Source organism: Monodon monoceros, unplaced genomic scaffold, assembly GCF_005190385.1.
Source record: "Monodon monoceros isolate NGI ecotype Baffin Bay Population unplaced genomic scaffold, NGI_Narwhal_1 Super_Scaffold_2, whole genome shotgun sequence".
Lineage (NCBI taxonomy): Eukaryota > Metazoa > Chordata > Mammalia > Artiodactyla > Monodontidae > Monodon > Monodon monoceros.
Genome location: NW_021703776.1, coordinates 70,641,194 through 70,785,372, shown reverse-complemented (window position 1 = coordinate 70,785,372; position 144,179 = coordinate 70,641,194). Strand labels below are relative to the sequence as shown.

The window sequence follows — 144,179 nt, the reverse complement described above, 5'->3', positions numbered from 1 at the left end:
CAGGAAAAGTAGAAAAAACAGAAGTTATTCAGTGTAGATGAAAGAAACAATTCAACAAATATTTATTGAACCTCTACTGTGGGCCAGACTGTGCTCAGATCCTTCAGATGCCTTGGTGGGGCTTACATTTTGGAGAAAGAAAAACAGAAAATTAACATAGTAAATTAGACTTGTACATGAAAAGGGGATATGCAATAATACAAAGAGGAAATAAAGTATGGTTCCAAAGTTTCAGTTTTACTCAAAGAGGTTACAGAGAGAAGAGTCAGGGTAAGATTCATTCAAACGTAAGCAAAGACTTAAAATCTTAGAGCATTAGCCAAGTGATAAGGGGAGAGATGTGTTCCAGGCAGAAGGAATGGATAGAGCCAAAGTCGTAAGACGTGAGTGTGCATGGCACATTGTGGGACAGAAAGGAGCCTAATGGCTGGCAAAGCAAAAATGGGTGGAGACTGTAAGTAACCAATGAGGTCAGGGAGCAAGTAGGTGTGCATACACTGTGTAATCAAGTTGAGCCTAGAGGGCATCTTGGAAAACACTTTGGCTTTGACTCTGGGTTTTAGGCAGAGGAGTGCCGTGATTGGCTCAGAGGCTTTAGAACTTCCATGCTGAGAACAGACTAGGAGTGGGGCAAGGTAACCTGCTCGGAGGCTATGGCAGTATAGAAAGAAAATAGCAGCATCACTTTCATAAAGATGTGCTCTGAGCTGCTCACCTGGGAAGGGAGAGAGTTGTGTGGTATGTTACCCATACCTGCTTGATCCTACCGAAGACTCTCCTTCTAAGTGCATAAAGAACAGTGGGGATTTTGGAAGGGACGAAAGGAATTGACCAAACCAGATTTTACTGCTGTCTCTTTAAACATCTGCTTCAGAAAGTTCATCCATTTCTTAATTCAAGTGCTTTCTTCCTCCTCTGAATCCAATGCCATTTTGCTGGTTCTTACCTCTAAACTGAGCTATTATTCCTTGCCTCCAACCCTGCTAGTTTCCACCTGGTCATGTGCCTATTTCCCCAAATCAGTGTTTCTAAACTTACCTTGTCGCCACGCAACATAACTGTCTTAATCATGAGTCCACAAATGTGTCAGTTATTCTGGGTTAAAATCGGAAGACACTCTGATTCCTATCTTTTGATCCCATACACCTAGGCAATCTTTGAAAGGTGTTAATGATTCCTTCAGAGTATCTCTTGCTTCTCTTTCCTACATCCATCACCTAAAACAAAATACACCTCATCCCTGTATTATTGTAATGGTTTCCCAAGTGTTACCCCTTCCATCCTACTTGATCCTACCGAAGACTGTCATAAACACTATTTTCATTGACACGCAGAACACTTCAACGGTCAACAATGTATACACGTGTCATCATCTACAGAAGAAGAATCATTAAGTGTACAAATATTGTTAGAGCAAAAGAAAAAGTCAATAGTTTTGGTTGTATGAAAATTAATATTATGGCATATCAAAAAACCTTTGAAAGACAGAAACCAGGAAAAGTAAAAGTTTTTAAAAATGAGATTCCATGTTTCCATAATCAGAAGTTGTTTTCAGTGATGACATTCATTGTTAATGGGTATTGGTGGGGAGGGGGGTCAAATGGGTCCAACCTTCCTATAAAGCAATCTGGTAATACCTACTGAGAGCTTTTTAAAAGTCCCACTGGCAGTACAATTAAAGTTCTATTAATTTTTTAAGGAGAATTTCAGGAAAAAATATGTTTGTAAATATATTTTTCAAAGAATTAGTTACAAAGAATGTCTTTCATATCTATCCCATCTTCTCTATCTTTACTGCTTCTGTTTCATAAAGGTCTTTGTCTGGACTCCCAAGATGTTCTTCTAGACTCTAGTCTTGTTCCCTTCCAATGCATCTTCCATGCCCGCCACTAGAATGAGCTTCCTAAAACACTGGTCTCAATGGTACATTCTGCAATGATGGGAAAGTCCTATATCTGGACCGTCCAATATAGTAGCAACCAGACACACATGACTGGGCAGATAAAATGTGGCTAGTGCAACAGAGGAAATGAATTTTTAATTGTATTTAATTCTAATTAAGTTGCCAGGTAGTCATATCATCTCCCATTTTACAGATGAAGAGAATGAGGCTTAGTTTAAGTCATTTATCCATTATTATATAACTGATAGTATGAGAGCAGGAGCAATGGATGAGATATGTATAAGAGCATGATTGGATCCTAAAAACTTGATCTGAGTGGAAAATATAACTAAGCCAATGTGCAATAATTGGATAGTAAATAAGCACTTATAATTAAAAGCTATATGTGAAAAAAACCACTCAAGACACACTTAAAATATGTGCACACATACTACATATATGTATACTTATTTATATTTATATATTAAGATGATTGAGGCAGAGGGGAGTGGGGGCTGTGGATAAAAGAAATTGAATGAATGAATGAATGAATGAAAATGAATGGATGAATGAATGAGTGACTGAACGATAAATGAATCTAAAGAAGCCTCTTGTTTGAGCTAATTATAATATGTCTGGACCTGGAGAGAGTGGAGAAAGAACAGGAGAGAGAGAGAGACTGACACAGAGAGAGAGAATAAAACAATGTGTTAATTACAGCAAATGGTTTTCATTATGCTGAATATGTTAATAAGAGCAATTGTAATTGCCCTCAGAAGTTTTAAAATGTAAATCCATCACACTGTGTGCATTACTGAATGAAGGAGGTAGGAGCCAAAGTTGAGATTTCAGCAACATTCCTGTTATTACTCACAAATGCACTTACGTTTTGCTAGGGAACTGAGAAAAGAGTTAATTTTGTCAGTTTACCATTTGCTCATTTTATTTTCCAGTTGTCTTAGTTGTCCACCACATGTTTATTTTTAAGCATTGATTCTCTTAGAATGAAAATTTCTGAAGAGTTAGCTATTTAATTCACTTGATGTATATCTTCATGTATTCATTCATCAAAATTATGTCTATATCTATTTCTGTCTCCTACTATGTGCCCAAAGCTATGCTGATCTCTTTAATGAATGTAAAATACTTCTGATGATGATGAAGTATGAAGTACTCCCCAAAACTGATTTTATTTTTTTCTTTAACCATCAAAGCTTATCATGGTTAGTACTAAATTCAGTCCTAACATCTAGAACAATCAAATCTATGGTAGGATATGCAGATTGTTTTAATTTTATAATTCCAGCCAGTCATTCCAGAAAATGATATCAAAGAAAGATTAAACTGAAGCCCTGAATAGCAGAAAGTGATACTAGAAAGATCCTATGTGCAAGAAATTTGATCCCTATTAAATTATTCTTCAAGATGTTTGTCAACATTTTGCTTCCCTTTGCGTTCATCTGTGTATACGTTTCTCACCAAAATGACTGGCAGAAGAAAAATATTTTAAAAGTAATGCCTAGTCCAAAAAACCCAATATTCTTTTCCTTTGTTGTTGTTGACTGACTAAATCTGGTTCTAATACCAAGTGGAATTTCAAAACATGACCTGGGTCAAGACAGAAAGCAAAAGTCAACATATTGCCCAAGGTATTAAAACTATCAGAAGGAAGTTCTAATATTTCCTTAAACACACACAATGCAAAATGAATCAAGATATGATGTCATGCTTTATTGAAATATTTATTTTCATAACAATTCGCACAGTTCTTCAAGGTCAAAATGACACTGGTCTTACTAGAAAATATGGGATTTGCGTTGCATAAATCATTCTCTACTGTTTAGAAAACAAACCATGAATTTTCATGAATTTGGGACACAACTCTAGGAACAAGATGGTATCAAACTTCAAAGATAAGTGACAGTATTTCTTTTCTAAAGGCTTCATTGGAAAAAGTTTAACTTTTGTGGTTATATCGGAAAAAAAAAAATGCAAAGACCAGTACAGCCTATCCTTTTTTCTTTTAGAAGTTGTGGAGGCCTTTTTTTCAGCAGTGTGATTCCCTGACATCCCCCTACTCTGTCATTCTACTAAATTTCCTCTCACATCTTCTATACAGCCCCCTCCCACATACACAGGACAGAAGTGGAACAAGTGGAGAAGAAAATGATGAGAGTAATGCCGAGGGAAGACAGCAGTGTGTTTAACATCACAAGATCAGAGGGAGCCCGGAAGCAGAACCTAGAAAAATCCTTTCACAGCATGCAATATAGAACAAAAATCCCCAGAAAACTCAAATACTACTATTATCATGTTTCAAAACAAGAAAGCTAAGAAAGGTGACAAAAGGACCCAAGAAAGGATAGCACATACTTTCAGCCACCTGTGTGTCAGGTGGAAAGTTTTCATCAGAACGCTTTAATTCTTCCCTTTGATGTATAAGCCCAATCAAGACAATAATATGTCCTTGAACCAAAATGAATCCTCTATGATAACTATCACTCTCCGTGATAAACAATGCTTTAAAAGACATAAACTAGCTCCGTAGCTGGCCTTCACTCACTCCAAGAAAGCTTTTGATTAAAATAAAAATGTATGTAGGAACAAAGTTGAATAAAGGCATACCAAAAGTTTTATTCCATTTGGGAGAAATAAACACAAAAATGAGACCTCTTCAATACCTCTGCAGAAGTAGGCAAATTGATGAAACCAAACAGTAAGATAAAAGGAGAAATAACAACTTCCCTTCAACTGCCTCAAGGTTTTTATTTTTAGGAGAATTATCATCAAGGGTTGAACTACCCCTAAGTAGTTCTTTTCTGTACTGTTGTCTAACGTGTTCAACAACAAATATGACCATCTGCTCATGGGCTTGGTTAAGGAAGCTGAAAAGTGAACTCAAGTTGAAGGAAGCTGTGACTTCTGACCTAATGGCAATCTATTTTGAGGAAGTCTCCTCAAAAGAAGAGATGAATAATGATGCAAACAAGTAAAAGAGACCAAAAGCAAGTGAGAAATGGAAGAACAGTGGGAAACAAAGGGAAGAAACAGAGGCTGTATTTCAGCATTAAGAGAAGAAATTCAAATGGTAGATATTTCTTCTGGCTCATAACTATAGGAAGCTACAATAGAAACAGATACCTTACTGCCTAGTAAAAATGGAAATATGGAAGAACTAGTTATTGGATAACACAACAAGAAGCAAGTATAATTATTGTAAATCTAATCACCTAAGAGAATATTCTGTTGGGTGTTGAGTGTAGCTTAAGACTTTCTAAAGACAACTCTCACAAAGGCAATTTCATGGGCATGATCACTAGAAGCTCAACGGTTTTTCAGACTTTGGAGCAGGTAAAATAAATTCAAAATAGAGGATACTATTAGCAAACTCACCATTTAATTTCTCAAAGAATACTAGAGTACTTGAAGATGTCAGAGAATAGTGCCAAGCCATTCATTTCAAGTCCTCTGAAAGCACATTTTTAAAAACATGAACCATTTGGGGAAGAGAGAGGTTGGCTTTGGTTAAGTTTGGTTAAATTTAGTTATTGTGTTTCAGGAGAAATAAAAAACTTAAAACTTACGTTAACCAACATTTTTTAGCTACTACACAGAAGTTCTGCTGATGGGTTTGATGGTTTGTGGAACAAAAATGTTATAATCTCACTCCACTACAGAGAAGACATAAAATAGAATGTTTTATTTTTTTCATTTTAACTTTTAAATTTTTAATTGTTAAAAATTAAGGAAATATTAAAATGTTAAACATGTAAATAAGAAGATAAAATTTTAAGAATTCAAAATATTCTTTCTTGTAGTGAAATGAAAGTGAATGTAATGAACACAACAAACTACTCAAATTCTTCTACAATTCAGATTATTGGACCAATCTTTCAAATCATATGCAACCAGATAGTAACAATTCTTGACTTGTCTTAGTAATAGGGGGCTGATAAGACAAGAAAAAATAAAATCAATATTCATTACCCAAACCTATTTAAACCAATGTTTTCCATGTTTCTTTTATCAAGTATATTTATTTTTTACATCAGAACTGCAAATAATCAATGACATTTATAAATTTTCTAACAACTGGGACTGTTTTTGAAAGTTATATATATTTCACTGTTGACAGAGTGCTAAGTGCTTGAAGGAAGCATCAAAAACATCTATAATTATTAGTGTCCATAAGGAAATCATGTACCAATGAATTTAGGCAATCTTACTGTTTTATTCAAATAATTTTAATGATTCAGGGTAAGTGATGTTCGGTTTTGCATAAAGAATACCAGATAAATGAATCATCAGATTAAAAATGATTTTTAAAATATCTGGCTTCTAAACATTGTTAGCATTTTTTTTTCCGGCATTAAAAACTAGAGATTTGGGAAATACAGATTACAAAAAGAAGAAGAAAAATCATTAGAAGTATCCTAATCTCACCAATTAGAGACAACCACTCTTAAGTATATTCTCCTGACAGAGGAAAAGTGTGAGCAAGATGGGAGTAGGGAGCAAGAGAGAGAATATTTTATGAAATTGAGGATTGACTATTAAAAATGAAAAACAATGTATTTCTATATAAAGGTAGTGATACTTTGCCTGTAAATATTTGTTGTAATAATCTTCCCACTTACACATTTTGCCTAATAATTGTATATGTGTTTTTGAGTCGTAGTCATTTCATTGTTTTGTGCATTCACATCAGTTGCTCTTTTTCTTAATGATTTCTCCATAGCTTTTAAGTCTAAGTCACTAAAGATTTACGTAAAAGGTATGACCTGTTCAGAGCTGTCTTTTGGAGCAACAATTCTCTAACATTTACTTCCAAAGAATGTGTATTTATGTTGATTATATCTGTCAATAGTTTCTAAGTTAGAAATTAAAATCAAGAAATTTAAAAAATCTGTATTTATTAATTCATCCAAAAATAGCAATAGTAAGCCTTCATACATTAACACATATAGCATGTTTTTGTGAAGTATTTTTCAAGAGAAAATTATTCAGGAAGAAAAATTTCATTGATTTACACGTTAGCAAATCTCTTTCATGCCTGACTTAATAGAAGAAAGCAAGAGTCTGATACCTGCTTTTGTATTCAGTCTGTTGCAATATGGTCTTTGGTTGAAATATAGGAAGAAAATCCAACCTCACATGAATATGTCAATGGAAAAAAGAAAGAGTATCTTATACTCTTTTATCTCTTTTATACTCTTGTATTTTATCTTATAATAGCCTTTTCATATAATCATGGGTATTCTTTTTTTATGCCTCACCAAAAAAAAAAAAAGAAAATGACAAGTAGTAGTAATTTCTTAAAGATTAGTTGCAAAGAGAAATCTAAAACCATATCAATAAACTTTTTGTACTGTCGCATTAAAATCCATTGACCTGTCTTACACTTTGAATGGTCTTTGACCCATACATGATTTTTAAACATCGTTCATTGGTCTTTGGAAAACTTAGCTCCCTGAGTTTATAAGATCTTCCAAATGTTGACACATTTCATTATAAAATATTTTAAAAATCACATTCATTGCTATCTTGGCTGATTTAATTTTAAATCCCTTTAAAAAAAGATTTTGCATATTGGATACAAGTTTTCAAAACTCTAATTTTCACTTGAAAGCTCAAACGTTGTTATTGGCAACAAATACCACCAGTTGTGTTTCTTGACGTGACAGATTTAGTTCATCAATTTTTAAGACACTGTCTGCCAGATACCCAAGTCTGGATAACAATAGTTTGTCTACTAGGAATTCTTTTATGTAAAAAATGGTGTACCATGAAAAAAGTGGCTTGTTCATCTCACAATTCAATCATACAAATGTTTTTCCTCAAGACAATCATTTTACTGCAGCAGGCAGAAGTGTTCTTCTAATTTTGTCAAGCAGTATATTTTAAAAGTCTTGTGCCTAAGGGCTGAGATTTAATACTGCTAATAATTATTACTGCTTCTTCAAAGATATTCTCGAGTGAAAAGTCACCTTCTTTTAATTTATGTGGAGGTTCATTCCAGTTGAGCGCACTGCAGGCAGCATCACTCTCTCTCCTTGTTTACAGCATCAGCCTCCCAACCGTCTCCTTGCATCTACTCTATTCTCAAAATAGTAATCAAAATTATCCTTTTAAAACATAAATCATGCTTCCAAAGCATGACGTATAGAAAGGAAAAAATAGTAACTGTAAGTGGAGAAATGTGGCAAATACTACCATAACCAAATGATGAAGGTCAGTATCATCAATGAGGTCATGCAGATATCATAAACCCTTTGCTATGACATGACAGGATGAGCACTTCACCTCTGGGAATTCTTTCCAAAAACGGGTGACTTCATTCTAATCATGAGCTAAACGTCAGACAAACCCAGAATGGGGGATATTATACAGAATAATTTGGCCACTACTCCTCAAGACTGTCAAGGTCATTAAAAATAAGGATGGAGAGACTATAATGGACCAGAAGAGACCATGGGGACCTGCCAACCTAAAGCCATTCAAAGCATGGCCTGGATCATGGAACAGACAGAGGACATTAATGGAGGAACTGATGAAATCCAAATAAGTCTGGAATGTGGATAATAGTAATGCACAAATGTTGGTTATTTACCTTGACAAAGAAACCATGTAAGACGTTAACAATGGGGAAACTAGTGAGATGTACATGTATGGGAACTCCCACTGCTATCTCTGCAAATCTTGAGTAAATTTAAAATTATTTCAAAGTGAAAAGTTTATTGGGAGAGAATATTTTTTAAAAGGCACATCATTTTACACCTCTGCTCAAAATTCTCCATTTGCTACTCACATCTCACTCAAAGCTGAAGTATTTAACAATCCGTATATAATCTGGCTACCCATGAACTTTCTATTATCTTTTCCTTATAGTCTTTCCCTGGCTCACTTTGCTTCAGCCATGCAGAGCTCTCTGCCATTGTTCCTAACACATTAAGCATGTGTTTCCCTCAGGGCCTTTGCACTGCTTTTTTCTCTGCCAAGAACTTACTTCTTCCAGATAGCAGCATTATTTATTCCCTGACTTCTTCAGGCCTCTGCACAAATTTCACCCTATTAAAGAGATCTTCTTTGACCATTTTATATCAAATAGTAGCCACCTGTCCCACTCTGGCAAGGCTTATTCCATTTACTCTGCTTTATTTTTCTCCATCTGCTGTAACATCAGATGGAGAAAATTTATACTTGTACATTTGTTTAATTCTTCTCCCTGGAAGTTAATCTTTTTGAAAGTAGGGACTTTGTTCACTGCTGTTCCTTAGCATTTAGAACAGAACCTAGCACACTACTCTCAGTAAATATTTTTTGAATAATAAGTCAACAGTGTTCATGGGTTCACTTCAAAACAAGAAATGCAAGTAATATATATTTGTTTCTGCCAACCACTACTTCTTGAGAAAACTTGTAATTTATTTTGATATTATATCTCTGATTAATTTTGTTTGTTAAAATCTTTGATGATATTAACAGGGGTTTTTTTAGTAATGTTTTTTCTTAGCAAAATAAAATAGTTGAAAATCTTATGTTTGTTCTCACAACCATTTCTGGAAATTTTACTGATCTAAGAAATCCAAAAGTCTGATTTTAAACTTCTATATACTACAAAGTTCTAGAGAAATTCAGATAAAACATGTACCAAATATCGGTATGGAACTGCATTTCAATAAGCACCATCATTAATTTAAATATTACATGTGTGAAATAGCAACACAAGTTTTATGTCTTATAATTCTGGTCACTTCTCTCAAGAATTAGGTAAAAAACACCTCTCAATAAATCTTATCTTCTCAAAGGGCATTGTTTTCATCTATTTGTAGAGCAGGGAAATTGGCTGGGGATAGATTTTAGGTTTTTTGCTAAGATAAAGATTTAGTTAAAGGATGTAAATTTTTAGGTTTATCTAATTATTTACCATATGAATATGTAGCTCTGCTATTTTTAAATATATACGTTCCTTATTTTAATTCACACTGTCACTAGGTAGGTGACAATCTAAGAAAAGTACACAATATTAGAGAAAAAAGTCCTTCAAAATCTGATTGCATTGTCCTTCATTAATTGTGCCTAACAATTTATTGAAAGTTTGAAAGTTTTTTAAAAAAATTATGCTTTACACCATTTATAAATAACAATAGGAAATTAAAGGCTATGTTATTCTATTTTGAGTTACCATATTTCTTAAAAGACAAATTATTTTTTTACATATTTTTCAGATTTCTAAATGGTAAAACGCTTTCACTGGATTCAGAGCTTTATTCAAAGGTAACTTCTTATTTTTTAATTGTTTTATTTGGGATCCACAGATGGTTATGGTTGGCCTGAAAAAATGTTCATTTTTAAATATTTATAGAACTGATACATTTAAAAATTAAGCATGCTGATTCCCCATCTCTCCTGCCTCCATGGTCCCCACCTCCCAGAAAACTCGGTCTAGATTCTGGGTAATTGGTAGACTTGGTAGACCTGATAATAATATTTTATATATGGCAAGTATGTACGTATTTTAAGGTCATCAGGTTATTAGGGCATGGAAGAAAGTTCTGAGGTTGGAAGTACATTGAATAGTTGCTCTTCTAATAGAAAAATTCTATTGATTTAAACCCAGCTCAATAATAATCCTAAACTTTAGGTGTCAGTTTATAACCTTGTAAAAGGCTTATATGCATTTCCACAATTCTGTATAAATTACTTTTTTTTTTTAAACTGGAAGTTTGTACCTTTTGATCACCTTTGCCCATTTTGCCCACTCTCCACCCCCTGCCTCAGGCTACCACCAATCTGTTCTGTATCTATGAATTCAAGTTTGCTTTTTTTTGTTTGTTTGTTTCGTTTTGTCAGATTCCACAAATTGGTGAGATCATACAGTATGTCTTTCTCTTTCTGGCTTATTTCACTTAGCGTAATGCCCTCAAGTTCCACCCATGTTGTTTTATGGCTAAATAACATTCCGTTTCTGTGTGTGTGCGTGTGTGTGTGAGATATATATTTGAAAAAAATATACATATAAATATATATGTGATATATAGATATATATATATAGCACATTTTCTTTATCCACTTTTTCATTGATGAACACAGGTTTTTTCCATGTCTTACCTATTGTAAACAATGCCACAATGAACATGAAGGTGCGGATATCTTTTCAAGTTAGTATTTTTGTTTCCTTCAGATAAATACTAAGAATTGGAATTGCTGGATCATATGCTAGTTCTATTATTAATTTTGGGGGGGGAACCTCCATACTGTTTTCCATAGTGGCTGAAGCAATTTACGTTCACACCAAGAGTGTACAGCGTTCCCTTTTCTCCACATCCTCTCCAACACTTGTTATTTATCTTTTTGATTATAGCCATTCTAACAGGTGTGAGGTCATGTGTTATTGAAGTTTTGATTTCCCTAATGATTAGTGATATTGAGCATCTTTTCATGTACCCATTGGCCATCTGCTTGTCCTCTTCAGGAAAATGTTTATTCAGATCCTCTGCCCATGTTTTAATCAATTTCTTGGGGCTTTTTTGCATTTTGAGGTTTTTTATCTTTGGTTGGTTGGTTTTTTGCTTTTCAGTTGTATAAATTAGAATTTATTGTGTTATAGTTGCTTCCAGTCAAGCGGTCAAGGTAGCATTGTAAGTTCATCCTTTGAGGTCCCCCATGCTCAAAATACATAGCAATGTGGAAAACAAAATATAATTTTTAGAAAAAGAAACTATATATATATGTATATGTATATATATACACACATACACACACATGTATAGCTTCCTTTGTGTATCTGAGCTCATAGCAAGCTGAATGGCTCTGTGGAATAGACTACTGGAACAGGTACACATAGTATAAGTAAAGCTGAGGCTGTAGGCGTGCTGGGCTCCACACCCAGATCAGGTCAAGACAGCAGGAGGTTCACTTACTGTGATGTAATGAGTATTACATCAGCCTCAGTTCTTAAAACAAAGGTTTGGGATATTGTTTCCTATCCTTGCCCCCTGCTCCCACTGTGCTTTGAGAGGACAATGAAAATAGCTGCTTTGGATCACTAAGGACTGTGATTTAAAAGATGACACATACTTTGCGAGACTGGAGGGAGGGAACTCAGATTTGAAGCCAGGTCTGAACCCAAACCAGATATTGGCTCAATTAATCAATTTGAAATATCCCCAGTTGGGAGCAGCTAGTCATCAGCCTAAGACCTGATTCTGACAAGGTGGCCCTAGGGGACCAGATAGAGCAACTCAAAAATTCTGAGACAGTAGAGAGGAAGACCTGGAATTTAGAGAGAGAAAAAAATTAAAGTGCATTCAAGAAGAAGATTCAGAATGAACATTCAAAACACATGAGAAACTGCCACTAAGAAAGACAACAAACAAAATAAAAATTTAGAAAATGAATTCACATCAAATAAATATAATTGAACAACTTGACAATAACTTAAAAAGTTTGGTTCATTCAATAAGTAACCCCGGGAAAATAATTATTCAAGAAATAAAAACTTGTTCTACCTTTCCTGTTAATGACCATTAATAGGAAAATATTTAATGTCTATGAAATTATTTAAACTTGTTTGTTGGGAGACAATCCTCCATGGCACTGCTCACATTTCAGCATGTCCTGCAAGAATGTTTGTGTAATGAATAGCCTTGGAAGATAGAGATCGTATCTCCCTCTGGAGCTCAGGCCATGTTTGTTTACTCTCCAGTATAATAAACATAATATCTTCCTCCAGGGAAAAAGTATAGCTGGTTTGCTCACAGCTGATTAATAAAGATTTGGGTTCGCTAAGCTTGGGTCACTCAGTCTTCTGCATATGCAGGCATTGCCTGTTCTTCTTTGTGTGACCCTGTGGGAGTTGGAGTTCAGGAAATTCGTATAAATGCTGATACTCTGGATGTTGCTCTCGCTGTTAGTAAAAAAGTTCTTTGTTTCTAACAAAGGTGTCTGTTGTCTACCAGCATCCATGAAATTGCGGCAAGCTAGATTTAACTTGCAAATAGACTAAAGTCTCAGACCCTTCACAGCTGCGGACATCGTTAAAAAGTTGAACTAAGTCTCTATAGAATGATGTGGAAAGATCTCTGAGACATACTGTGAAGGACAAAACAGAACAAGAATGTATATACGAATACACACATACCACATAGAGTATAAGCCCATATTTGAGCACAACATACACAAATAGAATGTAAATATTTAAAGAGAATTCTGGAAGAATATACAGCAAATAATTTTTAAAAGCTTACTTATCTACTGGAAGAGAAGTATGATAGGCATTTGAGTTAAAGGTGGGTGGGGCAATGAACAGGGTGCTATGGAGAAAAGTTCAAGCAGTTGGCTTATGATCCATTCAGTCTCCTTTGGAGTGCGGAGCATCCCTGGGTGAAAGAAAATGAGGAAAAGTGAATTGATCTAATCTCCTTATCAGCTGGACTTACATGTAAATAGACTAATAATATTTGCTGGAAGAAAGTGACCTTACTCACAGAATTCTCTCAGCAAGCTGCCCCTGACTAAAGGATTACTATAGTAAATAAATCCAGGATCTATGTATGGATTTATAAGGCATGACTCTTGGAGAATGTCCCATAAATTATAGAATTCTCTTGGGTGTAAAATGGAGATGTTTCATAACTTATATGTTCCTGATTGTGTCAGGTAACACTGTAAAACCTTTTTTGGAGGCCTTACGTTATTTGGGGCCGGAGATAGGATGTCTGTTGCAGGAGGCATGACTTGGAAAGCTATGTGGAAGTTCCAGACCTCTCTGTTTCATCTGTGCTTCTTTTCGAGGACATCCTTAAAATTATTTATAAAGCTTGATACTGGGTGAGATATCAGATTTGTATGAGTCTGCTTTAATAATCCAATACTTTACTCCTCAACCCACTATTCTCCTGACCTTCTCTACCCAAGGTATTTTGATTGTTCTTGACAAAAATCATCAAAAATTCAATGAACTCTTTTCAAAGTCCTCTTATATATTTGCCTAATGAAAATTATCATTTGCTTCTTTTTCAGTGATTGTTTCTTGAACTCTTACATAGTTTCTTCCTGGCACTTTTCTACTTTTCTAGTAACTCATCATTTAATGAGCATTTACGTTATCCTAGGTACTTTGCACATATTTATAATACTCATAACACCCCTGTGATCTAAATGTTATCTCTATTTTACAAAGGAGCTCATGAGAATCAAAGAATGCACTCATCTCAAATTCAAATAGAGCCTAGATTAAACCCAAGCCTTTATGATCCCAAAGCCTGGGCACTAACACTTCTTTCCCCATCTTCTCCTCTCTAACCCTTAAATGTTATTTTCCAAAACTTCTTTTCTTGTACTTCCACTCTTGCTCCAAATTTGTGTTTCTTAAACTTTTCTGGGTCAAGGAATACTTTGAGAGTTTGATGAAAGCTTTGGGCTTATTTCTCAGAAAAGTTTATCTAAAAATAAATACAAATATATTTCATACTTTTTATAGGTTTACTTGTGAAATCTGACCATGTCAAGAGGTGCTGGTCTGTGTGTCTACTCTAGTGATCTCATTAAGTTGAGGAGCTTCAACTAGCACCTATTTGTGTTTTTTTGTTTTTTTGTGGGTTTTTTTTGCGGTACGCGGGCCTCTCACCGCTGTGGCCTCTCCCGTTGCGGAGCACAGGCTCCGGACGCGCAGGCTCAGCGGCCATGGCTCACGGTCCCAGCCACTCCGCGGCATGTGGGATCTTCCCGGACTGGGGCGCGAACCCGTGTCCCCTGCATCGGCAGGCAGACCCTCAACCACTGCGCCACCAGGGAAGCCCCGATTTGTGGTTATCTTTTATAGCAAACGCATCTGGTGCCCTGACTCACATTTGCTAAGTGACATCTCTGTTTTTAGCTATGAATGGAGCTGATAGTTGCGCGGGGCTTCTACCTACCTCATGCTGACCAAATCTGGCATCAAGTAACCCCTTACCGGCTTTCTGCACTAGAGTTTCTAGTTCAGATCTGTGAGAGTTAGGTGGGCCAGAGCAAGCACAGCTTGGAAGTGTGGGTGTCAATACCCTCGGGGAATGTCGGCCAATGGAATAGAATGTTATAGATTAATGCCCTGGCCTCTTGTCCTCAGATACACGTTTCTGGGAAACATTCTGTGCCGTTCTTAGCTGGTACTAGCAGAATTGAGGCCCACTGCCCACAGTGACGACCTCAGTAACACCTTTAAATTGGTTTTTCCTCTTCGCCTGTGTCTCTCTCCCTGATCCCTCAATCCTGCTCTCTGGATCACCTCCCAAATAAAGTAAGTACAAGTTCTTGCTTCGGACTCTGCTTTCAGAGCAATGCTATCCAAATTAAAATAACTCTCAAATTTACTTTTCTTGTCCTGACTTCTTTTTAGAGCTCCCGTTCCCCGTGTCAGGCTGCCTGGTTATTCCATGCGTATGCGACCCTTATTCTTAGCACATTGCATTCATCAAACTTCCTTTATGTTGGTTACTGACACGATCATAAGGCGGTTCAAGATAAAACCTTTGGTGTCATCCTTGACTCTTTCCTCATTCTCATATCCTGTTACTAAGTCCCATATATTCAATCATCAGTTTATCTCCTGAATGTCTCATCCCCCATCCTTTAACCCCTCTACCATAGACCTAGGAGCCTTAAGTATTGGACCATCGTTGACCTCTCTATAACAATAGACCAACATATCTGGCCTCACTTTCTTCCTTCTGTCTCCCTCATTTCCAGTACCTTCCCATCTATTTGCCTAAATGACCTATCTAAAACACAAATGTGAAACTGCCTTTTCCTGCTTAAAATTATGGCCAGTAGAATAAGATCTGAATTATTTGGCATAGCATAAAAAACAATTTAACCACAGCTTATATTCTCAGTCTCATCTTCCACCCTGTCCCTCTCACGTGAGTTGTTTTTTAGCCACTTAAACATTCTCTGGTCTTACTAGGACATGCATGCTCTTCGTAGCTTCCTTTATTTGTAGATGCTGTCCCTTCTGCTTGAACTGTCCTCCCTCCTCTCCTTGTCTGCCTGGGAAATGTGAAATCATCTTTCAAGAACTGGCTCAAATGATATTTCCAACCTAATTCTCATTCCTCCCAAGCCTTGGTCTTCTGCAGTCCCAAACAGTTTTCACATTTCTCTAAATCTCACAATGCATTTTCATAATTTCTTCACGTCTTTGTTTCCCTCAGTCTACCGTGTGCTCTGGAAATGCAGGAGCCAACTCTGATTTAGCTTGTCTTCCCAGTGCATAGTAGAAAGTGGCCAGTTAAAAGTGTGTGCAGAGGGACTTCCCAGGTGGCGCAGTGGTTAAGAATCCGCCTGCCAATGCAGGGGACACGGCTTCAAGCCCTGGTGGGGGAAGATCCCACATGCTGTGGAGCAACTAAGCCCGCGTGCCACAACTACTGAGCCTGCGCTCTAGAACCCGCGAGGCACAACTACTGAAACCTGTGTGCCTAGAGCCCATTCTCCGCAACAAGAGAAACCACTGCAATGAGAAGCCCGTGCACCACAACGAAGACCCAACGCAGCCGTAAATTAATTAATTAACTAATTAATTTAAAAAAGGGTGTGCTGAACTTAGCTGAATGGTACTAAGAATGTCGAGAGAGAATTAGACATTGAAGAGAAGCACGGGGTAAGAGGATGATGGACTTAGGAGAGGATATTATAAACAGGCAATTTGGAGGAAGCAGTGAAGAATGATGAATGAAAATGGAACTTGAATATAAAAGGAAAGTCAGAAGAAGAAAAACATCTGCAGATAGAATGCAAAGAGAGGAGAGATACAGATGATACAGACAGCTGTTCAGGGCTGTTGCTGTAGTTAAAAAAATATCCTACAGGTTATTAGCACTAAATTTCCTAAGTACTATTATTGTTTATACAAACTGTGGTACTCTCAGGGTTAATTTGATTTCAGATTTCAATTTATTCTTTAAAAGTTTTCTCTGTGAAGACAACATGTACAAAATAATGTTAAATGATCATTTCTATTTTGAAAATATTTTACATTCTGGAATTTCCCTTTTGAGAATCTTGATGGTCCAGACTTCTATATCAGAATGGTGAGCATCACTCTGAGTATCTCATATTTTTCCTGATGTGAAAGCCAGAGGTGGAGCCCAATGAGCAGTGGTATCGGGCTGCCAAAAAGACTCTGAAAATTTTCACAAATGAAAAACTCGACATGCTTTCATCATACAAGTAAGTTCAGCAGAACTTGATTTGATTTATAGTGTTAATTCCCCTTGCTAGACTATATCGAGCAAGTAGAAAAGATTTGAAACTTTTTTTGATTTTAATATAGAAGATATGTTGGAGAGATACTAGACCTATTAGACTGTCCGAGATTTCTGAAATCATATGAAAAAGGATTTCTCATAGTTCTAATAAAAAGAACTTCCCCTATGAGTGCAGTGTTCTTTGTTGCTGTCTTGCAGTGACATGATATTCTTTGTGCCACGATACGACGTTCCGTGAATCCCTTTTTTTTTTTGATACACCGTCAATGGTCTCTGTTACTATTTTCTTAATACAGTATGATTGTATTTTTCTGTTCTCTTCCTATCCACGTTTTCTGTTTAGCTGGGCTATTTTGCCATGAGTTTTTCCTTTTAGAAGGAGACAACTGGAATTCTAATGCCTGTAATATAGTCAGATTTTGCTAGAAAAGAGTCAGCAACCCTTCTTCAAAACAGTTATTGTGGTTATTCTTCCAGGATATATAGATGATTACATCAAACAAGGAGATACACACACACACACACACACACACACAAACACACGCACGCACATATTTTTATCAGCACAACATAAAAAGCTTACTTCTGGGATTACTTTATACTTAAATCATATTTTTATACTTAGCTTATGTGACTGTGATAGAAATTTGTATTTGTAGCTGAATTGGAAGCAATCAGGAGATACAGAAGGCAAACTGAAAAATGATATAAACTGTTTCTAGACTAACTGAATACTATTGATATGTTGCACATATAAACTTAGATATTGTATGATTTTTATTTTTCCTTGATGAAGTTCAATATAGGTTATTAATATTTGTTCTGTCAGATTTTTTTTAATACATATATACCAGTTTCTCCCATTACCTTGTAGGAGTTTCTAGACCATAAACTATCCCTGCGAATTGATCCCACACTCCCTCAAATAAGACTTTTCATAAGCCCGGTCCTTTAAAAATACAACATTTCATATATTTCTCAGACTACATGTCAAATCAGTATCATGCAAACATAATACTTTTACTACTTTCTTAGAGCATGGTGTTGAGAGGAAAAAATTTAATATATCTGTGCTACATCTATATTAATGCAGTGGTGCAATATTGAAACTGCTCTTATCTGCCACATTTCTCAAATGAAAGCAGCAGCTAAATTTTATGGTAGTTAAACCGTGAACCTTGCACACAATCTTGCCTGTGTGGATGTGGCCCTTTGGTATTATTAAGGCAGTAGTCTTTATTTTGTATCTTAGGTGTTAAAATTTGCTGTGGATATAAGAAACCTATCATGTGGTCATGTCTACACTGTAAAATCTTTCCAAAGTATGCAGCAAATTTTTGATAGAATTCATAGGCCTTTCAAGAAATTAGAGCAAAATTTTGCCTGGCGTTTCCGAAGCTGGCTATAGAGGAGACTGCGGTCTTCCCAGGTTTCCAAAGACCACAGACATAGATTTATCAATAGTTCTTGAGTGGATTGGGAATAATCTACCAACTGTTTGCATCTCCTGCTGTCTACCTTATAATCTTATATCTCACACACAAGGAAAGTGTAAATTCCACCATTTGAACCAACAATGCCTACAATTAAGTGTTTTGAGATAAATATGGTCTCTATTAGAGTTTAGTTAAATCTTTCAGAGAAATTTACCATTAAGCTGAAAAGGGGGCTGCAGATAAACCACTTCCCATGCAAATGTGCTTAAATGGCTTAGAAAGGGATTATGTTTTAAATATTCTTATACCTTTATGTAAATTGAGTATGCTAGCATCCTTGCTGTGATGCTGATAAACTCCTCTATCATCCACAGTCAACAATATCTTTTCTTTAGCTGTCCTGATTAAATGAGAGACATTCACTATTCGCAAATCCCCCCTGGAGTAACGTGAGCTCATGTGTGCCTAGCCACAATACCAGTAATGACATGATTCTGAGGGGATTTGAAACTCTACCTCAACAAATTTATTTCTGTTTTTCAACCTATATTCAAAGCAATACTTCGGCATTGTAATGCGATTCTTGACAGGGCTAAGGTAAATTCATCATGCTAAACCGAAATGTTTCTGGCAGATGTCTACTCTGTAACAATCAAATTGTGTGTGCTGTAATATATGACAACCACAGTGCTACTTCTAGTTGTAAAACTTACAAGTATAATTCTTTATTAATGCAAATGTGGCATGTAATTATGCAGGGTATTAGCCCACCATAGTTTTCATTTAGAAAAACTTTTTGAAGACAATCTGCCATCTTCCAAATGACAGGAAATTTTGAGTGAATATAGAAAGAATACAACTTTTTTGTCACAAATATATGCAGGCATTTGATACTTTTCAAAATCAGACACTTGTTGAAAATTAAGAAAGCATAAAAGTAACATGTTTTCTCTCATTAAATATGAATTTTACTCCCCATGGAAATAGTCATAGGCACATACTCTTCTTTAAAGAAGAAATGATTAAAATGCCAATAGTATGCACTGAAATATTTTAAAAATAGATATGTTTTGAGCTAGCCTCTGACTAATTACTAGTACCACCTATATACTTCAGTACAGTTTATCATATTTAAGGTCAAAGAACCTAAACAACAAAACATTTTGTTTAAAGGAAAATGTAATCTAAATAAATGGCAACCATTTGACTTCATAATATATGAAAAGCCTTAGCATATGACTCCTTTTATTCTATGATGTGATCTCTGAAAACAAAAACACTCAAGGAGTCAAAATAAACATTTTAAGAATCTAGCCAATTTAAGCTTTGGTTTGGATTTCCATTGCCTTGTCTTCCATACTTTCAATAATTAGTAAATATTTTCATGAACAGATAAAAGCCCTCAGTTCATATTTTATGATCTAGTTGCCAGATGCAAGTCAAACTTCCACCTGGGCAGCTGTATTGTGATTCCCTTCAAGTGCCAGCCTCCACCACCAGGGACAAGTGGCTTCCTTTTGCCCTGGTGACTCTCCCTCTCCCTTATGATCCTTAGGACACACCTATATTTTAAAGACCTCCTTGAAAATTCATTAGTATTTGCAACGTGAATTTAAGTATTTACATTTTAACGTAATTATTTTGTAAAAAAACAAAATTTAATTCTATGATCCTTTTGCAAATTTTTTGCGAAGAATAAAATAGTTAAAGCAGGTTTGGGTCACTTTGTTAGATAGAACTAAGGAAACAACGTATTAGGTAACGTATGACCTCAGACATGATGGGAACTGGACTTACTCACTAAGCCAATTAAAGAATGATTCATTTAACCAGTCAGTAATCAGTAACTGGTTAGGGATCTTTCGATTTAGTTAAAAATGATCCATCCATTGTGTGCGTAGCCCAGTGAAAATTTCCCCTCTCTTTCAGTTATTATGCCCGTAATTTTCATCCAGTGTGTTGTAGTAATACAAATCCAATTCTGCACATTGTTATTCATGATATACATATACATATATGTTCATTTATTTACTCATTTGTTCACATATTAATTCAGTAACTATATAAATGAACACCTCTTATATGCCAGGCACTCTGGAGATCCTTTGTCCATGTCCCTTTGCTTCTGTTTTTCTCTCACTTCTCCCTGTTAACCCCTGGCTTACATCCATTAGCATACATCCCTAGCGTACTAGGGAAGTGGAAAATTTTACTCTAACGTTTTTCTCACTGGTTCACCCACCTGAACACTATGTATACTACCATTCCCATCATATAAACCCTAAATGGAATTCTGACAAAGTTTCCTAATATTGGTGAAACTGTTTACAAGTACTTTCAGATCCATTAACTCACTAGTGAAGACATGACCCTGGTGGCCTGAAACATGTATATACTTTAAAATTTCTATGAATTTGACTTTGATTTAACATTCATACAGTTTTGTATGCAAACACAGGGCACATTTAACTCGTTATTTCACCTGGAATAGTCTTTCAATTCTCTTTCAGAAATGTGTTTAATTCTGTCCCTACCCATGGCGCCCGCATCCCCCAATCCGTTTCTACAGTCAACGCCTTAGGCCAGGCCCTCACCATCTTTTGTGCAGATGAACCCACAATCTTTTAACTCCCGACCCACGTTCATCCTCAGTCCCCTCTAATCCATCATTCCTCTGCTGTCCCAATAAAATTATATCCAAATATAAATTTGATCTTGCCATTTCCTTGATTTAAATCCTCAGAAGGCTTCATTTTGCCTACAGGTCAGAGTTCAGAAGACTTCAGCAAAGCAGTTAAAGTGCTGCCTTGTTGGACTCAGTTCTCCTTCTTCCCATAATCACCAACTCTATCCTTTCCAACATTACTGCAACTTCAGAATGCACCAATAACTATTTACTTTCTCCAAATCCCAGTTCAAATATTACCTCTTCTAGGAAAGCTTCCTGGCTCTCCTGGGGAGCATTAGTCAGCCTCCATTTCTCCCCTCTCTTAGCAATTATACCATCTCTATTATAACTCTTTAATTCTATCAAATTAATCTGCATTCTCTCTCTAAACTGAGAATTCGTAAATGGACGTCTTGCTATCCCTATTCCCAGCACAGGGCCTGGAACAAACAGGTTATCAGTAAAGTCTCCTTGACTAACTGGGTGAATATTGAGGCATCAATTAAAATGTTGTCAGTTTACCAACTTGGGGGTTGAACTGGAGGACCAAGGTTGATACTGGACCTACTTTAGCTTAGAACTGTTTGACTCTGAAGGCATACAGATGTCATATTCAATTGTTTTATTACCACTGGTTACATTCACATAGAGTCCCCAGATAGGACATTTCTGGAGGGATTCATTTCCAGGCTAAGGTTTCTATTGTGGGTCTGCTTATGTCAATAATGTTGAATCGTTTTAGGTTGTAGGGAAACAGGAAAACCTCATTATCTCTAGGGATCCTAAAGCTTTATAAACTCAATAAACTTTGGACCATTCATGGTAATGATACCCTCTTTCTTTCCATCTCCCACCCTCAGCTTGTTATAGTCTCAAATATTAGCATGGAGAGGTGTGATCATTGAACCTGAAGTTGTCAAGTACGTTTCTGGAGTGTCTAGTGTAGTTCTTGCGATATTAAATTAGACTGTCCATGTTAGAGACAGACATCTAAGAGACCACCAGGATTTACGTTACTTTGATAAATCTTAGAAACACATGATAACAGTATTGGATTCAGACAACATGTGCATTTGCACACACACAAACTCACTTTTACTCATTAGTCAGAGTACTGGCAGGAAACAGATGGCTCACTCAAAGGGCTTAATTGAAGAGCATTTAATAAAAGGGACTGTTTACAGAGGAACAATCAGTTGAAAGGTAACAAAACAGGGATTTTTGAAGTTCCAGGGACCGGCAGAGGTGGGAAATATTACTTCCCCATGCCGGAGGGGGCAAGATCACGGAGCTGTAGCTATGGGACAGGGGTCACTGCACAAGATCACCTTATATGGAGGAATGGAGTTGTTAAAAATCACTGCCTGGCAGGAAGGGGGCCTAGGAGCACAGTGGGAATTAGTACCTTGACCTCTCTCTCCTCCCACCTTCTGATTTCGCATTAGTGCTTGCCATCAGCCAGAGCCAATTAGAAATCAGAAAGCAAGGGATCCTGGCACAATGCAGGCAGAGACAGAGAACAGATCTGCAGGGACCTACGGAGAATGACCAGCAAATAGTCTTATGAAGAACATCTAACTCTTGGGTCTTCCCTGGTGGCGCAGTGGTTGAGAGTCCGCCTGCCGATGCAGGGGATGCGGGTTCGTACCCCGGTTCGGGAAGATCCCACATGCCGTGGAGCAGCTGGGCCCGTGAGCCATGGCCGCTGAGCCTGCGCGTCCGGAGCCAGTGCTCCGCAACGGGCGAGGCCACAACAGTGAGAGGCCCGCATACCGCAAAAAAAAAAAAAAAAAAAAGAACATCTAACTCTTGACTCCTCATCCATCTAGGAAAAAACAAAAAGACTCATTGATAAGTAGGAACAGGACAGTGAAATATTGTGAGTTGATTGACTTTGGGGTCAATGTGTATAATAAGAAATAAGTAGCACATATAAGTATCTTCAGATAAGTAGCTATGATTTTCAGTCTCCCTTGGAGCCCATGCCAGGACATCCACTGAAGGTAGGAAAGATGGGAAGGTAGGAAAGATGGGAAACAAGGAACAAGGCAGATAAGAATTCAGATCCCAACTTCCTCACTCCAGTTTCAATCAGAGGCGTTGCAGCTGAATCTCTTTATTATATTAAGTTGTATATAAGATTGCTTAAAAAAATATACCTCTCTAATGGAAAGACCTGGGAATAGAAATCAGGTTTCCTACATTCTATCAGGGACTGTGTGGCTTTAGGAAGTGAACTTAAGCAGTCTGTCACAGTTTTTTCATCTGTAAAATGGAGGTAAAAATGTATATCTTGGATAAATCATGGCGTTGTGAAGATCAAATGAGAAAATGTCTATGGTTTCCTTTTGAAAAGTTAAACAGGCTCTACAAACGTCAGGCCCTATCACTTTTGGATACTATCTTATAAAGCTGGTCCCTGAGTATAAGCTTGCCAATCATCACATCCTCTCTTTTGGGCTATCTTTCCTCTACACATGGAGCACTTCACTCAACTCCAACTGAAACATCACATACAAAGAAAAGATAAGCAGTAAGAAAATCCAAATGTGTTGGCAATACCACTGCATGTTAAAAAGAAAGAACTAGACTCAGGTTGAACTCCGTTTTCGTGGTGCATAACTCCCCTTTCCATAGGTCCTATTAACTTCAAAGGGGGCTCTGTGCATGTAAATGATTATATTTATTGGATGCGCCAACTCATTCCTATCCTCCGGGCACAATTAGAAATATCATAGAAAAATGAATGTAGAGACTTGGATCCATGTTTGATATTTTATGGGAAATTTCCCATAGTTACAGATATTAAAATCCTACAGATATTAAAAATCCTACAGATATTAAAAATGGTCCAGTTACAAATTTGTAGTATTTCTTCTTCTATCATCCCTAGAATTATTTTTTTCTCTGATTTTAGAATATTCTTTTTTACATTAAAGGAAAAATATTCTCTTTAGGTCCAGATAAGCTAGTGATAAAATCTGGGCTTGTTGTACAACTTGGTATTGTAATACAAATTTAGACTGCAAACCCCTCTCTCTTCCAAGGAACTATTAGCACTTCCCTGAGAGTATATCATTAATACTTACAGCAAACCTGTTCCCACTTCAAGTTCACTCTGGGAACTGCTGGTTGAGACAGTGTCTAGGAACTAAATTCCTGGGTGTCCAGGTTAATATTACATTTCACTAAACCATACTGTAATTTCAGTGTTTGTTGTAAGTTCAGGCCATTATCAATATTCTTGTTATCTAGTTGTAAACTCGGGTTTTCTTCCAGTTGAAATTGCCACAGTTAGTGGAAACAGATGGTAGGTATATGGAGAACTGTACTTTTCATAATGATTTATTGTTTGTTCTTTTTAAATTTTTAAATGTCTCGTGGTTCTTGGTAGAACTGTCTCTAGAACTAATTCTTACAAACAACTTAATATCTTCACCCGGTCTTATCAGTGAATATAAGGGCCTTGCAAGTGTTACAGGCATGGCTTCTCAGCCATGCTATGTATATTATACACCCAAGAGGGCAGGTCAACTCTTTAACTGTACATTTTTTTTGTAAGTGACAAAAAAGGAGAAAAATGGAAGAAGCCCCTCAAAGTGAATATTTAGAACTATGATGAAAGAGAAAACAGATACTATTCAATGTTGAAAACCTTCACTGGAAATGTACCCACATGTGATGGGTAGTGTGAAAGATACAAAGATTTTTTAAAATACTATTTTATTAGCAATATGATTTACAAAAGATCATTCTAACTAGCCTTATAGAGAAACAAATAAAACCACATGCACAAAGTAATTTGGATCCACTTTAAATTATTTGTAAGAAATAAGTAAGCAAGGCAGTTTAATTTTAGTAAATATTTATAGGGCAAAACAATCCGAAGTATATATAACAATCAAATTTCTAGTGAAAATGTGTGTAAGTAGGTTTATTTTGAAAGGAGAAGTCCCACTCCCAGTGTCATAACCAATTAAATTCTCCAGGTAATGACCCCATTTGCATAGTGAGCGGAACCCACAAGTGGGAATTTTAATGGGCACACCACCTGAGTACAGTAATTGAGAGTGACACAACTTGAACTAGTTTTGTGCTTACCCCACTGAAAATTCTACTCATATTATTTTTAATGTCAAGCTACAAGTCAAATTTCAAGATGATGGATTTGTTCTTTTTTAAGCACTGAGTTTGAATAAAAGAAATGCTTTAATTCTGTTATGCATTGCATATCTTTGCTTTAACTAATCTGTAGTTCTGATTCTCACCATTGCTTCATTTTCTTCAGTGATTTGAATTTAATTTTATTCATTAATTTGTGAATAATTAGATAAAAAAATATCATGTCCTCAGCAGCCAAATTGCTTTAGGATTGCCATTTAATGTACTTTTAGCAGAATATGTATTATCGTTAAGCTGGCATAATAGTTTACTAAAACGTAATTGTGTAAATATGCCCAATTATTCTTTCTGATGATCTAACAAAATCTAAGATAATATGTATTCATGGGCATCTCCCTCCTCCTTCACCTCAACACCAATAAAACGCAGTTCCTGCAGAGCTGATCACAGGTGCCTTGTCATCTGAAGGTGTTACTTTTAAAAAGATATTCTCCTTATCTCTCAGGCACTATTCATGTCCTTGAAAGAATTGTGCATTCTGATTGAGGGATCATATGACGTCCACATTAAATTATATAATAAAGGTGATCTCGAGACTCTGAGAGTCAGACACATATGATGAACTGTGCTATCTAGGTTTTGAAATGACATTTTAAAACTTCTTTTGTTTCACTCTAAGATTGCTTGAGATCCTAACTATTTGTAGGTGTTTGACACCACTCCGCCACATCTGTAATTGGCATAGCATCCAGCAGACAGGCTCTGTACATCTTTACACTGCAACCTACCAAGTTAAGAAATGTATTGGTTCAATATAAAACAGCAGGCTGTTTTTAGACATAGTTACTAGTGCACAAGCTTTAATATGGCTTGGCTTCATCCTATAATGAGATCTTTTGGTTCCCTGCTCAACGGGCTTTTATTCCTTTGCAAAAGGCTATGAACTATGTCAAGTGGATCAGCTGCTTTTGTACACCCTCTTTCTTGGCTTTGGAATGTAATTCCTTTGCTTCTACCCCTTTATGCATCAGACAGAACTTAAGAACCTTTTCAGTTTTTCAAGCTAAACTTAGAATTTGTTTGAATTTGCTTTTCACTATTTTCCTAATAATTACATTCTCCACTGAACCTCAAAGACCTGCCTGAAAATGAACACTTAATTGCAGAGCTATACTTTGTCTTTAACACATATAGCTATACTCGATGTTGGTAATATGTCCAGGCATGGGTATCTAAAGTGATTTCTTCATGGTCACCTCACAAATAAATTCAAGAGTCTCTTTTAGCAAGGGCTGAGGTGAGGGATCAAGGGCATACACAATGGACAAACAACAGAACTGGAACTAGTGGCCGCGGTTCAGTTGGAAGGGAGGGAGCTACTCAGGTTGACATTTGGCAGCTTAGGGGCTATAGTTGTTACCCTAGTGGGAGACGTCACACTGTTGTCCCAGTCTGATAAAGAATGAGGTGGTGCAGATTTCTGCTTGCCTAGATAGAGATCCTGCTTTCCAGGTGAGGCTCAGATGTGGCTTTGCTTAGAATCCTTTTCACGTACAGATTGCCGGTTGACTTTATTAAAATTTGATCATTCGGATGATACTGATTCATAGTCCTTTAAAGTACAGGGAGCAGCCATTGTTCACTGGGAATTTTGCAGTGTGAAAACACATGGTGGATTTAGTCACCAATGACAGTTTTTGCAAAAACCACCCTCTACATTAGGGCTGCATCATAACGGTATTCCCTCTCCACAACCCCTCCCATTTTAACCAGAATCTCTAAAAGTAATCTGAAATGAGCAAGTATGTATCAGTAGCCTCACTGTTGGAACTAACAGTTTTCTCACGGGAAGTGCCAAACTTCTTCCCTAGGATGAAACATCCTGAGGGTTTTTTGGCTCCCTTGAGGGGCTTAGAGAAAATAGTCACTATAAATTTATTGGTTATAGGGGACATGGAGATGAAGTGTTAAAAAGACTGCCTTGTAGTACCTAATCCTCGATTTTAAAATATAAATAGTGTAGAATAAACCCTATCCCTGTATTAACTGCTGTTTAAAACAAAAATGGTATGATTTCCTATATTAGTATTAAAATAAGAGAAAAATGGATATTATAGTATCTGATTAAATTTTATCTTGCTTGTCAGGTTAGATGTAATAAACCTACAGGCCTACAAATCACAAGTAATTGGAAAGGGCATAAAGGTCTTGAATAATTTGAAAAATAATCTTATTAATAAATAAACTTATTCATTAGGTGGTTGGGTAAATCTAGGCATTTAAACTGGAATTCAAGAAGGCAAGCCACAGAGACTCTGGACTCAAGTCTTATTTATGTTAGGCAGTGAGTTTGACGTTTATAACATTAGAATCTAGGGCACTGATAGAGTTTGTATGGATAAAGAATGAAAAGTTATTACATAAGGTTGCCTTGGTTACTCCTTGAACTGTTCAGAGAAGCACTGACTGCTTCAGGTGAGGAAAATGGATAGAGTCGATATACTATGAAAACACAAAAATAAAATTATTATATTCCTAAGTAAAAAGACTTCTCCTAAATAAAGTGACTTTGGGGGTTAAATACTAACAGTAAAACATTTCCTGTTACTTAAAAATTGTGACACTAAAGATCCTAGTTGAAAGTACTTCTGATGATTTACTCTTGGGTGAAATTCATTAAATTTAATACCCAATTGCACAGCTATTTTGTGTTTCAGTACACATATTAAAAAAAAACCTACCACAGTTTTTATAAGTTGGGAGATAATTCCAAAGCAAATGAGTAAAAGCAATTTACTAAAAAAATGTACAAAACATGCATTTTGCTCTATTGTGAATTTTTAAAAGAAAACTATGTTTTGAAATCATTTGTCAACTATGATTTGCAGTATAAACTGATCTGAATCTTTCATAGTTCATTTATGGGCATGAGTCATGTGATTTACATAATGAGACTAGGAAATCTTTAGAGAGGGATGTAAGGAGAAGAGAAAAGCTTAAGGTTTTAAATTATAGTTGAATTCGTTTAAATATCAATATATCAATTAGATTGAAAATAGGCTAAAGAACAATAGAGAAGTCACTTTTTAAATTTCAAAATAATATATTTGGGATAATACAGATCCAGTTGAAAAATATTTAAGATTAAATTTCCACATCTAAAAAGAGACCAAATCTATAACTGTAAACTAGAGCACTTAGTCATGATGACCATATAATTCAACAAAACATTTTACATACAGAAATTCTAAAATACATATTGAAACTATTTTCACATTTGCCTACTTTTGTTTTTTTCATTTATTTTTTAAAAATCATACATGGTACTTTATGGAATGACTGCAGGATAGACAATAGAGCAAAAGTACTGTGAATATAAATATGAGAATAAAATTCTGCTATCAACTAATGCTCTCTGTTACAGAGAAACATTATTTTAAAAGTGCTAATATCATCATCGCAAATAGTAGCAGAATACACTTAAATATTAGTCAAACCATTTGGCTGAAAATTTTTGCAGGACAGAAAGTATAATATTTTAATGATTTCAGGTCATTAGGAGGTTTTATATGTCAGTATAAAGTTGATACTCTCACATCCTAATATATATGCATAAGTTAACTCTGGGTATATGTAAATACTCAGGCTCTGGTTACTATGAAATAGTAGAAAGATGTTCTTATATTTCATTTGTTACATCAAAGATGCTCTTTAGACAAGGAACAGAAAGACAGCTGTTTACTAGAACTCTATTTAAAATGGACAATTTAACAGTGTGTGTGCGTGTGTAAACAGTACTGAAAGGGGGATTCAAGAGTCTGCTAACTTTTTTTTCTTTTTTAAGCCTTTTAAGTAATGATATAAGTAGAAACTAAGTTTCATCTCAAAGGAAAAACCGTGGGTCTCATACCCATGCTTTAGGTTTAAAATCTTTCTTCAGAGCCTAAATTTACTAAAAGGCTTCCTAAAAGTATGCATTTGTTTTTACTATCAATTTGATATTCAACTGGAAGAATCAAAAATAACTATTCATCCAAAGGTATACTTTCAAAATTTCTACAAGGAATTACATTAAATCAAACCAAACTACAATTTGGGGACATCAAACTTAGTAGGAGAGCAGGTAGTATGAAAATTTACCCTCCCTTTCATCTGCATCACACAAGGTCTCTATGTATTAGCAACTTTGTAACTTACTAAGTCGCTAACACTTAGTAAGTCTTGTAACACACTAATTTCTTTATACTTAAGGATATTTATAACCTTCCATAATGGTTTCATTTAATATAAAGTTGCAGTACTGAAATTCGGTCATAGTAGTGGATGTCAACATTCCTACTGAATTGGAAGGAATGGTTTGCATTTAAGATTAACTGTGTTTATAAATATTGGGGGGTTTTCGGTTTGTTTCTTAACAACCCCCCCCCCAGCAAAAGACTTAAAGCTCTCAAAAAGAAAAGCTTTTGAATAAATCAAAATGAGAATGCTGAGATTTTAATATTAAAAAATCTCCTAATTTAAGTGTAACTTTTCAAAAGTATTCCACATTCTTTAAAAAACATAGCTATTTTAATAAACCATTGTTTTTATCAAAACTTTATCATAACATCTAAATTATGTAAAAAAATGCATATTATTAGTTAATTTTATAGTTTAAAGAAAGAAAATACATACTTAAGGTGTTTTTCTTCTAACGGCTCAAGGGCACACACAGCTCAGGCTAGTCACCTAAAACTTGGTCCTAAATCTAATTCATTCAAGCAGCAGATGAATCACTCATCCTAAGAGGCCTCCTTCAAATGCCACATTCTCCTTGAAGCCTTCTGAATATTCCAGTAGACATTAGCTTTCCTTTCTGTGTATTCCTATAGCCTTTTGAGTTTCTCTCTCTCATAATCCTCACTTCAATATGCCCTGTGGGCTGGTTTATTCTTTACAGGTCTCTTTCCTCTTCTAAACTTTCCTATGCTCCTCTGGATTGGAGCTGAATGACATCCATCTCTGTGTTGCAGCAGGAGATTACACACAGTAGGCACTCAGCGTTTGCTGAGCGAGGGGCGAACACAGCATGGAGATGAACACTGGGTCCCCAACAACTGTGTGGGTTTGTTTCCCAAAGTTTAAAGAATACTTACTTTTAACCATTAATAAACATCACAAGTAAATTGTCTGATTTAAATAACCACCGAGAAATAATACATTTGGAGCAAGGGGCTCCTAAGAATGGTTAAAAGAAATAGAGATAAGTAAATAAAGGAGGAGACATTTTGCCTTTTTCTTTCTCCCTCCCTCTCTCCCTTCCTTCCTCCCTCCCTCTCTCCCTTCCTTCCTCCTTCCCTTCCTTTCTTTCTGTTTTGTCAAAATGTCCCTCAGTCATTGTAACCTATTAAGAAGTCTAAAAGTAGTTAAAATTTCACATATTAAACCATGTAGATTTGGTTAGAGGAAAAAAAAAGCCTCTCAGAGATTTCCTAAAATAATGAGTTAACAGTGCAAATACTGGATTGTTTGATGAGAATCTTACCACGTGCTTTTCTTTGCCCCTTAAAAGAAAAATTTTAAAACACTCTCCAGTTTTAATGCAAACAGAAGATAAATATTTACGAAGGAAAACAAATTCCACAGCATTCCATACAGATTTCCAAACAGTCTGATGATTCACAACAGGCATCCATGATGCCACAATCCATGTCACAAGGGCAGTTACAGTCATCTCCCATTTCATCTCCGCAGCAACAGCAGCAGGCTTCAGAGGTGCAGATGCCACACGAAGCTTGTCCCAGGACAATATTGCAGAGGGTCAGGAATTCACAGAACAGGCAGGCCAGGATACAGTGGACACAGCAATCTTCATTTTCAGTTGGGAGGAGGCCACATAGTCAGAAAAAGGAGGAACACAAAATATATAAATCATCAATATACTGAATAATAAGAATTGATGAAAATAATTAAGTAATCCAGAACCTAATGACATGCAGTCCTAGTAGTCTTTTGTGGGCTGGAAGCATAAAAAGAAACAAGTTAAATTCTAGATGAGCAATCTTTAGAAGTAGATACTGGATCTGGGAAAAAAAAAAAAAAAAAAAAGATTGTACTTGTGTATATGTGTGTGTGCATGTGGGTTAGAGTATTACACACTGTGCGCTGGTCCTGCACTTTCCTATGCCTCTCATCCATCTTCGCTATCTACTCCTCTCTGCTAAATGACTCCATGACATTATAGTCCTTCAGAAAATAGAAATTGCTTTTCCACTTCCTGTGTGGCAAAGTACTTTACATTTCTATTATTTCCCGAGACATCTCTAGTGATGCCTCTCTAAACAATAAATTTCATGAACTGATATAAAAAAGTGAGAAATCAAATGGATTACAATCTACTAAATTTAGTACACCATGTTCTAAACTTCCTTCCTGTAGAATTTTGGGGCAAGTAAGTAAAAGGAACAACTGAAGAAAATTTCTATTTCTGGAGGACTTAAACACATGCAATAAAAATAATTTAAGACCAATGTTATAAGACATTTGTCTATTTTCAGAAATATTTGTGAATTTTTAGCAGGATTATTTCTGGGTTTGTATTTGTGTTCCTTTCCTTCTTTTTCTTTTCTTTTTTAAATTTCATACAACGCAAGCTTTAATGAGGGGATTCTGCTTCCAACGACAACAACAGTACAGAACAATCCCTACCCGCATCCCACTGTCACATGACTTGTGTATTTCTGTATTTGGCTTTACGATTGAGTGCCTTTGATGGAGTTTCATCAAATTGTGTATTCCATCATAAACTCCCCAACTCCTTGAACATTGCCGTTTCTCTGTAGTCTCTAACTTTGTAGAGAGTCTGTAACTTTGTAAAAGGGGGAAATGTGGGAAATACATACTCTACATGCCAGATGGCAAAAAGGGGAGAGAGTCAGAAAAAACTCAAAAAGGAAAACTCCAGAGTTGGCTGCAGAAATAAAGTCTAGGAGTTCTCTGGTGGCCTAGTGGTTAGGATTCCCGGCTTTCACTGCCGTGGTCCGGGTTCAATCCCTGGTCAGGGAACTGAGATCCCGTAAGACATGCGGTGTGGGGGAAAAAAAAAAAAAAAGCTAAAAAACACACCAATGTTTCCTCCCAATCTTCTCAGTGCCAAGCCCACTCTCATGTAAAATTGTCTATGGAGCAATTGGAAAAAGATCACAGAACTGTAAGACTGTGAGCTTCTCTCCATCTTCCCCTAATGTGTTCAGTAGTGCAGCAGTCCTCCTTTATTACTGGGGGATACATTCCAAGACCCCCAGTGGATGCACGAAATCACGGATAATACTGAGCTCCATATATACTATTTATTTCCCATGTATACACACCAATGATGAAGTTTAACTTATAAATTAGGCAAAGAGATTAACAATAATAACTGCTAGTAAAAGAGAACAATTATAACAATATTCTGTAATAAAATTTATGTGAATGTAGTCTCTCTTGAAATATCTTGTACAAATTTAATGCTTTTTCTATCTTAACTACAAACTTATTAGGTACTGTGGCCATACGTTTTTACAGTTTGAGGTACGACAGCAGAATTATCACAAATTTCTTTCTCCTTCTTCACAATTTCATGGGTAGAAGAGTCATTCTTACCGTAGACTTTAGCAACCTCAGCATATAATTTTTTTTCTTTCCTTACTGAGAACTTTCACCTTTTCACTTAAAGAATTACTTTATAGCATCTCTTTGGCATATCTGAGTTGCCAGCATCACTACTCTTGTGCTTTGGAGCCATTATTATGTAAAATAAAAATTACTTGAACACAAGCACTGCAATATTGCGACAGTCGGTCTGATAACCAAGAGGGCTGCTAAGTGATGGTCAGGTGAAACATGCTGGACAAAGGGATAATTCATGTTTCGCGTGGGACGGAGTGGGAAGGCATGAGATTTCATCATGCTACTCAGGGCGACATGCAATTTAAAACTTATGAATTGTTTATTTCTAAAGTATTCCATTTAATACTTTGGTATTGCAATTGACTGTGGGAAAATGAAACCATGGAAAGCAAAACCACAGATAAGTGGGGATTACTATACCCAATCATATTAGGAGAACAGTAAAATCAACTTCATGGATCCAAGTCCACAGCCTTGGAAAGTTCTTTGCTTCTAGAGAGTCTATAGTTTCCCTCTTTCTACATTCTTTCTATAAATTTTTATCCTAATATCTTATATGTATCTGTTCAGTAGAGTTTTTCCAGGATTATGTTATCGTGATTTGTAAAATATCTGAAATGTTATAAAGAGCTAGCTTTATTATTATTATTCCTATTAAGAAACTAGTGTTTAACTGGAAAGCAACCCAGTTCTATTCAGTATGCCTTCAAACAAATATCCATATTAACTAATTCTAAGGACACTTCTAACCTTAACTTTGTATTCTACTGTGGAATGCTTATATTTCAAGACTAAGAGGAGGAATCCACAAAAACTCACTTGATACTGAAAAACATTAAGTATAGTTATTGAGCATTAGATTCTTTATGTATTAATCGTAAAATATACATTGGACTGTATGTAGTGAATCTATCAATCTTAAAGGGGAAAGAATGGCCTTCCCACCCAGCCTTAGAAATAGAGGGTAATGATACCTTTGAAGCCTCCTTTGGTCCCTTCCTAAATCATCTTCCTCTTCCCTTGCTTTTCATTGTACTTTATACAACAGTCAATGTGTAAATATCCCTACATAATCTATCAGAAAGGAAACGATACCATATAAATTCCCATAAGTAGCATTTTCCCCCAATATTATGTGTTGCAGACTTACCCTTCTTGATTCATGTAGCTAAAGTTCACTTGTTTTCTAGATGTACAGTATTCCATTGATTTAATACACTGTAATTTATTTATTCATCCTACTTAGGAATATGTTGGTCATTTCCAGTGTTTTGCTATTCCAAACATTAATGTTTGAAACAGTTTTGTGCAGGTCTCCTAGAGTACACATGCCAAATAACTAGCAGTAGAATTGTTGGGCCACAGGATACGCATATGTTTAATCAAGTTAGGTAATACCACATTTGCTTTCAAAGTGATTGCTCCAAAATGGATTCCCACCAACCAAGTATGAGAATGCTCATTGTTTCACATCTTCACCAAACTATGAAACTGGCATATTTTCATATATGCCAATTCATTGAGTGTGAAATGGCATCTCATGGTGGTTTTATTTTGCATTTACTTGTTTACTAATAAGTTTGAACATCTTATGTTTTTGGCCATTCACGTTTCACCTTTGAAACAGGTGTTCATGTATTCCCCTCACTTTTCTATTGAACTGCCTTTTTCTCTTATTGATTTGTAGAAGTTCTTGATATAGTCAAGACATCAGTCTTTTGTCAAGTATGATTGTCCTCTCTCAGTATGTGGCTTTTTGTAGTTAAAAGAGATAAGATACAGATGAGTTATCGTTTAGACCTTGAGAGTTTGAACTGATGAAGAGAAATTCAAATCTTGTTTTTAGCTGAAGATATGGGATAATAAGGCTGAGGAAGTAAAGTGGCAGATAGCCAAGTTTGGCAAATGAGTCAGTGAAAAGGAGAGGAGGCATTAACAAGATTCAGTAGCAGAATGAAATAAAAAGTTTTAGCGTTTGATTCAAAACAAGGGAGTCCAGCCATTCCCATATACAGAAAGGGAGGGGAAAACAATAAGTAATCAGGAGGGAGGGACTGAATGTAACGTGTGAAATCAGCTGCCCTCAGGATGACGAGGAATGGGAGTGACATTCCCAACTAAACAACTCATTGGTGCTCATAGAACATATTCATTTGAGGATCAAAGTCCCTTCCAGATCTTAGACAATAATGATGGTTGTTACACAAAAATCAGAAGCCCTAAGCCAAGAATAGAATCTCTCCAAACTCCTACTTTTAGCCAACAAGATCTACAAAGTAATTGAAGTCTGTTAAACTTTGCATTTTTAGTAAACAAGGAACATGAAAAAATAAATTCTTAGCGCAAACAGATCGAACACTCGTTTTCTAGACTGTCTTCAACAACATAGTGTAATTTCTCTTTTTTTGAACTTTATTTTATTTATTTTTTATACAGCAAGTTCTTATTATCTGTTTTATACATATTAGGGTATATATGTCAATCCCAGTCTCCCAATTCATCCCACTCTCCACCCCACCCCCATCCCCCAGCTTTCCCCCCTTGGTGTCGATAGGTTTGTTCTCTACATCTGTGTCTCTATCTCTGCCTTGCAAACCGGTTCATCTGTACCATTTTTCTAGATTCCACATGTATGCGTTAATATACGATATTTGTTTTTCTCTTTCTCACTTACTTCACTCTGTATGACAGTCTCTAGGTCCATCCACGTCTCTACAAATGACCCAACTTCATTCCTTTTTATGGCTGAGTGATATTCCATTGTATATATGTACCACATCTTCTTTATCCATTCGCCCGTCAATGGGCATTTAGGTTGCTTCCATGACCTGGCTATTTTAAGTAGTGCTGCAATGAACATTGGGGTACATGTGTCTTTTTGAATTATGGTTTTCTCTGGGTATATGCCCAGTAGTGGGATTGCTGGGTCATATAGTGTAATTTGTACAATAGATACAAGCGGTGGTTTTACAGAGAATAAGAAGCCTGGCATTAATGAAGAAAAAAGCATTTATTAATTAAGAATGTGTAATCTTAGCAGAAGAGATATTTTCATCACTCTTTCACTTTTTTTTAACTATTTAAGAAACTTGGCAATTCTGTTAAATTCTGGTTTAAGCTCTTTACAAATACTAATTCATTTGATTCAAATAACATCCCTAAGAAGCAGTAATGGTATTATCCCCATTTTACCACAGACAGATTACAGAAAACTTAGGAAATCTTCTCAAAGTCACAGAGTCAGGAAGTAGTAGGCAGGGTCAGAACCCACACAACCTGCCTGTGTAATCCATGGTCTAATCCAGCGTGTTACGCTGCCAATACAGGGATGGGTCACTTCTAACAGCTCATCTTCCTGGAGGGAAGAAGATCGGTTATAAATCCAACTGATTTCTGCTGATTTGTCTTGCTGATCTGTTTTCAGCCCCGACTCACATTTCCTTTCTAAAGATGATTCTGAATTTTAGTTTTAATGAAGACTTGATAGTAAGTATTATCCTTCAACACGTTAAGAGCAAAGTTGATGAGTTGGAGAACTCGTAAACTTCCAGTTACATTGTTGAAACAGACATAAGACGTAGGCAGCCAAGAGAGAGACGATGTGTCAATCAAAAGAAATCTAAATTTAAAACTTAAAAATTAAGGTTCATATTTATATGAACAGAAGCACTGTAGAGATTATATAGGAACTCTACTGGTAAAATATACGGTTATGACAGAGTTCTCAAAAGAATAAGCCCTTTATGTAAATACTAAAACTTACAAAAATAGTCATCCTCTTAAAACATAGGTCCTACATAATTTACTAGACAAGCACTTTGGGCTGCTCTGAAAAATCAAATCTATGAATAGGGCACGTAAAGAAGCCACAAACCAAAATTCATTTTAGAGATTAAAGTGATATTAAGCAAGGTGCATTTACAGAAACATCTACCAGAAACACATTCATTTTCTGTAGTTTATAAGTAGAGGAATACTTAAGACATGACAACAAAAAAAGAAACCAAAAAATGAATCCCTAAATTCTATCAAATCAATTTAATAATCTGGTTTGTATTCCTTTCCAAAAGCATTTTTCTTTTCAGTTGTGTTCTAGAAAGAGTAGTTTGATTGTGATTGGGGTAACGAAAAGGTTAAAATAAACTAAGAAGAAACAGCTGTTATAGTTTCTGTCACTGCCACCCCTCCCACCCCCAGGGGGATGGAGAATCATAAAAGGCATTATGTTGTTGGTTTTATTTGAAGCAAAGAGAGGATCATAAGAATTAACAAACTAAGAAGACCTAAATGGAGACACAAACTTTAAAAGAGACGAGTCCTCTGCACCCATGTAGTTCACTGTCAGAAATAATTGTTTTTCCTGCTGTTCTTGTGGTTTTTCGTTTTCATGGTTTTATTCGGTCATATTTGCAGTTTTTTGCCAAAAGTGTTTAACCTTTGAGAAGCCAACTAGGTTCTGGGAAGAATGCCTGTTCCAAACTAGGCCCAAAAGAATTGCACAATTCAGTGTATTACTGAGAGGAGAACTCAGCACAAGACTGACAGCTACTGTAAATTTAGGAAAACAGAGAAACATACCAGCAGCCAAGGAGCTAAAAAGAAAGCATAAAAGGAAATCTTTAGCACAACATTTGACTCTTAAAAAAAACTGTTATGAATTACTTGCAGACACAAACCCAAACAAAATCTCTGAGTCCTCTGAAAGGTCATCAATGTTAAATCCATGCAGCTGGCATATCTGGCAAGTGTCTAGCTTCCCAACACCCTGAAGGTAACAACTGAAACTTACTTAAACAGCATCTTTGATGACTGGTGAAAATATCTGTGACTGATCTGAGGGCCTTTGTTCTCTTGAAATGAGATTGAAGACTTATTTTTATAAGAATACACGAATTTAATAATAAAATCCCAAATTGTTTTACCCAATCATAGGTGGCTCAAAATACTAGGCAAATGTGAGGAAAGCAGTTATAGTGAAAGGAACCCTAAGAACCATCAGAAAACTCTTTGCACAGGAAACTCAGCTGTATTCTAAATAAGTCTATTTCTTTTAGTTTCCTTCTTTTAAGATGTGGTATGACAGGTGCTTTGAGTCTCTTGAAACAAAGACACTGTACAGCAGAGTACAGGGAAGGGCAAAGAACAGTGAATTCTGAGAATAACCCACAACCCATTTTTAAGCGAAGGTAGATTTGTATGCGTCTTATCTTGACTGATCTCTAATAACATTTCCTATGACTGAAAATGCTTGAAAATACTTTCTTAATCAGGTCCCCATCATGTAGACTATGTACTAAGAAACGGGTTCATTATTTTTTTCAACAGGTCAACAGTATGCCAAAGAGCAAATGCAGGTTAAAGCATGAACAGTCAGTTATGTGTAATTAGTAATTTGGGAAATTGTATTGCGATCAAACCTGACTCTAGCTTTATAATCAAAGCCACAGAGAACCCACAGGTGTCCCCATGTCTTTAGCTGCTAAGGCTCACATCCGCCCTGGGAGGGCACAGGGGGACTCACCATGCAGAGCAAGAGGCATTCCTCTTCCCAGATATTGCTTTGCTGCAACTGTTTCTCAATACAAAATCAAAAAGCGGGCTAAAAGTGGGTTTTGGTCATCCTGAATTGCAGCCAGGATGGCTAAGTCAGTATCTGGCCTCTGTGAAAAGCCAGCTGTGAGGGACGAGACACAGACATCTCCAGGGAGTTCTGCTCCTCAAGTGATCACGGGGGCAGGAAATATTTACTAAGACGGCACGGTAGCTTAGCTCCAAGTGGCTGCATGTCTCCAAGCCAGAGGACGCACAGCATTCTGGCCTACAGCCCTAGAATGACCTGCTGCTTGCATAAATTGGCCTGAAGTATGCCTCCCACACAGAGCCCTCTGGCACACTGCTGTCCCCTCGAGGCCATGCATCTTAGCCAAAACACAGTCAACATTTTCCTAGTAGGGAAGAAAGTGAGATAGGTCAGGAGGTAAAAGAAAGAGAGGAGCTACATTTTCCACTGCAGCACAAAGAGGACCACACTTACAGAAACTGAACAATAACCTTTACTATTATCTTTCCTCTCAATAAACTCAAAAGAACTATAGAAAAAAACAGTACCTTTCTCCCACACCCCACAAAAGGACTCCTCAATCATACACCTAACACGTGTCCAAATCCTAGAATCCATCCTCCTCCTGTGGGAAGTGCATTCATATTTTAAATTACAGTAAGTGGATAGCACAGATTTTTTTTGATTCTCTTATTTGTTTACCCTGCTGCCTCCTCTGTTGCTGATTCATTAAATATTCCAAACTCTCAAGAGAGATTTGATCCAGTAATTGTTGGTCATGACTTAACTATAGCACTGATTCAAGTATTCCTTTCTAAAGAGTCACACTTTATAAAGTCTAGGAAGATAACATATATATCAGGTCACCTTTTGTTTCCCAGGAGCTTAACACAGAAATCTGTCAGGGAGTAAACACTCAGTTAGTAGAGGTGTTTATTTAAAACACTTAAAATGCAAAGTTAGTATGTGGACAGAGAGGCAGGGAAAGAAGAGTGAAAAAATAGCAATGGTGCAAGTATTATGCTTATGAGTTTACTGAATCTCTACAGTACTTTAAGATCACACATTTGATAGCTCATAATAACAGTACTGTCCTCATAGGGTTAAGGTAAGGATTAAAAGAGACAATGTATATAAAGTACTCAGTAAAGAATTCATGTACATACTTATTAATATTACTGTGATAGCAACAAAGATAATGGCAAAATATTTATTCTAGAGAGGGTACAACTCTCTACCTTTCGATGTTTCATTCGCTCTGATTACCACAACAAAATAGGGCCATTCAATTTTAACCTAAGGAGGTTTATAAAAGGCTGTTCATAGTTCAAATACTTAAAAAGAGAGAATCAAGAAGGTAGTTCTAAGAGACAGAATCTGCAGAAGAGTGGAGCAGAAATCTGCCCAGAAAGATTTAGTCAATCTTATGTTTGGCTATGACAGGAGATTTAAAAATAATAATCATTTTCCATATTTAAACTATTATCCATTTATTTTCTCAGGAAGCTAGAAAGCAAAAACAGGAAAACCATACTTGAACCTACTCAATGGTAATTTTATTAAGTTGGCCAGTTGAAATATCTCTAATCCAAAAAGTTTAATTAATAGGAAGGTTGAATATAACTTTTGGATAACAAAATCTACTTTAGATCTTAAAAGCATTTTCCTAGAAAGAGGCACTGTATAAACAGTCTGCTAAAGTTGGTCACAATATCATCTATGGTTAGGACAAAAAATAAGTAAATCCTCTAGGTTTAAGGAAAATATATATTTGTATAAAAATGATGTAAGAAATCTCTCCCAAAAGCTTAACTTAATATTTTCCTGTTTTCACTTTTGCAACTGTGTTTATTTAACAATTCGCCTTTCAACTTTATTTCTGATTCGTGCTTGTTTAAATATTGTGCAAGGTATATTATGAGAAAAATCAGCCTTTTTTTTTTTTTTTTTAAAGCCATGTAGTACTGCAGTTGGGTGATCATGTAAAAGGCGATGATAGTAAAATAATACCTTTGCCATACGGGATGCTATTTATTCATTTTTATTGAGCTATAGTTGACATACAACATATTGGTTTCAGGTGTACAATGTAGTGATTCCATATATGTATATAATGCAAAATGGTCACAGTATGTCTCAGTAACATCCGTCACTGCGCATGGTTACAACTCTTTTTTTCTTGTGATGAAAACTTTAAAGATCTAATGTCTATCAGAGAAACTTTCAAATATGTAATGCAGTATTACTAACTATAGTCAATCCATATGACTTATTTATTTTATAACTGGAAATTTGTAGCTTTTGACCCCCTGCAACCATTTTGCCCACCCCCACCCCTAGCCTCCAGCCACCAGCAACCTGGTCCTTGTATCTATATAGCTCCTAGCTGCTGTTTGTAAGAGGCCACATATAAGATCATAATGATATTTGTCTTTGAGTTATTTCGCTTAGCATAATGCTCTGAAGGTCCATCCATGTTGTCGCAAATGGCAAGGTTTCCTTCTTTTTAATGGATGAATAATATTCCATGGTATAAATTTCCACATTTTCTTTAACCATTCATTGATTGATGGACACTTAGATTGTTTCCACATCTTGGCTATTGTAAATAACGCTGCAATGAACACTGGGTTGCATATGCCTTTTCGACTTAGTGTTTTTATTTCCTTCAGATAATACCCAGAAGTGGAATTGCTGGATCACGTGGTAGTTCCTTTTTTTTTTTTTTTTTAATATTACTTATCTTTTTTTTTTTTTTTAATTTATTTTTGGCTGCCTTGGGTCTTCATTGCTGTGCACGGGCTTTCTCTAGTTGCGATGAGCGGGTGCTACCCTTTGTTGCCGTGGGCTTCTCAGGGCTTCCCATTGCAGTGGCTTCTCTTGTTGTGGAGCATGGGCTCTAGGTGCATGGGCTTCAGTAGTTGTGGCACGTGGGCTCAGTAGTTGTGGCACACGGGCTTAGATGCTCCACGGCATGTGGGATCTTCCCAGACCAGGGCTCGAACCCGTGTCCCCGGCATTGGCAGGTGGATTCTTAACCACTGCGCCACCAGGGAAGCCCACACATGGTGGTTCTATTTTAATTTTTTAAGAAACCTCCATACTGTTTTCCATAGTGACTACCAATTTACATTCCCATCAACAGTGCACAAGTTTTCCCTTTTCTCCACGATCTCACCAACACTTCTTCTTTCTTTTTGGCTGTGTTGGGTCTTCATTGCTGCATGTGGGCTTTTCTCTAGTTGCAGAGAGCGGGGGCTACTCTTCACTGTGGTGCACGGGCTTCTCATTGCGGTGGCTTCTCTTGCTGCGGAGCACAGGCTCTACGCGCGTGGGCTTCAGTAGTTGTGGCTTGCGGGCTTAGTTGCTCTGTGGCATGTGGGATCCTCCTGGACCAGGGATCAAACCCATGTCCCCTGCATTGGCAGGTGGACTCCCAACCACTGAGCCACCAGGGAAGTCCCAACACTTCTTATTTCTTGTCTTTTTGACAACAGCCATTCTAACAGGTGTGAGGTGATATCTCATTGTGGTTTTTTGAATCATATTGTTTGTTTCTTTGCTATTGAGCTATATGAATTCTTTATATATTTTGGATATTAATCCCAATTTGCATATACTTTCTGCCATTTAGTAGGCTGCCTGTTCATTTTGTCGATGGTTTCCTTTGCTTCGAATAAGCTTTTTAGTCTGAAGTAGTCTCACTTGTTTATTTTTGCTTTAAAGGCAATGCCTTCGATTTTTGGATCAAATCTAAAAAATCATCACCAAGACCTATGTCGAGGATCTTACTACCTATGTTTCCTGCTAGGAGTTTTATAATTTCAGGTCTTACATTCAAGTCTTCAATCTATACTAATTTTTGTGTATGGTGTAAGATAGTGGTCCAGTCTCATTCTTTTGAATGTGGCTATCCAGTTTTCCCAGCATCATTTATAAAGTGTCTGTCCTTTCCCCATTGTATATTCTTGCTCCTTTGCATAAATTAATTGACCAATATCCGTGGGCTTATTTCTGAGCTCTCTATTTTGTTCCATTGGTCAATGTGTCTGTTTGTTATGCCAATACCATACTGCTTTGATTACTACAGTTTTGTAATAGTCAAAATCAGAGCACATAATTTCTGAAGTTTTGTTCCTTTCTCAAGATTGCTTTGACTATTCTGGGTCTTTTGTAGTTCCATACAAATTTTAGGATTGTTTGTTCTATTTCTGTGAAAAATGCCATTGGAATTTTGATAGGGATTGCATTGAATCTGTATATTGCTTTCGAGGGTATGGACGTTTTAATAATATTAATTCTTCCAATCCGTGAGCACAACTATTCTCCCATTTATTTATTTTCTTCAATTTCTTTCAACAATGTCTTATAGTGTTCAGTGTAGATGTCTTTCATCTCCTTGGTTAAATTTATTCCTGGGTATTTTATTCATTTTGATGCAGTTATAAATGGGATTATTTTCTTAAGTTTGATAGTTTATTATTAGTGTATAGAAATGGAACAGATTTTTTTATACTAATATTGGATACGGCAACTTTACTGACTTCATTGATTAGATCTAACAGTTTTTGGAAGTGTCTTTACATGGTTTTCTACAAGATCATGTCATCTGCAAACAGAGACAGTTTTACTTCTTCTTTTTAAATTGGATGTCTACTTCTTTTTCTTGCCTAATTGCTCTGTCTAGGGCTTCCAGTACTATGCTGAATAAAAGTGGTGAGAACAGGCATCCTTGTTTTGTTCCTGATCCTAGAAGAAAATCTTTCAGCTTCTACTGTTGAGTATGTTAGCTGTGCGCATGTCATATATGGCCTTTATTATGTTGAGGTATGCTCCCTCTCTGCCCACTTTGAGGGTTTTTATCACAAATGGATGTTGCATTTTGTAAAATGCTTTTTCTACATCTGTTGAGATGATCATGATTTTTATCCTCCATTTTGTTAATGTGGTGTATCACACTGACTGATTTGTGGATGTTGAACCATACTTGCATCCCTGGAATAAACCCCAGTTGATCATGGTGTAAGATACTTTTAATGTATTGTTGAATTCAGTTAGCTGATATTTTGTTAAGGGTTTTTGCATCTCTGTTCATCAAGGATATTGTCCAGTAATTTCTTTTCTTGTGGTGTCTTTGTTTATTTTTGGTATCAGAGTAATGCTGGCCTCACAAAAATTTGCAAGTTTTCCCTCCTCTTCTCGTTTCTGGAAGAGTTTCAGAAGGATTGGTATTAATTCTTCTTTAAAGGTTTGGCAGAATTCACCAATAAAGCTATCTGGTCCTGACTTTTGTTTATTAGAAGGTTTTGGGTTTTTTCGGGGTTTTTTTGTTTTGTTTTTTATTACCGATTCGATCTCCTTCTTAAAAATGGGTCTTTTTGGATTTCTATTTCTTCCTGATTCAATCTTAGTAGGTTGCGTATTTCTAGAAATGTATCCATTTCTTTTAAGTTGTCCAATTTGTTGGTGTATAATTGCTCATAGTAGTAGTCTCTTATGTTCCCTTGTATTTCTATGGTATCAGTTATAATGTCCCCTCTTTCATTTCTGATTTTGAGTCACCTCTCTTTTTCTTGGTGAGTCTAGCTAAAGGTTTAGCTAAAGGTCTATCAATTTTGCTTATCTATTTCACTTATTTCCACTCTGATTTTTGTTATTTCCTTCCTTCTACTAACTTAGGGCTTTGTTTGTTTTTCTTTTTCTAGTTCCTTGAGGTATAAGTTAGGCTGTTAGAGATTTTTCTTGTTCCTTGAGGTAGGCATTTGTTACTGTAAATTTTCCACATAGAACTGCTTTTGCTTTGTCCCATAAGTTTTGATATGTTGTATTTCCATTTCATTTGTCTCAAGGTATTTTATTTCTCTTTTGACTTCTTCTTTGGCCCACTGGTATTTGATAGCATGTTGTCTAATCACTACTCATTTGTGAATATTCCAGTTTTATATATACATATATATAGTTGATTTACAATGTTGTGTTAATTTCTTGTGTACAGCAAAGTGACTCAGTTATGCAAATGACATTTTTTCATGCTTTTCATTATGGTTTGTCACAGGATATTGAATATAGTTCCCCGTGCTCTACAGCGGGACCTTGTTGTGTATCCAACCTATATGTAATAGTTTGCCTCTGCTAACCCCAAACTCCCATTCCTTCCCTCTCCTAACCCCCCCACCCCCACCCCTTGGCAACCACACGTCTGTTCTCTATGTCTGTGAGTCTGTTTTTGTTTCATAGATACATGTGGAATCAAGAGTATGACACAAATCAACATAAGTTATATCATATAGTATCTGTCTTCCTCTTTCTGACTTACTTCACTTAGTATGATAACCTCTAGGTCCGTCCATGTTGCTGCAAATGGCATTATTTCATTCCTCTTTTATGGCTGAGTAGGATTCCATGGTATATATGCACCGCATCTTCTTTATTCATTCATCTGTTGATAGACATTTAGGTTGTTTCCATGTCTTGGCTATTGTAAATAGTGCTGCTGTGAACATAGGGGTGCATGTATCTTTTTGAACTATAGTTTTGTCTGGGTATATGCCCAGGAGTGAGACTGCTGGATCATATGGCAACTCTAATTTTAGTTTTTTGAGGAACCTCTATACTGTTTTCCATAGTGGCTGCACCAATTTACATTCCCACCAACAGTATAGGAGGGTTCCCTTTTCTCCACACCCTCTCCAGCATTTGTTATTTGTAGACATTTTAATGATGGCCATTCTGACTGGTGTGGGGTGGTACCTCATTGTAGTTTTGATTTGCATTTCTCTAATAATTAGTGATGCTGAGCATCTTTTCATGCATCTATTGGCCGTCTGTAGGTCTTCTTTGGAGAAATGTCTATTTAGGTCTTCTGCCCATTTTTTGGTTTAGGTTTTTTTTTTTGTTATTGTTGAGTTGCATGAGCTGTTTGTATATTTTCGAAATTAAGCCCCTGTTGCTTGCATTGTTTGCAAATATTTTCTCCCATTCTGTAGGCTGTCTTTCTGTTTTGTTTATGGTATCCTTTGATGTGCAAAAGCTTGTAAGTTTGTTTAGGTCTCATTTGTTTATTTCTGTTTTTATTTCTATTGCCTTGAGAGACTGACCTAAGAAAACACTGGTATGATTTACATCAAAGAATGTTTTGCCTATGATCTCTTCCAGGAGTTTTATGGTGTCATGTCTTATGTTTAAGTCTTTAAGCCATTTTGAGTTTATTTTTGTGCATGATGTGAGGGTGTGTTCTAACTTCATTGATTTACATGCAGCTGTCCAACTTTCCCAGCACCACTTGCTGAAGAGACTGTCTTTTTCCCATTTTATATTCTTGCCTCCTCTGTTGAAGATTAATTGACCATAGGTGTATGGGTTTATTTCTGGGCTCTCTATTCCGTTCAGTTGATCTGTATGTCTGTTTTTGTGCCAGTGTCACACTGTTTTGATTACCGTAGCTTTGTAGTATTGTCTGAAGTCTGGGTGGGTTATGCCTCCTCCTTTGTTCTTTTTCCTCAGGATTGCTTTGGCAATTCTGGGTCTTTTATGGTTCCATATACATTTTAGGATTATTCTAGTTCTGTGAAAAATGTCATGAGTAATTTGACAGGGATCCCATTAAGTCTGTAGATTACTCTGGGTAGTAGTGCCAATTTAACAATATTAATTCTGTGAGTCTGTTTCTGTTTTATAAAGAAGTACATTTGTATCAATTTTTTTAGATTCCATATATAAGTGATATCATATGATATTTGTCTTTCTCTGTCCGATTTACTTCACTTAGTATGATAATCTCTAGGTCTAATCCATGTTGCTGCAAATGTCATTAAGTCATTCTTTTTTATGGCCGATTGCAGGATCATACGGTAGATCTATTTTTAGTTTTTTAAGGAGCCTCCATACTGTTCTTGGATGGAGTGTTTTGAATATATCTGTTAAGTTCATCATGTTGTTTAAGGCCAATGTTTTCATACTGATTTTCTCTCTGGATAAGCTATCCATTGATGAAAGTGAAATATCAAAGTCCCCTACCATTATTGTACTGCTATTTCTCCCTTTAGATCTGCTAATATTTGCTTTATATATTTAGGTGCTCCAATGTTGGGTGCATAAATATATACAAATGTCATATCCTCTTGTTGGGTTGACTACTTAGTGTAGTTAAAGTTATTTTTACTACTTTTGTCTTTTAACCTCGTAATTGCTTTATAAGTGATTAATCTACCACATTTACAATGTTAAATTATTCTGAATTTTACTATATATTGACCGTTACCACTGTGATTTATACTTTCATGTTTTCCTGTTACTAATCAGTGCCCTTTCTCTTCAGCTTAAAGAAGTCCCTTTAATGTTTCTTAGAAGGCCAGTCTAATGATGATGAACTTGTTTTGCTTTAGCTTTTTTGGAAAACTCTTTATCTCCCCTTCAATTCTGAAGGACAACTTTGCTGGGTAAAGTAGTCCTGGTTGGAAGTTTTCTTTCTGCATTTTGAATACATTGCGCCACCCCCTTCTGGCCTGCAAAGTTTCTGCTGAAAAATCTGCTTATTGTCTTATGGGTGTTCCCTTATGAGTAACAGTTGTTCTTCTCTTGCTACTTTTAAGATTCTCTCTCTGTCTTTAAATTTTGACATTTTCATGATAATGTGTCTTGTGGGTCTCTTTGGGTTCTCTATTTGGAAATTTTGGGGCTTCCTGAATCTGGATATCTGTTTTGTTCTCCAGGTAAGGGGAGTTTTCAGCCATTATTTCTCAAAATAATTTTCCACGCTTTTCCCCCTCTCTTCTCCTCCTGGGACCCCTATGATATCTTCACCCTTTTTTTTTTTTTTTTTCATTCTGCTGCTCTGATTAAAGAGTTCCACTGCCTGTTTTTGAGTTCACTGACCCTTCCTTCTACTTCATCTAGTCTGCTGTTGAATCCCTCTAGCGTATTTTTCAGTTCAGTTTTGTGTTCTTCAGCTCTGTGAGTTCTGTTTGGTACTGTCTCATATTTCCATCTCTTTGTTGAAGTTCTCACTATGTTCATCCATTCTTCTCCTGAGTTTGGTGAGCATCTTTATGACCATTATTTTGAACTGTTATCAGGTAATCATTCATCTCTTCTTCATTAAGAGCTTTTTTTGAGAGTTTTTTCTTTCTCGTTTTGCCATTTGAAACATATTTCCGTTTCTTCAGTTTCTTTGACACCCTGTGTTGACTTCTATGTATTAGAGAAAACAGCCACCTCTCCCAGTCTTGAAGGAGTAGCCTCACATAGGAGATAAACCTTACTGTTCAATCCTGCCCTAGCTTTTGGTTGCCTCTCAAACCTTTGTGATTGTTGAAGCAGCCTATTTTATTTTTAGCAGCTCCCAGTATTTGAGGGTGTGCCAAGACCTAACAGTGTCCCTAAGAGGAGAATTTCAGTCAGCACCTAGGTCCAGGATGATTAGAAGCTAGACCTTAGTTAGCAGCTTTTAAATATATTACACTTCTGTGGGACCACAAGCATAAGTTCACTGGCCACCAATCTAGAGGTATCCCCTGGGTAGCAGTCACAAAATCAGGGCAGACGAGTCTACAAGTTCCTTTCCAGGAGATACTGGTGATCTGCAGCAAGGAAGAGAGGCAGTGCAAAGATGGCATCCATTGACCTCCATCCCCAAGTGTAGCTCTGCAGCCCCCTAGATAAGTGCCAGATCAGAAGCCTGCCCCTCCGGCCAAAGCTCAGTTCAAGCAAACAGGCATCTTTCACAAAAACACTGGGGATGTGTTTTAGTCTTCTGTCTGTGAAGTGTCCTGGGAGTGATAGCTAGCCAAGAACTGTCTCTCCATTTGTTACCTACCGTGGGATCTAGGAATGCAAGACCTGCTGGCCTCCCGAGCTAGGTGATCACGGAGCATTCCCTGGCCCCTGGGTGGCAACCATAAAAACTGGCCACCAGATGTGTATAAAAGCTCCCCTGGTGGATATATGGGTGCTCCAGAGCAGAGTGGAGGAAGAGCACACAGACAGTGCCTGCCCTCAGGTTTACATAGCAGGCCCTTAGAGGTGTGTTTAATTGGAAGCCTGCCCCTCAGGCCATAGCTATGAAGATAAGCTAATAGGCTTCTTTCACAGAAAGATTTTCTTAGACTATTGCCTCTTGATGTGTGTGTGTGTGTGTGGGGGGTGTGTGGCCATTTAAGAACTCTTTGTCCTTTGGTGATGGTCTTCTGGGACCCTTGAGCATAAGCCCCAGTGGCCACCAGAGCTAGGTGATCTAGAGATATCCCTGGGCAGCAGCCATAAGAATCAGGGTGCTAGAGGAGGGTACAGGTTCCTTTCTGGGAGATACCCAGTGAACTGGAGGGAGGCGGGGTCGGGGGGGCACAGAGATGGAGCCTGCCCACCTCTGTCCCCAGAAAGAACTTCAGTAGGCCCTTAGATGTGTGTTAAATTAGATGCCTGCCCCTCAGGCTGATACTTTAAGTTAAGCAAATACGTCTCTTTCACATGTTTGGCACCTCTCGATTGGTTGTCTTTGCACTGGTCCCAGGTGACAGGTGAGTCACAGCAAACAAGCCGTTAAGACTTGTTTCTCAGTCACTGTAGCCTTGTTGGTCTCACAGAAATGAGTCCCACTGGTAATTAAACCTAGATGTTTTGGGAGCTCATCTCTGCGTTGCAGGTCTTAAAAGCTGGTGTCTCTGATATGAGGTTTAATTTAAACCCCTCACCCTCAGGGAGAAACTCCAGGTTTTGAGTTCTCTCCTGATTGTGGGTCACTGCACCAGGGGTGGGGTTTACGGTGAGATTGTGTCTCAGCCTCTCGTAACTTCTTTGATGTGGGTTTTTTTTCTCATTTGCCTGATGTGTAGGAGTTGCTCAGCTAGTTTTTAGGGTTCTTTTTAAAGAGGAACTTGTCCACTATGTAGATTTGGTGTGTCTTTGGGAGGAGGTGAGTTCAGGATCTTCCTATATCACCTTCTCCCCGTGTAGAATGTTTTTAGGCTAATATCAGTGACTATTACGGAGCACCCAGGGTTGGCCATGTGACACGAGGTTTTTGTGGCAGTGTGGGAGTAAACAAACACGCTAAGAGGAAGCTGACAGTACACACAAGGCTGGGGTCAGGCACAACAACTCTCCAGGCACTTGAGCGTTCCTTCGCAAGAGTCCAAAGGGCTGAGCGGCCCCAGCAGTGACTGTTCCTGCAGGCCCCCATGGAGGCAGGGCAGCATCCCCAGCAGGACGCACAGGCCTCACTTGAGAAGGCCCAGGATGTGCTCCCTGGCCCCGACAGAAAAGCCAGGCCCCAACCAAAGAGGCACAGCAGTCAACAGACACTGCAGGAAAGATGAAGGGAAAGAAGCCGAGTAAAACGTTAGGGCGAAATGAGATACCAAAGCACATTTCAAAGCTGTGCACAGGAGGTAAATCCTGTTATTTATGGGATTAATTTGTGAATCAATGATGCCATTGTTCCTCTTTCCACATCGCTCTCTCTCCACCCATGTTATCTGTTAATACCATCTGATTTTTTTTTTAAGGCACCATTACAAGTCTTAGATGAACAGGACATTGAAATTATAAGGTATAAATACCTCCACCTTAATTTAGCGTACAAAAACCTCCAGAGCCAAGAAAAATCTATGATCTTGTTGTCTGCAATACTCTAGAATCGACAAGAGCGTATAAACCCGGTCTTCTCATACAAAACAAAATTGTGTCGCCTTGTTAGTTATAATCCTGTAAATTGTGGAAAAGAAGCTAAAACCCCTCTTACTTAGCTGCTTCCCAATCCTCTGCACTTCATCAGGGCCACGCCCCCAGCTGAGGTTTCCCTGAGTCACAGCTCATTACCTACTACGACAATTCAGGCAGCAAATGGCAGAACTACCAAAAGAAATGCTGTAAGTGGTGGTGGTTGCTGTTTGTACGTCTGGTTTTGTGCCCCCAAGAACGTTATTTCCCTGTTGCTGGAAGCCTCATCGAAACCAAAGATATTTCCATTTATGATCACCCTGCCATCTTCATGAGTGGCACAGACAGCCAAGTGTTATCCTATGTATTAGGATCTGGAAAATTAAACCCTGTTTTCTAGTCTTGACTCTGTCACTAGTAGGCTCAGTGACCTTGAGCAAGTCATTTCACTCAGTGTCCATATGCACAGAATGTGGGGGAAAATGATCTCCAAGTTCTTTTCAAGCACTACGTTTCTATGATGATACAATCTACTATTATCTATCTATAAACAAACAGTAGATTTTAAAGCTCAGGGTCTTTTCTTGGCCTTGAAGAGAGCCATTGCTTGATTAACACAAAGGTCAAAGCACAGTGGAAAGGTAATTAATGCTGAACAGGAGTTGACTCCAAGCCAGCTAAGTCCCAGGAGCAGATGGTCAGATAGCATGTGTGTGTTTGTTTGTTTGTTAGGTGAAGAGAAAGCAAAGATGGATACAGGTAGTGGAGAGTCTATGCAAAGGCACACAGACAAGAATATGATAGTTTTAGAGATAAGAGTGGCTCGGTATTGTTGGAGCAGGAAACCCAGGTAGAAAGCCTTAAATTTTCTATTTCAGAAATGAGGAGGTAGGGACAGCATCAGTGGTAATAATATGGTATCAGTGTGGGGCAAGCAGGATGACTCTGAGGAATATTAAAGAAGGTGGGATTAGTAAGAGTTGATAAGACCCTGGAGAAGCAGTGATGCGAAGAGAAGAGTCAAGTGTGACTTCCTGGAGCTACTGACCAAGAAAGAAATAGAGGAAGAAAAATAGTTTTGTTAAAAATATTTTGAATGTAAAGACAGGTTAAGCCCGAGAACACTCAAATAGAGATGTCCAAGAGGTGGCTGGAGACACTAGTTTGGAGATTGCGCGATAGTCAGAGCTGGGCTAGGGAGTAAGGCGTGCCTGAAACTCTTAAGAGTGAATAAAATCAAGTAGCCCAGGGAGAATGTCCCGAATGAAAAGAGAAGAGCTGCAAGGGAACAACAGCATTTAAGGGAAGGACTGAGCACTTAACAAGGGAGCAGAAACTCCAGGAAAGGGATGTGCGTTGGAAGCAAGAGAGAAAAATATTTCTGGTGTCAACTCTGTTTAGCCAGAGAACTTTCAAGGATGGAAATGAATAGCAGTGAGATAAGGAGTGATGACTGAATAGAGAAGTAGGGACCACAAATGCAGATAGCTTTTCAGGAAATCTGTGAAGGGAAAGAAAAACCTGAGGAAGCACTACAAAGGGACGCAGAATTGAGAAAGAGACATACACAAACACTTGGATACGCTCACAACATATATGCTGTGAGACAGGGAAGACTTGCCTAATTGCAAGAGTTAAAACAATATGGGAAGGGGTACTCAGAGGGCTAAGTGGATGGCAGGACCTGCAGTAACAGGATGTGCTGCAGCCGAAGGGAGCCATCTGTTCCTTTGAGATGGGAGGTAAAAACAGGTTCAGATTATTTAGGTAAGTTTGCGGGAGAGGCTCGAGGTGGAGAGATACTGAGGAAATGCTGGATGGCCTCCTCTCCCCGGGCAGAGTGAGGGCAAGTTTCAGAGAGCTTTGTTGAAAGAGTAGCAACAAAATGAAGCAGTCATTGTGGAAAATGGGAGAGGGCAGGTCTGCACAGTTTGCTGCTGTATCCTGGCACCTGAGGGTCTGTGAGAATCCAGTTGAGACCCAAGACCACACATGGGTAGTGGCAGTGCTTTTTATGGATATCAAGGCTTCTTCGCTATTGTTCAGCTCCTTGGTATAGAGAGAAGGTGAAAAGACAGTGTAGATTTGGGGTTCTGAAAGACAAGTATGTCAGAATGACAGGGTCTCAAGCAAGTTACGAGATTCGTCAAGAGCTCCAAATATATATATATATATTCCAAATACATATAAAAAGAATATATTAGAATATATTTATTTTAATGTATATTATTTGCATATATATTAAATGCCATCATATAGATACTATTATGTATATATATATATTATAAAATGGTCAACTGGGGTTCAAGAGCCAGTATGTTCATATTTATTTCTGACTAAAACTATAGTTTTTTAAAAAGTAACAACAGTAATCAAAGGCACTAGGTTAAAGAATAAAATGGCACTGCTGTACAGAATTTAGTGCACAAGCCTGGGCACATGGCAGACCCTTAATAAATACCTGTTGACTTGAAGAAATTCGTTTGTAGGGCCTGAGGCAAAGATTCCTTTTGAGTTTACTTTCACTTCTCCTATCACTCTACAGAACACATTTTCTAGGAGATAGCTACCATAGACGTTAAAAAGTTCTTTCTAAAGTAACTACTCTTCTGTCATTCCAAAATACAATTTCTGCATCCCTCACTGAGCATAATTGTTAGGAAAATAAATAAACTTCAACTTCTAGTGTCAACTTTAAATTATGTTATGTTATGGGATGTTATTCCCCAAGAGGGCCGGTTCCTCCAGTTTGATTTCCCAAGAGAAGTCAGAGTAGAAATTTAGGCAGGTTTAATACATGGTTGGAAAAGTAGGATATTAATCCATTTTGCTCTTTTCTTTCAATTATCTTCACATTTCCCCCAAACTCCTGGATTTCTCAGTCTTTAGGAGACAAGTACTATTTATTTGTATGAATATTTTTCCCTTCAAAATAGGAAATGATTAATTTCCCTGGGCAAACTTTTATAATTTTTCGATTTTTTTTTTCTTCTAATTGCTTCCTATAGCCACTTGAGAGAGGTCTACCACCTTCCATTTTCCCTTCTGTCAAGTGTACAAGAAGTAGGGAAGCCCGTACAACTTACAAAGGGCCTGTGCTGGGAAGGGGCCTGAGGCCACACTCTGCTGTATATCAATTAAAATCCCTTCGGAAGATTGATAAATCCCTTCGGAAGATTGATTAGTCTGAAACATTTTTCACCAGGTTGTTGACTTTGATTCTTTCCTCTCTTTTCTCCCATACTTATTTATGGAGACTTACATTAAGATTATTCAAATGGTGGCAGGCAAAACCATGAAGTTAATTCTCTCCATGCCTCTGTGTCCTGGTATTGCTGATAATGCCTTGGTAAAAGAATATCATTGAAATGTAAAAATAAGTACAACAGTAACTTAGGGATTTACTATTTAATATAATTTTTAAGGTAGAAATTTGAATACGTCCTCAATTTACTATGAGCAAAACTTCAAAAGCTATTTACGAAAATGTGTCCTCTGCATTATGAAAACTGCACACAGAAATGTAAGTTTACAAGACAAGTATGTTACAAAAGAAATTATACTACGAAGAATGTTATACTACAAAGAATGCTTAGGGTGCAAAGGGAGCTAGAGCAGGGATCCTTGTCTATTTCCAAGTGCCATGGACACGAAATAATATTTTTAAATGTGTAAAATGAAATATAAAAGATTTCAATGGAAACCAATTATGCTGGAATAGTTATCATCCTAGTATTAAAAGTTGAGATAAATATGTGCTTCTTTTTTTAACACATTAAAAACAAGATCTAGAGATGATCTCACAACTACTATAATTTTAAAGTAGTGACTAACATAAATAATATTTCATGATTTCTGAAATAACTGTAATGTAATATAAAAATATCAGTCCCAGGTACTACTAAGGCTACTTAAGTTTATTGCTTTCATTTATAATTAAGTAAAATTTAGCATTTCCTTCAAAGTTTAGCAGTTACTGACATTAAGTTGCCTTTTTTTTTTCCCCCATCGAAGTCATGGGCTCCCCCCAAAGCTAAGAACTCCTGAACTGGAGGATTGTAAGTGGATCTTTCAAATAGCTTCCTTGTGTATTCAACTGAACCCTTCTATATAAAACATTTTTCATCTTACAAGAGTTTTTCAGAAATATGGCAACTTTATACCACGAGCTCCCCTCTATCCTATTTCATACTATACTAGTTGAGAGTTATATAAATTAACTATGAAAGGTCCTCAAAACTGTCATAGTTTAACACTATATGTAAGTAATGAGGAAAGTTCTAGGAGAAGCTAGTGTTTTTGTGTTACCTCAATTAGTTTTAGGACTCAGGCAGGGTCATTTAAGAATGCGGTTTAAAAAAAAAACAACAAAGTACCTATGTATTCTGAAAGAAAAGAAATCAACTCAAATATTATGAGAATCTAATTCAAATATTATGAGAATCTAATTCAACCTAGAAAAGAATCACCGTTAAAAGTCTTGGGTCTTAGAGAATTTTGGAGTTGCTTCTTTTAAGCTATATACCGATACAAACTAAGAATAGTTTCAGATAGTTTTATCTGAAAAGAGTACTAAAACATTTTTATTGAAAATGTCATGAATCACTGCCATTTGAGTTCCTCTAAATTGCAGTAAATTGTTGAGTGAAATCAGGCAAAAGTTCTAACTGAAATGAGTCAGGAGGGAGGAAAGACAGAAAGTAAGAAAAAGAAATGAGGAGGCAGGGTGTTGAAAGACTGACAGACAGGTGGACAAAGATACAGAAGGTATGCTTTACAATAACAACCAAAATAAGATAACCAAACTTCTGGGCTCGCAGGCCAGATCTTTAAAGATGGAAGCTTCTCTGATGAGTGTACAAAGCAGACATATTTCTAGACGTGTTCCTGTTCCTTAAGAATCTTCTTTTTCAAAAATTCTTTGTTCAAATCCCTCCAATATATTACAGTTCTCTGTTCATAAACATTTTAGTGTCTATTTAGCCAATAAAACACTAGATCCTTTAAGTGTATAGAGAGAGCGGTGGCAGGCACACAAAGGAAGGAATTGGAAAAAAAAAGCAAATTTACAACAGCACCAAAGATAACAATAAAAAAATACAGTATTACTGAAACAGTTTTAGTTAAAGACAAAGGTATGTGAATAATCTATTTAGGTTTAAAATTCTGAATTTCCTCTTTCCTCCAGATTGTCAACGGGCAGACCACATGGCATTTAGACGTGAGCTGAGGTACAAATTATACATCAGTATTTTCTTCAGTTCATCAGCTGAGGTAAATATTTTTATTCTTCTATCCTTAAAAGTGAAACTAATTTTTAAAAAGTGAAAAACACTTTAGCTAAAGTGGTAAAAATTTAGGCTAAGGTGAAACACAGAATGTAACGAAAATGTTTTGATTTGTCAGGAGCATCTAAGATAAAGTTTTGCCCTAGGTGGTCACCTCAAATATTTGACGACAAATTAGATTAAATGAACAATGCTCTCTGATACTATTTTTCTTCATAATCAACTACAAGAGACTAATGAGTCACCATCCAGTTTTCGTCAGAAGATTCAAAACATCCTGCATCTCTTCCCAAAAACTTCTTCCTTTGGGAATTGTAGTATTATGCAGTGTCTAGTGCTATTATTATAACTAGGAAATAATATTTTGAAATCCTTCTAAAATGAATGGAAACTTCTAGCATACTTTACATCATTACAAATGATAAAATAGTTTCTTAGATGGAAGGTTTGCAAAACTGTAAATCCACAATGTCAGCTCCTACTGGTCATTTGAAAGATCACCGGTTAAATAAATACAAAGTGCCTCATATGTGTAAGCCTACTAAAGAAGGCACTGTAAAAGATAATGGCAAAATGTGGGGCTTCCCTCGTGGTGCAGTGGTTGAGAGTCCGCCTGCCCATGCAGGGGACACGGGTTTGTGCCCCGGTCTGGGGGGGTCCCGCAGGCCGTGGCCGCTGGGCCCGCGTATCCGGGGCCTGTGCTCCGCGGCGGGAGAGGCCGCAGCGGTGAGAGGCCCGCGTACCGCACACACACCCACACAAAAATGTGGCCACTTTTTGCTAATGATCTAAAATCTGAGAGGGGTGATAAGAAATAGATACAGAAATCAATAACTACAAAATAGGCACCTTCTAATGGATCTCTTCTGCTTCACCTACTCAAGGACATCCTTGTCCTGCGGAATCGACCAACTTCTTCTCCTCTACTAGCTCATTACCAATAACACTCAACCAATACATCCCATTTCTAAAAATATTCCCCTTTAGCTCACAGCCCTTTTACTATTCTCCTCTAGGAAAACTCCTTGAACAGAGTAGCCTAGACTTGCAATCTTTAATTTTTCTCTTTTCATTCTCTCTAGAACCCACTTCAATCAGACTTTTGTCCCCCTCACAACACCAAAAGTATGCTGGTCACCAATGACCTTCACAGGACAATGTCAATGGTCACTTCTTATTCATCTTACTGGTCTTCTCAGTTGCCATTTGACACACGATCACTCCCTCCATCTTGAAATACATTCTTCATTTGGTTTCCAAGTGGCCCCCTCTTTATTGGTTTCTTCTCCATTGCTGACTACTCATCCCAGTTTTTTCAGTTCCTCTTCATTTTCTGATGCCTACACACTGGACTGGTCCATAGCTCAGTTCTTGGAATACTAATCAACTTCCTGGGCAGTAGTTCTCAACCCTACATGTATATTAGAATCACGTGGGGAGCTTCTAAAGGATGCTGATGCCTTGGCCCCACTCCACTCCAAATGAATTAGATCCTCTGGGGTCTATACCCAGAGTGATATTGCACATCCTACTCCCTTTGCCCAGAAATTCTTACTCCAGGTACCCAGGTGCTGGAATTGAGAACCAAAATCCTAGGGGATCCCATCCACTAAAATCCTAGGGGATCCCATCCACTGAACATTCTGTACCCTGATGACTCACAAAACATCTCAGGATGCAGAGCTTTCCTCTCACCTCCAAACTCCTCTATCCAACCACTTATTTCACATCACCGCTTAGAACGACCATGGGCACCTCAAGTCCAACATGTTCAAACCGAACCCTGTTCTTCCCATCTCTGTTAATGGTAAATCCATACTTTCAACCGCTCAGGCCAAATAACCTGGGGTCATCCTTAATCCCTGTCTTTCTCTCACAGTGAAATATCATGCTTCAAGAAATCTTACTCTGCCTTCAAAATACATCCGTATACAACAATATCTCACCACTTCCACCACTGCCACCCTGATCCAACCCCATCGTCTCCCATCTGAATTACTGCAAGAGTCACATAGCAGGCCCCCCTTCTTTGGCCACTGGGTACCTGGGGTCTGCTCTCAGCACAAAAGGTAGGTGATACTTAAAAATGGTAAGTCAGGTCATGTCAGTCATCTGCTCAAACCCTGTCACTGGCTTCCCACCTCACGCAAATCAAAATCCTTACAGTGGCTCATTAGGTTCCCCCATACTCTGCTCCTCACTTTACTGTTTAGTTCTTAGAGATATTTGATTTTAGAATAAGACAGCTGAAGGTATCCAGGGTCTTTTGTTACCTTCAGGAATAACACAAGCTCTAACGGGATTTTGCTACTACCTTAGAAACCAGAGGGAAGGAATCATAACTGTTGTTGGATTTGCAAAGAAGCCGGTGAACCAAATATAATCAGAATCTCTAAGAGCTATCACAATTAAATTAATTGGAATTTTGATTGTCTTAACCTTTGCTGGTGATAGTAATTCAGTGCAGAGTAGATCACATTAAAACACAAATATACTTTCAAAACATTTTAAAATTAAGCTACTGGATTCTGCAGTAGTTTCCTTACTCATGTTTCCTCCACTTTTCTTCTAACTCTTTAACTGCGCGTTTACGTTCTATTTCCTGTCTTATACTGTGTGTCAAAGCTATGGTTAAATTCAATCGAGGGCCTTAGCAATCTGAAGTATAAGAAGCTATCAACTTCCGTCAACTTATGGTCTCAAACACAAGTCAGGAATTTGGAACTCAGAGTCATACATGTCTGCCCTGTCAATGTCTTCCATTCAAATGCAATTAACGCTCCTGGAATGACGTACGAGTGGGGACTTGACAGGCTTTTTAATCATTTCTTCATACCAACGTATTCCATAGAAGTTACTCAAAAAGCTTCTAAGATTAATCAACCGTACAACCCATAAAGAGTGGAGTTACCTAGGTTAACAATTCAGTAAATGCTTCTCTGATTACTCAGTTCTCATGCTTTGATAATGGATGTGCATTTACATAGTTCAGTATACTGAACTCTAGATCTAAACTCTAAAGAAATGACATGCTGGCTTGTCAATAAGGGTATCATTATTGCCTTCTTAAATCTTCAACCTTTCCCCCTCTCCAGGATCTTTTCCGTCCAAACGTAAACACACACAAACCTTTCCCATCTTAAAACAAAACAACCCTCCGTGGACTCTGGCCTTTCTAGAGCTATTGTCATCAGTGTGTTTCAACCACAACCCCCATCATTCTGGCTTCTCCATAAAAATGGCTCTTAATTAGGTCACCAAATGACATCCACATTGTTAAATCCAACAGACTTATTTCAGCTCTCATCCCACTGAGGCTGTCAGCAATAACTGGGGCAATATTGGGTGCAGGCCTCTTCCTCGAGTTAAAACATTTCTTCTCTGGCCTCCACGACACCACGCTCTCCAGTTTGTTTCTTCTCTCACCTTTCTTACTGATTCCTCTGGGCCAGATCATCCTCCTCTTCTCCTTTCTGACCTCTCCCCTAGGCTATCTTATCAGTGCCCCGGCCTCACTCTGACGTCACCGCTGGAGAAAAGTTTGAACTTTCCATGGGACTGTCTCCCAAGTGCTCAAGCTGAATCCACGCTCCCATCCCACCAAGCTGGCTACCTGCCAGTGATCCCTGTGTCACTCAGTTCTCAGCCATGCTACCTTTGCTCTTAAATCTCTATTTAAGAAATCTCATCCAGATGCATCGTTTCAAATATCCCCTCTATGAGAACAAATGTAAATTTAGTATGCTTGCTCCTAACTCCTTCTCTGAAGCTCCAGTGGTATATTTCCAAATGTTCTTGGATTGTTATAGCATTATTTGAAATTGAACAGGTCTAAAACTCAACTCGTGGTCAGCCTCAAACTATATTCAGCTATTCTTCATGATTTCCTAATTTCTATTCATTTTCCCAACTAGTTGAATGAGACGATGAATGGCAGTCCTGCTTAGAATGCATATCTGACTGCTGCTTCAGTTCTTTCTATTCAGCTTTAGTCCTGGGCCAGAACCCTTAAACTCAATCCTGAAACCCTAAAGAAAACCTTCACTGCCCACACCTGGCACAACTCTTGGGGTTGAAAACAAACTGTAATCTGGGACAAGCCTGGCTGCTGCACCTACCTGTTACTGTTTCACCTAATAAAACATCACCTAAACTTACCATCACCAGATAAAGAAATTAAAACCTGGATATATTAATGGGGTCGTTAGATTTATTCAATTCTTCTTTCCACTTAGCCTATTATTCTGAAGCTGGGTTTCTAAATAGTCTCTTCACTCAGCTACCCCACACCCCAGTGCTTCCTGGCCAATCTATCTGTATCTCCATTGTTTTATTTCCTCCCCACCCATCTCCTGAGTGAATGCTAAGCTAATTTAAATTCTTAGAGCAGTGGTCTAAGCGTGCCTACAAAACCAAAACACCAAAGGTGGAGGCCACATACAGTGCATAGCTGTGTCTATCTCTTCTTTAACATGGCCCACAAAGCTGTCAGCAGTTATTAGAAAAGAAGCACTCCAAGATTTGAGGCATAGTTTGAGGTGTTTCTATGTTTCAAATGTCAAATTTATATATATATATATATATATATATATATATATATATATCAGAACCTTGTAAAATCTTTGCTTTTCAGCAAATGCATGGATATGAGAATAATTTACTGTAGATCATAAATTACAAAGTTAACCTATTTTCCTAAACTCAAGAGGAAGTGTACTTAAATACTTACTTTTGGTCCTAAAGTAACACTTAGCACTTGTAAATACTTTGATAGATAATTGTTTTAATTTTTTAAGGACCAATCTTTCAAGTAAATAAGAAGCAATGATTATATGTGCAGAGTGACATAGTCAAGTTTGATCGTGCCTGCTCTCCACACACACATTCAAACACCTTTCTCTTTGTGTTACTGTTGTTCCAGTTAGCTTGCTGGCTGAGCAATGAAATTTATTAAAATCCCGTTTTCCACTGGACTGGCAAATATTGCATCGGAAAGCAGAATTCTAAACCTTTCTCCCACACAATTATTCTGACACGGAATGGAAGGCACTGTGCCTGAGAAAACAGAACAAAACAAAACACCACATCATCCAAGCAAGTTAAGTATTTTGAGGGATGCAGCAATATATCTTGCCAAAGTTGCAGGAAACTTGTTTCTGGAATCTCAGATTATAATACTATGGTCACATCATGAAGTCCTATTATTATCATTCCACTAAAATACTAGTACTTCTACAAGAGAATTTTTTATGGGGGAAAAAGTGAATAAGATTTTATAATACTATTAAAACTAAGAATGAACCATTCAATTCCAAGTTTACCTCTCTAATTTTTTTTTTTTATGGTTTTAGGATTTGGGCACGTATAGTTGACCGAAAAACCTGATGGGGCTGGGAGACAGGAGTTCTGAGTTCCAAGTCTGCCCTGCCTCAGCTGAGTTTCTTTTTTACCTTTCTTTTAGCTCAAATATCTGCTCTCCCTTTTATCTCCCCTAAGGCTTTCAGCAATTCCTGAGGTTTCAACCATAATGTCTGTGAAATGTTAAAGAATAAGTATCTATGTTCTCCAATTTATGTTCCTTACCTGAAAAATGTTATGTTTCAACATTTATGATAAGTCAGGCACTAGGCTGTGTGCTCGAAGCTAAAAGATGAATAGAACAGAATCTTTGCCTTCAATGAGATTACATTTTAGTGCCGAAGACAAGAGAGTAAAAGAAACAAACTCCAGCATCATTTTGTATTTGGAGGATACTATGGGGACCCAAAAGAAGAGCAATTAGCCCCAAACTGGGGCATCAGGAGATGATGCTTGAGTTCTGAAAAAAATGTGTAGAGGTCCGGAAGGCAAAGTAAGTTAGAAGAACATTCCGGGATGAGGGAAGGTAAGCAGCAAAGGCATTCAGCTGTGTCATTAACCATGCGTGCAGGGAACTTCAAGCATGCAGAGCAGGCACAAGTTCAAGTGCAAGGAGTTAAGCCAGGGTCTGCAGATGCTAAGGAGAGAAGGGGAAATGGTGAGGTCAGGGAAGGAGGGGGAGGGATCTATCTGCATCACCTCGTGGGCTTTTCAAACTGTCCTGCTCAGTTGTGCTATATCTCCTGTGAAGGCTGTGTGCCCCACCCGGACTGCCTCCCGGTCATGGCTGTACTCCTCCTACTGGTGACATGATGCCTGTCCCTATGGTAGTTGCGAAATACGGCTACACTATGAATGCAAGGGGAAATGCACTGAAAAGAAGAGGAACAGGAGTCTAAAAACAAGACCGAGGAAAGGTAAGAAGCCAAGAGACTAGTTTAAAGAAAGGGAAGCAGAGAGAACGAGTAAAATGGGAGGACTGGGCTTAAGTCCCTCCCTGTAGGTCCAAAGCTTTCCTAAAGAACTTGTTAGCATCCCCAGCTCAACAAGTCTAAGACCGATTCATCGTTTTATCTACGGTAATAGTTCATTACTAAAACACAAAAGGATTATAAAGGCAATCAGAGTACAGATGCTTAACACATAGCAGTATTCTGGGTTTACATAATTGCAACCATAGAATTTCTGCATCATGGAGAAAAAAGAAATACGCTTCGTGATATAAAATGATGTCCTTCAGAGAAGCTGTAAGTATCTGGCTACATAGTTTTGGAAGAACAGGGCATCCCAGTCTCATCTTTGCTACTTTGACTCCTCAGCAAAATACTATTTGTGGTTCTCTGAACAAAATACATTATTTCACAAGCCCCCTTCAGCCTTGAATGCCTCTTTCAACTCCCTAACCGTGTCTTATCCTTCAGGTCTCCATCCAGGCATTGCCCTGTCCAGAGAGCTGACAGTCCTGACCCTTCCTTCCCTGTGTGCTCCTTCATGATGATAACAGCAGAGCCTGGCCCGGATGAAGTATATGCTAACTCAACGGAATGCAACATCAACTCAGCTCCTCTTCACAACCGTCCTATGATACAGGTAACTAATTCTACCCCCATTTTACAGATGAGACACTGAGGCACAAAGAGATTGAGTAACCTACCCGAGGATACAACATGGGCCACTGGTAAAGCCAGTATTTGAACCCAAGAAGACTGGTTCTAGAGTCTGTGCTCTAATCACCAGGCTATGCTGCCTCTATGATTTAAAACGAGACCGTTCCTAGAAATTGCCATGTACGCAATGCTCCTGACACTTTTGTGCAGCATTTATGTTCAGTGAGCTGCTGGGATGGGATATGCAATTTCTCTATAAGTACTAAATCTATGTTTTAATATGAAGTATGTTAACTATCAAGTATTCCTAAAAAGTATAAAAAATCTCTTTCCAAAAATATCTTCGTTGAAACTTAATTTTTACAAAAACATACAGCTATAACTGGCACACCTAAGATGTGTTAGGATTTACTATTCCCATAAGAAAAATCGTCTTAGAGTCTAATGAAAACCCTTGGTAATTTGAATATTATAAGATACTAAATTATACTATAATTATTTCAAAGGTCAAGAATCTTAAACATTTAGTCTTAAAACTTTCTACCTGGGTGATGCAATCAGGAAATTGAAGTATGTGTGAAAATATTTAATTATATAAAACAAGTAGAAATCTACTAATTTAATAATCTTTAAATAAAATGTACAATATTTTCCCACATGGGGTTTTTTTTTTCCCTCTATTTCATAAAAGGAACTTTTTTAAAGAACATTTTTTTTTAATGAATATGAGTACATATTTTAACTTTCCAGTGCTAGTTTCAAGGAAGTGGTTTGGAATAAAACATTGCATCACTTATTAACTCGTGTGAAACTCTATGAAGCTATAGTACTGAACACCACTGTAAATTTTTAAAAACTGGACTCAGACCCAATCCAGCCTCTTCAGAAATTTATGGTCTAGTAGGGAAGGAAAATGGACACAGGTGTGAGAACTGTTTTTAAAATTTTAGAAGAATTTAAAGAAGGCAAATGTTTACGTTTACTAATCAGAAGATCCCTGCCCGACCCACAGCTGCAACGATATCAACATCCCATGTGATGTTAGAATGGCCACTAAATTACCTTTTCTTCAGAGACTTTAAGGCAAAATACCATAGTGGTTTCGAGCGTAGCCTATAGAGCCAGAATGATCTGGTTTGAGTCTCATTTCTATCATGTATTAATTTGACTTTGGCGGGTTCACTTAACCTTTCTGTGCCTCAGTTCTCTCATTTATGATTAAATAATTACATAGAGTTATAGTGCTATTAGGAGGATTAAATGAGTTCATGTGAGTGAAGTAGGTGGAACAGTACCTGGTATACAGAATGAACCTACATAACTATGAATCAACATAGCTTAAAAAGAGAACCTGATGAAACACATGTCTATTGGTACTGAGGCCTTAAGTAACCCACAGTTCAAGACATATGAAAAGATGTCACCAACCCACTGACCCAGTTATGTGGCTGGGTCCATCCTTACCTCTGTATAAGCAATGGACCCACATCATAGCAGTGTTTTCCAAACTTGGTCAGCAAAGCAGCCCTTAGTGCCCTTAATGAAAGACTGTGAAAGAGTTATACATTTAATTCCACCATCTGAACCAGAATATTGTTTATGTGCAATACAAAAATCATAACCGCAAGCACCACTTATCCAGAAAAAAACACATTGCCAAACTGGGCAAGGTTAACTGTTTTCAGCGAATATTGTTTTGCTCGCATTTGCTCACTTTGCTATAAGAACAGGCATAGACGATGAAGATTTAAGAAAAATGTGAAACAAACAGAAAAACATAAAATGAGAAAAGTCTAGTAATTAAATCCCCCATTGTTTTTTAAAAAATAATTTCTATCCATTTTTAATAGTATCACAAATCAAGCCTGTTCAAGACCTACTGTTCTGACATACAGGCCTCCTGAAATCCAGATATTATCTCTGTTTATCAAAACTATTTACAATAGCCAAGACATGGAAGCAACCTAAGTGTCCATCGACAGATGTATGGATAAAGAAGATGTGGAGTATATACACAATGGAATATTACATACACAATGGGATATTACTCAGCCATAAAAAAGAATGAAATAAAAGAATGAAATAATGCCACTTGCATCAACATAGTATGATAATCTCTAGGTTCATCTAAGTGAAATAAGCCAAAGACAAATATCACATGTATAGATGACAAATATTATATGATATTGCTTATATGTGGAATCTAAAAAAATGATACAAATGAACAAACTTATGGTTACCACAGGGGAAAGTGGGGGGGGGAATAAATTAGGAGTTTGCAATTAAAATATAAACAAACACTACTACATATTAAAAAGATAAACACAAAGGACCTACTGTATAGTGCAGAGAACTATACTCAAGATCTTGTTATAATGGAAGAGAATGTAAAAATATATATGTGTGTGTGTATATATACATATATGTGTGTATATATATATATACACACATATATATATAAAACTGAATCTCTTTGCTGTGCACCTGAAACTAACACAACATTGTAAATCAATTATATTTCAATAAAAAGAAATAATTAAAAAAAAAAATGTCTCCCGTTGCCCTGTTCTATCAGCAGTTATTAGATTTCTACTTGCCCAGAATTCACATATTCTATACAGCAAGAGACCTGTTCTGAGAGTCAAGCAGCTTTGCTATAAAGAAATCACCACAGAATCCTGGAATCGAACCTAGCCTTTTAGATATCTAATCCAAGGCATTTTCTAGAAAAAAGCAGCCCCAGACCCAAGTGTCCCAGCTAGTTGGTGGCAGAGCTGAGGTCCTTTTCCTTTTAATTTGCCACCTACCAGTTCTGTGCTTTTTGTTTGTTTAAACTTTCCTTCAAAACTGAAAGTCAGAAGAAACAATTGAAGGCACAACCTTAATAGCAGCAAAAAGCAGGAAGATGTCTATCTTTGAGAAAATATGTAGCAGGACAATGGAATTTTCATCTAAGTTCAAGTAATCACAATAAAAGGAATCTACCATCAGGCTAAATTGTATAGTGTAAGAGTGAAGTAAATGGGTAGGACATTGTACAGTATATTTACACAACTCCACTGGCATTTCCTACTCCTCATACCCCCGATCCAATCTGGAACAGATTTTGTAATAAGAAGAGAAGGATTACACGGGACTTCCCTTATCCACACCTTTGTAGTGTGGGGAAGAGGAGGATAGGAGAGAAAAAGCAAGGAAGAGGAGAGAGGAAGGGAGAGTAGAATTATATTTCACTTACATTACTTCATTTATATAACTACTGGTTTTCCTCTTCCTTCATACGTTACTTACAAAGCTGCATTCTTCCATTAGAAATCAATTCAGACATGGTATTAAAAATAAGTGAATAATAACAAATTTTATAAAAATTCCATAAGCTGTTTCAAGTTGGACATGCAAATGTTACCATTATTTAAAATCAGTAAATATCAAATGGCAAATTAGAGGTTAGGGGCACAATAAGAAAAGTCAAATGTATGAAACAAGAAGATTTCAGTTGCATTCAATTATTTCACCCAATCACCTAGAAGCAAAGATTCTCTCTCAAAAATTGCATTGCCTTCCCAACTCCTTGGAGAGCCAGTTTAGTTAACAGCCTACCTATGCTTCAGAGATGACCACGCAGCTTACATGTCAAACTCATTTTAAAGTGTCAATCATGTCCCTTTCAATCTAATTAGTTTGGAAAGTAGTGTCACTGACCTGGAACTATGCAGACCATTTATTATCATATCATTTGATCAACCTAACACTTTACCTCAGTTGAGTTTGAGACACCTGTAGCCAAAAATGTAATATCCTTTCTCCCACTCATCACTGGTAACTCTCAATACAATTTCCTATTTACAACTCAATTTCTCTCTCTATGAATAAGCATGGCCAACTTCACAGAAGCATCCCCAGAATTTCCCTTCTTTAAGATTTCATGATAATTAAAATAGAAAGGTAAGGGGAATAAGAAAAATATTTTATATTTTATCTATATGAATATATATATATATACACACACAAACACAATACCTGAACCAGAAAAAATACATATATATATTAAAAAAAAAAAAAAGATTTGAGTTTTTGATGCCCACGAACTGCTGCAAGGAGGGAAGAGGTAGAGCAGAGGAACATGCATATATGCTGGGAGAAATCTGGGACCTTAAACTTGAGGGAAAGCTATTCTTTTTTTTGACACAACACCACCGCCATTTTTATAAAAGGAATCTGTAGGTTATAAACCCAACATCACCAGATGGGTTTGTGTTATAATACACAAAAGCTTTTCCAGCTTCATAGTATTTAATTAACAAGGTAATCACTAATTCCTGAGAGGTCAGAGAACGTAGCCTAGTGCCTCTAGGGAAGGAGCTAAAGGCCAGACCACAGTGAGCTTGGAATGAGGCAGGGCTGGGGGAGGGGAGCTGTCCAGGGCAGCACCGGTAGCTGGAAGATACTGGTCCATCAAGCAACAGAGATTACCTAGCCCGCTCCCTGGCAAAAGCACGAAAATTACCAAATCTTTGCTTTAGTTTTGCATATTTAGAAACTGATTTGCAAGACAAAAATACAAGCGGGTGTCTCTGAACCACAGCATAACATATTGAATCAGGGATGGAAAAAATACCTACGTTCATCTGCCACCAAAACGTTGTATTTGTATTTTTAAAGGTGGTATTAAAAAAAGAAGTATAGCCGTCATATTTAAAGTAATGACTGTTCACTCTAGAAGACAATCTAAAAGCAGGATGTCAGCTGCCAACGCTTCCGTTCCCGGCCTGTGCTTACCTTTGGGGAAGCTGCATTTTACCAAAATTCCTGTTTGGAGGATAAGCAAGATTCTTCATTTATGTTTGCTTGATCAAATAATTATTCGCGAATATGATTTTACATCTGGTCAAATAAAATATGCATATATTTCACACTTACCTTCAGGTGAAGAGCCTGTCTTTTGAGAAAAGACAGCATTTACTTTACTCTTCTTACTGATGTCACTGTTTACAGACAAGCTGGATTGAATTTTTCTATGCATTTTTTGAGAAACGGGTGCTGAAAGTCTTCGATTCTCTGCAGATACATGTTTGGCCCCGTGGTGGATTCCATTTCCATTGCTCAGACTTGGGTGGCCGTTCTTTATCTTGCTTATTTCCTCCTCACTTTCCTGCGCTGCAGTTTGAAGCTGAGGCAAGCGCTGAGGCTGGGCTAAGTGAAAAACACAGGCGAAGTTTATCCAGTTAAAAAAATGAATATTTGAAAATAATCAAAATAGACTCAGTAACAGACTTTCTTGGATTTTACCCATGATCCTAAAAGTGAAGAGGAAAAAAAAAATAAAAGGAAAACATGAATAAACATGAACATAGAGAAAGCATAATTACTAAAAGGGAAAATGGGAAGGGGGTCATCAAGGGTGACTTTCCACAAGGGATATAAAAAGAGGAGAAAAAAAGGTATTTTTTTTCTTTAAAAAATTTAAGTTGCAAATCTGAAAAACGTTAATTCAAAACTCATTCAACAGCTAATGTGGATTGTCTTCTAAGTCCCAGGTCCTTTTTTAGGTGCCATAGACAAACAGTATTATAGCAATATCCCTGAAAATGATAAACTGCTCAATTACCTTTTGAGATAAGAGGCAAGGAACAATGAGGTCAGGTATCAAAGCTGGATAAGAGAGAACGAGATAGTTGTTTTTCTTTTTAATTCCACTTTAAATTCTGAAGAAGAAAACCTTTTCCATATTCTTTAATTTGATTTTAAAATAAACCATTTATGGAAAGATAGGAATAGAAAAGAACTTCCTTAATCTGGCAAAACGCATCTAGCAAAATTAAAAGTCAACACTGGAGAAGTGCTCCTGTTTGGTCAGGACCAAGAAAACAATGCCCACCTTCACCCTCTTATGCAACATTACACTGGCAAAAACAATAAACACCAAAAAGAAAAAAAAACAGGGGTGACTCCTGGAAAGGAAGAAACAAAATTTCTGAGATGGGTACATAGTTGAATATTCCAGGGGAAATCTAAGAGACTGTACATTCTGAAAAACTAAAAACTTAGCAAGACTTACACACGATGAACCATATTCAAACCAACCAAAGTCTACAAGCCAACAGTAAGCAACTAGCAAATATGCAAGAAAAATTGAACTCTTCATAGCAACAAAAAAAGAAAAACACGCCAACAAACAAAAAACCCTATAAGTATCTAGGAATTAAGCTAGAAAAAAGGCGGCAGAGATTTCGTGGCAAAAATTACAAAATATTACTGAAAGACATAAAAGAAAACCCTAATAAATGGAGAGAGTATAAATATGTTAATTCTGATAATATGTTAATTCTCCCCAATTTATTTAATGTAATTCCCATAAAATTTCCAAAAGGCTTATTTGCGGAACTTGACGAGCTGATCCCAAAATTTATAAGTACGAGTACAAGAATCACTAAGGAAATTTTAAGGAAGAAAAAGACAAATGTGGGACTTGACTTACCAGATATAAAGTCTTATTTTAAAACTACAGTAACTGAGACAGTATGGTGGTGGTCCAGGCATAGACATAAACCAATGGAACAGCAGAGGAAGTCCCCAAAATGTATATGTGTGCACATGCAAATGCATGTGTATCTCATACAAAGAAATTTCAGATGTATTAAATGTCTATATATGAAGAGCTTAAAAGAAAACTATAAAAGAACATTTTATTAGCACGACACTAAAAAGGGCAAACTACTTTGATTCTTTGGACAACAAATCACAAAACAAGCGGGTGACTAGTGATCATCTGTCTGCCCAGCATTTCTGAATACCCTCATAGCTTTTGATAACGTGCTCTATCTCTTCCCTACATTCCTCTTGAGTTAGAGGGCACATACGTGACTTACATTCTACCAAGGAGAAGTATGCAGAAGTGCAGAAGGTGCAGAAGTACCAATGCAAGATGGCAGCCACACCTGGGTCGTGGAGCCTCTCGCACAGACAGCGAAGAAGGCATTTGTTGGTCTTGGCAGTGGGTGCAGTGTCTGGTGTCCACTTCCTAGCAGACCAGTGGGCCTAGGGTGCAGCATTAGCGGGGTTTTCATTAGGGAAGCCCCGTTGAATGGATGGGCATGATCCTTGGCTGTGTAACTCTTGGGAGAATCTATTGCTACTAATACATTTATTTTCTATAAATTAGCTAAAATGGATTCTGGTTTTTGCAGCTAAGAGCCCTGATCTCAACCCAAAATGTTATCTGTTTACATTGGTTAGGTAATGAGGTTCTTAAAATCAACATTTACCTTGCTTGTGTAGCTCCTAAGCAGAGTGACCGATCACAGCATTTCATCAAAACAACAGCAACAACAAAAAACGGTCGGTGTCAAATTTTACTATTATATAATTTCCTGGAATTTTAAAATCTGAAGCTGCTGTTTTAGTCTTTTCTGTTTATGATTATGAACAGTTAGGAAATGTAAATTAAATCTGAATACTAAGAGGTCTTTGGTTTAGAAAAAGTATTGCATGCAAAACTGTAACAGTTATACATGGCACTGATAAGTCTAAAATGGACTAATTATCTGTCATCTGGGGACTACCTAAGACTTGGTATATATTTTTGACAAACAAGACAGCTTGCATTTGAGTGACTCTTTAGCACACATTGTTTACTTCCATTCTTGTTCACATATCCTATGTCTCTTAAGGAAAAACATCTTAACATACCAGAATATTTTACTCATGAATGTGCATATTGTAAGAAAAAAAGTTTGGTGTTTTTCTGCTTAATGAAAGCATCCTTTCATACCAAGTCTATTAATACCCAATTTATAAAACTAATATATGAACTCCTCTTAGAGTTATTCAGTTTTTTAGTGATAAAGGAGAATAGTTTTCTAAACATTTATTATTTGGGAATAACACAAAGTAACAGCTATAAAATTTATCAAAATGTTCTGTTTTTCTCCTAACTTCTGCTGAAAAGAAAAAAGAAGGTTACTTCTCTGTTTACTAGCTATATATGCCCTTCTCAAAACTGAAATCAACAATCAAGGCTTGTGCAGAAGATCTGTTCCTTATGGGTGTGCAATCATTTAATCCAGAGATTAATTTGCTGCTCCTGTAACTTCTTGTATCAACTAGAATGACATCCTAATGACTGCTATTGAACATAAAGCTAGTTATGCATATGTATTTAACGGGGTGCCAAAGAAGACAGTTAAACCTAATTTGGTGTTCTTTTCAGAGCTCCTTCCAATAATCGCACCAAATAAATGGAATGTTTTGGGCCACTTCTTCTCTGCAAAGAATAATTCAAGCAATCTGAGAGCTGGGTTAAGTTGAAATGTTACTGACCAATGCTGGGGAGACTTATCAATCAAAAAGGCCCTGTCATATTCCATAATCCAAGATCAATTTAAAATTATTATGTAATAAACATTCTCCATGAGTAAAAATAAAGGTGGCAAAAGACATCAGGTCTTGCCACCAAATTCTGAAACCGACAGGTCTGACCTTTTCCTACTATCAAAATTGACTTTTTGCAAATTACTGGGTATGGCCAGAGTGATATTCAAACATATCCTTAATGATTTATCTACATTTCAGTCTTCAAAATGATATCTATTTCTGTTGGCAGATAAATGATAGTACATTCATTTTTGTTTCGCTGCCACCTAATTATTTTTAGTGTAGCTTGTATTATGGGTCACGTAACCAAGTATTATCTCTTCATTCCAGTTTCTTAACATTATGATTTTGTCAGATGCATGCAATATATAAGTCAAATTAAAACTGGATAAACCCTAGATATATGAATTATCTTAAGACATTTAACTTCATTGATCATTTTTCATAGATGTGCATTAAATCTTACAGTAAAAGTACAACTAAAACCAAATCAGGAATGTGATTTTATTCTTGAATAAAGAACAGAAACGTCTGACTGATTAAACCATAACTACTTGGTTTTAAACAGATTTCTTTTCCTTATTGTGTAAAAGTTGTGTATGGCTTAAAAAAAAAAAAAAACACACTAATATGGAAACGACACAATGCTTCTTAAAACACAAGTGATGCCTAGGGACCCTCACTCTCCCTTTAATGATCCACTGCTCTCATTCAGCTGTCTTTCTTTTTTCAAATCTTTACATATGTGACAGCTCTCAAAAGTAGACCATAGACCATCTGGCATTTTCAGAGGTGTAACTTGTGCAAATTCAGCTCTATTGGGAGTGCACTGCTATCTTCTGCCTGCGTTATAAAGGGACAATAGAATGTAGAACTTATGAGTTGTTTTGAATTATTCATTTTTTTGCCTGTATGTTCAAGAAATTTTACAAACTCTGCATTTTGTAGTACATAATCACATGCGTTAAAGGTACAAAGAAACTTTTTGACACCTCTTTTCTACAGAAGGCTGGCATTTTGTTTGATATGTGAACATTCAGCATCTGTTATATCATTCTAAACAGGATGGGTGCTTCTACAAAAGACCCCATTTTAAACTTACTCTATATGAGCAAAAAAATGTATTCTTGATATTCAGTAACAAATGCAATACACATCAAAATTTCAAATACCAGTTATATGAACATTCAGCATCTCCAAACCTGGATAGCACTGGTCACCCGCTTACCATACGTGTAAAGAATTTCTTTTTTAAATCATTGTTCACACAATGCAGCATGATTGTAATTTTAATATCCATGATGAATAGTTACAAATGTCTTAAGAAATACTGTGCTTTCTAGGTTCAAATGTTTTCAATCAGGAAGGAAACCAACAGAATTAGATCTAGTGATTTTCAATAATAATAAATATGGGAGTAATGAGTCAATAGCGTGAACTTCTTTTGATAAAATTTTTTTTTAAAAAACTGGGTGATATTGGAGCTAGTAATAACTATACTTGAAACTGCAGCTGCTGGAGTAGCAATATAAAGCAACATTCTGCTATAGCGTATAATCTATTAGCATGTGCAAATCATCTTCAGTCGCTGGTCTCTTTACACAAGTCAGATTTAATAAAATTACAAAAGAATTCTCATGCCATTTAGTCAGTTTAAATGGTTGTTGCACACATACAAAAAAAAATCTAAATTAAATGCTTAGGATTTAAAATTGTCAGTAACAAAATGAACAAAATAGAATATGGGGAATAGAATATGGACAGGGGAAACTGACTTGGTGTAAACCGAATTTACTCTTCCTAGGGATAGTTACAAAGCTTTTATTGGGTACCAAGTACTATGCTACTCCACGGTCACTATGAGACAGACAGACAGACAGACAGACAGACAGACACACACACACACACACACACACACGCAGACTTTATTTATACATATCTATAACAAAATAGTGTTTTATTATACATACATAAAATATGCATCTACACACAACAATAGCTTTAAAAGTTTCTTACTTCAATATGCACTAATATGACAAAACTATACTACTTTACTGTTATAATCTAAATTTAGGCTAAAATCAACTAAAATAAATGTGCTATTAGACAACCAGGTATAAGCTTGATGCAAGCCTTTCCCAGTGTGCAGACCCTGGGTGGACCCAGCATCCTAACACACACTCTGGAAGCTCCTGGCATTTTCTATTTCTGTGTCCTTAGTTCCCCTCCAAGGGCCTTCTGATTTTCCATCTTCATTTTATTTAATGTGTATACTAACATATTGAGATATATTTCGGAACTGTAATTTTTTTGGAGCCTTGATCATTTGAGAATCCCAATTAAATTCTGATTACATGACTGAGGCCTCGCAGGATGGACGGGATTGTCTTATGATGCTATCACAATGGTTAGCATTTTTAACAGTAATTCCTTTTTAAGTATTGCAAAATAAATCACCAGATGTCAGGGCTTAGATGTACTTCTTCCCAAAACAACACAACTTTTAGAAGTTTGGAGAATTGAGCACTTTCCTCCATTTCATAAAGAACATTTAGGAAGTACTTAAACGTCTTTAAGTAGAGCCTGGAAGAGGGTGATTGCTAGCTGTTCACCAGATCCATCCTCCCCATTGTCCTGGGCGTGGGGATAACCCATTTCCCAGCCTCCCTTGCAGTTCAGTTCGGCCACGTGTCCATGTTCGCTCTGAAGGACTGAGAGAAGAAATTATTCTTGCCACTTCTAGGCCGGGGCCTTAAGACTTGGGTGTGTCCTCCCTATACTATTTTTCTTGCACTTGGGCAACCCAGCTTTGACCACAGCTGAGGGAAATATGTTAAGGGATATTGGAGAAACCGAACAGAAGGAATCTGCATGGCAGCAGGGAACAGAGCCTCTCAGTGACCTGGAATACTCATCTCATACTGTTACATAAGAAATAAACCTTGAGGCGAGCGCTGTGCTCCGGGCGCCACAATCCTGAGGACACGGCCTCTCCGGCACCTCCGGCCCACGGGAATCGGCGGCATCCGCAGCGGGAGCGGCCATAGCCACCTCAGCTCCTCGCTCGGGTCCTTCCCATCGCCTATGCCGAGAGCCTGTCCCGGCCACAGGGACACCTCTTTTGTCCTCCCTCCGAGGCTCACGGGACCGACAGACGGCTGTGGCAACCGAGGGCCGGACTGCGGGCAGCAGCAAGCTGGCTTGCTCTATGCCAACCTGCTTCTCCACCTGTCTCTCAACAAAACCTGTTCCTACACCTGTAATTTGAAAACGAGACCTTCAAGATGGCAGAGGAGTAAGATGTGGAGATCACTTTCCTCCCCACAAATACATCAGAAATACATCTACATGTGGAACAACTCCTACAGAACACCTACTGAACGCTGGCAAAAGACCTCAGACTTCCCAAAAGATATAGATTTTTTTTCCTTTTTCTCTTTTTGTAGTGTGTATGTATATGTATGCTTCTTTGTGTGATTTTGTCCAGCTTTGCTTTTACCATTTGTCTTGGGTTCTGTCTGTCCATTTTGTTTGTTTGTTTGTTCTCTTTTTTGTATAGTTTTTAGTGCTTGTTATCATTGGTGGATTTGTTTTTTGGTTTGGTTGCTGTCTTCTTTCCTTGTTCCCTTTTAATATTTTTATTACTTTTTAATTTTTAATAATTTTTAAATTTTTAATTTTAATAACTTTATTTTATTTTTATTTCTTCCTTTTTTTCTCTCTTTTCTTCTGGGCCGTGTGGCTGGCAGGGTCTTGGTGCTCCGGCCAGGTGTCAGGCCTGTGCCTCTGAGGTGGGAGAGCCGAGTTCAGAACACTGGCCCACTAGAGACCTCCCAGCTCCAGGTAATGTCAAACGGCAAAAGCTCTCGCAGAGATCTCCACCTCAACGCTAAGACCCAGCTACACTCAACGGTGAACAAGCTACAGTGCTGGACATCCTATGCCAGACAACTAGCAAGACAGGGACAAAACCCCACCCTTTAGGCAGAGAGGCTGCCTAAAATCATAATAAGTCAACAGACACACCAAAACATACCTCCGGACGTGGTCCTGCCCACGAGAAAGACATGATCCAGCCTCATCCACCAGAACACAGGCACCAGACCCCTCCACCAGGAAGCCAACACAACCCACTGAACCAACCTTAGCCACTGCGGGCAGACACCAAAAACAACAGGAACTACGAACCTGCAGCCTGCGAAAAGGAGACCCCAAACAAAGTAAGTTAAGCAAAATGAGAAGACAGAGAAACACACAGCAGATGAAGGAGCAAGGTAAAAACCCACCAGACCAAACAAATGAAGAGGAAATAGGCAGTCTACCTGAAAAAGAATTCAGAGTAATGACAGTAAAGATGATCCAAAATCTTGGAAAAAGAATGGAGAAAATACAAGAAATGTTTAACAAGGACCGAGAAGAACTAAAGAGCAAACAAACAATGATGAAAAACATAATAAATGACATTAAAAATTCTCTACAAGGAATCAATAGCAGAATAACTGAGGCAGAAAAATGGATAAGTGGCCCAGAAGATAAAAGAGTGGAAGTAACTACAGCAGAGCAGAATAAAGAAAAGAGAATGAAAAGAATTGAGGACAGTCTCAGAGACCTCTGGGACAACGCTGAACACACCAACATTCCAATTATAGGGGAACCAGAAGAAGAAGAGAAAAAGAAAGGGACTGAGAAAATATTTGAAGAGATTATAGTTGAAAACCTCCCTAATATGGGAAAGGAAATAGTTAATCAAGTCCAGGAAGCACAGAGAGTCCCATACAGGATAAATCCAAGGAGAAACATGCCAAGAAACATATTAATCAAACTATCAAAAATTAAATACAAAGAAAACATATTAAAAGCAGCAAGGGAAACACAACAAATAACATACAAGGGAATCCCCATAAGGTTAACAGCTGATCTTTCAGCAGAAACTCTGCAAGCCAGAAGGGAGTGGCAGGACATATTTAAAGTGATGAAAGGGGAAAACCTACAACCAAGATTACTCTACCCAGCAAGGATCTCATTCAGATTCGATGGAGAAATTAAAACCTTTACAGACAAGCAAAAGCTAAGAGAATTCAGTACCACCAAACCAGCTTTACAACAAATGTTAAAGGAACTTCTCTAGGCAGGAAACACAGGAGAAGGAAAAGACCTACAATAACAAACCCAAAACAATTAAGGAAGTGGTAATAGGAACATGCATATCGATAACTACCTTAAATGTAACTGGATTAAATGCTCCAACCAAAAGACATAGACTGGCTGAATGGATACAAAAACACGACCCATATATATGCTGTCTACAAAAGATACACTTCAGACCTAGGGACACATACAGACTGAAAGTGAGGGGATAGAAAAAGATATTCGATGCAAATGGAAATCAAAAAAAGCTGGAGTAGGAATTCTCATATCAGACAAAACAGACTTTAAAATAAAGACTATTACAAGAGATAAAGAAGGACACTACATAATGATCAACGGATCAATCCAAGAAGAAGATATAACAATTGTAAATACTTATGCACCCAACATAAACGTAGGTGCACCTCAATACATAAGGCAAATGCTAACAGCCAAAAAAGGGGAAACTGACAGTAACAAAATCATAGTAGGGAACTTTAACACCCCACTTTCACCAATGGACAGATCATCCAAAATGCAAATAAGTAAGCAAACACAAGCTTTAAATGATACATTAAACCACACGGACTTCATTGATACTTATAGGACATTCCATCCAAAACCAACAGAATACACTTTCTTATCAAGTGCTCATGGAACATTCTCCAGGATAGATCATATCTTGGATCACAAATCAAGCCTTGGTAAATTTAAGAAAATTGAAATCATAGAAAATATCTTTTCCAACCACAATGCTATGAGACTAGATATCAGTTACAGGAAAAAAAAATCTGTAAAACACTACAAACACATGGAGGCTAAACAATACACTACTAAATAACCAAGAGATCACTAAAGAAGTCAAAGAGGAAATCAAAAAACACCTAGAAACAAATGACAATGAAAACACAATGACCCAAAAACTACGGGATGCAGCAAAAGCAGTTCAAAGAGGGATGTTTATAGCAATACAAGCCTACCTCAAGAAACAAAAAACATCTCAAATAAACAACCTAACCTTACACCTAAAGCAATTAGAGAAAGAAGAACAAAAAAACCCAAAGTTAGCAAAAGGAATGAAATCATAAAGATCAGATCAGAAACAAACGAAAAGGAAATGAAGGAAAAGATAGCAATGATCAATAAAAGTAAAAGCTGGTTCTTTGAGAAGATAAACAAAATTGATAAACCATTAGCCACACTAATCAAGAAAAAAAGGGAAAAGACTCAAATCAACAGAATTAGAAATGAAAAAGGAGAAGTAACAACTGACACTGCAGAAATACAAAGGACCATGAGAGATGACTACAAGCAACTATATGCCAATACAGTGGACAACCTGGAAGAAATGGACAAATTCTTAGGAAAGCACAACCTTCCGAGACCGAACCAGGAAGAAATAGAAAATATGAACAGACCAATCACAAGCACTGAAATTGAAACTGTGATTAAAAATCTTCCAACAAACAAAAGCCTAGGACCAGACAGATTCACAGGCGAATTCTATCAAACATTTAGAGAAGAGCTAACACCTATCCTTCTCAGTCTCTTCCAAAATACAGTAGTGGGAGGACCACTCCCATTCCAAGAGGCCACCATCACCCTGAAACCAAAACCAGACAAAGATGTCACAAAGAAAGAAAACTATAGGCCAATATCACTGATGAACATAGATGCAGAAATCCTCAACAAAATACCAGCAAACAGATTCCAACAGCACATTAAAAGGATCATACACCATGATCAAGTGGGGTTTATCCCAGGAATGCAAGGATTCTTCAATATACGCAAATCAATCAACGTGATACAGCATATTACAAACTGAAGGAGAAAAACCATATGATCATCTCAATAGATGCAGAAAAAGCTTTTGACGAAATTCAACACCTATATATGATAAAAACCATCCAGAAAGTAGGCATGGAGGGAACCTACCTCAACATAATAAAGGCCATATATGACAAACCCACAGCCAACATCGTCCTCAATGGGGAAAAACTGAAACCGTTTCTTCTAAGATCAGGAACAAGACAAGGTTGCCCACTCTCACCACTATTATTCAACATAGTTTTGGAAGTTTTAGCCACAACAATCAGAGAAGAAAAGGAAATAAAAGGAATCCAAATCAGAAAAGAAGAAGTAAAGCTGTCACTGTTTGCAGATGACATGATACTATACATAGAGAATCCTAAAGATGCTACCAGAAAACTACTAGAGCTAATCAATGAATTTGGTAAAGTAGCAGGATACAAAATTAATGCACAGAAATCTCTTGCATTCCTATACACTAATGATGAAAAATCTGAAAGAGAAATTAAGGAAACACTCCCATTTACCATTGCAACAAAAAGAGTAAAATACCTAGGATTAAACCTACCTAAGGAGACAAAAGACCTGTATACAGATAACTATAAGACACTGATGAAAGAAATTAAAGAGGATACAAACAGATGGAGAGATATACCATGTTCTTGGATTGGAAGAATCAGCATTGTGAAAATGACTATACTACCCAAAGGAATCTACAGATTCAATGCAATCCCTATCAAACTACCACTGGCATTTTTCACAGAACTAGAACAAAAAATTGCACAATTTGTATGGAAAACACAAAAGACCCCGAATAGCCAAAGCAATCTTGAGAAAGAAAAACGGAGCTGGAAGAAACAGGCTCTTGGACTTCACACTATACTACAAAGCTACAGTAATCAATACAGTATGGTACAGGCACAAAAACAGATATATGACCCAGCAATCCCACTACTGGGCATATACCCTGAGAAAACCATAATTCAAAAAGAGCAATGTACCAAAGTGTTCATTGCAGCTCTATTTACAATAGCCAGGAGATGGAAGCAACCTAAGTGTTCATCATTGGATGAATGGATAAAGAGGATGTGGCACATACATACAATGGAATATTACTCAGCCATAAAAAGAAACGAAATCAAGTTATTTGTAGTGAGGTGGATGGACCTAGAGTCTGTCATACAGAGTGAAGTAAGTCAGAAAGAGAAAAACAAATACCGTATGCTAACACATATATATGGAATCTAAGAAAAAAAAATGTCATGAAGAACCTAGGGGTAAGACAGGAATAAAGACACAGACCTACTAGAGAATGGACTTGAGGATATGGGGAAGGGGAAGGGTAAGCTGTGACAAAGTGAGAGAGTGGCATGGACATATATACACTACCAAACATAAAATAGATAGCTAGTGGGAAGCAGCCACATAGCACAAGGAGATCAGCTTGGTGCTTTTTGACCACCTAGAGGGGTCGGATAGGAAGGGAGACGCAAGAGGGAAGTGATATCGGAACATATGTATATGTATAACTGATTCACTTTTTTATAAAGCAGAAACTAACACACCATTGTAAAGCAATTATACTCCAATAAAGATGTTAAAAAAAAAAAAGAAATATAGATCAATGGAACAGAATAGAAAGCCCAGAGATAAACCCACACACATATGGTCACCTTATTTTTGATAAAGTAGGCAAGAATATACAGTGGAGAAAAGACAACCTCTTCAGTAAGTGGTGCTGGGAAAACTGGACAGCCACTTGTAAAAGAATGAAATTAGAACACTCCCTAACCATACACACAAAAAAACTCAAAATGGATTAAAGACCTAGATGTAAGGCCAGACACTATAAAACTCTTAGGGGGAAACATAGGCAGAACACTCTATGACATAAATCACAGCAAGATCCTTTTTGACCCACCTCCTAGAGAAATGGAAATAAAAACAAAAATAAACTAATGGGACCTAATGAAACTTAAAAGCTTTTGCACAGCAAAGGAAAACATAAACAAGACGAAAAGACAGCCCTCAGAATGGGAGAAAATATTTGCAAACGAAGCAACTGACAAAGAATTAATCTCCAAAATTTACAAGCAGCTCATGCAGGTCAATATAAAAAAAAACAAACAGCCCCATCCAAAAATGGGCGGAAGGCCTAAATAGACATTTCTCCAAAGAAGATATACAGACTGCCAACAAACACATGAAAGAATGCTCAACATCACTAATCACTAAACTACAGTGAGGTATCACCTCACACCAGTCAGAATGGCCATCATCAAAAAAATCCAAAAACAATAAATGCTGGAGAGAGTGTGGAGAAAAGGGAACCCTCTTGCACTGTTGGTGGGAATGTAAATTGATACAGCCACTATGGAGAACAGTATGGAGGTTCCTTAAAAAACTAAAAATAGAACTACCATACGACCCCGAAATCCCACTACTGGGCATATACCCTGAGAAAACCATAATTCAAAAAGAGTCATGTACCACAATGTTCATTGCAGCTCTATTTACAATAGCCAGGACATGGAAGCAACCTAAGTGTCCATCGACTACTAGAGAATGGACTTGAGGACACGGGGGAGGGGAAGGGTAAGCTGGGACAAAGTGAAAGAGTGGCATGGACATATATACACTACCAAATGTAAAATAGATTAGATAGCTAGTGGGAAGCAGCCACGTAGCACAGGGAGATCAGCTGGTGCTTTGTGACCACCTAGAGGGGTGGGATAGGGAGGGTGGGAGGGAGACGCAAGAGGGAGGGCATATGAAGATATATGTATATGTATAGCTGATTCACTTTGTTATAAAGCAGAAACTGACACACCACTGTAAAGCAATTATACTCCAATAAAGATGTTAAAAAAAAATAAACTTTGAGTTAGCCATGGAATTAATGCTGGGACTCATTTTAAAACATTCATAGCTTCTATCAAAGCCTGTGAACAACTATGTATAGTATATCAACATATAATATATGTAAATTGTCCCTAGCCCAAATGACCCAAAAGACACCACTCTTCCCTAGCAAGAAAGAAACAAAACAATATATTAGTAGCAGTGGAAAGACCACTGCCAAATCCACAGCCTCTGGTGGATCTTAGAAAGCAGCAGCTCAGCTTTATAACACAGGATCCGACTATCACTGAGGGATAATCATGCATCACGCAGTTCTGTAGGAAAAGTACCCCAGCCTTCAGCTGCCATTCGAGGACAGTGATACAACTCTGTCAAATTTCTTCCTTTACGGTGGCTGGAAGGAAAGCCAGCAGGGTGACCATCCACCACAGTTTACTCAGGACTGAGGGAGGTGCTGAGAGGCAGAACGGTGGTTTTAAAAGCAGGACAGTCCCAGGCAAGCTAGGACCAGTCGGTCTCCTTTATATCAGGAGCAATCGGTACACAAGTGTCTTCTTCAACAAGATACTGCCAACAACAGATGGTGGGACGCGCGCAGGCTTTCACAAACAAGACCCACTAGGGTTTGAATTCTGGAGTCAGTATTTCCTGGTTCTGTGAGCTTGAGAAAGGTATTACATCTCCCTGGGCACTAGGACCTTCACTGGCAAAATGATAGATCTTCATGGGCCTGGGGAGGTTTATCTTCCCAGTTCCACCCCATTGATTTCTCCCTCCTCACTCTCCCCTACTTAATCCCCTCCCCCGCCATTTCTTTCTGATTTATTACTTGCCTTTTATTTTTTATTCTGTTACCAGGTGCTCTATCTCCCCCCTATAAATCAACCCCAAACCTTCTTGTAAATAAACAGGCTTCAAATAAATATACAAACAGAAGAATAAATTCAACAATAAAGATCATTAAAGAAAGCGAGCTACACTTTCTTTTAATATTTGCATGTATTACTGAAAAGTCCCCAGACAGTACATCGATGAATAACACAAATTTTATTATATCCCATCCAAGTGGAGCTTTTCTCTCATGCTTGCTTTTATCCTCAAATGGATGACAAATTTGGCCTTACTTTACGCCAGCTATTGAATATCAGTTTCTAGTTAACTTATCTGGATAATAGAAGCTCACCACCCATATATTCGAAAATAGACTATTTTCAGTTTAAGTTAGCAGCTTTCATTATGGATTGCTGTCTACAAGCTTCATTTATATATTAAAAGAGCATATCATCCTCCCATCTAATCCCATAGTGAAGATGAGACCTCTGGTTGCTGTGGTCTCCTTCGTTCACTGACTCAATAGGTATTTCCCTCATTTGATTCAACTGAGAAAGTGACCTCTGCACAATTATTTATAATTGTATAATAAATATCTAAATAAATGTATATGTGCTTATATTTTGCAGAAAATCAATAGCTTAAATGGTGTTTTTTGTATGACTGAAAATACATGAATAAAAAATAGCACAAAGACACAATCTTCCAAAAACCTATTTTACATACTACAATATTTTTTAATATGGTAACTTTAAAAGGGATGTGATGCCTCCATGTTCTTTTGAAGAATGACTCCTGAGTTTTCTAATAGGTAATAATGGGCATATTCAGGACAAATATATATATATATATATATATATATATATATCACATATACTTTTTTTAGGTATAAAAAGGCATTTCCTTTGTTGTTATTGTTGTTTTTAAGATCGATAGTGGGCAAGCAGAAGTTTGAAAAGTCCTACTGTTCCTGTGTTATGTTTCAACAAATAGAAGTTTTCCTCAGAATTCTCAAAACAATAGCAAGTCAGGAAGTATTAAGTAGCTACACCTCACTTCAATTTTCAGACCATTAATTAAACATTTCTTTGACCTTGCTAGTGTTTCACCATGAGGTTTATAGAAAAAGATTTTTCAAACTATTATTATTTGTTTTTAGAAGTAATCACTTTAAAAGCACCTGATCTTCTATCACAATGGGATAGAACATATTCAAGTATTACCTTTTTAAATAACACATCAGAAATGCTTAACCAAGTCACCATTTACAAACATTAAGTGACGTATACTAGAGTAAAATTAGGGTAGTTGGCAACTAAAAAAGCAAATACTGAAAATCCCAAACACTTGAAACTTCAGAATTCACCCAGAGTCTTTACACACTGATTACAGCTTTCAAGGACCACAAAGCATGTAAGAAGACATCCCGTTAAGAAGCATGCAGCACTCTTAGGTTTTAACTTAATATACACATTGACACGCTTGAATAGGTGCAGACTGCTTTCTGACGTAGGTCCTCGACCCAGCCTGCCTCTGGGTGCCTTCAGCCCTTCTCTATATGATAAGGCTCTCTGGTAAGGCAAGGTACAAGCCAAAAACCTTGAAACAAAGGTCTGTGATATAATATAAAAATCTGCATCAGGAGTAGGTTATTAAAATGGGAAACTAAGTAAAGGCAAAACTAAGTTTGGGGAAAATGAGGATCACTCCATCTTAGCTGGAAAATAAGCTGTCAGTATGAAATAGTAGCAAAGTAGCTAGTTAAAACAAGCAGTCATCAGTCCTTGGGACACAGATTGCGTGCACAGGAAGGCTGGAGCTTTAGGGGGCTTTGCAGAAATCTACCCGTATGTTGGTATACTGGACTTCTCATGGCTTTCAGTAGCTGCTACAATAAAACAACAAACTCGATTCTAACTGGCCAACATAAAAGCTGACTAGAAAATGCGGACAGTTTTATTAAAGAAAGCTTTTTTTTACCTGCAAGCAACACAGCCAAAGACAGCATCTCACACATAAATTTGCTACTCTGTAAACCGAAAAAGGTACTGCCCTCTGTAGAGACAAACTTCAAAAAGCCTTCCTTGCCTGAGCGCAAACCTTAGTGAGTAGAGCAAGGGCTAGATTTTGGCCCCCACTTGCCTTTGTGCAACTCACAGATACAAACCCGTAAGAAATAGCCCTGGTAGCCAGTAATGTCGGACCACTAAAGTTCAGATATGTTACCTGAATTTCAGCAGCCAAATTATTTGTTACAGTCTGAATGCAGTGTGCTGACTGGGTAAATGTGAAGTGCTGGAAAATGGAATAAGGGGATATTAAGGAGGCGCAAGAGCTGCAGAAGCCTGAAACTCCAGGCTGTCTCAAGTGCCTTTCCTACTAAGTAGTTCATGCAACTCATTCACAAGGGATACGGCCTGGGGAAGGAGCCTGGGGAAGCATACAGCCTGGGTCAAGCTTCACCACCCACGTAAGTAGAGCTAGTGACAGGAAGCCATTAGATCAAGACTAAAGGAGACAGAGGGATCCCTGAACTCTGAAACTAAAGTGGCAAGGCAAGGGACCAGAGTCAAAGATCATTATTTGACACACAACTTTTGTGCCAGAAAATGAAGTATGCCACCCCTACCTCCAAAAAAAAAGGATATTGATAAGCACCTAACAAAGATGTTAAAGGATTTATATTGCTAGAAAAAAAAAAAAATCCCTAGCCTAGCAAATAAAGACCTGTAACTTGTTCTACCCTAAGGCAATCCCTGAATCTAAGTCCTTGTTACCAACAAGAAAAAAACTGCTAAGGCCCCTGCTAGGGAATTCTCCCCAAAGCCCTTCTCAGAGATGGCCATGAAGGTGACCCAACAAGGGAAAACTTCTTAGCAGATAATCCTCGGGAATCCACCCACTGGCCACAAAACCCAAGGTTAGGGTAGAAACTGAATAGAGATGCTTAGATGACAGTCCCTGACCACAGCATCTTCTGGACTATCCTGAATCAGGGGAATATGGATATTCCTTAGACCAGGACTGTAACTGAGTTTACATGGCAGCTATCCTATACTTCCTTCACCCTTATACAATCAGATATGTTTTAAGCCATAATTTCCAAGATCATGAGTCACTACGTCCAAATTTGATTGAGACCAGATTTCTGGGTCATTCCAGAGGAATAAAGGTCACCCAGAGATCTGTGGAATAGCCATATGACACTAGCTCTAGATATATCATCGGGATGTAACTTTGATTTGTCTCTCATTAGGCAGAGGCAGAGTACATAATGTTTGTTCAAAAGATAACTGGATCTCATTAGGTAGGAGTATTTTGAAATGATATGTAGGGAAAAAAACTATATCTGTGTAGACACACACAGAAATCTGTGCCAGTCAAACGGGGACTGGACCACAGTAGACACCTGTTCTTGGTCCACCCAGTGCCCGCTTTCTCCTGGTGGCTGTATAGGTATTAATGAGAGTGGGACCTCCATTTGCTGACAAGAACCCTAATATTTTCTGCTACATAGGTTTTGTACACAGAGCTTGACAACTCTAGGCATTTGCTGACTTGCCTTTGATTATACAGCAAGTGCCTTAAGGGCAAGATTCCGTCTTCTCAGAGTTCCATCAACCTTATCAGGCACATAGCTGCTGACAAAAAGCCTTGTACGATGTTCAGCACCCAGTGGACACCCAGTGAAAATTAACGGATGATGATAAATTATACTAGCTTTTAAGCTGTCACTTGATCCCAGTATATAACAGCCTTCCTGAATAAATCAAGCAACAGTTTGGTATTCAATATCATTATAAACTTCATCCTTCACCTTCATGAGTCTAGGGAATTGCTGTAAACGCATAATATAAGGATGGTGAAGCTATAGCAAGGATTCAAGAAACTCTGTTATAACAAGGGAATTAAAGATTCAGTTAGAGATATCAAACTATGTGTAGGGAAATGCATCAAAAATAGTAGTTAAGTGACCTTTTTGAAAACAGCCTAGGAAAAGTCAGTACCAAATTATAGAGCTAAAAGTTTTTCCCCCTCCCTATAATAAAAGTAAATCCAACTTAATGTACAAGTAAAACTGGTATCTCCTTCAGATTACAGGAGTGGCAATGCAAATGAAGTTCCAGTTAGGAGATATGAAAGTAGGGAGAGGAAACTATGAACTGCTAACTGAACGTTTAAAAAGTCCGTTTATTTCCAATAGCTTATACAAGTGAATCAGAAAAAAAAGTAAATTCTGTTACTATGAATTCCTCAGAGCTTTAATGGAGCACATAACCATTAAAGTTCATTGGTGAGTATTTGTTATTAGTATGGCTTTTCACTCTTCAACAAATTCTTTTAAGATATGGCCCAAGACAAGGAAGCCTTTGTACTTAACTTTTTTTTTTTTTTTTTTTTTTTTTGCGGTACGCGGGGCTCTCACTGTTGTGGCCTCTCCCGTTGCGGAGCACAGGCTCCGGACGCGCAGGCTCAGCGGCCATGGCTCACGGGCCCAGCCGCTCCGCGGCATGTGGGATCTTCCCGGACCGGGGCACGAACCCGTGTTCCCTGCGTCGGCAGGCGGACTCTCAACCACTGCGCCACCAGGGAAGCCCTGTACTTAACTTTTAATAGCAGTTCTCATTATAGATGATGCTGTCTCTGACATAATTTGAAAATAGGTCTCCAAGCAAAGTTTTCAGAATTGACAGTAAGACTGGGATGGTCCTAACTGTCATGTCCAACCCTAATAGGAGATCCTGTGAGTTTCCCCCATAAGGAAGTAATAAATAAGCTGCTTATCCCAGAAACTAACTAACAACAATATTCAGAATAATGGTGCAATACAGTTTTCTAAACCTGTAGAAGTAGATTCACATATATGAATTTAAAATTCTTTCTTATATGTGAACAACATATTATAAACTTAAACATATTGGAAAGGTTTCAATATGCAAGTGAATAAGTGAAAATAACACTATTTTCTCATTATCTTGTCTCCTCCTGAGATAAAAGCTCTCCCCGTACCTCCTTACAGGGCTGCTTTAAATTTTTGGAGACTGATTGGAGGAATGTGAATTTTAGATTCTTGTCCTCACCAATGTATCAAGACAATTTTAGCCTCTGTGAAAATAAAACGTTTCCCAAACATAAGCACCAGGAAATGACTAAACACAGAGGAACAAACTCATTAGCCACGTTTAAAGATGAATATGATTGAGACCATTTATACAAACATTTCTTCCTCTGATTTTGCCACTACAACATACAAAATCCATCAAGGTACCTTTGGCTGCATACTATTGATAAATTAAATAGGTTATTATAAAATATTTGTTGAGTATATACTCTAGTCCCAGCCTTTGTTCTAGGCATAAGGGATTTACAATGAACAAAATGTACAAAGACCTTGCCCTCACAGAGCTTATGGATACACATTATCTTGCATAAAAAGAAATCCAAACACGGTAGCTCTAGTATTATTAATTTCACAGGTTCTATCGATATATTTTCACCACCATCCTTGGCATGTCAACTTTCCCATCTGACTGTTCCCTTCATAGTTACAAGACTCCCTGACACCGGTCCAGGCACCATATCCAGAGATGATGACAGTCCTTGAAAAAAAGAGGGAGCTCTTTCCAACTGTCCCTTTTAAGAATATAAAAATACCATTCCCAGAAACCCTCCAGGAGACATCCCTCAAGGTTCATTTGTTAGCACTGCATCACATGCTGACCCTAAATCTCCTTCCTCTCTACCCCTAGAGCAAAATTTGTTTAAAGGTCTGCCCTTCTCGACCAGACTGCAGGCTCCTCTGTAGCAAGAAACATGTCATTCATGCACTTGTATAGTCACTCAATGAGCATTTATTAAGTGCTGAAGTGCCCGTCACTTCAGAATATCTGCTCCAGCACTTTGAACAGTCGTCACTTAGAAAAAATGAAGGAATGACACAAGGAAAAAATAACGCTCATTTTACAGCTCCCAATTTCAGCCATTTAAATAAAATCTTAATAAGTACATACTGTATGCCTAGAAAAGTAAACAAGGGAAACATAAGCACAATTGCCTTCTCCCATACCTCCCTGATATAATGACTTCTTCTACTTAATCCAGATGATTTTTAGAACCCGTAGCAACTACCTTCATCCTCCAAAGCTCCACAACTATTCCACACATTTAAACGGCCAATTATTATTTGTAATTCAAAAGAATTGGAAAAATGAGAATGTCAAGTTTATTCATCACCACTGACCTCATATTAATTTAATCAAAAGAACGATGCTCTGTTTTCCAATAGTAGACAAAAACACACAAATAATAACTGGAGCCAGTAGAAAAAAACTAAGATTGTTACTTAGCACTTGAAGATAAAAGAGTGGGTGGAAGTACTCATTATCTATGAAATTATGTTTTCTTTATGTGTTATGCATGCTTTTGCCAAATATTTATTGAACATCTACTATGTATCAGACAGAGTGCTGAGACTAAATAGAGGTGAAAAAAAGACTTTAAACATTAAATAAAAATAAATAGAATATGCAATTTAAAATGATGGTAAGTACTATATAGGAAAAGTACTGCTACCAGAGAGGATAACAAGGGGAACTATTTTGGTCTGGATAGCTAGGAATGGCATTTCTACAGAGATCTGAAGGGGAAGGGGCCTTGCAAAGAGGAGTAGCAGGGTTTCAGGCCAGGTTAACAACTCATGACAAGCCCTGAAGCAGAAGAGGGCTCAGCACATTTGCTAAACTGATGGGAAGCCAGTTTGGCTGGAGAATATTCCACAGCCCTTTGGACCACATATTTATTGCCTAATTCAACTTATAAACAAATATAGTAGAAAAATCATAGACTGTGCTTCCATAAACAATTCCTGACAATATTTTTCCAGATATTATGCTTCTTTACTATATAAGCCGTTATTATAATAAATTATTCACTTATAAGACCACTCTCGGTATAACTGACCAGAAATTGGCTTAAATACTTACTGTGAATAAAGACACTCTCAATAAAAGGGTTCTTAGGAAGCTACATAAAGGGGCCATCAACTGTATATAAATGTAAAATACAATCACAATTTGGAATATTAGGAAACATTTATAGAAATCTTATCCTTTAATTACCTTCCAAGAAAGAAACACATACATCCATTTCCCTGAAACGCACAAATCTGTTTATATTGAAATTGGGTGAAAATTGTTCTGAGGCTAAAGAGAATTGCATGAATTATTTGATGTTCTTTAATAGTAAAATGAATGGTTGTGAGGGAATCTTGCTACTATTCTTATGAATCTGCACAGATTTTAGAAATAACACTATCACTCTGATTTGTCCTAATCTTCATATTTTATTCCAATTTCCTAAATCAGATTCCATTACTCAGTTAAAACACAATTCTCTAGCAGTAAGTCTCAACCTTTTTCCAACTCCACAGGGTTTATTTGAGCAACACACAGGCTTTAGTAACATCTTGGTGAGGTTCCAAAAAACATACTCTCCCTCCAGGGATTCTCCTTGTCTCTTGCCTCGTGCACTCCACTGGAGAAAGAATCAGAATTCTAATACCAGAACCACAGGTGGGTAGAATGCTGACCAAAGCAATTTTTATCATGAAGATAAACTCTTAAGGGAGAACAAAATGGGCAACTGGACAGTGAATTGAATAAATGTATCTACCTGGGGACTTTAAAATTCCTATTAATTTCTAGTAATTATTTTCTATTAATATGGCCTTTCAAATCCCACACTGTGGTTTACAAATTGCAAGGGGTAACTAGATATTCTCATTGATAATCAAAGACCATTTTCAAAAATTATAGCCTTGCTCCTGCCACTAACTACCTGATTATCTTTGGACAAACTGTTTATTTCTTTCTGCTTACTGAAAAAATAGAGGTTGAACGCACTGATCTCTAAGGCACCTTCCTTAATTTTAATATTATAAGAGTATAGATCCATGATTCACTGTCAACATGTAGAAAAACAATGTATATATGACATGATATCTAGAAAACAATCCGAAAAGAATCAGTTTAAGTACCCACCTCATTAGGACCTTGTCATTTAAAATCTAAGCCACCTAGATAATATCTATTAACACAGTTGTTAAAATTTTCTTCTTTCTCTAGAGAAAGAAGTATGAGGCGGGGAGAAGGTGTGACACCTTAAATAGAGGGACCTTCATTGGGAGCCAGACTAACCTGAAGGAGTCGTAGTAGGGATTGAGCACTTTTCTGTCCACCTACAGCCAACAATGACTAATTGAACTAGCTTCATAGCCCCTCTGCTCGCAGCCAGTTGATGGGAGCTCAGGAATGCTACTAGGGACTATGGTAGCCGACAGGAGGTAAGATGAAATCTCTTCCATTTATTTTTTTCCAAAATTGGAAAACTAATGAGCAAGAAAAATATAAAAGTAAGTACTTTTCTCTGGTTTGTGATATTTGGTTCATGACCATCAATGATTAAGGGGAAAGGAGGTTGGGACTGCGTCTGTGTCTTGTCATGCAGGGAGTTAACTGTCACCAAGCACCCTGTGGTCAGTATGTCACTTGCTCCCATGCTCTGCCATTCCAGGTGTCCGAGGTCTGGAGCCTCCCTGGTTTAAATTCTCTAGAGCATCACTCTTTTGTGTCTTGTGAGGGTTGGAGTGGGAGTAGCACAGCTGCTCAGATTCAGTGGGTGGAAGGGACCTGATGGTCTAAGCCTTGTCTGTGCAAACTTTCCACCTGCCCTCTTCTTCTCAGTCCAAATTTCACCCCAGATTCCAAGATCCCAGGTGTCTCCAAATCTTGAACTTTTAGGGGGTATTAAGTACCGTATTGCAGTTCTGGCTTTCAGTGCTACAAACTCAGTTATTATTTTTCCATCTACTTTCCATCATTCAGAAAGTTCTCAACATTTCTGATCCACTGTTGTGTCCTTGTCTGTTCTCTCTCTTTTTAAACTTGTCTTTTTTATTAATTTACTGTCATTTAAGGGAGATTTCCAAAGAGAAAGGAATATATATGTTCAATCTGCCATGCTGAACAAAACATGATTTTTTTTAAAACAAACTGAGAAAACAAGAAAATTTGGCAAAATGTTGATACTTGTTAAATCTGAGCATGGTTGGTATATTGGTATTTGCATATTCCTTTTTTTTCCATTTTAAAGTAGTTAATTTAGTGTTAAGAAAAGTCAGAATTCCATTTATTAAGCACATAAATCCACACAGAAGTAAATTCCTATTGATTAGTAACTTAGGTAGAAGCATCATTTTATACTGAAAACACTAATACAGTGGGATATTACCAGAAATCAAGGACAAAAAGAGTATTCTTTTTGTAGAAGAATATTCTGTTGTATATTTTTATCTGACGGAGAGACTTCATTTATTTTAAAATTAATTTTCAGCTTTAAATATAAGAGGGGCCTATTCAGTGCACATTTTCTGATGATCTGTTTTGGGTGGTTATTTTTAAGATCATATGAAAGAGGCCATGATATGTGTACTTGACTCTTCCCCCAACTCTGGATAACCAGTGAGAGCATTCAGAGAATCACACCTCATTTTCTTCCCTGGTTCTCTGCTTAGTATCTCTGGATCAGCCTAAAAATGCAATTATGGAAGAGATTCCATTCTTTTCAAGGCATAACTCAAAGTGGTCCTGCACTTCGACCTTTAAACCAGGTACTAGTTATTCTCATCATTATATATAACTAATATCCATCTATAAACTTAGATTTAAAATATTTCCATTTAGATTTCCATGTTTGACCCTTCACCAACCTCAGGAGGTAGTGAGGGAAGGTACTCCTCCCATCTATATTCTAAAGATGCACAAGTTGAAGCTGGATGACAAGTGACTTACCCAATGCCCCACAGCTAATGGGTTTTAGGCAGGATTAGAATCCAAATCATAGGACTCCACCCCTTACCTTCTCTACATACACACAGCCTTTCTCTAAGCACCAGCGTTACATGCTGCTGCTTTACTTTGTCTGACCAGAAGGCTCACTCCTGTCAAAATGGAGCTGGGAGACAAGTCAGTCAAGCTTTTGGCCATTATTCCATTTTCCGCCAAATGCTTTGTCTATTTAGAATTTAGGAGTCAAGTTAATTGGCTTGCCACATGTATACCTTCCCCTACTTTAAAAAAGCACTATGCTATGTCTGTATCCATCGCCAGTGACACCTCCAGTTCTTCCAGAGTCTTCATACATAATCATTAACAGTATGTGAGACTTCAGCAGTTAGTTTGCAAGGCATACTAGAGTGGATTGCATCAGGCCCAACTGACTGGAAACTCTCTAAGTTGAGGCAGCCCTTATGAAGACTTATAAAAATTAAGTTATCTGAATTATGACATTTTCCAAAGGACTAAGTTTTAATAGTGTGTGCCAAAAAAAAAAAATCATAAGGATACAATGAGGGTGGAGATGTACATAGTAATAAGCCTCTTTTCCAAATAGACCATCAACAAATATTTTCATATTTGTATTAATATGCAAAGAAGCGAAAACAACAGTGTACCTGCAATTAAAAGGGAAAAAAAGAAAACCACCCTGAAATGATGTAACGTCATCCACAGCCTCCAAGAAGTGCTATTCTAGGACTATAAACTACCTGTTTTTCAACTCATAATTTAGTGTTTCATACACTAAAATGGACACTAAAATCTGTCATTATTACTGACCAAGCTATAATCACAGCTATTCCGCTTCCTAGAATGGTAGATCCTGACTCTGTAAGCTGAGTTATCCTATTTTGTTTTTTAGATCCAAGAAGTAGTGGTTGGGCTTTTGTTTGTTTGTTTTTAGTAAAAAAAAAAAAAAAGAAAGAAAGAAAATGAATACTCCCACACATTTGTGCTTCTAGCACATTAAGTATGCACTCTGTGAACGGTTTCGTTTAAATATTTTTACTTTAACACTGTAGATGTCATCAGAAAAACAAACCAAATGGAAGAGTTCTTCCCAGTGAGTGCTGTAACAAACCCCTGATTTTCTGTAGGCTTAATGGAGACAAGGAGCTGATCGTGAATCCAGTGTTTATCAAACTAAGCAAACCTGGAAAAGGCAATGGGGAGCGAGTGATGACTCCTTGGCTAAGTAATGGGCTCCATTTCTCAGGAAGACTCTTGAACATGTTTCAAATAAGTATGATAACCTGTGCTAATTTCCCAGAGTGCAAATTTCACAGAGTTGTGCAAAAAGCGAGAAGGTACAGTCTTTTGTTTATGTCTCAAAAAATTAAGAGTCGATGGAAAATTGCTTGCATAGGGTCTTATACTACACATACTATATATATATATATATATATATATATATATATATATATATATATCATAGCTGATTAATTTCCATGATAAAACGGAAACCTTAGAAAGAAGTCCCTCAAGGTTAGAATGATTAGATTTTCTACTGTGCAAGCTTGGAATATTTACTCCTGGTAGCAAAATAGTTCCTTCCATAGAGGTAGTTTCTTCATTTTTACTTAATAAAGTCAATTTATTCCAAACTCTAGTCCTCCTTTCCTCCCTCAGAATATACTTATTGCACAAATCTAAGTCTTCTTACTCTGTTAAGTGCTGATTTTTCTGGAGTAGGTCCATTACTCAGTGTTTTGTAAAGGAGTAACTCATAATAACTATATAACCAAGCCCTCTTGAATATTTACATATTGTGATACTGATTATTCTTATACAAGCAAGTGATTAGAATTTGGTTTACTGGCTACAAACAATGGTGCCAGAAGTTGTATAGAATTAATGCTTTCCAAGCAGGCCTATAAATTTTTGCTATTATTCGTCTTTTCGGTATCCAGTTCTAAGTAACAAACTATGAACTTCTACATAGTAAGAATGGTTTAAAACCGCCCCTAATAAATCTTCTCAGTCTTAGGCTATACTTCCATACCATTGAAAGAAATAGCTGATATTGCACAAAGTTTTGAAATACGCTGTTCTCCAAAGTATATACTTCATCAGCAATTTATTCTAACATCCACATCTCCCTCTCAAAGGGAATTGAAACTAATTATGTTTTGTCCCAAATGCCTAGATACCACTGATACCATATGAATTCATATATTATTCAAAAAGCTGATTTTTTTTTTTTTTTTTTACTTATTAATATGACGCTTAGGTAAACTGTATCTCTATTATAAGAGACTTTGCTTTACTCTAAGAACAAACTCTAGCTTTAATAGTTAGGGAGATATTCTTTCCAATATATCTATAAGACACTTAGATACAGCGTTTGGAAGGCTGCTTATTCCAGAAATTTTTAACTGAAAGAGACAGCTTACTCTAGTTTGGAACATAGTGTCTAAAGCAGATGAAAGAAGCAAGCATTTGTAATTCTTCAGAAAAAAAACAGGCAAAAGCGTTTTCATACTTGAAACACTTGACTTACGTAGCAAACTTCGATTTTGACTTCATAAATGTCAAGATCCTAAGGTACACCATAATTCCTTATAGTCACATCAAATTTTAGATTTTCAAGTCTTTTCATTGAACAAGGCTAGGGGTACAAATTATAATCGTTCTTTACCAATGTAATAAAACTTAAAGTGCTACATAGCAAAATTAAAAGAAACGCACATTCTCAACAATGTAAAACATCTCTTGAGAAAACAACTTCCCCAAAGGGCTAAGACAGGTAGCCAGCACCTGGACTCTCCCCAGTAGGCGGCCATATCCATCAGTTCCTCTGGGTCTTATGGTCACAACTATTAAGGAACCACTTTAAAAAAAAAAAAAAAAAGTCTTTAAATGTTCAAATAAAAAACTAGTTTTCAGCTTATCATACAAGCTTATTTGTTGTAGGGCAACATATTTGATTAAAAACTTTATGAGTCCTAAGTCTGAGCTGTACCTCAGAACTAACTGGGGAGCTTTTAATAATTAAGATTGCCTAGACCCTACTCCTAAATGATTCTGAGGTCATTGGTCTGGGGTGGGGCCTGTTTTTAAGCTAATGTGAAGAGATGAGAACAAGTGCTTTGCACAAAGGGGTATGACTATAGAATCAAACTCCTGCCCATCCCCATCCCCCAGATCTTCAGCTTCCATTATTAAGATCTAAAAAGGTTGCAGAAGGAAAATGCCTATCTTCATACCACAAAAAGAATGGCAGATGCCAAGATTCTTTGCCCATCTCCTGAAATGAGAACAAGTTCTCATGCAAGCAATGAGTAAATAGTTCTGAAAAGTAAAGAAGCCTTTTTTTCTAAGATATCAAGTATATATTAAGCCCAGGAATTGTCTTGAATTTATCGCAACAAAGATGACATTCCAAAGGAGTATGATTGTAATTTTCCCAACTTTTTTTCTGACCTGAGACAAAGGCAGGATGCAGTCATATCACTCATAGTGGTAGAACGGCAATAAATCCCAACTAGGAAATGGATTAGAACTTTCAGCTTGGAATATGCTTATAATTTGGGAAAACTGTCATCTCCGCCTGTGATTTTAATGCATTCTCTAGGGGACCACAAACAGCACAAAGTCCTTACCCTTTCCTCTGCTCCACCCCCCACGTGAGAATCACCGCTAGGTAATCGGGATATTAGCTGTGCAGCCCTAGACACACTGCTTGACTTTTCTGAGCTCAGTCACATCTATGGATAATAATATTTATCCCACCTGCCTGATAAAGTTGCTGGTAGGCCAAGTTAGATCATCAATATGAAAAATTTCATTAGCTATAAAAAGCTCTAAGTAATAACATTGTTAATATAACTAATAAAAAGCATTCTTTGATATGCATGAACTGTAGACGGAAAATTAGCTCCTTAAGAGAAGCAAAGAAAGTCAGTCCACATTTTAAGACAAATTACTACAGCTTAACCAATTCAAAGCCGTCAGACTCCTACAGAGAAGCTAAGTGCAGTCAAAAGGTACCAATTTTCATTTATTCAACAATTAACATGTACGTATTGGGAACAAACTCTCATGCATGGCCCTGGGCTAGACACTGTGAGGGATTCAAAACTGAATGAGATGCCGATACTGCCTTTAAGGAGCCTTCAGCTCGTGACAGGGAAGAGGGCCATCCACACGTGCACTACAACTTTGAAATTAATGAGTCCTTCAGGAGAGATGAAGATAAATACTCTGCAAGTCCAAATGAGGGCGAAATCACAGATGTCTGGCTGGAGATGTGGAAAGACAGGTAACACAAGTGAAGCTTGGGAGAAGGAAAATACAGGTAGAGGGAAGAGCAAGGAACATATTTTAACTAAGGGAAAAGTTCATGAAAGGAAGTAGTGGAGGACAAAGTAAAATTTATTTTATTCCCACAGTCATTCATCCAATATCGTTTACTGACAGTTTCTTGTGGTCCTAGAGTAATGCTGATTGCTAGGAGTGCAACGTAAAGCCAGCAGATATCAGACATGTAATAGCAAAAATCAATTACAAACTGTGACAAGGGCTAGGAAGGAAAAGGTGCTATGAGAAATAGGGAAACCCATTTTAGATTGAGAGGTCTGGGAAAGCCTCCCTTTGGAAGTGACAATTAAGCCTGGGGTGAGATCTGGAATGCAAAAGCCCAGAGACAGAAAGGGACTCAGGGCATCCGAGGGACTGAAAGGAAGCCAGTTATAGCTACAGAGGCAGAAAGAGGGGCAAGAGTAGCAGGAGGAGAAAAGAATTTCAAGAAGGAAACGTCCTATCAAATTTTACAGAAAAAATGAGGACTGAGAAGAGGCCACTGGACTGAGAAAAGTGACCTATAAGAAGCCTATTTTAGTTGTATTTAACCCTTCCATAACATAGATCAAGAAAGGATAAGGTATCAGCTATACAGACCAGAACAGGCTTTGAATACCAGGAGGTGGTGTTTAAATAGGACATAACATGTCTCCGTGATGAAGGAATTAGAACATAATCTGAGTCCTTATTAAAAAATGTCATAAAATAAAAAGGCAAGAATGGACCACAAGTGGAAATCAACCAGAAACTGTACCTCTAGTACTAGCAGAGATGCCTTAATTGGAGATTAGAGACCACGTATTTATACCAGAGCTGCTCCGTCTGCTACACAACATTTTTGGTCTATGATCCACAGCCCTTGGAATGTGAAGTGAAAAGCCTGATGGTATGGTCGGCTACCGCAGTTTCAGTGTAAGCTTGGCAGATACAGCACAAGGTTGTAGAATTTAGGGGATAATGAAGGATCATTTGCAGGTCCCAGATGGCCATGAAAAAATGGTAGGTGAAGTGAAGGAGGAGATGAGATACTATGGGGGAAAAGAACATAGTTAGCAGATTAGGCATAATTACTGTTAAGGTAAAGTGCAGGAAGAAATGAGAAAGTTAATTTCTGATGTCAAAATCGTAGAATAGAGCAGATCTCATTGATAGCAAGGTCCAAGGTGTGTCCATATTTGTAAGGTGGCTAAAGTGAAAGAGACATAAAGTCTTTAGAGTTAAAGGAGGCAAGAATTGATGTGATTTCAAAGAAATTAAAAGAAGCTCTGTATCAGTCAAACACTGGGAAGCCTTGACTTAGAGGACACACAAGATACTAGTTAAACATAAAATTGATTATGCTAGAAGGTGGAGCTGACGGCATGAATAAAGAGTCACAGCTATATTACACCCAACACCGGTTCACACAACGACTGACTATGGTTCTGCCATTTCACTGGCAATGTTAACAGGAAACTAATGTACTACCAACACCCCTTCACATCAACTTTCCAGGTACCAGATTGGCAACTAGGCTCAAATTTAAAGTAGAAATGATGAGAAGATTTTGTAGCCTGAAATTAATTGTTCACCCTGCCTTGAATTAGTCCAAACAGATTTGGACTTCATGGCAAAAGTATTATTCAACCCTCTATAAAAACAGATTCATATGTATATTTATATATATATTATATGTATAATCTTTGAAATTTAATAAATTAAAAAGGAATATTTTGTTTAAAAAATTAAAAGGCAAGTCATGCGTATCTAAATAAAAAATACCGAACGCCTTTTGTTCTGTTTCCTGCAAAAAAAGCCAGACCTAAAGTCGACCCTCTTAAATTGGCTAAAGTGAAAAATATTGAAGTCCTAAATATGTAAGAATATGGGTTTAATTTTACATTCCCAGTAGTAAATTTTCATATTCTTAGCTATTTGGTAAGACTTTAAAAAGCTTACTGGATATGGGAGAAGTGCAATGAGAAGCCTAACTCAGAGGACTAGTAAGACAATGTTAATTACACACGCTCACACTGTTCACTAGGCGTGTTGTTGTCACCGCTGAAACCTACGTTATCACTCACCTTTGTGATTAGGACAGCACCTTGGTAATGTTGAAGGAATATGGAGAAGATAACCTGCAAAGACAGGCCTCTACATAGAAGACAGGTGAGTATCTTTTTCATAAAGACAAGTAATGTATGGGCAGCATCCAAAGATGAGACGTACGGTCTTATTATGATCACACCAGCATGAATCAATATTTGTGACAATTCGAGACTGTGGGAATCTTAAATCTCCCAATCCAAGTTCTCAAGAACCATGGAAAATGTATTTAATTAAATATAATATGCCAAAGCAGAACAAATTTCTCCACCCACTCTCTTCTCTGGTTCACTTAATGCAATTTCACCCTCTAAACCAGCATCTGAGGGTTTTAAAAGAGATTTCCCTGACTTTTGTGTCTCTTGCTACAGAACCCAGGGACTTGGGAAGAATCCAGCTTCCGGTGGAGAACCATGGAGCTCGGATTTACCACCAAGTCCTGAAGGACTCCTTGAAAGAAGCACGGGACAAGTCACAGTTTTGACTCCCAGCTGTGCCAAGCTGAAGGGCAATGGAACTCCTGAAAGGAGTGGAGAGGGAATTCCACCGATGCTCCTCAATCCGATGCAGCCCCTCCCTCTCAGTACTGAGCCTAGGTAAAGCTGGAAGCAGATCTCACCCCTTCTGTGGCTGGATAAGAGCTGGGAGCCACTGTCTCCCTTTGAGAGCTTGCCGCATGGCAGCTGTTTCACATAGCTATCGTCACAAGTCACTCATGCTTGTGACTAACAACATAGCAACTGATTTGACAAGCCCAGAAAAACTCCTTCGTTCTTGAATTTCAGGAACATACTAAAAAAAATTATAAAATGTGTACAAGGTATACTGTTTTTGCTTACCAGAACTAAACCCCTGCTCTCTCAAGGCTCCAGCCAGGCCCAGCTTCATAGGCATGTGACCCGTGCAAGACCACTTGAGCCCCAAGTTTAAAAGGAGCAGTGAACTTGGTTTAACGCTCTGCTGTTGCCACGGTGAAATTCATAAGTTTTCAACAAGGGGCCCCGCATTCTCATCTTACACTGCTCTCCACCTCCAAAATGATATAGCTGGTCCTGTCTTCTGCAGAACCTGAAGGAAGCGGAATCCCCTGGCTTACCTGTGACCTGAGCATTTCCTACAGGTAACTGGGCTCTAATGCAGCTTTGGGAAGCTAGGCCCTCACCCTGATCAATTTTTGCTATATGGGAGAATTTTCTTTTTCAAATATTATTGCTTTTAATACAATAAAATAATTCACCTCATGGGGGAAAAAATACAGTGCAGAAGATAGCATACAGAATATTAAATGGAAGTCTTCTTCACCAGTATGTCCTCACTCAATTTCACATTACTCCCTAGAGCTGACTATTGTGAGGAGACATCTTCCATTAAGAAAAAAATAAATACACACATATACTTTGATACGCACACACTGATCGATATTAATCTTTTTTTTAAGTCCCAATTTTGTATGTCTACTGGACTAGATGGAGAAGATCCTTTAGAATCTTCCAGTAAAGAAAACCAGCAGCTTCAAACCATGTGTATTATTCTTTGCTCATTTCAGGGTCCTCAGCTTAGAGGATATCAAACTACTATCTCTCTGATCTACAGCAGGTGACTGACCTTAGCACAAAGCAGCGAAGACCCAGAGACAAGTTCTCAAGAACCATGGAAACTGGCTGCCTTCTTCTTAGCCACCAAGGTTTGGTGAGGAATTCAAGAGATTGAGATGCAAGAAAAACATAGATGAAGCCCCAGCTTTGCCATGTTGCTTGGAGGAAACATCTGCATTTCTGTTTCCCCACCTGCCAAATACGGCAATTTTTTGTTTTTGTTTTTGTTTTTTTGCGGTACGCGGGCCTCTCACTGTTGCGGCCTCTCCCGTTGCGGAGCACAGGCTCCGGACGCGCAGGCTCAGCGGCCACGGCTCACGGGCCCAGCCGCTCCGCGGCATGTGGGATCTTCCCGGACCGGGGCACGAACCCGTGTCCCCTGCATCGGCAGGTGTACTCTCAACCACTGCGCCACCAGGGAAGCCCCCAAATACGGCAATTTTTATGAAGCTTCCAAAACCTCTTCCCAATCAAGTACTCTGGGTTTAGGGAAAGCTATTTCCATCGCATCCTCAGGGCCACACTTCGGTCCTTGTCCTCACCTGGGATTGTTCCACCTCAGAAGTCTTAAATTCCTATTTCCCATTCTCATAATCCATCTTCTCTTTCCACTTATCCCATTCACCTACTGCATCTATACCTCTTTTGTTTAGTTTCTTAAAAAAAAACGGAAATCTTTAGGGATTCATTAGTATCACTGGTTTTTCTTTCTTATCTGTAAGATCCTTCCTGTCTTCACTTCTTTCCCTACCCATCTGCCATTCACAGCCCATCACTTCAAGCTCTAGTTGGACAATGTCCTTAACTCCTTTGCCCCACTGTCCTTTCATCACAACTATCATTTGTCCAAACTAAAAACCTTGGCCTCCTTCCCGGCACCTGCCATTCCCTTTCCCCAGAGGTCTTACTGATTGATTGTACCCTATAAAAAAGCTGAATCCATCTACTTCTTGCAAACCCACCTGCCACTACCCCAGTCCAAGCCACCTTCTTTTCTCAGTTGGATTAACACAACAGGCTCAGTTGATCTCCTAATGCCTTCAGTCCTTCCCATTCTTATTTATTTTCTAACTATTGCAAAAGCAATCATCCTAAAATATAGCCAAACTAAAATATAAATTGAAGTCACTTCTCCCTTCAATACCTTCCATCTTCCCTCAACGCTTATTAACAGATTCTTTCCCTCCATCTTTCTACCCCTCATCTCACATCTTACATCCCAGCTTACACAAAACTTCTCCAACTCTCCTCAAGCTGGCTCTTGAGGTTCTCTCTTGCCTCTAGGCCTGTGGGTGTACTGTTCTTTGGGCCTGGAACACTCTGGCTCCACTCCATCCCCTGCTCTGCTTGAGTTGGCCAACTCCTTCAGGTGTCCAAACAGACACCACTTCCTCTGGAAAGCCCTCTTGGACTCTCCCCTACCTGAGTATTTGTGTTTCTGAAATGTGAACACACAGCTGCCTGCACTTCCCCATCACAGCATTCAAAGCACACACGATCATTTCAAGGTGAACTGCACGTCTCTTCCACCAGACTGTAAATTCTGAATGTGGAGACCGCACCTGTATTATTCATCACTGTATCCAACACAACACAATGTCGGCACACTATTAGCACTCTGTCGTAATGTAACTGATTTTTTATTCAGTTTTCAAAGTTATATTTTGATTCCTAATCCTGAAAGTTCATTATAGTAACATGCTCTACAAATAATAATCTATGAGTAAATTCACAGTGTTCAGATCCAGGAAGTTTGAGGTTTGAGAACTAAAATTATCTAGACCGCAGTATTTATGGTCTTGATCATTAAAGGTTATTTATTTCTTCAGTGGTTAGCATTTTCAGGGTGGTCTCTAAGCGAGTTCCCAGGCCTCAGCTCCTCCCTGGGGCTCAAAGAACTCCCAAATGGGAAAGGAATAAATCTGGCTCCCTCACTGAGCTCTCATCCACCACTTGTACTGCAATACCATCTCATCTCCCCCAGTAAAGAGCAAAAGATTTTAGGAATATCTGAAAATCTTTAACGAAAGCGTAGTAGGATATAGATTGGAAATTGAATGAGTCGTGGTATTTGATAAAGATGAAAGGTAAAGTAATAGATTAAATGATAATATTAATAGGAATAATAAGAATAATAAAAATATTGTATTTTATAGAATACAAAACACAAAAACTAACTTAGGCAGCGAAAGAGATAAGAAGAAAGGAGGGAGAGAAGGGAGGAGAGTGGGGAGGTAGGGAGAAAGCAAGGGAAGGAAGGATAAAGAAGGAAGGAAGGGAACTAAAGTAGTCTCAAACTTCTTTCTTGTAGGTAGGCAAGAAAAATAAGGAATAGGGGACCAAAAAAGGCCCTACATAAAGCGTCATCCCTACCCACCTAGGCAGACAATAAACGTTATCCAGAGCACTGCCACAGTTCACTGAAAACGCTTCAGAAGAGCCTTATCAGTGAACAGCGGTCAAACTTAGGACTTGATAGCTTCACATCATCAGAGTATCTATGGAACTTGGAAGTTCCATATGGAACTTGACATGAATGAACCAGGAATCTCTGCCCTCCTCTCATTAATTCAATACACTTAAGTAATCAAGCATTTATTAATCATAAACCATGTAGCAGCCACTCTGCTGGCTACTGTTATGGACGTAAATATCAATGGTCTCAGAAAGACCTGGCCTCTGTACCCAGGATGTCTGGACGTGTAACCCATTGGAACCACAGAGAGAAAAAAATAAATAAAAAGCCTTATAACTGATACTTGGGCCCAAGAATAATCATAATAAAAAATGATAAATTCACCTGAATGTTTACCCATTTAGCTCTGTGCTAATTAAGCATACAATGCGTTTTCCTGTATAACCTTTAAAATAACACAATGAGGTATACAGAATTAGTACCTCCATTCTAAAAATGAGCAATTTGATCTCATAGAGTTTAGGGAACTTGCTCAACACCAGTACTAATAATGCATCCAAGGTCTGAACCCTGGCAGTCAGCTTTCATTGGTCTCCAGGTCCCTGAATCTAAGATGCTGAAAACAAAACACGGACAATGGTTCTCCCTAGCTTTTTGGGCAGAACCCAGATGAGCACGGGGTAACGCACGCACCACGAGGAAAAAGTGCGTCAGGGAACTTGAGCTCCATTCTAGAACACAGCCTAATGGCTATCATTGACCTATGTGTTAAATATGGGGAGCCATCAGAAATGGCTATTGGTTATCCACCCAACCCTAAAATCAAACCATGAGTTGGGTTTTACATTGATTGATGGTTAATTCCTGTCTATAGCAACAAGTAAAGCATCCGAACTGTAGCTACATCACCACTTGGTCAGCATATTAAAAAAGAGAATTTTTCTGAGAGACAAATAGAGGACTAGACACTAAGCAAGATAGATGTCACCATGACTTACTCCCAAATGAATGAGCATGAAGTATTGATATCAGGGAAAGACTACCAGATTACCTAAGAAACACAGCAGGAAAGCCACATCTCCCAGTCCTACTGGGTGGTACTTACCTGGGGGGAGAGGGGGTGGGGTGCTTGTTTATGGCCTCTTTTATATAAAGTGAATTCTAAAGAAAACCAAATAATACTTACTGAGATGAGCATTAAAACATGAGAGCCGCTGAAAACATTTAAATCCTGACCTCTCGGTGTTCTCTCCCTATAGTCAAAGTGAGAAATGCTCTAAGTATATAAATAGTACACCTGAGTAGTCTCTGCCTTTCTTTCAGTATTTTAGATAGAGGAAGCATTCCCTAATGTGATGAAATGGTATTCATTAAGGGGTGATCAGCAATAAGTTGGCAAAGGCGAGTAAAAGAAATGATAGAGCTCCTAACAACAGAGCCTGTTGAGAGGAAACTCAGAGGACGCCAAGAGGGTTTCAAGTAGAAGCATGAGTGAAAAAGCATGATGCACCAGCTCCATCAAGAAGAGGTGAGTGTGAATTAGAGAACGAGGGCTTGCGTTCTACTACCAATTAAGTGCTTACTATTATGAGAGCTAAAACCTCTTCAAAATGAATAAATGGGTTAAACAGAATGGGGATTACCATTTAAGTAGAGCATTCTAACTTTGCTTCAGATCATGGGAATTCTACAAAATCACAAAGGAGAGAACTGGCTGAGCAAAATAGTTTCATTTAATGGGAAATTTATTTCAGAAGAGAAGCTAAGGAAAATTTCTAGGGTGAAGTAATGACATTTAGAATTAGGAGGCGTTTATGTAAAAACAATGTCCAAGGATAAAGTTAAGTAGTAAGAATTTTCAGAAAGACCTAGAAAAAACTGAGAGAGAGACCTGAGGCATTTTAGAAAGAAGAACAAAGAAAAACGTAAGCTCTCTCTCCATAGGAAATAATTAGAATAGTAGAATTTGACCTAAATTAAAGGAAAATTTACTCATGCCTATGAGTATAAGCACAGTAACACACACACACACACACACACACAGACACACTCCTTCCTACCTTAGAAATCCCCCCAAAGACTGAGATGAAATGTTACTTCTGTTCCTTTTCTAGCCTAATTAAAACATGAAATGTTGCCTATTGCCTGTTATCAGTTTATGCATATTATGGGTTAAATAGAAAAATCAATATTAATTGAGGAAGTCACTTCACTGCAACATTTATTCCACTAAGTCAGAGGACTAATGATTAGTAAAACAAGGCATAGCTCCAAATTCTATACTGTCCCATATATGCTAATCTGAGGGGAAAAGCCAGTCTTAACCATAGAAAGGTACCCTTACAAATTCTAAAATGTAAGCCCCATTCCAGAAATTAAATTATACACCAAAATATTTTCTCCAAATATGAATGACTTTTAAACTGTATAAAAGATAAAAATTTATACAGTAAAAAAAACCCTTTCCAATTATAAAATTTCCTCACAAAACCTCCTTATGTTTTTAATTCTTTACTGATTTGATTTAGATTTTTTTTAAAACAAATTTAAGTGGTTGGAATCATCTTTTTCATTTAAATTTCATAAGAAAGAGAATCACAATGCACATTCCCTGACCAGATTGTGTATGGCCTATTTATTTGAAATGTTCGATTCCATATGGATTTCTTCTCCTTTATTTATAACTTCCAGAAAGGATTCTAATAAGTCAGCAACTCAAGGGCAACCAATTTGAAATCTAGGCCCTGAGAGCATAATACCTCAGGTCTGCCACCTGTGACGTTTTCTAGACGGACCAGAGAAGGCACACGAAGCTGGAAGGCCTGTGTAGAGCCTGCACCAACTTTGAGCCACAAGTGGGTGGTCCACTGAGGTCAGGGTTAAAGTTCACAGAATAATTTGGAAATTATTCTCAGCTTGGATCTCGTTTATGAGGTCTGAGAATACACCCTTTAATTAGAATACAATTTCCAAAGCAGCCACTCCCTTGACTTTCCAGAGCCCGGTTATTCTCAGAAAAGTAAAAACAGCCTCATCACACTGACAGCTAACAGTCTCCTATAAATTATGCCTTAAACATCTAACAAAGAAGGCAGCAGGCATCTGGGACAACAGAGACATTAGCGGCCAGCCCTCACTCACCACTCTCAAGAATAGATAAGAAAAAAGTCTCATTAAACAGTCACTCCCCTTCACTTCTTGCTTATGCAGCTGAACTGTCCCATGGAAGCTTGGAAAAAGAGTGGGCTGCACATTTGAAAATGTTCCCACACCCTAGCCGGCCTCATTTTTCTGATGATGCCTCCATCCAGCCAACCTCGCACTACAGTGGGAAACTAAAATCAATTCCATGAGAGCAAGCTGTCCGCCTCTTCCACGGTGCTCAGGGAGCCACACAGGACTCTGGCACAGGAGCCAGCCCAGTCCTGACTCACCACAGATGTTCCCCTCCTCCCCCATGCAGCTCTGAGCCACCGCCTTCTTTCCAGGGCCTATTGTTATTACAAAAGACTCACTGGGCCCCCAAAATGGGCTAGATGCTGAAGCATCTCCCTAACTGCAGGGTTAAGAGAGACAGATGTTAAATGACGCAGAGATGATGGCCAGCGACTCAATGGGGAAAGCCAAAGATGGAAAGTCAGGCTAGGTTTGTAGAGTTTAGTATCTGGGAGTTGGAACAGCAGAAGCTATTAGATTATCAAACTTGCAAATGCTATCCAGACTTAAATCGGTTTTAAAGATGACATAAAATGCTCCATCCCAGCAAATCGAGGTATCAAACTTTTCTGTAGACCCAACAGAGTAGCCTTTGTCTAGAAAAGTATGACCAGGAAAATAACAAAAATGTAGTTTTTGAACTCTGTCATCAGAATTCACAGTCCAAAGTCACCCACAAATATCTGGAAATTCTTGGCAACATGTTTTGGGCCAGAGAACAATACTGTCTTTGGCCATTATCTTTCAATATCCATTCATCTGTCAGTTTTCCCAGCAGCCCTCTCAGAGGGGGCCATAAAGCTCTCTCTCTGCATTCCTTCAGTGCATTCCTTCTAGTAGGCAACTAGACAGTTGTTCCCAAATACTCCACTGCCCCATGGTACAGGCTGCATCGTCATCTCAATAAAGAATTTCATGCACTTTACAATATTTTCTTTTTATCATTGTCCATGTAACCAGTATAGACAATAGAGAGAGGAGTTCATTTTAAATCCATTCCCTTTAATGGTATGAATTCTGCAACTAAAATGAGCTTCATCAAATAGCACAAAAAAGTTTTAACATGTTAATATGACTTGCCACATCCTTACACAACAGTACTTATATGTTGGGTTTTGTCCTAAGAGTTCTTACTCACGTTTTCCTAGTGTGGGCCCTAGGAAGGGAGATTAGGGGAATAAATCTATTAAATGAAACACACACACTTAAAATTCTGTGACTATGGGAAAAAAAAAAAGAGCAAACAATTATGCCTCCCAAAAGGTGAAGTTAAAATTGTCTGTAAGACCCCTTCTCGCTCTAACTCTCTGGTTGTTTGGGAAATCATAGATAAAATATGCCAGTATCTCACAAAACCTTAAGTTTCACAACAGTAGAGTCAATATTTAGATAGAAGACAACCAATATATGTTTCAGCGATAAATGTTTACTTGAAATAATGTTTATTTGATTCTTTGGAGAAAGCTATATAAATCTCGCTCCTCACAAATTTCTGAGTTTCATTTCCTTTCTATTCCCTTCCCAAATAGAAAGGTGTAAAAAACCAAAATGGTTCTAAAATTAAACTAAAACACACTCACTTTTAGAACTTTTGTTTGAAAACTTGAAGTCTCCTTCAGTACTGTTTCTATTGTTATTTTTTGTTTTCTACAAAGTTGGCTTTTTCCTTCTACCTGCTTTTTTTCTGTTTGGTTTCAGTTAAGGACAGATACTGGGCATTCTAGAGAGGAAAGGCAATATCCCAAGATTCAAAGTAAATGTAACATGTAACACGAAAAAGGGTCTGTATTATGAAGTTGTCTGAAGTGAAGAATTAAATTTAAAAAAATAAAGTAAAACAACGCTTGATTCCCAGAATAAAACTTCTCCTCTGTCTACTCCGGAAAACTGAGAAGTGACACGATAATTCTGTTACCATGAATGAGAATTTCAAAAGATGTAGTACTCCTATGCCCTTCCAGGTGTGGTACAGTAGTGTTCTTTCTACTTACACATTCACTACAGAAAATTGTTCATTATATGGCAAATTCATCTTGAATCCACCTGGGGGAATTTAGCGACCAGAACAAGTAAAACCTGACATTGACAGGCATTCTGAATAGCACTCAAAAGATACTGACATTTCAGTGTATTCCCAGAGTAAAACAAAACTAAACCAAAGCTTCTTATATATTCTACAGAGCAATTTTAAGAAGAGAAAGAGAATAAAAAGAAGCCAAGTAGTGATAAAAGTGTTAACTGTAAAAAACAGGTTGGAATCATTTGGCCAGAAGAACAAGGACCGCACGGCATTACCAAAGCACTACTCATCGTCCTTTACCTCCGTCTTTATCTTTTTAGTTTCAGTCTGTTTATACTTCGAACTGTCTGACTTCTACTTAGTCACTGCTCAAGAAGGTATTAAGTTTTGTTTAAGTCTCTCTGAGGATGGAGTCCAAAATGTATAGGTCAATTCTTCCTTTTTAAAGGTGGGATGAAAGCTGACAGATAGTATTATTTATACCCTACTTTTAGCGCTGCATTTTAAAAGACTCATGAAAAACACTTCCAGATGAACTCTGTTGATTTACAGATTTCTAGCAGAATTATATCAGACGATTAACTGAGAGCATATTATCATAGTCATGTCCCCAAAGCACTCCAGTTTTCTCCAAAAATACTTACTTCTGATGAGTTTGTCATCTGAACAATTTCCCCAAATGGACTGGTCTTGCATCTCTCCATGTGTGAAGCAGCTATCAGTGGCTTGAGTTATATCTCTCTCAGTATTTTCTTTATCACATTTTTCTAAAAAAAAAAAAAAAACATATATATTTATTATCATTAAATGTTACATATTTTTCTCTATTTTTTCATTTTATAGATTTTTAAAAAATGCTTCTAAATCTGCCATAATTTAAAGAAATGGGAGCAGTATCTCTAGTAACTGTTGCATATGTTATTGACTCAATAGCAGAGCTTTACTGAGCACCTACTATATGGCTAGCAGTGAAGATTTTACTGTAAAAATTATGTTAAGATTATTGTAAAGAAGTCGTTGAAACAGCAAATGATCTGCCATAATAGAAAAATGTGGAACGGTTACATCAAGGATCGAAGTGAGTCCATACATGCAGAGGGCAGGGGTGGCAGGGAAAGCATCAAAGAAGATGAGAGATTTATATGTGGGTTTATGGGTTCTCAAGGGGGAAGCCAAGAAGTAAGGAAAAGTAATGTCTTATTAGGAACATAACTCAGGCAAAAAGCAGGCTGTAACATAAGGTACAATTAACATTATAAGAGGTCTAGAGCACTAAAAAAAAGGTTCAAAGGAAGAAAAAGAAACTCATCAGTATTGAAAGCTCAAGAAAGGTGCTATAGAAAATGGTGCATGTTGGATGGTCTTTAAGATCAGAAGGAATTCTCAAAGTAGAGATGGGAGAAAGGCCATTCCAGGTGGAAAAACAGCATGGGTGAACTCAAAAAGCAGACACCTGGGCAAAAGTTCCAACTTTCTGCACTGTGAAGTACTTAAAGAGGGATATTAGGAAATAAGATGGTAAAAGTTTGAACAGGGACATGCTATGGATAATTGAATATCAAGGTGAAAAATCTGGACCTTATTTCAAAGTGAAATAAATAAGTGATAGTAGCCACTGAATCTTTATGAATTGTTTAATCAAAGCCACACATAAGAAAGATTAATGAACTTGTACACACCAGTGGTTCTCTATCCTGACTGTACTTTAACTCACTCAGGGGACTTTTTAAAAAAGATTCCTGGGCCCCATGACCTAAAATTCTAATTTAATTTGGGGGAAGGGGGCTTAGGTGATTCTACTATACTTACATCCTTGAGAATCACTGGAGTATGGATGCATCTAAGAGGGAGAGCAGAGTAAGGGAAACTAAAAGGGAAACTTAGCACAGTCCAGGTAGAAGTTGATGAGAGTTTCGACAACTGGATAAAAAATGGGAAAGGAGGTAATTGGGAGAAAATAACTAGAGGATTCACACATTATCAGAGAAGATGGGATTGGAGCTGACTGAGTTCTCTTAGTCTGGAGTTGACTGGAAAAACCTAGAGACCAGGAGAATAATTTTTAAAATATATATTTGTACATGGTAGATGTCTGGGCATCGTACTATGCAGTGGGGATACAATCAGTTACGAGACACAGCCCAGGCCTTCATGGAGTTTACAGTCTAGTGGATGAGTTTAGTGTTGAACATTTGAATCTGCAAGACACAAATAACATATAGCAAGAAACAGTCATCTCCCTAAATCTGATTGCTGAAGCCATTCAAATGAATACACTCACCAAAAGAATGAGTATATTAAAAGAAGACTATCAAGGGGGGTCTGTACAATTAGAAAGGAGTCAGAGAAGGAAGAAAAACTAGATAATGTCAAGCCATGGAAGCAAGGAAAGGAAAGAGATTCAAACAGAAGTTGTTAGTCAACTGTAGTAATGTTTCCAGTGGAAGGAAAAATTTCTGCATATGCAGAAATTTCTCATGTACCATGGGGATTTCACAATTGAAAAGTTCTGCAATAAAACACATTTCAACACATGAAAATGCACGGACACTCGGGAATAAGTCCAGAGGCTAAGATTTCTGAAAAAAATAGGGTCTTCAATGCTAAGTATTTTTAGAAAGCAAAACCATATTCAGATAGCAGTAAAATATAAATTAGAAGCATGCTAAACCAATATGTTCTAGATTTATGTAACATTTACTCAGCATTATCCTAGAGAAAATGTAATCTTCCTGAGATGTGTTACTTTCAATTAAAATCTTGACTTTTTTAAACAACTCTAGAAATCTTTCCACTGCTACAGTCAAGCCAAGGCCTTTCTGAGATGATCAACAGAAAAGATTTTTCTACCAACTCACTAGTACACAGGAACTCTCTCACCGCAGAGTCCTACATACTTGCTGCTACTGTCATGTAGCTGACTGCCGCCAGGTGTCATGCTAGTAGGCTTGATTCAATTAGTAACTCTAATTGTAGCTGAATGAAATTAATTATATAATTTTGAGCTGTTCAAGTTTAATTCCATTAAAATTAATTCATGAAACCAGGGTATTATGAAGCATTGCTGACTAAAAGAAAATAGGTATGAATAAAGCCTCTAGACACACTTGACTCACATTTGAATCATGTCCAATATTCAAGTGCTAAAACACAGACCCTCTCAACTCTCCATTGACTAAATGAAAATGCCATGTGATCCATACACACATAACTTAGTAGTGACCCACTACTAAGAGGAAAATAAAGTTCTTCCTGCTCTGAATACTTATTAAGAGACAGTTATCACATTTTTTTTGAAGTTTCCTTATCGGTGAAATTCTAGAATTAGATGATCCCAGGAGTCCTCAAGTTGAAAAAGAAAAGAAAAATTATCATCCTCTGTCTCATTATATTCAAGAAATTATAAATATGTAACTACTATTAAATCACAATCATCAGTCTATCCAACGTTGCCTCCTTTGAAAACTAAATGTCTTGGCTCAAAAGTTAGTCTGACCAATCACAAGAAATTGAAACTGTGATTAAAAATCTTCCAACAAACAAAAGTCCAGAACCAGATGGCTTCACAGGTGAATTCTATCAAACATTTAGAGAAGAGCTAACACCTATCCTTCTCAACCTCTTCCAAAAAATTGCAGAGGAAGGAACACTCCCAAACTCATTCTACAAGGCCACCATCACCCTGATGCCAAAACCAGACAAGGATGTCACAAAGAAAGAAAAGTACAGGCCAATATCACTGATGAATATAGATGCAAAAATCCTCAACAAAATACTAGCAAACAGAATCCAACAACACATTAAAAGGATTATACACCATGATCAAGTGGGATCTATCCCAGGGATGCAAGGATTCTTCAATATACGCAAATCAATCAATGTGATACACCGTATTAACAAATTGAAGAAGAAAAACCATATGACCATCTCAATAGATGCAGAGAAAGCTTCTGACAATGTTCAACACCCACTGAGGATAAAAATTCTCCAGAAAGTGGGCATAGAGGGAACCTACCTCAACATAATAAAGGCCATATACAACAAACCCACAGCCAACATCATTCTCAATGGTGAAAAACTGAAACCATTTCCTTTAAGATCAGGAAAAAGACAAGGATGTCCACTCTCACCACTATTATTCAACATAGTTTTGGAAGTCCTAGCCATGGCAATCAGAGAAGAAAAAGAAATAAAAGGAATCCAAATCAGAAAAGAAGTAGTAAAATTGTCACTGCTTGCAGATGACATGATACTATACATAGAGAATCCTAAAGATGCCACCAGAAAACTGCTAGAGCTAATCAATGAATTTGCTAAAGTTGCAGGATACAAAATTAATGCACTGAAATCTCTTGCATTCCTATACACTAATGATGAAAAATCTGAAAGAGAAACTAAGGAAACACTCCCATTTACCACTGCAACAAAAAGAATAAAACACCTAGGAATAAACCTACGTAGGGAGACAAAAGACCTGTATGCAGAAAACTATAAGACACTGATGAAAGAAATTAAAGATGATACCAACAGATGGAGAGATATACCATGTTCTTGGATTGGAAGAGTCAATATTGTGAAAATGACTACACTACCCAAAGGAATCTACAGATTCAATGCAATCCCTATCAAACTACCAATGGCATTTTTCACAGAACTAGAAAAAAAAATCTTAAAATTTGTAAGGAGACGCAAAAGACCTTGAATAGCCAAAGCAGTCTTGAGGGGAAAAAACGGAGCTGGAAGAATCAGACTTCCTGACTTCAGACTATACTACAAAGCTACAGTAATCAAGACAAATGGTACTGGCACAAAAACAGAAATACAGATCAATGGAACAGGCTAGAAAGTCCAGAGATAAACCCACGCACCTATGGTCAACTAATCTATGACAACAGAGGTAAGGATATACAAAGGAGAAAAGACAGTCTCTTCAATAAGTGGTGCTGGGAAACCTGGACAGCTATATGTAAAAGAATGAAATGAGAACACTCCCTGACACCATAAATAAAGATAAACTCAAAATGGATTAAAGACCTAAATGTAAGAATGGACACAATAAAACTCTTAGAGGAAAACATAGGAAGAACACTCTGACATAAATCACAGCAAGATCTTTTTTGATCCACCTATTAGAGTAATGGAAATAAAAACAAAAATAAACAAATGGGACCTAATGAAGCTTAAAAGCTTTTGCAAAGCAAAGGAAACTACAAACAAGACAAAAAGACAACCCTCAGAATGGGAGAAAATATTTGCAAACGAATCAACAGACAAAGGATTAATCTCCAAAATATATAAACAGCTCATGCAGCTCAATATTAAAAAAACAAACAACCCAATCCAAAAATGGGCAGAAGACCTAGACATTTCTCCAAAGAAGACATACAGATGGCCAAGAAGCACATGAAAAGCTGCTCAACATTCCTAACTATTAAAGAAACGCAAGTCAAAACTACAATGAGGTATCACCTCACATCAGTTAGAATGGGCATCATCAGAATATCTACAAACAACAAATGCTGGAGAGGGTGTGGAGAAAAGGGAACCCTCTTGCACCGTTGGTGGGAATGTAAATTGATACAGCCACTATGGAGAACAATATGGAGGTTCCTTAAAAAAACTAAAAAATAGAATTACCATATGACCCAGCAATCCCACTACTGGGCATATACCCAGAAAAAAACATAATTCAAAAAGACACATGCACCCCAATGTTCATTGCAGCACTATTTACAATAGCCAGGTCATGGAAGCAACCTAAATGCCCATCAACAGATGAATGGATAAAGAAGATGTGGTACATATATACAATGGAATATTACTCAGCCATAAAAAGGAATGAAATTGGATCATCTGTAGAGACGTGGATGGATCTAGAGACTGTCATACAGAGTGAGGTAAGTCAGAAAGAGAAAAACACATGTCATATATTAACACATATATGTGGAACCTAGAAAAATGGTACAGATGAACCAGTTTACAGGGCAGAAATAGCAACACAGATGCAGAGAACAAACGTATGGACATCACGGGGGGAAAGTGGTGGTGGTGGTGGGATGAACTGGGAGACTGGGATTGACATATATACACTAATATGTATAAAATGGATAACTAATAAGAACCTGCTGTACAAAAAAGTAAATAAAATAAAATTAAAAAAAAAAAAAGTTGGTCTCAGGCTTTTGCTATAATCCATAGAACCCAGCCCAAAGCAAGGCTCAGAAAAAACTCCAAGTTTAAATTGACTTGCTAATTCACCACTTTTATAAACTTCTGTGGCCACCTGGCTGTTCTGTGATTTCCTAACATATCTATTTTTATTTTATTAACATCTCTTTAATATTTAATGGAATACCAATATGGAAGCCTCATAAATGGTGTGCAGTTATATCTAATATTGAATAAATGCAATGAGAGTGAGATTTAATTGATAGATAACTGTAAAATGGGCCCCATGATGTCCAGCCACAGAACCAATCTTACTACAACTTTCAACAGGTTTGGGTTAGCCACTACTCATTAAGATGACAAAATAGCAATTTCTAATAACAGATTTCTGTTATCAGTGTAGACTGTCTATCACTTCTGAATTGCAGCAGCAGAAGCCATAGTCCTTATTTAGTTAATTCCTTTCTGGCTTTATGAAGGTTTGTAGTTGCAATTCAACTGCTACGTGGGCCCAAAAGACATATCCCAAAAGCAATCAAGTAATTTCAATGATGTAAAAAATCAACCTGTATCTTTCTACAAGGTTTCTATATACACATCCATTCTTCCCCAACTATATATATATAAGCACTCCTTCCCAACTTAGCAACTTTCTCTTAACAGGGGACCTTATCTCAATGATGCTGTTCTTCCACGCCAATGGTTCTCTACCACAGAGCACTTTAAACATAAAGATACACAAGTCCCAACCTCAGGGGTCCCAATTCAGGTGGTATGCGGGGAGGGGGGCGTCATCATCATATATGGCCAGGTTTGAGGGGCACTGTGCTAGGTAAGCTCTTCTGTACTATACAACTTACAGAAAACTCAGAAGAACCCATCGAACACTGAGACACAGACCTTGCTTCTCATCCCCTTTGTCACAGTATTCCAAGTTATCAGAAAGTACGATTTTATCTAATCAGTAATTAATACAGAGGTATTTAGTTCTGTCTCTGTGTCAGGACAACTCTGAGAATACAAAACTTGAATTGCATATAACATTAAACAGTCCCACTAATAGATAAACATATAAGAAATATGTTTTCAATATTAATACAAAAATTGCAGACAGCTTAAAAATAGCACTAGAACAAAGGATAGTCATATACCACTGGCATCTGCTACCAAAAGGCTAGCTTCCCAGCATTCTCTTGTGCCTCCACCGAACAGGGACAATGCGGAAGAATCTTTGGATGAGGGGAAAAAAGCTTGGTCCCTGACAACGAATCCTCTTGCTGGGAAGACCAAACATATACACAAAACAATCAAGCAACTACAAAACAGAAGCGAATGAAAACTGCCCTGGGTCATAATTCTGGCTCAGAAACTGACCAGCTTTGTACCTGGGGCTGGGTCTCATTCTCTTTATCCAGAAATGAAGGCACTGAGCTGGATGGCTGCAGAGAACTTTTTTGGCTCTAAAAATCTGTAAATCTGAGTCTGCGCAAGTCTAAACAACAGAGCCAAAACTTCATATACACACTGTAGGGTGTTGAGGATGAAGTGGAGAAAAACCTAGAAAACCCTCCGTAAAGCACTGGATTTGAGTTAATTTTCAAAGAAAATGATGAGCATGAATTACGCCAAAGAGTCAAAGGAAAAAGGTAATAGTTCTAAAGGATCAATTTAACTATAATATGTCCTACTCAGAAATGACTGTCTATCTTACAGGATCAATACTCTTTATTTTTTGCTATTTTTCTAAAGAAGGGCATGATGGTGAGAAGCAATCTGTCTCCAGTCTTGATTTTTCTTGCTAAAGGATAATGAGACAGATTCAGGTAAACAGAATTTCCATTTGATTTAAAATTGTATAATATTTTACCTAGTTGGCATTATCTAAATTTAAAACTTTGCGAGTTTTACTTATCTCAGGCAATTGGGGAATAAAATAAGTGAATGGTGATTAAAAAGAGAGAAAAATCTAAATGTATTAAAAGTAAGTCAATTGGATAATAATACATGTAAAATATTATATGTGCCATATAACAGCCACTCAGCTGGTATGTAGTTATTAAATAAGAAAAAAAGGAAAGAAAAAATGCTTCCTTTTGTTGAAAGAATTAATGAATTATTATAATTACAGTATTAGCAATTTTCAAAGGACTTTAATATATAATATTTATTTGATCTTCAGAACCCATCAACCATACAATAAAGAAAACGTTAGCTCAATTTTACTGATGAGACTACAGAGTATGTCTCAGAAATAGATATTCAATTGGAAATAGAATGATGAAATGCAGAGTTGGAAAGGATCTTGCAGCTCAGCTAATTTCATATCCCTCCCAGGATAGAAAGCCCCCTGCAATACTAAGTCTTTCTCCACAATTCCAAGGAATGATATCCCATAAAGGAACATATTCTATTCTTCGTCAGTTTGATTCAGTAGTAAGTTGTTCTTTATTTTGAGCATAAATACACCGACAGGTGATCTTTAACTAGTTCTAGTTCTGCCCACTGTAGGTAGAAATAATAAACTTAAACTTACTCCTATAAGACAGTCATTCAAACTATTGATGAGGGATTTTTTTTTCCCAACAGTTTGTCGTCAAGCACATTTATTATCTCAATAGTTAAATGGTTTTAACAAATAAGAGTAACAAGAATTTAGTAATGTCGTATGAGGATGAAATGAGCTTGTCAAAGTTACGAATGAACTTTTAAAACATGTACAATACTGTTCATGCCATGGTTTTCCAAGAAATAGAGACAATATTGTCACCTAAAAGTCCAGATATTTGAATCCTTCCTGATAAATAAAGACTCTCATTAGGTTCTCTGGGACAGAAATACTATCCTTAAACTGTACTTTTTACTGGAGAAATGGTTAAGAGCAGGATCTGAAATCAGAGTGCCTGGGTCCACCACTAGCTATGTGAATCCTGAGCAAATTACGTAACCTTTGTCAGATTCTTAATCTTTAAAATGGAAATAACACCAGTACCTACATCAGAAGGTGGATGCGGAAATAAACGGAACCATGCCTGGAAAGCGGAGTGTCTGGTATACAATAAGGGCTCATTCACACTTGCTATTAGTATTACATTAAGTGTCATTACAATAAGCACCTTTTTAAAACCTTAGGGATACTGTTGAGGACAGTATCTATCTATTCAGTAATCCCTATGTAAGAAACTGTGCTAGAAATCTGTTTCCAGACTGAATACAAGGAAAACTATTCCTTCCTCTGAGAAGCTATATGTCATTTTTTTTTCCTTATGGACAATGAAAATCATATGAGGGACAAATGTTTTCTTTTTGCCTCAAATTTGCAGACAAAATTGAGTAACCGGGTTGGACCCTACAGTTACACCTGTACATTTCTATTTTCCCTCAGGTTTGGATCTCCTGGGCTACCGTACTTCCTATTATTCTGTTTGGATCTCTTTTTAAAAAGGTACTCTTATGGGCTTCCCTGGTGGCACAGTGGTTGAGAGTCTGCCTACAGATGCAGGGGACGCGGGTTCGTGCCCGGGTCCTGGAGGATCCCGCATGCCGCGGAGCGGCTGGGCCCGTGGGTCATGGCCGCTGGGCCTGCGCGTCCGGAGCCTGTGCTCCGCAATGGTAGAGGCCACAGCAGTGAGAGGCCCGCGTACCGCAAAAAAAAAAAAAAAAAGTACTCTTATAAGTTACCTCAAATGTTCTTTTGAACTAGGCAGAGGTAGGTGTAAATGCACGAGCCAGTCATCAAGTACGTTGGTCTACTTGTTATCCGTACTTTATATGCTTACTTAGCGAAGAACTAATATAAATGCTGGTCCTTGGCAGATATCCTTATAAAACCTCATAAAACTTAATCAGTATATAATTCACTTAGTTCTTATAGAAAGGAGCATTAGCAGCTTTCTTCATGCTTAAAATTTGGGACTGTTGCATGTTAGATCTACTTCAATTAAATATTTGATTTTAATCTATGATAAATCATTTACAATCTACATAATATGTATATTCTTACTGCTATGCAATCTATATTCATACCTCCTTTATCTGTAAACTTTAAACCATTTCATTTTTACTCTTCCATTCAAATACCAGCATTATTTCAGATCATCTATGTGTATTCCAGATTATGAAATCTCAAGGAATCTGAGACTAAAATGTCTGGGAAAAGTAAAAAAAAAAAAAAATCTGGGTCTCTATTTCCCAGAGGCTAAGAACAATGTGGAAATCTACAAATGTTTCCCAAATGTAACCTTTAAAAACCAAAGATAAGGCAGCTTTCAGGAAGACCTGAGGCTCTGGAATTCTACTTCTTCACTGATCCAAAAAAAAGAAAAAAAAAAAAAAAATCCCTCAAGCGTAATGACCTTTAAGAAACACTGCAAAGCCTACCTGCTTAGCCTAATGTTCTAACACAGATTAAAATCTCATTGTCCAAATCAACATTTTAAGATAACCAAAGCATTTTTAACAGATGAATGAGCATATGCACAAAATTTTGTAATTTTATAAGTTATTATATAATCAGATATACTATGTTTGTTGAATGAATTAAATGCTTAAATCAATTCAATCAACTAATCGTTATTACCATTACTTTGAAAAATAATAAGATTCTGAGCAAAATCTAAATTCACTCCTTCAAAGGGCTTCTTATGCATTTAGCAGCTTATGGTGTGTTTCGATTCAAAAGAATGAGAAAAGTGACATTGACTCAACTAGTTTACAGGTTGGGGGTGGGTAGAGAACAGCAGGTTTTATACACAGCAAAGGGGAAAACAATTACAAAAAAATTACATGAATATGCAATTGAATACAGATACGCAAATGAATAGGTGCAAAATGCAGCAGTATTGCAAATAATCTCTCAATAATCTGGGCTGTAAATAAATGGGGGGAGAAAGAAGTAGACACTTTCCATTATAAAAAAAGTAGTGGGGAGGTTAGATAAAGGCAGGGTGGTGCAGGGGACCAGGACACATTATCTCAGTTATCTTAATCTCCTGCGACTCTTACATCTAAATCTAAAGTTCCTCATCCTAAAAATGTATTTTCAGGATAACTGAACCCTGACTCCTGCCTCCTCAGATACAAGTTCAATTGTGTTCTTTCTACCAGCAAATATACTCATATTAAAGCCAAACTCTCATAGGCTCATGGAATTTGGAGTGACATGGGCTCATAAAGATCTCTTAGCCCAACCTGAAAACATGAACTCAGTTAAAAACAATCAACATTCAGCATTGCCAGGAATAAGCCAAGGAGAGTAGGCATGAATACTTCCAGGGATAGGGAAACAGCCTCAGAAGACAGCTTACTTCAACTTAGGACGCCTTAATTATTCAAAGACTTCTCCACAATTGTCTAAAATCTACTTACAGTTTTCGCTGATTCATCATATTTTGCTTTTTGCAATCAAAACCTAATCTTCCCTGTTCCATATTCTATCCAATTTTATAAGCACGATAGTCTTCTTACTCTTATCTAAAAAGCTACCATGAAAGAATTTGCCTTACTGACTGCTGAAATCCAGAGATACCATATCTATAGCAGTTCCCCTACTCAGTAGTCAATGAACCCTGCTACAATATAAAAAGGAACTGAGGATATGACCTTCTTCCCCTTTTTTAAAACAAGGGTACACACCCATCTTTAGTTTTTTTAGCATCATCATTATTTTAAGTGTCACAATTTTTAAAACTTTTCTGTTACCTCTCAGTTAAACTGAGTGATTTTATCAAGAACACTTTCTGCCCCAATCTCTCTGGTTAAGGAATAAACCCTTATTTGGCACTGTTACAAGAAGGAAGGCCAACGGAAGTCAAAAGTGAACCAAAGGAAGTTGTTTAATTTGTCAAGGCATTTGAAAGCTATGATTTGAGCCTGATCTTGAAATAAATGAGAGAGGATGGAGAAGAGCATTTCAAATAGTGGTGAAGCCACAAATAATAAGACAATTTGCAGTATATTGAAATTGATTTCTTGGACTTCAGAATGACGGATATGAGTTAGAAGTCAGGGGATGCTTCCTCTCTGGTAATTCTCCTACAGGACAAAACCTGGAGCCTCTCATTTAATTCACCAACACAGCCTCTGACCTTCTGGACCATCTCTTTGGGGCACTGCCTACTTTAAATTCTCCTTTAAGACCACCAACGCATTTTGGCTTTACAACCTCTGCAATCTCATTAACTATCGCAGTTCCAGTCACCTCCAGGAGGATAACTTGTAGATCCATTACCTTCACCCTGATTCCTGCCCTGACCTGTAGATTTGGAGTTTCAACTCTACACGACTATATCTTTAGCAATTAACTTAATATTTCCCAAAATTCATCACCACTTCTCTTCAGTCCCCGCCTATTTCTCCAACTGTAGTCTGTATATTGGTCGATGGTATCCACGGAATCACTTTTAGCTCTCTATTTTCCCCTTATTTCCCCAGCCCCAACAATCAGTTACCAGACCCTGCTAGTTACAGCACCCCAATTTCTCTTAAATCTATACTTTCTCGCCCATACCCACTACCAGGGCCTCCCACCTTTTTCTGCTCCAACTGGAAATATTTTTCTAACACAAAGATTGAACGTGCTACTCCTTGGCTCAGTAAGAATTAAATTCATTTTGCATATGGATGAAAAACTGTTATTTTAACACTGTACATATTTTAAGGTTGTAAACTCCTACACCTTTCCCATGCTCCATAATTTCACCTTGTATCTCAGTAAGAAATAAAGAGTAAAACCCCTCAGAAGATTTTCCTAAAATCCTGCATGTTGCTTGGATGATGTGATGGAAAAAATAAGAACAGGATAGGTCTATATTCATAGAGACCCAGAAGATTAAAGACTGATCCCCTATGAAAAAGAGTAGGAGAACCATTTCTTGGAGTACAGAAAGTGAGGAGAGGAAGCTTGTTCCCCTGCCCTCTGCCACCTGCCTTCAGAGGGCCTGTCACCTGCTCAACCACAAGGTGCCTTATTTTTGGTGCTCAACACTGCATAATCCAAACCAAGAAGACCTACAAACTGTGCCTTCTTCAGCTGGGGTCACTCACAGCCCAACCCAGACAAAACTGACTCGTTATTCTGAGATTCGCTCTCAACCTCCAGAAGCCAGAACTGTACCAGTAAGCTGGCAACTGTCCATAAACTCATCTGTCACATGGTACTTGTCGTAATCTTGAATTGATATTTAGACAAGGGATTACAATTTAATTTGGCACACATGTAAACATCATCCTCTCTCTCACCTAGTTTACAAATTCCTTCCGGGCAGAACTATGTGTTGTACATTTTCAACCATCACGGGATTTTCTACATAGTAGGCGCACAAGAAATATTTGTTGACAGGGTTTCCTGTTCAAATATGTCGATATATTTGATAAAATATATGTGCTAGCATGAAAATGTATTTCAGACTTTATTCCTGAAACTACTTAAAAATCGGGCATAGGGCTTCCCTGGTGGCGCAGTGGTTGAGAGCCTGCCTGCCGATGCAGGGGACACGGGTTCATGCTCCGGTCCGGGAAGATCCCACATGCCGCGGAGTGGCTGGGCCCGTGAGCCATGGCCGCTGAGCCTGCGCATCCGGGGCCTGTGCTCCGCAACGGGAGAGGCCACAACAGTGAGAGGCCCGCGTACTCTCCCCCGCAAAAAAAAAAAATCGGGCATAAAAGCACATGCATATGAATCATCTTACTTCAGATCATGTGGGTGTGAATCTGAAAACAGAAGTGGACTGCAAGTAGAAACCACAAACGAAATTAATGTTAAAATAACTCTCCATAGTTCCTACTTAGTGAACTCTAAGCGACTAGAACCTGTAAAATACAACTCAGTTTCAAAAACTTACAGTAAAAAAGCTTACCTCCTTCAGGATGTGTATGCTAATGTCAAAAGAAAATATGAAAAGTTTAAGTAACTTCAGTAAAGTGTTAATGGCAAGAGAGAGAGGAGGGGGAAAAAGAGAGACACAGAGCAAAACAGGTAAAGACAGAGAAAATCATCTAAAACCCAGGACTGATTAAGATAGCAGGAAGGGCTGCAGCATCTTTTATCTGCTCCAATGAATCACCAAAGTTCAACTATCCAAACATCTAGACTCTAGCCAGTGCAGAATCAATCCCCCCTTAATAAAAATTGAGTAAAGATTTTTCGGAATAGAAACATAAAAATCACATCCCATGCCTTTATACAGTAGAATAATTACATTGACTCAGAAAAACAATTTGGTTGAATTGTTTCCCTCCTCTGTTTGTTGTTGTTCTAACTAATTTTCCATTTGCAAATGGCCAAACTTTAGACTGTGACAATTTATGTGTTTCCTTTTCCCCAAAATCTTTTATTATAAAAATATAATGCTAGTAAAATAATTGCACACTTTTATTAGAACTTTCCATGAAATCACCTCACCAAGATCCAGGAAATGAGGTTCAAAGAAACAGGAAAGGCTCTTACACACCCAAAAATTCCACAGCTCCCCCAGTAGCCCTGTAAAGATCACTCAGTTATGTATATTAAATCCTTGTATGTGAACTGACCAAACAAGGCCAACAGGCATGATTCTTGCTGGCCAGAAACCATAGCCTTCTAACTGCACTGCTGGTCTCTCCAGCTCCCCATACAGCCTGGAACACGAGATCAGTTGGTACAAAGACACTCTTCCCACACATGCTTAATCCTCCTCCCTTGCCCCAGCCCCTCCACTGCTTCCATTCTGCCAACTTCCAACCCTATGCTAATACAAAAACTCCATTCTATCTGCTTCTATTCCCGAGGTCCCGAACGCTTCTTGCTGAGAAAGGCAATCAACCATGCTGACCGTGTCCACTAAAAATTCATGCTGTTCATTCTTCGTTAAGCCCTCAGTGTTACTGAGCAGTGCTTTTGTTTGCCCCAGATTGACTCCCTCTTGAATTCTTCATTCTTCCCAATCTTTTCTACACATCTCAAATTTCTTGACTCATCCTAACACGCCCCCTTGCTCTCAGCAAATGTTACATCTATTTTGCTGAGAACATCTAGGCCTTCAATAATCTCCTTCTCACATGAAATTTTCTCTAGATGATCACTCATCGTTTTTTCCCACCCCCATCTCAAAGGGGAACATTCCCCACTTTCCTAAGACTGATCTCATCATCTCCTTCCTTCCTACAATTTTACTCTTTCAATTACAAACACCCACTGCAGCACGGTCCACCCCCATGCTCTTTCATCTTTTCTCTCTCTATCCCCTGGCTTTCTTTCCATTAGTGTGTGGTGGACATGCTCAAAATCCGCCCATCCAAAAGGAGCCTTCTATACCCCCTGCTTCTCCCTTAACAAACCAGAACTCTTCTCATCTTCCATGACCTCTAAACACCTAACACTTCTGTGACCAATCCTTACGGACTCTGTATTCTTTTCCTTCTCCTCCCAAAAGGGCAGCCATTCTCCCAAGTCTGTCTTCAGTCCTCTCTCTCTCACTCTTGTGCCCATCCATCAGCTACTTGGTGGTGAACTCGTAGTCTGTGCGCCTGACCCTCACCACTCTCCTAGTAACAAATTCTCTTTTTCAGTGGCCTACTGGCTATCCTGGCTTAAGGATAAGTTCCATGGAACCAACATGATCAAAAGAAGACTCAACGGCTCCTCCCATGTTTCCACTCAGGCTAAAAAGCAAACGTGTGGATTACCTTACATTTCTACCTTTCCACCTTCTCCCATATTAAATATTTTGCCCAATCACATCAATTCCATTGAACAAAATTTAGACACTGTGCCTGGCTTTAGGAGATTCAAAAATGAATAAGTAAAAATCAATGCCCTGAACAATTTCTCACAGCAAGATAGAGCTCTATCCTACTTTTGCTATCGTTCTTAAATCCATATTCTCAATTCTACTCCCACTGGTACTGCCCTAGGTCCTCTTATCTTTTGCCAGGCTATTATAATAGCCTCCTGGAAAATCACTGCCTTCACTCTTGCCTCTCCCTCCAAAATCATCCTTTGAACTGTCACCAGATTTATTTTCCTAAAAACACCAATTTGGTCCTATCCTTACCCTATCAAGAACTTTCAATGGCTCTATTGCCTACAGAAAGGACATACAAATTCCTCAGCAGGAAAATCAGGGCCCTCCTCAAAATTACTTTAGCTTATCTTTACAACTTTACCTTTTTCTCAGCTCCTTTAATGCAGCTCACACAATGGTCTTAGTGAAGTCCTCCACACTCTGTAACAGTCCTTTCCAAGTCTTGCTTTCCACATCCATGTCCACAGAGGAGAGTCTGACTATGCTTCTTAGTCCAACTCAAATCAAAAGTTTTCTTTGAGGTCTTTCCAAATGCCCCCAGCTAGAGATGCTTTCTCCCTCCCACGTTCTGCCATCATTTTCTTTGTGCCTCTGTTACAACCTTTCCATCTACCTTATATTACAGGTATGTGTAAACTTATTTATTTCTCCCATCACTCTGCAAGTCCCAGATTTCATTCATCAATCTATTTCTCTCTGTATCTGTCATATAGCATCATATATATCTATCTACAGATAGATAGATATGATGGAACATTCACAGAGCACCTGAGTAAGGCAGAAATAAACGATGTGAAGACAAACAAAAAGGCTATAGTAGAGATGAAAATCGGTATTAAAAATTTATCCTCTGTACAAGTATCCTGAATTATAAACACAAACATATAAATGCTTTCCCTAGTCCCATCCTCCACCCTGACCCCCAAACCGATGCTGTTCATCGCCTTTTGCTGCCATGACTCACACTTGTCCTGGACAGCAATCAAGCCCTCCATTTACCCAATCATTTATTCCACAAATATATACTAGGGCCTACTTCAAGGTAGGGCCTCTCTCAAGATTTTGTGCCATCATCTTGTTTCTTAACATGGTCCCCTCCAGCTCAGTTCATACCATGCTATCCCTTAGAACTTTATTCGCAGTTCTCAACTCAAACACTTCAACCTCTCCAAACACTTTTTAGTCGTACCTTTTTTAACCACTTCCTTCCTCCCTCCCCTCTTAGTTTTTTCCCAGTTACATCCTCCCCTTACGCATTTGATTCTTTTACTTAGAAGGAAAATGACTATGCCTAGCTGATAAGGCTTGCACTTCTCTAACTAAACTTGTAAAATGAACGTTAGTTCCTTTAGGCATAAAGAGAATTGGGAATATAAAGTCCAAGGTGCTTGAAAATGCCCCCAAATCCTCTTCCAAATCTAGACAAGTTTCCTTATAGTTTTCCAGTTAAGGCTGTTCTTTCTCAAGCATCTGTATTCAAAATGTTTCACTCAATTTTGTTCTTGGTTATTTGTATGTGGTTGCCAGAATCATAAGAGTATGTTCTCTATAATTTATCATTGTAAATATATAAAATTTTCAACAATCTTTTGAGATTATGGAGGTAAACATAAGTTATCATTCTGTTTCTATGAGAAAAGATAATCCAGATTCCAAAAGTCCAATTTACAGGTGAATACAGCTCACATGCAAATTAGGGACTTCTTTCCTTATTATTGCATAATGCTGGGATCCTCAGAGAGAAGTGTAGGGTGGTGGGACAAAAATATCTACAGAGGTGGGCAGAAGAAAGTATTAAAAGATCTATTTATTTACTTATTTTTATCTCATCCTTTAAAATTTTTATTCATATATTTCTTTTCTAATATTCACAATATATTTGTACTATAGTACATATGATCTTGACAGGAAACTTTTTTGAGGATGAATACTCAGGCCTAGTTTTATTAATTGGGATATGGGATAAAAATGCTGACGAGCTCTAAGAGATGGTACACGTGGAGTGATATGATTTAAAGTCCGGAATTTGAAAAAGGGACTTTTCTCAAGATTTTTTTAAGGCTTTCTACCAAATATATATATATATATATATATGGCATGTCTCTCTACAGATAAAAGCCTCTAAAAACAATGATTCTCAACTAGAGATAAAGAGCACCTGGAGCTTGTTAAAAATGCAGATTCTTGAGTCTTACTCTCAAGATGCTGATTCTGTAACTCTGGAGTGGAGCCAAAGATGTCAGTAGCCTTGAGAGACTAGGATAGCAAGTCAACACCATCGACATTCTGGGCCAGATAATTCTTTGTTGCGAGGCGCTGCCCTGTCCTGTGCATTGTCAGTTGTTTAGCGTTATCCCTGGCCTCCACCCACTACATCCCCGGAGCAGCCACCCCCACCCCTGTTACGACCACCAAACATGTCTTGAGAGGTTGCCAAATGTCTCCTGAAAGGCACTATTGTCCCCGATTGAGGACCAGAGATAGAAGCTGCCCAAAGATGACACACTTTGAGAAATGCCACTCTTAATCAAAAGGATAAAACGATATGATAAAAGTTGAAGAATATGGATATTACGAGCATACGTGGTATAATTGAAATAAACAGGCTTCCCATACAGGAAACCTGATTAGCCACTATAAATTCCTGACAAATCAGCTAAGCTTCTAAGTCAAAGCTCTTCTTGTGTAATTTCAACTTGAACATCTTCTCCCTAGCTTCTATTTTAAATTATTTTTAATTAACTTTACTGGCATTTTGCATCCTGCTATGAAAAGTCCGCCTAATAGTCTCAGAGGACTCTCCCAAGAGAGAAGAGTGCATTAAATCACACATTATCACATTAAAGAATATTCCAGCACACAGTCCAACAGTCTAAATCTTGGCAAATGCAATGGGGGAGGGAGGGGGGCTGCAGGGGCCGGAAGAGGCTCAAGCGATTCGCAGTATCCAAAGCTGATTATCTTCAATTCATCCATCCACAGGAAAAAAAGCTGTATTCATTCTGTACTTCAACCACATTTACCACAAAACACCCTGATTTCTACTGTGTATGAGACCTTGGGCAAGTCACTTAAAGTCTCTGGACATCTCTTCTAGAAAGTGAGCCAGTTAGACTAAGTTATTTCTAAAGATCCTTCTAGTTACAAGTCACAAATATGGAAGCACTTAATCAAAAGGCTCTTTCAACCACATGGATTCTAATAACTTTTGCACAAAAAAGCAAATACCTATCAGGATTGATAACACAATGAATTTTAAGATGCTTGGTCCAAAAAAGAAAAAAAATGAGAATTAGGTGAACCCCCTATACAAGAGCCATTCTCTCTTAAAACAAAAATAAGTTTGGCCCAAACTGTCCTTCACTTATCGAGACACTTATACACGTACTTTGCTTGAGAAGGCAAATCAAGTCAATCCTTCAGAAGTTCGTCATAAACAGGGAAATGGCTTTAAATCACAGGTTTACTTCCGATTGTCTATAATAGAGATCAAAAATCAGCTGCATACAGGCCATTTCCAGCCTGCAGGTGTGGTTGTTTTGTTTGGCCTGGATAAAAACTGAATTTAATTAGTTGCCAACTTTTAAAAAGGGCGCAACGATACATGAAACTCCCTATTTCCAGTATCTCTTGAAATACCGGAAGATATTAACCCAAATGGCAACAATGAGCTGGACCTGAGAAGTACCGTCTCCTGGGCCTGCGCTCTACAGTTGTCCCCAGTCCCCACTGCTCCCTACCTTCCCACACCCATTCTGGTTCCCTCTGACAGCCTGGGGCATATGAGCTTAAGTCCTTGATCTGCAACAATTTTCAGAATGCACAAATAAGGTTTTTCATGCTTTCAGAGCAATAGAATTGTGCTTGCAGAATCACAGCCAAAGGGGAGAAGCTCTAAAGAGAGAGAGCTATGCTCTCAATACGAAAAACTTTCACAACTATGAATGCTGATAAGGAGAATGCACTACACTGTAGGTGTCTAACTAACCATCTGGAAGAATGTAGAAATTCTAGATTTGATGGGGAGTTCAGACTAGAGACCCCCTAAAATTACTTTCATCTTTAATTTTCTATGCCTTTGGTTAGTAGTATAGATAGGGCATCACAACACAGTAATATCTGTATAGATTATACCGTATGTCTTTATGTGATATAATATGTATATGTATGCACATACATATTAATACACATATATATTGTACTTTGTTCGCAGGGGAAGACTTGATCTTATCCTCCCCCTTCATGAAAAGACATTTTCTGTTAACTTTCATAGAACATTCCATTTTTCTCACTGATTTTAATATATAAAATTGTAAAATTAGGTTTCTATTAACTAAGCAGGCTTATCTTACCAGAGTACTATTCAACTATTATTCTGAAAAGATGATCAATAACCCAAGGACAGAAGGATGAGGATGAAAGAACTCGAGCAAGAGCTTAAGAGAAGAATGGCTCGCGGGCAAAGGTTCTTCACTAACGTCTTTACCAATAAAACCACCCTAACCATGGCGGCTACGTCTTGAAGCTTTCTCCCTACCCACTTGCTCCAAAACTTTTTTTTTTTCTTTCAGCTTATGAAATCTGCTTGTTTGAGACACAATCTTTTAACAAGATTCTGAGGATTTTCTTTTTTAAAAACTCAACTTTATATTACATTTACAATTAAATTGATGCCTACTTAGAGGATGTGGTGAGTCAAAGTTAAACTACTAAAAAAAAAAAATGTTGCTGAGGTTAAGTCAATTTTCAGGTAAAACATAACCCGAGAGTTTCCACACTGATAATGTGTTGTATGCAGTCCACATTCTCCTTCAGACCATTCTAGATTCTGGCTTCTCAAAGTCAGATCATGTGATACCTTACAGCATTACATCTGTACAGTGCATTATCACTGCAACTTCTACTGACTTAAAAAATGTATGTTATTAAAGTTGGACATTGTAGGTATCACTAGTTCTAAATCAATTGTTTTTCTAGTGTGTTTGCGGTTGATTTTTGACATAAGCATTTGTTAACAATAGTGATGAACATCTCAAGTGTGAACCTAAACATCCCATCAAGGAGTTGATATGACTACTGAGGGCATGCCTAATGACAAGAAAATGATTGCCTTGGCGATACAGTGTGAGGAACATGGGCTGCTTCTGGGAAAACGTGTTTATCGTTCTAGTTCTGATTTTCTGATTTTCTCTGTTTAGAAAAAATGACTCACTGTTTAGAAGCAAAAAAAAACAATGATAAACATAATTCAATTTCACAGCCCTTGAATTCCACATTTTAATTTAGTCATGCATGTTTTCTGCTCTTACCTATTGTGGGTTTGACACTCACTTCTTCTTTTCTACTTTTTACTGCCTTAACAAAAAGAATCCCAAAAAGCTCATTACGTTATTGCTAAAGGGGGCGGGGGCGGGGGCGGGGGGCATGGATCAGATAGGCTTAAAATCAAGAGAAAAAGTAAAATAGGTTTTGGAGCCCTGGAAAATTATTTAGTTTGTATCAGTGTCAGAACTCTTTAAATCAGAACCACCCTAAGAGGAAAATACATCAGGAGATTAAGATCCTTGCTCTCTGTCACCAATGAAAACCTGAAGTATGTTACCTTCAAGAGAAAAAAGATACTGTTTGACTTGTTAATAAGCTTATTGTGGAATTTTCCCAGAAACAGAAGTATTTTCTTTATAGGCTGAATGTGTTTACGCTTTGGAGGAACACAAAGAGCTAATTCATCCTTGAAAAGCATTTCTTTTGAAGCCTGTGTATTTCAAAACAAAAACAGTTATTGAAAAACGTATGCATGAGCCATCCCAAAGCAATTGGTCACAGAAACCTGGATTATCAGAGTTGCAGACGAGCCCACAAGAAACAGGAAGATGAAGGGAGAGTGCAGGCTTGTTCAGAAAGCAGCGGCAGTCCTTGATCTGATGAACGCACAGAACTGAAGAGAAGTAGTGGGGAAGCGCTTCAGAGCCCACACTGTCGGGTCTTAGGCCCTGAAATGCATATGCTTAAGAAAGAAGCGATCCTGTTTCTCCGCAGCCAAAGGAAGGGGGGAGCGGAGGGACCAACGGATCCCGCCCTCTTATCCGGTTGTTGATCTAGGGCTGCAGTGCTGGAGAACTTGCTTGAGTAATGCTAACTATGCAAAAGTTCACAAGGACGAGGTTGGCTCGGTCCTCGCACCAATTCCCCACACACAGACCCCAAGCAGTAAATGTGCGAACACATTTTAAAATGCAACAATGACAAAGGAACTTGCAACTTGCAAGCGACACTCACCCTGGGCCGCGTCGCCCAGCCGGCCACCACCCGCCTCGGCCCCGAGCTGGGGCCCGGGAGCGGGGTCTTCACCCGCCCCGGACATGGGCCGCTTCACGGAACCCTCGCCGCGCCTCCGCCTAGCTCGCCGCCCTGCGGGGCGGACACACTAAGGGCTCGGAGATATTGGGTGCAGGCAACTGACCGCTTCTGGCGGGGATTAAAAAAAAAAGTGTTTTGAGAGAAGAGCACACCACCCCTGCAGGACATTCCCTCCCCCTCTGCTTCCCTCGTCCAAACCCCACCCCGGGGAAGTTTTGACTTGAAACCCGGGAGGAAAACTGTTACCCAGCAAGTTGACAGTAGTGAGTCCTAGGGGGTCGAAGGGGGGCGGGGGTACCCAAGGGGGAGAGGCTGGGAGATCGGATTTGGGATCAGAACCCATCCTCCTCCCGCCCGGGGGACCGCCACCTACCTCGGCATCCCCCCAACTCACTCAAAGCCCCTTCCTCCTCCTCCTCTTCCGCCTCGGAAAGTTAGCGAGGCTCCGGCAGGGGCCGTGGGTCGCGCTGGCCCGACGGCGGCCACCCCTGGGTGTCCCTCCCCTCCTCCCTCCCGCTCAGCGCACACCGCAGTGGCGGCAACGGCGGCAGCAGCCGCTCCTCTGCTCGGCGCTCTCCGCCTCCTCTTTCCAGCTAGCTCAGCCCCGCTGGCTCCCCTCCGAGCGGGGCTCTCTCCCCTCTGCCTCTCTTTCCCCCTTACAGCGCGCCTATACTCCAGAAACACTTCTCCCTCTGTGGCTCCTTTTCAGCATATCCGGGTCGGGGAGGCCTCGAACTCTTGGCTCTCGGCCCCGAGGCTGGGGGCGGCGCGACCCGGGCTCGGCCGCAGGCTCCCTAGCGCCCGGCTCTGTCTGGGTCAGGAGGCCAAAGCCCTACAGGGCTGGCGCTGGGGAGGATGGGGGGCAGGGGGGACGCCGGTGGGGGTGGGGGGAAAGGAAGGAGCAGGCTTTTCCCTGGCTGCCCCAGAGTGCCCCCCACCCAGAGAGTCACCGCATTCCCTCTCCCTACTCCTCTTCCCAGCCCTGCCTCAGACCCACTGACATTCAGGGGATGCCCTGAGGAAAGTAGAAGCCTTTAGGGTGAACAATGCAAAACGAAAAAAGTATCAGACTTTCCTGGTGGAATACAGTAAGGGTGGTTTTGAAACCTTGACCCCTAGCTGAGTGTTTAATCTCTGACCCTAAAGTAACCTTTATTCTGTTTTTCAGTTCTTTCTTTCTTTGTATTGGTCAAACAGGATCCCGGATAAGGAAAAACCTTTTGCAGTTGCATGAAGACCCTGGAAGCGTCCAGGCAAGCAAGGGTGACACCCTTGAGGATGCACTGGCCCAGGGCCTCAGGCCCAGTCTATTACAGGAGGAATGCCTCCCCCACAGATGACTTCTGTGGTGAGATAAACTTGTGGTCGGAAGTAAAAAGCTGATCAACTCTCCATTTATAAAGGAGATGTTCCAATTGCAATTTAATCTGATGAGCCAAGAATAACAAGTATAAAATAATTTGCAGATGTAAAGTATTTCTGATAACTTTTGCTCTTTATTTCATTGTGAATGAAATGCAAAATTTGTAGAAAGCTAGAACAAACTCATTCTCTGACTTTCTAGGACAAGAGTAATGACAATAATGTTCTCAAAATTGGAGAAAATGTACATTGGATACATCTTCCTTCTAGGGGTATCAATAATATCCCAGGAATTTCATATCTTCAAAAAACCAACTGGAATTGATTCCAATTGACTGAGAAGTCCTATTTCTTACCTTTAAAGAATTGGTGCAACCAAATTTACTTTCAATTAAACCTGAAAAACACAGCCTTTGAAGTTTCTGCTGACAGTTATTCAGACCATATTCTGCCCCAAAAGACGAATGACATTTTGCCCAACGACCTGTGACTAACAAATGCCTTTTTTTTTTTTTTTTTTAATTTAGAGATTTCAGGAATGGTATGTATAAAAGTGCCTTAACTCTCTGAAAACTTGTCTGGGGGCCTGGACTATTTGGAATCTGCTTGATGAAAACAGATCAATTCTGATCTGCATTACATTAGAGAGCAAACATTTGAGGAAGCTTCACGCCTAGATACTATTTTATCACTATTTTATATATTGCCTTGCCTTTTTAAAAAATGTACCCTCACTAAGATGTTAAACTCCACGAATATTTAAGAAATTACAGCACTCTTCTAGAAAATCATAGTCAGCGGTAAATATTTGTTAATTAAATTGCACACAGTACTTAATGTTGCACACATGGTAGGTGATTCAATAAATACTCCTTGAATTAAATTTAAATATCTTACTCTTTAACAGTGAAGAAATAAGATTCAAATAAAAATATTAGGAACAGGGGTGGGATAGGGAGGGTGGGAGGGAGGGAGACGCAAGAGGGAAGAGATATGGGAACATATGTATATGTATAACTGATTCACTTTGTTATAAAGCAGAAACTAACACCCATTGTAAAGCAATTATACCCCAATAAAGATGTTAAAAAAAAAATATTAGGAACAAATGAGAGGCTGTGTGGTAGAATCACCAAGAGAGTCAAATGCTATATTTTTCTCAGCAAAACTTTGAGCAAGTTAGTCAATCTCTCTATGCCTTGGTTGCTTCATAAGTGAGAATGATAAAAGAAACTCTTCACAGGGTCCCATAAGGACTAAATAAGATAATTTTCAGGAGGACATCAGCTATGAGGAAAGGTACTCAAAACTATTAACTATTATTATTATTCAGCAGAAGCATTTTGATGGGTAGTGTTGAACATGGCATAATGACTATATCACAAGGGCCACATCAAAATACCAGGTAACCATGCCCGGTATACATGTGCAATCTATACTTTACACAAATTATCTCAAAGACTTCTGACATCAGCCCTACCAGTACCTTGCCAGGATTACACTCCTAGGATTTATGGCTCAAGTCTGTCTGACTGAAAGCCTATCTTGTGCCTTTAGGTAAACTCAGGTCTTCCTTCTAGGAGCACATAGAAGTCCATAAGATTAGTATTTGATAAACCAGCAATTAAGTGTGGGCTCCTAAGTGTTCCCCAGGCTGTCCATTTACCCCATCCTTTGCTGTATTTCTGTCTTTCTGACTCATCACTTAGCCTGGTTCCTGAAGGGCTGTCCATTTACCCCATCCTCTCATTCTTTTTTTCAACAAATATGTATGGAAGTGGGAGGCACTGTCATGGGTGCTGGGGATGCAGCAGTGAAGATGATCAGCATGGCCACTGCCTTCATGGAACTCAGTCTAGAAGGAGATATGGACACACAACCACTTAACAACAGTCACTGAATGGGATGGCAGGGAAAGTTCTGGAATGCCATGGTAATTCTTTTTTGCAGGGAGATACAGTCTGGTCTAGGAATCAGGGAAAAGTTTCTGGAAAAAGTTATGTCTCTCCTGGAAGCAGAAGAAGAAACTGATAAGAGAAAAAGACCGGTCTAGGCAGTGTGGGTGAAAGTGCAGAGGTTTGAGGGCAGCCTAGCATCAATGAAGAACTGAAAGAAGTCCAGTATAAGAGGATAACCCAATGTGAGGGGGAGAGAGATGGAAGCCGGAGAGAAGAGTAGAGGTCTTAGCAACTTTGAACAAGGAGGATATATTTTCCAAATTTCTATTTATAAAAGGAAGTCTGGTATAATATGTAAAATGATTTGGAGGCACTGAGATTGGAGCTCGGAAGTCCAATTAGGAGGCAAGGGATGATGATAGAAGTGGGAATGGAGCCAAATAGGCTGAGATAAAGGATAAGGAAGCTAGAGGAATCAAGGATGACTTCCAGTTTTCTGCATCTTGATGAATGGGGGTAATACTACCTACAGAGATGGAAACATTCAGGAGAAGCAGGTTTGGGGAAAAGCTGCTGAGTTAGTCATGTGGATGATGTAGTGTCTGAGAAACCTGTGAAATGGTTCATTGGAACCATGCAGTAGGCTGCTGGATAGGTGTCTGGAATACAAGCACATAGATGGTATTTACTGGCAAGGAGGTCATGAGTACCCAAGGTGGGCATGCTGTGTAAGAACAGAAGGCCTAAAACACAGCTATGCCCTGAAACTCAATCCAAATGTGTGCTTACTGGCCCCTCTCTGTTTCTCCACACCATTCTCAATGCGATAATACTTTTATCTGACTAGCTTCGAGAATCACCATTATTTAGTGCTACTACTGCCTGTGCCCCTCCACCAGCCCAGATGCCCCAGGTGTATCACCTGATGGTCCTGATTAAACCGGATTTGATCATGTCTCAAACTCTAGTCATCTTGATAGATGGAAACCTTCCCCGGGGACCAGCCTTCCTTTAGAATTAAATACCCTAGCCCTGGCTCAAAGCCCTCTGCCACTGAAATCCCAATGTGCCTTACAACCATTCCTGCCTAGTGATATACACACTGATGATGATGCAATAATACGTAAACACGTTGTGAAAGAGATCTGACATGAGCTAAGCAAATGAAATGAACTAATTAAAAGGATTTATAAAGCATCCTTGTGGACTACCACATCTTCATCACTCAGTCAACATTCAAACATTTATTGTGCACCTATTATATTCTAGGCCACATGTTAGTTTGAGATTTTTTTTTTTTAGTTTGATTTAATGTCTTGAAAAGCAGCGAAATTACTTTTCAGTTGGGTAGAGGCCTATCTGCCTAGCAAACATCGAAGTTACTATCTTTGCATAGCTATCTAAGCCAGAGGTCTACAACTGGGGTATGCTATTGTGTATACTTCCCAGGGGGCAGACAAGACAATTCTCTGGAATGTGAGGAGGAAACAGTAGAATGAGTATTTATATTTGTTTTTTTGTCATCATTTGTCATTTCAATTCTCAAGTATGTTTTAAAACTTATACAAAGTATTAGTACAAAAGTATGTATAATTTATAAATAAATATAAATTAGGGGTTCACGCTTAAAAGTATTTTACTGCTTACTTGGTTAAAAAATGATTTAAATGCTTTATATCATTTAAGGTACATTCAGTCAGTACATTCACCCAGATTGTACCAAGGTTAGTTTTTCTACAAAACATATATACCTACCTCATTTAGGTAGAAGCATGACTTTAGCAATCCCCAAACCCAAGGACATATAAACATACAAACTGAGTCTCTTAGTACCCTCAGGTAACCTCCATAACCTTCACATAATGCCAACACAACGGCCATCGACTTTCTCAAATTCTACTCATTTTTTTTGGTGCACATATACTTTTCAACAAACTTTATTTTCTATTGTTTTACCTCACAGAAGATTTAGGGCACAGGGGCTTTGAGGAAAAGAGATTAGCTCAGGGAGCTATTAGGTCAGAAAAAAGTGACAGCAGAAGAAATGACAGCTGACAGGGAAGATACAGGGAAATAAACACGTCATAACAATGCCTTTGTGAATTCAACTCAGTGAAACGGACTGTTCCTAATGAGGGCCTGAGTCATTAAGGAAGGATTCAGTTATGTTAGCTCTGCACTCTGTTTTTTAAGGAGGCAGGTGAGTATTTTTACATTTAAGGAAAAATTCCACCAAAAAAAAAAGTTCACATAAGAAAATGTTGCTACTTGAAAGAATAACTTTCACAGGATTACATTTTTATAGCTGCCAGGGAAATGAGCAATCATGATTCTAGGCCAACTTGCTGTGACTGTATTTCTCCACCTTCTGGTGCCCTGTTTGAAGAGGAGAGGTCAAGTGGACAGATTTCTGGAATTCCATCCTTACTTCAAATAGAGCACTTTGTTCTTTTTCTCCATAATGCATAGGTCCTTCCCTTAAATTTAACTGAGAAAACTGGTTCTTCCACTTTTTGAACATTTGAAAACTGCCGAAAGGCCCAACTCCTTCATTCAACATATAAAGAAATATAAAGACATAAAGTTCATTCATTAGGTTCAACAAACATACACTTAGAATCTACTGTATGCCAAACCATATGCTGGGCATCAGAAGTTCAAAGATAGAGGAAAGACTGGCAGCTCAGAATGTGTGAGGGAAGAGATGGGCAGAGAGCAGAGTGGGAGAGGGCCATTCACGTCAATAATGACTGTACAGCAGGAACTTGAAGGCAGCAGCGCCTAACTGCTCGAGCGTGGGCGGGGAGAGCCAGGGGATGTTTCAGAAAGAAGAAGATACCAAGCTGAGTACTGCTGATGAGTAAAAGTTTGCCTGTCAAAATGCTTAGGGAATTCCAGACTGAAGAGATACTGCCTACAAAGCACAGAAGTGTGAAAGCCCCAGAGAAGTTAAATGACTCGGCAAAGGTCCTTTGGTAGGTTTGCTATAGAGCTAAGTTTCTAAACATCCAGGCTTCTTGCTCTGATTGATTATCTCGATAAGCCGCGTAAATGAATCCATCACTTCTAAGTGATGGTGAAGCTAGGGCATATCTGATCTTCCATTCAGGAGTTCCAACGATTTTCTGTTGTAAACGTGTGACCAAAGAATGCAGCATAGAATCTCCTGTTGCTGAATTAGCTTGACTTGTCCTTCCTACCAAGCTCTCAGTTAGTGTCCCTTTCGGTTGTCTGACTCCTCTGGCCTGGGGCACTGGTCTTCAGGTATTTCCTTGCTGTCACTGTACTTTCCTGCTTGTGTTTTGAAGGAATGGAGGGAGAGGTTAAGGCAGCCAGTGGCACATGTCAGAGAACAAGTGGAGTGAAGGTAGAAATGGAAATGTGCTTCTATCATATGCAGCCAACAAGAAGGTACGTAGATAGTGAACCTGGATATATAAGGTTAGTAAGTACAAGAGGTCTTTGAAAATGACGACTGATGTGCTAAACTCACAATTAGAAATAATTTTAGCATGATGATCCAGACAAAGACATTTGAAATAATGTAGAAGATGAGGATTCTTTTGTCACCATGGTCCCTAAACTCGTTTATAGTCTCAGGTAAAGAGAGGAACTTTCAACTCTGGGATTTAAACCAATGCCTCTATTTCTCCAAATTTTCTGTTAAGAGATAGATGCTAAATAAAAAATGCAGGATTACAGATTGATTATATTGTTCATTCAATCCTGAGACCTATAATCTACTCTGGGAAAAAAGCAAAGCTTTCTCGAATATTCTCCCACCTCCCATTAGTCTCCTCTCTCCTACTTTGAACAGTCCCTCCTTCCCAGGCACCTGGATCCCCATTCTATTCTCTTGCTGACCCAGGTTTCCAACCTTAAACACAAAGATATTAGTAACTCATATTCCTCCTAATTCTAGGAGCAACAAACCTGTTCCCATGTTCACAGTCCCCCTAAAATGTATCCAGGCCCATAAAGGGACCTAGGCTATTTGCTGCCACGTTGTTTTGGTGGCAGGGAGCTGGAGTCAACCTGGGCAGCCATCCCTGGGGGAGCAAGCAGTTGATGGCGTGGTTGCAGAGCATGTGCATTGTGTAGCTACTAGAAGAAACAGATTATACGCACATGTCAGCCACAGAACGGATCTTTAAACATTGTACTTAGTGAAAGGAGTAAGGAACAATGTGATTTTAGCACAGCACCAATTAATAATTAAAATTATATACACACAAAACAACAGAGCACAGTTTATAAGAACACACACAAGAAAAAGGACTTACATACACATCTTAGAATGGTAATGGGAGGAAGGAAAAGAGCGAAGAATAGGAATCAGGGGATATGGGGATATAAGTATATGTATAGCTGATTCACTTTGTTGTACAGCAGGAAATAACACCATGTAAAGCAATTATAGTCCAATAAATATGTTTAAAAAAAAAGAATAGGAATCAGAGAGAACATATAGAGGCAGATAAGCATACATACAAGAAAAGGGACTTGGACAGACCATGATAATGTGCCATGTACCAAGGGGCTGATAAACTCAATTCTTTGCTCTAGAGGTCCAAAACCATGACACCTATTACTGCCAATAATAAATAAATAAATAAATAAATAATAAAGTAATAATAATCTACCAAACAAAAATTCAAGCAAGTCTTATTACCAGGCAATGCAATAAAATGACAAGAAATGAAGATGTTATAGGATATGTATTGAAAGAGGCGTATCTTACATATATCTCTAAAATCACTACAGAGCTGATTACCTAATTTATCTGTGTTAAAGATAACACAGCAACACCAGAACACTTTGCTTACAGCGGCCCATCTATACAAAGCCATATTTTCTTACTCACTCTCATATAGACTGTTGTAGTCTGCTGGTATTGGCCCCTAAAAAGATATGCCCACATCCTAATCCCCAGAACCTGTGAATGTTACATTACTTGGTTAACTTGGTTAAAGGGCCTTTGCAGACATAATTATTTTGAAATGAAGAGATCATTCTGGATCATCCAGGTAGGCCCTCATGTCAACAGCAGGTGTGATGGTTAGTTTTAGGTGTCAACTTGACTAAGTCAGGGAATGCCCACATAGCTGGTTAAATATTACTTCTGGGTGTGTCTATGAGGGTGTTTCTGGAAGAGATAAGCATTTGAATTAGTGGACTGATTCAAACAGATGAGCCTCCCCAATGTGGATGGACATCATCCAAAACTTTCAAGGCCTGAAAAGGACAAAAAGGTAGAGGAAGATGGGATTCACGCTCTGCCTGTTTGAGCTCGAATATCAATCTTCTGTCACCTTTGGGACTCTTAGTTCTCAAGATTTCAGTCTCAAACTAGAATCTGTGCTCGTGGCTCTCTGGCTCTCAACCTTCAAACTACTCCACATGCTTTCCTGGGTCTCCAGCATGCAGATGGCAGATCCCGGGACTTCTCAGCCTCTATTTGATATAAGTCATATATATCTCCTATTGGTTCTGTTTTTCTGGAGAATCCTAATACAGCAAGTGCCCTTATAACAGACACACAGACAAGAGAAGGCACTATGAAGATGGATGCAGGGATTGGAGTTAGGTGGCCACAAGCTAAGGAAGGTGGTAATTATCAGATACTAAAAGAGTCATGGCTCAGATCCTCGCCCTGAGCCTCCAGAAGAAATACAGCCCTGTAAACACCTTGATTTCAGACTTCTGAAACTGTGAGAATATATTTTTGTTGTTTTAAGTCACCAAGTTTGGGGTAATTTGTTACAGTAGCCACAGAAAACTAATACAACTGTCTTTAGAAAAAAGTGAAATTGAAGCTCTTTAGGCCCAGTGAACTATTAATTATTTGATGTTTGCTATTCGCTCACTATCAAAGGGAAAAGCAATCTACTCTGAATCCCTGAAGGGACTCAACTCTTTTATCAAAAGCCTTTTCCAGGTTGACATAGGTCCAATACCTCCAGGGGTATAGCCCATCTCTTATAATTAATTATAACGACTATCATATACCAAGTCCTTTAAAATTTACACATTCTTTACCATGCAGCCTCAATTTTATCTTAGGGATAACCCTTTCTGATATGTATTAAATGTACAATATTATAATCCCCATTCTATAAAAATAAGGAAACAACGTTTGAGAGAGGTTCAACGGAGAACAATTAAGTAGTAAGTTGAAAAGCTCAGACTGTAACTGAAATCCTCATGTAATTATTCATCAGATATTTATTGAATATAAGCTCTACCCCAGGTCTCCAGTTAGGTCCTGGCAGCATTTTTTTTTTTTAAATCAACTACAAGATGTCAAATACTCTGCTAAACACTGGAATAAAATGAAAAGTGAAACACGTGTCCTGGTCTTCACAAAGTTTTAGTCTTAGGACAGGTAGACTTTAGTCAAATAATCACACATATAAGTATCTAAGTACAAATAGTGGTTAGTAAAGAACAATGGCATGCTGTGAGTGTGTGTAAGAGGGGCATAGAATTAGAGACAAAGCCTCTGCTCTAAAAGAACTTAAAAGTAGAGTAAGGGAAAGGATCAAGTAAAGAGAAGAATAAAATTTAATGAGATTCATACTTTGAAGTAGGAATTGGGCCCTATGATGGGACACAAGAGGCAGCAACAAACCCAATCCTAAGAGAGAGGAGTCTGAAGAATGAAATGGGTTTGGAGAAGAGCCTGGATGAGAAGGACTTAACCATAGATAGTAAGGTGAGGAGGAAAGAGAAAGGAAGCAGCAAGTGCAAAGTTACAGGAGAAGGTGAAGTGGGCATTCAGAGAACTCTAAACCTTATACCTGTTCTACCGCATTTCTTACAACATGTAGGCCTATATCACATTAGGATCTCAGTTATACATTCTAGAAGTTTTTAATTCTTCTCAGAATTCTATTAGAGGGATTTCTAGACTGAGTTTTCTCCTCTCTATCAATGAGACTGTTTATTAAATTTCCCCCAGGTGATCAAGCAAAAACCCATTTGAAGTATGATGAAGATGCTATTGGCTATGTGGTGCTGGCAAAAATTCACATGACATGTACAGCACCGGGAACTCTACTCAATGCTCTGTAATGGCTCACAGGTTCTTAAGTCAAGGAGCCACGTATGTTCCCCGCGTCCCTCACTCGAATCAGGATAGACAACGGGGCAAGGTGGGAAAGAGAAGACTTTCAATTAGAGAATTTGAAACCTTAATCCAAGAGAAAGATAAAAACTATAGTAAAACAACCAGCAGTTTGAAATATTTCCCTAGTTGTCTTTGACCCAGGGCAACAGATACATTAAAAACTGCATTCTTTAAGCAAGATGAAATGAAAGAAATCCATTTTTTCGGTCTTTGACAAGCTTAACATCACTCTTTTGGTTTGTTAAAATTTCTCCAAAAAGTGATAACCTCTACGTATAAGAATCTTGCTTCCTCTACTTATAAGCATCTTGCTACTTACAAGAATCTTGCTTCTGTATGATACAGAAGCTTGATTCAAATATACCAATAAAAATTTTTACATGTCTATGTGTATGTAGTTTAGTGTATTCAGTAGAAGATCAATGGTAATTTCAAAATATTGAGTAGTTTTTTTCTGATATTAGAAATATTTTTGAATCATTTTGTTTCCCTAGCTATTTTAAATGAATAATAATAGTGTGCTTAATAAATTTTTAAAAATCAGTATTTTAGAAAGGCACCTTTAAATTTAAATAATTATTTTTGATAGTTTAGGATGAGTTCTGTCATTGAAATATCAAGCCAATAAGTAATCAACTGTTTAAACAATCAAGTTATAGCTACCATATTATAAAAAGTATTAGGACTTCCTTGGCAGTACAATGGTGAAGACTCCACACTTCCAATGCAGGGGGCGCAGGTTTGATCCCTGGTCAGGGAACTAAGATCCTACATGTCGTGCAGCATTGCCAAAAACAAGAAAAAAAATTATACCAGGCACAAATTTATATTTCTGAAAACGACTGGTTGACTAGCAAAATTGAATTAAAATAATTATTTAAACCATATTCCCTTTAATACTTTACAAATTGTAATGCAAATTTAATAACTTATAACTTTGAAAGATTACTTCATTATCTTGTCAATGTTTGTATTATGCACTTAGAACTATACACTATGAAAGTATATTTAACGATTGTTATATTTTATGTTTAGCATCATGTGAATTTCTCAATATTATTAAATAATATAACATGCATACTGAATACCAGAAAATACAACTTTCTATAAAATATTACCTCACACTTAGTATCCCCTATGCTAGACACCTTAGTAAGTGTCTTGGCAGGCAGCAATCTAAGATGACCTTCAGTGATCCTCACCTTCTATGTAGTCCCTTTCCTTGAGTGTGGGCTGGACCAAGTGACTTGCTTGCAATGAGCAGAATAAGGCAAAAGTGATGTTATACACATTCCATGATTTGGTTACAAAGCCTGAAAATTCCATCTTGCTAGCACCTTCTCTCTCTCTCTCTCCCTCTCCCCTCTATGACAAGAAACTGAGGGTGACCCTCAGCCAGAAGCCCCTGAAGAACCAAATCCTGCAAAATACTGTATGAGTGACCTTAGAAGCAGATCTGCCCCCACTTGAGCCTTCAGATGAGACTACAGCCCAAGCTGTCACCTTGCTTTCAGCCTGTGAGAGACTCTGAAGCAGAGAACCCAGCTAAGCCTTGCCTAGATTCATTACACAAACCATGAGATGATAAATGGGTGTTGTTTTAAGCCAATAACTTTTGGGGTAATTTGTAATGAAGCAGTAGGTAACTAACACAATCATTTAGCTTTTTTTTTTTTCTTTCTAAATCTACAGAGTACAAAAGAACACCATTCAGAACTATAAAAAGAGAGTTGAAGTCTTGGCAATTGCCTTAGTGCCCAGCACTTAAGCTGATGTTTCAGGATCATTGTTTGTTTGCTTCTTAATGCAAATAAACACAAGAGTTGCCCTTCAGCCAAAGGGTAAATGTGTGCCTATTGTGTTAGTGTCTGAATTTTTTCTATCATACCTATGGGTAAATAAGTGAATTCTTCTACCTCCCTAAAGCATCAGATATTCTGACATTTTAAACTGAGATATATAATATGCAATAAAATGCACAGATTATACATGCTTAATTTGATGTTTTAACAACTGGGTATATCTATGTAGCCATCACCCAAAACAAGCTATAGAATATTTCCATCCTTCTAGAAATATTCTTCCTGCCTTTTTCCTGTTATTATTCCTCCTCACTGATTGCTACCCACCTCATCAACTATCTAATTTCTATTGACATGGATTAGTTTTGGCTTCATCTGGATTTCACAATAATGGATTTAGACACTGTGTATTTTGTTCTGTCTGGGTTATCTTAGTTTAACATTATAATTTTCATAGCCATCCATATTGTTGCCTGTGTCAGTCGTTTCTTCTTTATAATTACTGAGAATTCTTTCATTTATGTGGATATACCACAATTTATTTATCCACTCAACTGCTGATGGATATTTGGGTTATTTGAAGTTTTGCCTATTATGAATAAATCTATTATGAACATTTGAATACAAGTCTGTGTGTACATATATTTTTATTTGTCTTGGGTAAATACCTGGGAGTGGGATACCTGGGTAAGCATATATAGCTAACTTTATGAAAAACTGCCAAAGAGTTCTTCAAAGAACTTATATCATTGTACAATCCAATAAGCAATACAGAGTAATTCCATTTGCTCAGCATCTTTGGTAACATCTCATGTTGTCAGCATTTTAAAAAATTTTAACCATTGTAGTAGGTAAAAGTGGTGTCTCATTGTGATATTAATTTGAATTTCTCTGCTCATCAATGAGGTTGTACGTTTTTCATTTATTAACCATTTACATATCTTGCCCATTTTTATACTGAGTTGCTTGAATTTGTTACTCTGCATGTATGTGTGTGTCTGTGTAATTATGTTCTGGGTACAAGTCCCTTGTTAGATATATTTGCTGTAACTTTTTTCCCCAGAGAGCAGCTTGTCTATTCATATTATTGATGGAGCCTTTCGATGGAGCCAAAATATTAAATTTTGTTTGTTTGGTTTTTGGGTTTTTTTTGCGGTACGTGGGCCTCTCTCTGTTGTGGCCTCTCCCGTTGCAGAGCACAGGCTCCGGACGCGCAGGCTCAGCGGCCATGACTCACAGGCCCAGCCACTCCGTGGCATGTGGGATCTTCCTGGACCAGGGCACAAACCCATGTCCCCTGCATTGGCAGGTAGACTCTCAACCACTGTGCCACCAGGGAAGCCCCAAAATATTAAATTTTGATAATGTTCAATTTATTGTTTTTAAAGTGTTATGGTTTGTGTTTATTGCAACCTGTCCAAGAAATTTTTGCCTACTTTGAGGTTGCAAAGGTGGGTTTCTATGCTTTAAGAAGTTTTATGGTTCTGAGTTTTAAATTTAGGTCTACTATCTATTTCAAATTCTTCTTTTTGTGTATAGAGTGAAAGAGTGATCTTGATTCACTTTTTTTCATATTGATATCCAATTGTTCCAGCACAATTTGTTGAAAAGATTTTCCTTTCCACATTCAGCTAATTTGCCAGTTTCATTAAAAATCAAATGACCATAAATCTGTCAGTCTCTTTCTGGGCTCTCTATTCTGTTCCATCAACTTGTTTTCCTGGCGTTACCCAGATACTACACTATAGCTGCAGTTTTTATCTTAGGTCTAGAAATCATATGTACATGTCCTCCAACAGTGTTCCTTGTAAAAATTGGTTTGATTTTAAATCATCTGAATTACCGTATACATTTAAGAATAACCTGTCATATATCTTGAAAATAACCTGCTGAAATTTTGAAAAAGATTTCATGGAATCTATAAACTAGTATAGGAAGAATGAACATCATAACAATATTGAGTCTCTCAATCAACAACAATGGTATTTCTCTCCATTTAGTCATTTTCCTTAATATCATTGATGTTTATAATTTGAATGTAAAGGTCTTACACGTTTTGTCAGATTTATTCCTAAGTGTTTTTGTCAAGAACTATGATCTTTCTGAAGTTTTACCCTACTTGCAAGCTAACAAGTCATCCTATCACAGTTACCTGGGTGGTGGCAGGTAAGACAGTTGAGTTATGGCTCAGAAACAAAAGACAGTTTAGTACTCACAGAGATAGCACAAGCCAGAGTATCAGCACTGGCACCACGTCCCCAAACCCCAGCTCCTATGGGATGATGCAAAAAAGTTCTTGTGATAACTGCACAAGCTTAGAGACCTAAACATTTTATAATAAACAGTAAGCAAGCCTACCCTTTGCTCTGTAGGGAGCCACTATCTCTGTCTTCCAATGTTTTTTGTGACACGAGCACACTTGAAAAGATGGTCCAGAACAAAGACAGGCAGTGTCTGCACTGGTGAGACATGCAGAAATGAGAGAAACGAATAGAGAATTGTCTCCCAACAATATTACTTTTTTTTGATGCTATTTTAAATGGAATTTAAAATTTTCAATTTCCCATTGTTCATTAGTATCATGTAGATAAATAACTGATTAAAATGTAGTAAAAAAAAAAGTAATAAGACAATGATCAAAGTTTTCCAAACTACTTTAAAGTTAAGAAACATAC

The 144,179-nt window shown here is 37.9% G+C and overlaps 1 protein-coding gene across 1 annotated transcript; it reads right to left on the bottom strand.

The window, feature by feature from the left end:
* Positions 1-30,715: 30,715 nt before the first annotated feature.
* MDFIC (MyoD family inhibitor domain containing) lies at positions 30,716-130,143 on the bottom strand. Its single transcript, XM_029233715.1, has 5 exons — positions 129,687-130,143; positions 129,233-129,421; positions 107,651-107,773; positions 67,398-67,670; positions 30,716-31,207 (listed from the first exon to the last, which is right to left on the bottom strand). The coding sequence occupies exons 2-5, from the start codon at positions 129,315-129,317 to the stop codon at positions 30,960-30,962; spliced, it is 729 nt and encodes a 242-aa protein (XP_029089548.1). The 5' UTR covers positions 129,318-129,421; positions 129,687-130,143; the 3' UTR covers positions 30,716-30,959.
* Positions 130,144-144,179: the final 14,036 nt, after the last annotated feature.

What these genes read in the sequence shown, in the direction of transcription:
- MDFIC (XM_029233715.1), bottom strand. Translation starts at nt 129,317, where the DNA reads ATGTCCGGGGCGGGTGAAGACCCCGCTCCCGGGCCCCAGCTCGGGGCC. An exon ending in AGATGACAAACTCATCAGAA is followed by an intron (nt 67,671 to 107,650) that starts GTAAGTATTTTT and finishes TTTTTCACTTAG; the next exon opens with CCCAGCCTCAGCGCTTGCCT. An exon ending in GACAGGCTCTTCACCTGAAG is followed by an intron (nt 31,208 to 67,397) that starts GTAAGTGTGAAA and finishes CTGAAAATGAAG; the next exon opens with ATTGCTGTGTCCACTGTATC.